The sequence below is a fragment of the Artemia franciscana genome, chromosome 2 (assembly GCF_032884065.1).
Source record: "Artemia franciscana chromosome 2, ASM3288406v1, whole genome shotgun sequence".
NCBI lineage: Eukaryota > Metazoa > Arthropoda > Branchiopoda > Anostraca > Artemiidae > Artemia > Artemia franciscana.
The window spans coordinates 63,139,518-63,283,696 of NC_088864.1; the positions used below are offsets into that span (position 1 = coordinate 63,139,518).

Consider the following 144,179-nt stretch of genomic DNA (forward strand, 5'->3'; position numbering starts at 1 on the left):
ACCTGTTCTGATGTCAAATGTGACCAAGCCTTACAAAGAAAACTATAAGAAAATCCTTATTGGTAGGCTTACAGGACTTAAAAATTCTATGCATTTTCTATGCACACCTCTTGTGATGTCAAATGTGACCAAGCCTTACAAAGGAAACTATAGGAAAATTCTTATTGGCAGGATTACACGACCTGGGAATTCGATGCATTTTCTATGCACACCTCTTGTGATGTCAAATGTGACCAAGCCTTACAAAGAAAACTATAGGAAAATTCTTATTGGTAGGATTACACAACCTGAGAATTCGATGCATTTTCTATGCACACCTCTTGCGATGTCAAATGTGACCAAGCCTTACAAAGAAAACTATAGGAAAATTCTTATTGGTAGGATTACACAACCTGAGAATTCGATGCATTTTCTATGCACACCTCTTGCGATGTCAAATGTGACCAAGCCTTACAAAGAAAACTATAGGAAAATTCTTATTGGTAGGATTACACAACCTGAGAATTCGATGCATTTTCTATGCACACCTCTTGTGATGTCAAATGTGACCAAGCCTTACAAAGGAAACTATAGGAAAATTCTTATTGGCAGGATTACACGACTTAAAAATTCGATGTATTTTCCTTCCACACCTCTTATGTCAAATGTGACTAAGCCTTACAAAAAAAAAAAAAAAAAAAAAAAAAAAAAAAAAAAAAAAAAAAAAAAAAAACTATAGGAAAATTCTTATTGGCAGGATTTCACGACTTAAAAATTCAATGTGTTTTCTATGCACACCTCTTGTGATATCAAATGTGACCAAGCCTTACAAAGAAAACTATAAGAAAATTCTTATTGGCAGGATTACACGACTTAAAAATTCAATGTGTTTTCTATGCACACCTCTTGTGATGTCAAATGTGACCAAGCCTTACAAAGAAAACTATAGGAAAATTCTTATTGGCAGGATTACACGACTTAAAAATTTGATGTATTTTCCTTCCACACCTCTTGTTATGTCAAATGTGACCAATAATTACAAAGAAAACTCTGGGAAAATTCTTATTGGTAGGATTACACGACTTAAAAATTCGATGCATTTTCTATGCACACATCTTGTGATGTCAAATGTGACCAAGCCTTACAAAGAAAATTATAAGGAAATTGTTATTGGTAGGATTACACAACCTGAGAATTCGATGCATTTTCTATGCACACCTCTTGTGATGTCAAATGTGACCAAGCCTTACAAAGAAAACTATAGGAAAATTCTTATTGGCAGGATTACACGACTTAAAAATTCGATGCATTTTCTATGCACACATCTTGTGATGTCAAATGTGACCAAGCCTTACAAAGAAAATTATAAGGAAATTGTTATTGGTAGGATTACACAACCTGAGAATTCGATGCATTTTCTATGCACACCTCTTGTGATGTCAAATGTGACCAAGCCTTACAAAGAAAACTATAGGAAAATTCTTATTGGCAGGATTACACGACTTAAAAATTCGATGTATTTTCCTTCCACACCTCTTGTGATGTCAAATGTGACTAAGCCTTACAAAAAAAAAAAAAAAAAAAAAAAAAAAAAAAAAAAAAAAAAAAAAAAAAAAAAAACTATAAGAAAATTCTTATTGTTAGGAAAGTAAAACAGTTCAAAATAGGGATGATACCTTTTTATTGACAGTGAATAGATATAAAATTATTTAACTTGATATTTCGAATACATATACAGTGTTCATCATCAGCAGTAAGTTTTACTGCTTGAACTGTTTACTCTCGTCATGGAAAGGCAATGTGGTCTTCGAAGTTATCTACGTCGAGTTCATGGGGATAATGTGACCAAGGAGGTGTCTAAATATATTAACACCCATAAGAGACACGCAAATGTTATAAATCAACAAGATTTTCTTCATCAATGTAAGAAGAAAAGGATTTTACCACCTTCAATAAAATTCAATCTACATTTAGGCACTTTTAAAGGAAAAAAGTTTGAACGAGGTCTACAATTCAAGACTTTAAATTGTCTGATTAAAGATAAAAGGAGAAAAAGAGTTTTATTAGTGAAAGATAAACTTTTCCTGGAAAATATTATTTTAAAAAAGGTGAGTGCAAGTGATTTTTGTTTTATTCAACAAGCAGCAAGAAATCATTTCAATCACGACTTTCACCTTTCCAGAGAAAGATTACTTAAAAAGTTTTCAAAATTATCTGAAAATAAAGCCGTAATACCTTCGTCAACTCTTGGACCAGGTGTAATTAATTTTTCATCAAGGACCTTAACGTTACAAGAAAAGTCCGTATTAGAAAAAGGTCCAAAATTTGTTTTATATAAAAAAAAAAAGAAAAAAAAAAGTTTTACTTCTGATGATGAACACTGTATATTTGTTCGAAATATCCAGTTAAATAATTTTATATCTATTCACTGTCAATAAAAAGGTATCATCCCTATTTTGAACTGTTTTACTTTCGTCATGGAAAGGCAGAGTGGTCTCCGAAGTTATCTACTTATTGTTAGGATTACACAACTTTAAAAATCGATTCTATAATGACTCTTATGCGCCTCTGCAGTTGATACTATAATTTTTTTACTCTCGAATTTATATTTGACTTTATTTCAGCTCTTTTTAGGCTAAATCAAGCTCTTTACTTTTCTTTGAAATTACCGTAATTTTTTTTCACAATCATTTTTTCATTTTTAACATGTGTTTCTTACTTTTAAACTTAAAAGTTTCTATAAATTAACATTAGTACTGCATTTAGTCTTAGTTTAGTATCATTTTGGTTTTATATGTTGTTAAAACCAAAAACACGTCACTATTTTAGTGTCTTTAACTGAAGGAGACAAGAGTGGCCCCTCGATCCTGACCGTCCTTCCTACATACAGATATTTTGCACCTTATTTACCTACTCTTGATAATTGTAATTGGTCTTTTAGTACATGGTCTTGGGCAAGGTACCATTATAGCAGTCTTAAATCAGAACAAATGAAGAACCAATTTCAGAAGCATATAAAACTTTTATTAAAAACTATATATAGAAATTTATATTCAAACTAGATTAGACTCTGTTATAAAATATTACTATAGAAAAACGTCCTTTGATTATGCAAAATGTATCAATAAATGTATTTCCATCTCTGGCACAATTGTATATTACACCTTCTATTTTTTTTTGTGTTGACGCTTATCTGATTCTGCTTAATCATATTGAATTCTCTTGTAAACCAGAGCTGTTAAGATAACCAAACAAGCAGCTCTACCCATGGCCAGTTGTTTATTCCTTGGAGATGATTTACAAATAATAATAATAGAAAGTAAGCAGCCGCAAACTTTATTTCGTTTTGAATCATTTCTAACAGGCTAAGGAAAATATAAATCAGAATAGTTGGCTCCTGACACTAGTTCTTTAGTAGGAATTTCTTCTCCGTTGCCCTTTATTCACTTTTGAATCTCAAAAACGGCACTAGAACTTACGAATTCCAATCAAATAAGTCCCATCCGATCCGAAGTTTATACGATCATCCGTGCTATAAGAACCTTATATTGGGGTACAACTTAGACCCATCGCTGCTACTGTTGTGACTGGTAAAATTGGTTATAGTAAAATTAGATATTTACGTATTTTATCATAATTTCACGGACATAAAACCGGTATTTTACCCATTCAAAGAAAAGTGATTTTAAAGCAACTTAGTAATTCAATGACCACTTATAAACTTCCAGATGTCTCCCAAAATTGGCAGTTGAGAGTTTGGTATCACCTGGAATTCTGGGATTTCCTCAAAAACTTTGCCAAAATCGGTGCTTCAAAAACGTTTGGGACTAGAAGCGTCAAAACTTCAAATCCGGCCATGGCAACAAGGGGTGAAACAAAAGTAGCTTCCTATTCTGACCCAGAAACTTTACATATTCTGAACTTCTATTCTGACCCAGAAACTTCACATATTCTGAACTTCTATTCTGACCCAGAAACTTCACAAATACTGAGCTTCATATTCTGACCCAGAAATCTCACATATTCCGAACTTCCTATTCTGGTCCAGAAACTTCACATATTAATCTGACCCAGAAACTTCAAATATTATGAATTTCTTATTCTAAACCAGAAACTTCACATATTCTGAATTTCCTACTCTGACCCAGAAACTTCACATATATTTGGGTGAAACAAGATCAGAGGAAGCAGACTTATCCAGTTGATGAAACTTGCAGAGTTAGATGTAGGGCTTTAAACCACAGTTCTGTGGAATATAAAGAAAGATCAACTACGAAACTCTGATAATGAGTTTTGGAAAGTTCTCGCTTTCTAAATCTCAGCACCGTGACATTCTACCTGATCAACCTCTACCATCAAGAACGAGAAAGCAAGATAAGTTAGGTCCCGTTAAAGCAAGAACAAACCGATATGGTAATTCTTTCGTCCCGGTTTTCGTCGATATGTACAATAAGAGTTAATATTTATAGTTTGATTTATATTTACAAGTGTAGTTTGATTTTGAATACGATGTAAAAAAAACGCAAATCAGCGATAGCTGCCAAGTTTTTTCTATTAAACCTGTCTACTACTACTACTGCTTAGCTTCTGATTGTGCTTTAAATAATACCAGAAAATCCGGCTTTCAGTCCATGGAAAATCCCCTTCCCCCATGCAGAATTTCTTCATGTAAAGATCCTCCAACCTGGACCCCCTCCAGAAAAATCCCTCCCTTTGAAAAATGTCTGTATAATTCCCAAGAACCAATATTATTTGTATTGAATACTACTACTACATTCTTCAACAAATGAAACTGAAGCTAGCAGGTAAATATTTCCTTCATATTCATCAGAAGGATATTACATAAAAAGCTAAAAATCGAGTTAGAAAACGCTTTTCGAGGCTTCAGGTATCTCCTACCCAGACAGAAATATCCACTGTCCCATTCCTAAAATAGTTGGTATATGAAATGCTGTATAATTATTATTATTGCAATATAAACGGTCGGTAATAACCCTCTGTTTTGTAGAATACGTCTGATCCAAGAAATACAAAAGGAAATACAGAAAACATCTTGAAAGTTTATTTAATTTTCAAGTTTTCATTAATAGTTTTTTTTTATTATCTGTAGTGACAGAGGGGAATTTCAGATTTAAATATTTTACATCAAAATCAAAGGTGATTATCAATATCGGATGAAGATATAATCCTTTCAAAACATTCAATTAGCACTATTCCATTAGCACAATATTTCACATCCCCGCCAGACTTCGTAACTTAACAATAAAAGAAAACACAACATTTCAATTTTATTTTTAAATATAAATTCAATTCTGTTTATTTTACTAGTAGGGGGCATCCGCTGACTGAGATGGATATGAGGTCTTATTGGATTATTTGAATACCATCGCCTAAAAATACCTTCACTCGACCTATACAAGAGTTCTAATCTGTAGAGTCAACGAGGATTTTATAGGTTTAGAGCTTCACAAGGGATTTTTTTTTTTTTTTTCGGTTATCAAAATGTTAACTGTCAAGATTTGATAAAAGAAAAAGACCTACGAATGAATTCCAATTGTTGAATTTGAACTATTTGGGACATCTTAACTATTAACATTACCTTCCTAAGCTAAGAAATAAAAAGCAAGTCAACATTCTATTCAATTTATTTTTGAAATTCAATTTAAACTATTTAATCAGTTTGCACGCTGAGTAAAATCACATAACAAGATGATTAGATTCAATAGTTTCAACTATTTTACCAATTAATGCAAAATTTTGAAACTAAAAAATAATGAGATGATACAGACAATAATGCAAACAAAAAAGAATAAGAAAAAAAATGGAGATCAAACTATAAATCGGCTTCTATTTTATACTTCTAATGTTTGAATAAGCAGAGCATTTAATTAAAATTAAAAAGTAAAATTAAAGTTAATTCGTTGAAAATACAAAACTATGTAATTAACTATAAATACAAGGTTCATAAATAATCATATAAATAATGTTTTATGCATATTATGAAAAAACTATAACATACATAAAATGAGAATTCTAAAAAGATTAACCTTTAATATCTAATTAAATTACATACTACTTTAAATCCCATTCACTTTCTGTTACACGGATCTTTTTGAATCCTTGTATTTCAACTATATTAACTTTTAGGACCATCCTTAGAAACTTGGAGCTATTCAATATACCTTTTCGAAATACCACCCTTTCTAGAATTAAAAAAAAAAAACGAATTTATCCGACAACGCCATCCCCCTTAAAATTCTGCCATTTCGTACCCCTCTGCTCTGTTAAATACAGTAAATAATAGATGTTCAAACAAAATCAATATTTCATCGTATATCTTAGAATCAGAGACAAGCAAGGCCGTATCCAGTAGGAGGAAGGCCGGTTTTCTCCCCCACCCTGAAATGTTTGTCCGACTTACAAAACAATAACTAAAATGCACAAAAACAGATTTTGTATGCGTATTGTATGTTTTTTTGTACCCCCCCCAAAAAAAAATCCTGGATGCGTCCTTGGAGACAACGTTAACAGAAAATGTACACAAGAACACGCGAAATTCATTCCTCCTCTTCTGAAGTTAAACTATCAGCTTTACTGATAGCATAAGAAAGAACGATAACAATTAAGTTAATTCATAAAAATAATTGGCTCCATTCTATAAAATTTTGAGCCAATAGAAAGAAAGGAAATTTTTTAGCGAATATTTTTTGCAAGTAAATCGAACCTAAAAGAAACTTAAAAAAACCAAACCAGCGGAAAGCTAAGTTCTGACAAAAACTCCTAAGAATAGATACAATAAAATTCGTTTTCTACTATGGTCGTATAAAACCAAAGAATACGGTGGCATCACATAAACTTTTAACACGTTCGTGACGTTCTATGACGTGGCTTGTGCTAGTTGTGGCATTTATTTGCTGGTTGTATTAAGAGACTTTTACTAGGTTACAGCTGCCACCACCACTGCGAAAAGAGGTCCTCATAAATACTGACAAGCCCTTAAGACTGGCAAGACTAAAATTCCCAAACTTTTTTTTTTAATGAGCTATTATTTATTTAATGACTTCGTTTATTTATGTTGATGTTTTTAGTATTAATTCCCTTGCATATTGATCTGTTCTGATCGTTGACTATCAACTATTTTGAGCATCTTTACTAATAAAACCATAATTGAAAACAAATACTAAACAATTAGCTAACATCATTATTACTACAGATCATTAAAGCTAACCAGACTAATGTTTCACTCAATGGAGCTATTAGAAAAAGGATAATATTCAAAAAAAATAAATCCGAAACTTTAAAGCGCATCTGTACTTGCACGTAAACAACTATATCTATGTTCGTGTTACAAATAGCGATGTTGCTCAAAGGATTGAGTGAGCATTAGTTGAAATAAATGCAACAAAATGTAATGAGATATTTCCCTTTTATATGTCAGCTAGTTAAAAATAAAAGACCTTTGTAACGAAGTAAACATAATAGAATTCAGCCATTAACAATCTGATTTCTAAATATAAAAAAAGCAGCACGAACAGACGAGACTTGAGACAACATCTGAGAATAGATGCTATAGACTTCGTCTTCTAACATGGCCTTATAGCTACAACACAGGCTCCAGTACGTGGTTGGAGAAGAGGAGCTACCTGTAAAGAAAAAACAGTCATACTATAAGATAGCATCTTTGCTGAAAGAGCAAGAACTGAGTTGGTCATAGGAGGATGTCATGGTCATCAGGTCCACATCACGTGTGTGATAATTTTGGTGTAAATCTGAGTTAGGGGTAGTGTTACATACTCTACCCATACACAGAATATTTAGACAATGTAAAAAATTTTATAGATCTAGTTCAATCAATTTTCTAGTTCAACTGAATTTAAACGATAAATTTTTTCATGGATGGATTGGTCGGATCAGGAATTCTTAAGAGGAGGAAGGCTCAGCACTTTTTCCCTTCACGGTTCTTAACTTGAAAGTTTACACAGTTTTTAGTAAAATTAATATAACATCATATTCTGTGTATTGTTTCTTATTCTTAGTTTTTATACTTGTATATCAAGGACCAAAAAAGAAAAATTCTTGTGCCTGCAAAAGGAGTCACAAATAATTAGTGTTTTAGAGGATGGCATTTATTGTAAGATGACATCTTTACTGTAAGAACAATAACTGAAGTCGTTAGAAGAGCACATCACGGTCATCAGGTGCGCATAAGATAATTTTGGTGTAAATCTGAATTAGGAGTAGTGTTAAATATGTTAACCCTACACATACACTACCTATACACAAAATGTTCAATAGATCTACAAAATTTTATCTGATCTACTGGCTAACTGTTGAGAAATCTACGGATAATTTTACAAATAATTTTTGGCTGAATATTTTTATGTTTCCTGTACAACTGCATTTGACACAAATACAGTTTTGTTACAGAAACACAACAGACAACTATGTTTGACACAGTTGTCAAGTCATTTTTTTTTTAATTAGCCAATAGGTCCCAAAACCCCACTTGTAACACATTGTTTGTTAAATGGCTTATTTCATTGATTTAAAAACGGACATTATGCAACAATTCCATTCAAGTGTCAACTGAAATAAGCATCCTTCCATTGGCTCTGTTTCCATTTAGTTACACAACAATGTTGCCTAAGATTTTCATGCAAAGTGAATACCACTTTTTTTCTAGAAAATAAAACTTATACAAAGTCAAAAATTTATAAAAACCAATTCCACAAATGAGAGGTTTGAGTGTTAAAAATGCATTTGGAGATTTTCATTGGATTCCATTGGAAATTAAAAATTTTTCTAAAGTTCTTGATAATGTTTTTGTTTTACTTCTGTTAGTCTTTGAGAAATAGTTAGAACTGATAATTAGACATTTTCGTACTCGATTCCAACGTAAAGAACTTGGTACTAACCTAATCTCACTTTAAAACTTGCCAAGGCCACACCTATCGCTATGACCAATAGCAAAAGCTTGCCAAGGCCACACCTATTGCTATAACGAATAGCAAAAGCTTGCCGAGGCCAAACCTATCGCTATAAACAATAGCAAAAGCTTGCCGAGGCCACATCTATCGCTATAACCAATAGCAAAAGCTTGCCAAGGCCACACCTATCGCTATAACCAATAGCAAAAGCTTGCCGATGCTACAACTATCGCTATAACCAATAGCAAAAGCTTGCCGAGGCCACACCTATCACTATAACCAATAGCAAAAGCTTACCGAGGCCACACCTATCGCTATAACCAATAGCAAAAGCTTGCCGAGGCCACACCTATCACTATATCCAATAGCAGAAGCTTGCCGAGGCCACACCTATCGCTATGACCAATAGCAAAAGCTTGCCAAGGCCACACCTATCGCTATAACGAATAGCAAAAGCTTGCCGAGGCCACACCTATCGCTATAACCAATAGCAAAAGCTTCCCAAGGCCACACCTATCGCTATAACCAATAGCAAAAGCTTGCCGAGGCCACACCTATCGCTATAACCCATAGCAAAAGCTTGCCGAGGCCACACCTATCGCTAAAACCAATAGCAAAAGCTTGCCGAGGCCACACCTATTGCTATAACCAATAGCAACTCATAATAACAACTCTGTATTAAGCCCACAGCAAAATCTGAAGGCAAATTATAGCTGAAGTCCATAAGGTGAACGTTATCCCCTTACAATTTGTTTAGTTCCCTATTTGTCCTTATACTTCACAAAGAATGGACTTGAGACAGCCTTTTCCACACAGGCGAATCTGGAGAATTTACCTTCTGCGAGGAAGATCAGGTGACTTTCAGAATAGTAGGGGGGGGAGGAGGAGGACCATCACCAAGAGCTAAGCAAAGAGGATATAATAGGGATTATGTCCAACACTTGTAATAATTATTATAATAACTATTGTAATAACTTGTGATAACTATTGTTATGATAAAAGGAACTTGAATATACAATAAAAAGGAATATCCTTGCTTAGTCCTTAGAGAAGAGGAGCTGTTAACTGTTTAACAGTATTTATTGTAGAATAAAATGTTCCCGAAAGTTTTAGACACTATGCCCTCTTATGTACATTTTCACAGACTTATCAAGTATTAGTTGAAAATTTTGATACAATAAAGCATTTACGGAGCCTTGAAGCTTCGATACAGCTTGATTGAAATTATCCACCCACTTACGCAATGGCTAATCAGAGATTATAACCTTGTCCTTATCTGTCCTAATCCGAATTTAGACTTCACAGCATGAACATGGTATCTGTTACCATCAAACTGAAATATAGGATGCCAGATAAAAAAATCCTCAGGTCAGGTCATGGCTGGCCCCACCTGAGGGTCGGATCCCCGACAAAGTGGAGGGATAGCCCTTAACAAACTTCAGGAGATGGCTAACATCATTGATAACAAGGCACCATATTTAGTAGTAGACAGGTCAGCCAGGGGGAGCAGAGTTGCAACGCACTCTACGGCACCCCCAACTTGGAAGGAACCATAAATCAAGTTAACGTAATAATTTGTTCACGGGGCTTCGATACAGCTTAAATGAAATGATTCGATCCGAATAATCAATAGCAGCTAATTAGGGATTACAACCCTGATTTTGTCCTTACTTATCCTGAGTTTAGGCCTAACAGCATAAGCACAGGGTAAGATGTAAGCACCATCTGCATGAAATAAAGGATATCAGTTAGGGAAAAAATTAAGTAATATTGTCCATGAATTGTTTGATGCAATAAACTGCTCATGGAAACTTGAACCTTTGATACGACTGAAGTGATTACAATTATACCCTTAATCTTGTCTTTACCTATCCTGAGATTAGGCCCAACAGCACAAACACAGGGTCATATGTGCGCGCCATCTACATGAACGCAATAAACTGCTGATACAAACTTGAAGCTTCGATACGACTTAAATTAAATAATGCGACCCGCCTAATCAATAGTGGCTGAACAGGGATTTTAACCTTAATCTATCTATGTCTGTATAAAAAAAGAAAGGCAAACCTGTTCAACAGTATTTGTTGCAGGATCAAATGTTTCCACTAGATTGAGACACTGTGTACCATCATGCCCACTAACAATGTAAATTTTGTCACCTAGAGCGCAAACTCCGGCACCATCTCGGCCGATGGACATTGTTGCCACTACTGTCCAAGAGTCTGTAATTGGATCATACCTGAAAAACAATCAAAGACTAAGCAATCATGACTAAAGATAATCAATACATTGAAGGCTTAAATCAGTTCTAAATTCCACCCACATTGGCACTCTCTCTTTCGCACGCTCTGTCTCTTTCTCTCTCTACACTACACAAAACAAGCTAGATTTAAATATAAAGAGGGATTCCTAAAATAATAATAATAATAAAAAACACAAATTCTAACGACTTCCAAACCTGCAACCCTTGCAACAAAGCTTTCAATAATATTCCAATCTAATGCAGTATAATTGTACTATTTTTAGCCTTTAATCTATACATAATAGTCATAGTTCTTATATAATTTGTGTAGTTTTACATTTTTGATGGTATGATGCTTGTAATAACTATCAGCGTTTTCATATCAGCTCCCTAATTCAAGTGGCGAAGTTCCCTCTTTCCCCCTTTGCAGGTCATGTAATCTTAAAAATGAAACAATCGATCATTGCCTATTTGAATGAAATATGCTGACGTCTGCACAGTATACCCTGCAATGTAAAATGTTAGAATGCTTCAAACACCACAAAATTCCACTAACAGCCAAGAGTCTTGCTGACCATACTTACACACAGAGCACAGAACTCAATATATATTCTCTCATAATTCAACTCCTAATATCAAAAGATCTACTGCAAGAAATCTGAGCAGAAACAAGATAAATAAGATAAACCAACTCCATAGCTCTGTCCATCTCACAGAGTGAGTCAAAAGTAAAAGGGCTGAATAGTCTCGACTAAAAAGCCCCCAGTTGTTGAAAAAGAAGAAGAAGAAGAGGACTTAACCTTCTCCTTATAAAAACTACAAAAGCAAAATATAAATGATTATTACTGATGTTGTCCTTACTTATAAATGCCAAAAAAAAAACCCAGCAAAACTTGAGGAGACGTTTTAAGTCTTTGCAAGTTTTCATTTCTTTTTGGCATTTATAAAAGGATAACGCAATAATAATCATTTACAATTTGCTTTTGTAGTTCTCAAAAGGAGAAGGTTAATAAAGTCTAAAGGACTCTCTTTTGTATATATTGAGGCGATCTTGGAATAAGCCAAAAGTTTACACTGAAAGAGCAAGGTGTGTCAATCATTGGATTCCTTAACTTTAGATCTATCCATTCATTAGGCCGCAATCACATGTTATTTTAACTTTTTCCTAGAGAATAATCAAAACCTGCTCAAAAATAGATGCTTAAATAACAAAAAATTGCTTAAATAATAAAAATTTAATCAATTAGTGAGAGAGGAAAGCTTTGAGGCAATTTTTTTTTTTTTACAATTTGCACTTACACTTACAATTTGCACAAGTGTTAACAGCCCAAACCGACATAAAGAAAATTAATTTGGATCAAGACCAGTGCTACATTCAGGTTTTTTGTTTAGGTGGAGGGGTGTATTTAAAAGACTTACCAAACACAAAAAGAAGTTGGTCTAGCCAGGGATCATTTCTCTTGTCTGAGACCTTTCAGCCAATTCTCAATACAAATGGCGTGCCTGAAGAAAACAGTCAATGGCATACTGCCTTTTGAGATGTTTTCAATGCTGTGTTATTCATTTTTAAACACCAGTCGTTGTCTTAATATTTCTAGCAGTTCCCTGTTCCTTATTCATACTTTACATATAAACTCAAATCACCTAAATAAAAACAAGGCAAATTCACCTTTTCATGGACTAACAATTAGGGAAAAGGGTGAAATTATTAATCCAACTTTAATCATATTAACTATTCACTAACTTTTAATAACGCGCTCTTACATCATGACATGACCTTATTAATACCAAAATAGCACAAGATAAAATAATTTAAATTCCATAGACTTTCACTGGATTTTTTTTTTTTTTATGTGAAGACAGTTTCGATCTAAATCCGTTTCAAGATGGCGCAATTCCATTAAAATGAAACTTTGAGGTTTAAAATGGTTACTGTAACTATTTTCTCAGTTGAATTTTCATCCCTGGATATTTACTATTTATTAGAGGAACTATCAGAATTGATCTTTCCCAGAGAAGTCAATATTATTTTTGACTTATATGTTATATGTACACTTATAGGCCTATGTATATGTCATGCCAATGTTATAAACTTTCTTTTATATATTATAAATTGTAGGTTACATAAGCTAAAACTATATAACATATATAATCAATAATATAAGTTGTATATACTTAAATATTATGTTAACATATAACTTATCTGGGAAGTAGTAAAGTAACAGGAAATCAAATTTAATTAACTCCCCTTTAGGATACCAAATTCTTTAAAACATAAAATGGATTGTTTTAAAGTAATTTTATCTCCAAGCTCAAAGTTCATATCAATAGTACCCAATAATCATATCCATATCCAATAATACGTTAAACATTATACAAACACGTTAAACAATAAAAGACAAATACATAGATGCAGCTTCAAGTTTGTTTAAGGTCGAATTGATCCATAATTATTTTAATGTTGATATCACACATTGTGGGAAATTAAATTGTGTTTTATACTGGCGGTAACTATTGAGCTACTGTTTTTGTCAAGAACAGATAACGCTAAACATAATTTGGTACCCAAATATCCAGATTTTGGATTAACTTTCGAAATAAACAGTAAATAGCTATATACCCCACCCCTCCAATCGGTAACATGCATCTTCAACTAACCTTTCAAAACAATCATATGGAGTAGAAGCTGGAATGGTTCCAGAAGCATTGTGACCACCAAATGCATACAGGCAGTTATTCATAACCCCAACCCTTCCATGATGCTTGTTCATTGGAGCAACCATAGTCCATCTGTCGGTATGTGGGTCATAACATTCCACTGTTAAAAACAAGAGTTGCTATCCCAATATCCAACTGCATACAGCCTGAAAAGAAGAGTAAACGTTATTGGTGGAAACAGTGGGCAGATCTAGACTCTTAGGTTAGCTCATTATGCACAATTATATAGCATAGCTTTCTAGCATCCTAAGACTACATACATGCCAATGCTAAACTGTGTTTTTTCATAGAGTAGGCTGCATTTTCTTGGCAAACATTTTATGCTTTTTTCTATATTGTTTATAGCAACAATGGAACAAAGTTGTTTCATATAAACATGATAATATATTTGGAATCATTTAATTTCTATATTATGGAAAATAAAGGACCAGGAGCAGGAGTGTTTTCTGCCTCACCTGGCATCAGAAGTTCAGATGTTTCCTGGGAATCTGTTTAATCAAAAGCTCCCCAAAATGACAGTATTGTCTAACAGAGTTGTCCAATATTTGCCCAAACAAAATAGTTCATTATAAAAATAAATTTATAAGAATGGATTTAGAGGAGACCAAACTTCAATAGCAATTACTAGTACACATCCAGAAATAGAAGTATTCACTTTTGATGAGTCTAGCTTACAAACTTAATTAAGATGGCTTAAAAAGGGCTTGAAATGGGATTTAATTTTGAAAATATTCCTTGGTCAAAAACTTGGGAAAAATTTGCCCATTTTAGCTGGAAAACTGCCAAGCATCCTACCTTACAGCTTTTTCTGCAGTCCCCTAAATATTACATTTGTCTTGATCATCCTAATTTTAAATAACTTGATGTCCCCAATTTTAAATATCCCATCATCCCAATAAATTCTTTCCGAAGCAAAAAGGACCAAGCAACGTTTCCACATAAACTTGTCCGATATGTCTGATTGAGAGTAAAACTTATTGATCTCTTAAGGAATTTTCATAAAACTCATTTTTATAACAATACTCATTTTTATAAAGTCTTTTGAATATCTATTCTAAAAAATGAGAATACTAGGTATTGTCAAAAAGAAGCTTTTACTTAAGCATGTTCCTCCATTAATTTATTCATATCTATTAATTATTTATGGAATAATCTATATTATTACTAAAATGAATTTTTTTAAAGGAGTAATACAATTCTATGCAATTAAAAAAAAAGATGATGATTTTACCTATTATTAAAAACAAGTTCCTATTTATTTAAACACAACGTTTCAAGGATACAATCGTTTTTTTTTCAAGTCTGATTAAAAAACAACAGGTTACCAAATAATTGTCTACACAACTTTTTATGGCACTTGGTATTTACCAAGTGACATTTAGCAATTGCAAATTCTGTTGGTATGTCTGTCATTTTTGTGCAAACTTGGCATGTATAATGTTTAGGACAGTATATGATCTATCATTTAAAGTTTTCTCAGCCTTATAAATAAAGAAGGAGCTTGAAAATACCTTCCAGATCATAATATAGGCCCTAAAACCATTCCTGGAACCTTCATTCTCTTAACACAACTATTTTCCAGAATAGTGGAAAACCCATCATGATAGGAATCGATTGAAAGGCTAGGTCCTGAAAAATTCTTTTATTGAAAAATGTCTGCTCTGTATTTTCATTAAAAAAAAGTACTTCTTATATTTTGAAGATGTTTTGCCCTACCCCCTCCACCTTCAATTTTTATTAATTCAAACCACTGTTCTTATCTGGGAAATATAAAAGATTCTAAGCAGAAACAACAAATATATTCTAGAATACTAATATTAGGAAGGGACAAGAATTGCCCTCTTCAAAACACTTTGTTCAAAGTATTTCCCATTTTGTTCAAATTTTCTCTTTTCAAAAATACTCCATCAGGTTTAAAATACTTTTTTGTATTTTTTTAGATCTATTTGCCCCCCTCCACCCATATTTTTGGTAATTGGTACCCATGAGCACATTTAAAACATGTCTTCTAAATCTTGTGCTTCTAGATTTACAAACAAACAGCAGAGTTAAAAAAAAATTGACTTGTGAATTGAAACTAAAAAAACTTCAAATTAAATTTTAATTTTTTATTCAGAATTGCTAAACCTATTACATAAACTGCAAAAGTATTTATGGTGCCTGAGCAATAATTATAATTTTTAAATTGAATAGTAGTCAAGAAGCATTGGTAATCAATTACAATACAGTACTTTTAGCTTTAAGTAATACTACTATTTTTTACATGATATTTAACCACATAATATTAATTACATAACAAGAGGAAAATTGATTACATAAAATTTATCTATACATAAAATATCTTTTTAAATTTCAAAGCCTCTTCATTACAATGTGTATTAATTTTTTCCTAATGAAAAGTTTGAAAACTCATTTAATCTTACCTCATACAATCTTAAACAAGTAATTGGATTAACAACACTTCTTGACTACTGAGGTCCTTGTCTCAGCCTTGCAATGGGTTGCTACTGCCAGGTTATACCCAATATTACCCAGCTATGGTCAAACCCACTGCAACACTACAGGACCAAACAATTTTAGTAGAAATAACAGTAATCATACTAACAACACTTCTTGACTACTATGGTCCCTGCATTAGCCCTGAACAAGTTCTTACAGCTAGATTTGATCTTTGGGTCCCATAATATGCAAGGGTCAATCCCACTGTGCCACCATAGGACTTCTCCAATCTTATTGATTTTTTTGTATTGCATCAGATTAACAGTTCTTCTTGACTACTAAGGTCTTTGAGTCAACCCTACAGTGTTACTACAGCCAGGTTTGACCTGTGGGTCCCATATTACAAAGATGAGGTCAAAATACATGCACCACCACAGGACTAATAATTTGTCTAGACTACATTTGAAATACAGACAAGACTTGGAATACTGAGGACAGGGTTCAAGTCCTGGTGCTGCTGATTACTTGGTTTAGAGCAGGGATCAATGATGTGATTCTATAAGCTCAACCAGAGTTGACCCAGCTCTAAATGGGTATCTGGGGAGAAAACACAGGAAGTATCAGATGATTTGGTCCCAATCATGCATTGCACTTGTAGCCAAAGGCAGAAAGTCAGTAGATCAGTGCCTGTACTACCCAAACCATTATTATTGCTTTGGGTCTTTCTTTAATTTTGGCTAGGATGTTGTTTTCTATAAGCTCTTGGGTCTCAACCCAGCTCTTGGGTTGACAGCTGCCAGTCAAATCTTCACTGCTTCTTCTCCTATTCCTTGTCAAGTTGGTTTTTGAAGGACTGGAAGGAGGGAACATTGATAGTTGAATCTTTCAGTAGTGATTTATGACTCTTCTCAAAAAGAATGATTGGCTTCTGGGATCATGTACCATCATCAGCTTGTTTTTTTTTATGACATGTTTCAATGTTTGATTTGGTTATTTTGATACAAGGCAAGTGTTGTGAATCAGAATAATTGTATTCAAAAAAAGGCTAGCCTGTACTAGGATGTAACTTTTGATGAAGCATAAATAAAAAAAAATCAAATAGGCCTACTTCAATCAATCCTAACAAGCTTAGTCCTAGCCATCTGCCACTGCCAACTTTATAAAACTGTCTTGATCACATTTCAGATTAGAAACCTACCTTTTTATGTTTGTGAAAGATACATTTTAACCAAAGTAGTCCAAGATAAACTTCTGTCCAAGTTTGGTACTGGTTGTGTAACTCAGTAGAAAATTTGAAAGTTTTTCTTAGGCCTTTTTCTTTAGATTGGATTCATTTGGTGTTACAAATAAGCTTGTAATGTGAAACAAGCAAGAAATAATGAAAACTAACAGCATTTTGAAGATAGCCTTGGGATGTATCTGGCCAGTAAGCAAGTGTCAATAGGGGGCAAGGGGTCTGCCTTCTTCTCACTTTCTCATAGATTTTTAAGAATAATTTTTTGAGTTTCTTCAACAAAATTCCATTTTAGCATCTTCATTGAAAACAGCACCAAATCTACCCTATTCCTGATCATTGAAAAAGCATTCACTTGTATAGGTCTAAGATTACATTCTAACCACACATGTTTTATTTTGTCCCTTAAATATGGAGATATATAGCTAGCCCAAATTATATTACCATGCATCACTCTTGTCTTAACTTGTAGCCTATACCTATAAATTCAACCAACTAGGATGAAATCAAGAACTAGAAAAACACACATGAAATATATCATTTGTGCTACATATTTGCACATTAGTGGGGTTAGGGGTAGGCTACTTTTTAAGGCTGGGCAAAGTTCTACTTTGTAAGAACTAAACTTTGTAAGGCTGTGATACATTTGGAAGAGAAGTGACCTACCTTAGGAAATACATTTAGGGCTGAACCAGCCCTAGGCTACATTAGGAATCAGTTTTAAAAATAGGTGAAGCTTAAATTCAATAGTATAGGCCTACCCATCTTTTTGTAGGCTACAGAAAATTGACCTAAACACTGATAAACTCAACCCTAGCCAACACTGATCTCAATCTACTGGCCAAGTTTGGGTCTCAAGATCCTAAGCTGCTCTATTGATTAGCCTATATAATCACAAATTTTACTGAAAAACAATTAGGCTAGTAGAGACTGGTCACAAAAGAGAATTAACTTTTGTTAAAATAAATACCTGTTGTTCTTTTTGACAAGCTGTATTGGACAAAATTGGCTTGGCGAATTTTGTTGCTACTCCTATCATTTTACAGGCCATAATCTTTTGAGGGAGAACTCTTCGAAATAAATCTTTTCTTTGATGAATAAAATTTATTGGAGTCTAAATACTAGCCATAGACAAAGTTGTACATAATACAGACGTCCAATTGAAGTGATTTTACGGCACTAATTAATTTGGTGCTTGTGCTCGTCTATCCTTGGGTTTTCAGGCTTCTACCACGTATTGTCGTTATGCTGTGGCCCTTGTTTCTATGATAATGCTTTAGAAGCTATGACATACCTTGTCACAGTACATTGTACAAAGGTGTGTCACATGATTGGAGGTTTGCGGGTTCAATCCCACCTGAGGCAAGGGATAAATGTCAAAAGGAATGATTTCTTAATATAAGTATGTGTTCAAGTATATTGACAGGTTTTTCCTCAAAGTAGGTAAATTTCTATAATGGACTTTAAAGAGGCAATGACGTCACTTTCATTTAAAAGCATTTCAGATGATAGAAGGTATGACGTCACTTCCATTTAAAAGCATTTTAGATGGTAGAAAGTATGACGTCACTTCTATTTAAAAGTATTTTAGATGGTAGAAAGTATGACGTCACTTGCATAATATAAGGCATGGTTCTGACTAATAATTTATAGTTTGAGTTTACCAAGCCAAGAGAAAACAACTATTTTATCATGTTATTTGGAAAAGTTTCAAGTGCAACAAGATATTCTGATGAAGTGATATGGCTTAATGGAAAAAAGCAGGTATGGAGACGTACTGGTGAAACGTGGTACCAACTGAAGGAAACTTCATTCAAACAGCCTGATAATTCCTCTTCTAGACCTGTTCGAGGCATGTTATCTGGAAAAGTTTTAAGTGCACCAAGATATCCTGATGAGGTTATATGGTTTGATGGAAAAAAGCAGATATGGCGACATACCGGTGACACCTGGCACCTGTTGGAGGAAACTTCATTCAAACAGCCCGATAATTCCTCTTCTAGACCTGTTCAAGATAATATTGTCGCTGAAGGTCGAACATCCTTGTGCAATTTCCTTAATGACTGCTGTATAAAACATGAATCTGATAACAGTCCGTGTCTAAATGAAAAAGGATGTAAAAGTTCAGCGTTCCAGTGTTCAAGGAAAGATTACGTGCAAGTGTTTACTCCTCCAATAATGCCAAATACAATGAGAGATGAGATAAAAGAGCCGAAAAGTTTTGTGAAAAGCCCATCACAGCGCCGATGGAGATACAACATGACCCCAATAATGATGTTGCCAGATCCCGATATTCCCACAAAAAAGAGGTTGAATATCCGTTTAAGGTGTTATTTTCAACAACAACATCTTCAAACACTTATACTCTGATGTACCATCATAAAGGTGTACGGTTTGATTGAGGATTTTAATTCTTTCGGAACCGAAATCAAAATTTTTGTTATGTTAAGTTTGTAAATAAAAATGATGACATTTTATATTTTTCTTTGCCTACTTAAATTTTTTGCTTACACTGAGTTTTATAGGTGTGAAAAATTTCCCTGCTTTCCTAAATGAATAACATAGCCTGAGCTCAGTGTACAAGGGAATCATGCTCAGATCAGAGGATTTCATCAAACGCTCTGATCTAGTAACAAAAATGGTAACAAACTGTAAGTAAAGAGTGACCTGACACTATAATATCTAAAGCCCTAAAAAATGGATATTAAAGACAATAGATGCATAAAAATCATTTTGTGCTGATTTCAAACATAGACAGTTTATTAAGTTTATGATTACCCATCAAAAGCTATGAGCCTGACAAAATTGGCTTAGTTTTTAAAACAAGGCACCCTCAAAAAGTCAAAATATATTAACAAAAATAATTTTTTTTTTCATGTCATTTTCTAGAACTTCAAAACTGTTCTGTTGTCCTTAGTGAATTAAATAGCAAAAACTCAAAAAGCTCAAGAGATACAATTTGTCATGCTAAGATTAGGGCGTTTTATTTAAAACGCCCTATTTATTTAAAATTCGAATTTTAGTGTAAAGAGCGAGGTATAGGCGAGGGGGTGAAACCCCTCATATACATAATAAAAATATACGAATACAGACGTGTTACGTAAGTTCATTTGTAAGTTACGTATATTTATTGTTAATAAAAACATTCGTACATAAAATTAAAACTTCTAGTGGCCTTTTTAAGTAACCAAAAAACTGAAGGGCCCCCTCCCCACCCTTTTTTCCTTTTTAAGTTCCTTCTAGTTCTCTTTTTAAGTAAAAAAATGGGGGGGGGGGGCAACTAGGCTCCCTCCCAGGCCATTTTTTCCCAAAATCACAGGGTCAAAATTTCGAAATAGCCGTTTTGTTGAATATAGTCGAAAAATCTAAAAACTATGTCTTTGAGGAAGACTTAATCTCACACAGTCTCCAGGGGGGTGGCTGCAACTTATAAGCTTTGCGCATTGTTTACATATAGTATTGGTTATTCGAAAGTATAAAGACATTTTCAGGGGGATTTTTTCTGGCGTTGGGGGGTCAAGGGGAGGGTGTTACTTATTCTAATTCAATGACCTTTGTGATTCAGGGGTTATTCCTAAGGAATCGGAACAAAATCCGAAGTTTAGTGTAGAGAGCGAGGTATTGACGAGGGGGCGAACCCTCTCATATACATAATAAAAATATACGAATATAAAAGCTCGTTGTGTAAGTTAATTTGTAATTTACGTATATTTATTGTTAATAAAAACGTTCGTAAATAAAGTTAAAACTTCTAGTGGCCTTTTTAAGAAACCAAAAAAATAAAATGGCCCCCTCCCCGCCCCCTTTCCCCTTTTTAAGTTCCTTCTAGTTCCTTTTAAGTGAAAAAAATTGGAGGGCAACTAGGCCCCCTCCCACGCAATTTTTTCCCAAAGCCACAGGGTCAAAATTTTGAGATAGTCATTTTGTTCAGCACAGTCAAAAATTCCTATAACTATGTCTTTGAGGAAGACTTAATTCCCCACAGTGCCCGATTGTAGGGCTGCAAGTTATAAACGAACCCTCGTTTATACGTAATGAAAATATACGAATATAGAAGTTTGTTCCGTAAGTTAATTTGTAAGTTACGTATATTCATTGTTAATAAAAACGTCCGTAAATAAAATTAAAACTTCTCGTGGCCTTTTTAAGTAACCAAAGGAACTGGAGGTCAACTAAGCCCCCTTCCCGCCCTTTTTTTCAAAATCATCCGATCAAAACTTTGAGAAAGAAATTTAGCGAAAAAAATAGTAAAATTAATATGTAAATTTTGTTTTTATTATTCATGTACGGTGAGCCAAAATCAAAACCTGCATTAATTCAAAAACGGTCAGAAATTGGAAAAAAGAGAAGTTTTTTTTAAACTGAAAGTAAGGAGCGACTATAAAACTAAAAATGGACAGAAATTATTCCGTGAAAAAAGATAGACAGAAAAAATGGAGGACAACTAGGCCCCCTCCCATGCTCATTTTTTTCAAAAATCATCGGATCAAAATTTAAAATCGCCGTTTTGTTCAAAATAATTGAAAATCTATTAACTATGTCTTTGAGGACTACTAAATCCCCACAGTCCCTGGGGTTTGGGCTGCTAGTTATGATCCTTGCCATTGTTTACCTACAGTATTAGTTATTGGGAAGTATACTGACGTTTTCAAAGGGAAATTTTTTCTGGTGGTGGGAGGGGAGGGGAAGGGGACAGGGGAAGGTGGTAACGTGAAAGGAACTTTATATGGAGGAATTTATGATGGAGCAAGAGATTTTACATGAATTTGCTGAAACATTGGATTTTCCAGCGTTCTTAAAAAAACAATGAGAATTTAAATAAGGAAAAAACAAGTCTTTACATCTGAAAGTAGGAGCTACATTAAAATTTAAAACGAAAAGAAACTATTACGCTTATGAGGGGGCTCGCCCCTTCTCTGTACTTCGCTCTTTACGCTAATGTATTTTTAGTAATTTCAAGAGCTATTTGTTCTAATTACACGGCCTTTGTGATTCAGGGGTCATTCGTAAAGAACAAGAAGAAAATTCGAACAAATAGCTCTTTTGAAACTACTAAAAATACAGTGTAAAGAGCGAGGTATTGACAAGAGGAGGAACTCCCCTCATATACTTAAAAAAATATATAAGAATATAGAAGTTCGTTGCGTACGTTAATTTGAAATTTACGTATATCTATTACTAATAAAAACGTTCGTAAGCAAAATTAAAAGTTCTAGTGGCCTTTTAAGTAATCAAAAAAGAAGTGAAGGGCAACTAGTCCCCCTCCCCCACCTATTTTTTCTCAATACCGTCCGATCAAATTTAATATGCAAACTTCGTTTTAATTATTCTTCTACAGTGAGCCAAAATCAAAACCTGCATTATTTCAAAAAGGTTCAGAAATTAAATTAAAAAAATTTTTTTTTTTAACTGAAAGTAAGGAGCGACATTAAAACTTAAAATTAACAGGAATTATTCCGTATATGAAAGGGACTAACACCTCCTCAACGACCCACCCTGTACACTAAAGTTTGACTCTTTATCACAATTATACTTTTTGATTTCTTTTCCTTTTAAGTTTTAATGTCACTCCTTACTTTCGATAAAAAAAACTCGTTTTTTTCTTATTTAATTATTATTAAATCCCTCACGTTTCCCCGGAAAATACTTCGGTCATTCTCACGCACGACCACTATTGGCAAATGATCCAAGAACTAGGTAAGACGAGAAAAGAACGAGACAAGAAATTGAGAAACGAACCGGAAATTTAAAAAATAACGGACTAGTTACCCCTCTAATGTATGGAAAATTTGACCCCAAAGGTTGCTCTACTCTGAAATTTTACTATCTTCCCAAAATGCATAACAAAGAAATCCTACTGGATATTATAGTTTTCCAGCAATGGGAGTAGGAAAGTTTTTGACCCTTATTTTTTAGCCTCTTCCGAGAACACGGAAATCTACATAAAAACTCAGTTTACCTAGTTGAAAAGTTAAAAAATCAAAGCATAACAGAAAAAAAAATTTCTTAGCCAGTTTCAATGCAGTTTCCATTTGATGTCAAATGTGACCGAGCCTTACAAAGAAAACTATAGGAAAATTCTTATTGGCAGGATTGGCCGACTTTAAAAATCGGTTCTATAATGACCCTTGTTCGCCTTCTGCAGTTGATACTATTTTTTTTTTAACCCTCGAATTTATATTTGACTTTATTTCAGCTCTTTTTAGGTTAAATCTAGCTCTTTATTTTTCTTTGAAATTACCGTAAATTTCTTTTCACAATCAACTTTGCTTTTAAGATGTGTTTTTGTGTTGCGAGAGCAACACTTTGGTTTTGTCCCGGTTTTTTTTCCTATGCCGCCGATGTCGGCTTATTCCTGGAAAATGGTAAGGGTCTAACCTGAGCGGTTTTTACGGAAAGTGTGGACCTCAGGCCGGATTGATGAACATGGCATTACAATTTGGAAAGCTCCGCAGGACTCTTGCCTGGGGCCAAAATGGATGGTTTTTGCTTGTCCAAGAGCCAGAGCCTATGGTGTGCGAAGTGAAGTGGAGTTATGTAGCCTATGTCAGAGAGGAGTATCTGAAGTTGTGCAGCCAAGCTTTCGTTTCATCAAACCATGTTTCTGCTTTCGAGTGAAAAGCTCCGTTCTAGCAGGCAAGCAGGCAGGCACCACTTTCAAAATGAAGATGGACTAAAATCTATAAGTGTTAAATACATGCGGCAGTTACCCAGCCCCACAGCCAATATATATTCTTTGAGTGATAAATAGAAAAATTTACAGAAGCAAAAAAGCGGCATTTTCCCACTGGTCCGAAAGTGCTGCCGTGATTTTCGCTGGGTTTATCATTTGTTTTTTCGGACTTGGGATTGGGGTAGAGATATGTTATCAGATGCACCTCTTAAACTTTAAAAGTTCTGTCATTGCTAAAGAAATTGGAGTTAGAAACTTGGCCTACGGCAAAAAAATCAACTTTTGAACTAAGACAGATAGAATTTTTTTTTCGACGGCAATCGATAGCTCTTGATGAGCTGATCAAAGTATATGTCATCCATTATTTGATACAAAAATTCTAGTTTGAAAGTTTCAAGGGGTTGACAACTTCAGTAGTAGGGTACCCACTGAAACCAAAAATAAGCCGATACCAATTGTGAGACATGTAGGGGACTTGTAAGGAAAGGTCAGCTGTTAGCTCATAATTATCTTTGGCAGTGAGGGGTTTGCAAATTTTGCTATTTGGTGTACCTATTATTTGTTTCCAGTGTATTTGATGATAAGACCGAGTTGGTTCCAGTGGTAAAACATGTAGAGGACTTGCAAGTAATAATCGTCTGTTAGGCTACAATCATCTTTAGTGAAGAGGGGTTTTTAACTTTTGCTAGTTGGTGAAGCCAACCCGTACTCACTGTAACCTAGAATTAAGTGTTTACGCAACGGGTACAAACGATACCGTAAAACAACGAGGCAGTTTCGTAATAATTAATAGTGTCATCTATGGTATTTTAATCCTGAAAAGTTACGGATAGCTTTATAATACCAACTAAATTATATAAGATATTGTTCCAAGTCTTGATCCGTCACGATGTCTACGATTGAAAAGGATAAAGTTCAACTGGCTGCAAAGTCAATTTAGTCCCTTCTTTCGATATTCTTTTGTTATTGTTGTTTTTTCAATGCTGAGGAATAGCCTTTGATCATGTGATTACTGATCGCGTTCTTCTTTGAACATAACGTTTTAAAAGCTTCGATAGGCTGACAACTTCAGCGTTTAACCGATAGCAAAGAAACAAAACCAAAGTGTTGCTCTCGCAACACTTTATTCTGCGAAGGCGGGCAAAGGTTGCCGCAACACTTCACGTTGCTCAGGCAACGTAGGTCTAGTTCAGTATCGTTTGGTTATAGATGTTGTTTAAACCAAAAACACGTCACTGATGGAGACAAGAGTGGCCCCTCGACCCTGACCGTCCTTTCTACATACATACATTTTGCACCTTATTTGACTACTCTTGATCATTGTAAATAGTCCAGAGCCTATGGTGCCAGAACCTACGGGCCAGAGCCTATGGTGTGCGAAGTGAAGTGGAGTTATGTAGCCTATGTCAGAGAGGAGTATCTGAAGTTGTGCAGCCAAGCTTTTGTTTCATCAAACCATGTTTCTGCTTTCGAGTGAGAAGCTCCGTTCTAGCAGGCAAGCAGGCAGGCACCACTTTCAAATTGAAGATGGACTAAAATCTATAAGTGTTAAATACATGCGGCAGTTACCCAGCCCCACAGCCAATATATATTCTTTGAGTGATAAATAGAAAAATTTACAGAAGCAAAAAAGCGGCATTTTCCCACTGGTCCGAAAGTGCTGCCGTGATTTTCGCTGGGTTTATCATTTGTTTTTTCGGACTTGGGATTGAGGTAGAGAAATGTTATCAGATGCACTTCTTAAACTTTAAAAGTTCTGTCATTGCTAAAGAAATTGGAGCTTATCCTTTGCTCCTTTCTAAGTGGTGACGTTAGAAACTTGGCCTACGGCAAAAAAATCAACTTTTGAACTAAGACAGATAGAATTTTTTTTTGACGGCAATCGATAGCTCTTGATGAGCTGATCAAAATATATGTCATCCATTATTTGATAAAAAAATTCTTTCATGAGAAGAACTAGTTTGAAAGTTTCAAGGGGTTGACGACTTCAGCAGTAGGGTACCCACTGAAACCAAAAATAAGCCGATACCAATTGTGAGACATGTAGGGGACTTGAAAGGAAAGGTCAGCTGTTAGCTCATAATCATCTTTGGCAGTGAGGGGTTTGCAAATTTTGCTATTTGGTGTACCTATTATTTGTTTCCAGTGTATTTGATGATAAGACCGAATTGGTTCCAGTGGTAAGACATGTAGAGGACTTGCAAGTAATAATCGTCTGTTAGGCTACAATCATCTTTAGTGAAGAGGGGTTTGTAACTTTTGCTAGTTGGTGTAGCCAACCCATACTCACTGTAACCTAGAATTAAGTGTTTACGCAACGGGTACAAACGATAACGTAAAACAACGAGGCAGTTTCGTAATAGTTAATAGAGTGTCATCTATGGTATTTTGATCCTGAAAAGTTACGGATAGCTTTATAATACCAACTAAATTATATAAGATATTGTTCCAAGTCTTGATCCGTCACGATGTCTACGATTGAAAAGGATAAAGTTTAACTGGCTGCAAAGTCAATTTAGTCCCTTCTTTAGATATTCTTTTGTTATTGTTGTTTTTTCAACGCTGATGAATAGACTTTGATCATGTGATTACTGATCGCGTTCTTCTTTGAACATAACGTTTCAAAAGGTTCGATAGGCTGACAACTTCAGCGTTTAACCAATAGCAAAGAAACAAGACCAAAGTGTTGCTCTCGCAACACTTTATTCTGAGAAGGCGGACAAAGGTTGCCGCAACACTTCACGTTGCTCAGGCAACGTAGGTCTAGTTCAGTATCGTTTTGGTTATAGATGTTGTTTAAACCAAAAACACGTCACTGATGGAGGCAAGAGTGGCCCCTCGACCCTGACCGTCCTTTCTACATACATACATTTTGCACCTTATTTGACTACTCTTGATCATTGTAAATGGTCTTTTAGTACATGGTCTTGGGCAAGGTACCACTATAATAGTCCTAAATCAGAACAAATGAAGAACCAATTTCAGAGGCATATAAGACTTTATTAAAAACTTTATATAGAAATTTATACTTAAACTAGATTAGACTCCGTTATAAAATATTACTATAGAAAAACGTCCTTTGATTATGCAAAATGTATGCATAAATGCATTTCCATCTCTGGCGAAATTGTATATTACAACTTCTGTTTTCTTTTATACTGATGCTGATCTGATTCTGCTTAATTATTTCGAAGTCTCTTGTAAACCAGAGCTATTAGGATAACCAAACAAGCAGCTCTACTAGTGACCAGTTGTTTATTACTTGGAGATGATTTACAACTGTTAATAAGAGAAAGTAAGGATTTGTGCACTTTATTTCGTTCTGACTCATTTCCAATAGACTTAGGAAAATATAAGTCATCACAGTTGGCTCCTGACACTAGTTCTTTAGTAGGAATTTCTTCTCCGTGGCCTTTCATTCACTTTTGACTCTCTAAAACGGCACTAGAACTTGCGATTTCCAATAAAATAAGTCCCATCAGATCCGAAGTTTATACGATCCTCCGTGCCATCAGATCCTTATTTACCCTGGGGCATAACTTACAGCCCTCACACCTACTGCTTTAACTAGCAAAATTGGGTATTTACGTATTTTATCATAATTTTACGGACCCCCATAAAATAGGCATTTTACCCATGCAAAGAAAAGCGATTTTAAAACAACATAGTAATTGCATGGCCACTTATAAACTGTCAGATGTCTCCCAAGATTGGCAGTTGAGAGTTCGGTATCACCTGGTATTCGGGGATTTCTCCAAAAACCTTGCGAAAACGGTGCTGCAAAAACACTTGGACCTAGAAGCGTCAAAACTTCAAGTCCGGCCATGGCAACAACAGGTGAAACAAAAGTAGTTTCCTAATCTGATCCAGAAATTTCACATATTCTGAATTTCCTATTCTGACCCAGAAACTTCAAATATTATGAACTTTCTATTCTGACCCAGAAACTTCACATATTTTAAACTTCCTATTCTGACCCAAAACATCACGTATTCTGAACTTCTATTCTGATCCATAAATTTTACATATTCTGAACTCCCTATTCTGGCCCAGAAACTTCACATATTAATCTGACCCAGAAACTTCACACATTCAAAACTTCCTTTTCTGACCCAGAAACTTCACAAATTCTGAACTTCCAATTCTGACCCAGAAACTTCACATTCTATTCTAAACCAGAAATTTCACCTATTCTGAACTTTCTATTCTGACCCAGAAACTTGACAAATTCTGAACTTCCTATTTTGACCGAGAAATTTCACCTATTCTGAACTCCCTATTCTGGCCCAGAAACTTCACATATTAATCTGACCCAGAAACTTCACAAATTCTGAACTTCCTTTCTGAGGTAGAAATTTCGCATATTCGGAACTTCCATTTCTGACCCAGAAACTTCACATATATTTGGGTGAAATAAGATCAAAGGAAGTGGACTTGTCCAGTCGATAAAACTTGCATAGTTACATGCAGGGCTTTAAACCACAGTTCTGTGGAATTTAAAGCAAGATCAACTACTATTATATTCTTTTTCTTGATAAAATTTGACTACGGTCACATGACTTAATGAAAAAGATTATGCAGCTTGTGATAAACTTGTAAAAATAGAGGATATTATAAGAATTAATCCGTATAGCAGCACTTACCTGGTATTCGGTCAAAATAAATAATTGGCATGTTTTGCATTCTATAGCCCAGTTTGCACTAAATATACGTACTGAATGAAATAAAGCTAATATAAATTAATAATGCAACGTAATATATATTTAAAAATAAATAATACAAAACTAGAACGAAATTCATTTCAGAATAAACACAATTGGCACGATGTCCGAAATCAAGACAATAATAAATACATTCTTGAGACCAAAGAGGATTCCTTTTAAGGTGTCATAACACAAAAATAACTGCCAACTTGTTTTATCAGCTGAATAGCGAATAATACTCCAAGCACAGCTATTTCCTGGATTTTTTGGTCAAGGCCTCCTCTGTATTCGATAAATGTAGTCTTCTACTTTATATCAAAAATGTTCATGCTTCACATTTAGTTTGGCCAATTGCGGAAAGAAGCCTCATCCACAATATTTATATTATACTGATCGCCTAAACATTCTTCAACAAGTGAAACGGAAGCTAGCAGATAAATATTTTCTTCATATTCATCTGAAGGATACTATATAAAAAGCTAAAAATCGAATTAGAAAACGCTTTTGGAGGCTTTAGGCATCCCCTACCCAGACAGAAAGTTCCACTGTCCCCTTCCTAAAATACTTGAAGTCAACTATGGAATGCTGTATAATTTTTAGCATTACAATATAAACGGTCGATAATAGCCCTCTGTTTTGTAAAATAAGTCTTATCCGAGAAATATAAAATTAAATGCAGAAAAAAATCTTCAAAATTTATTTAATTTTTAAGTTTTAATCAATAGTTTTTTTTTTTTTTAATCTGTAGTGACAGAGGAGAATTGAAGTTGAAATACTTTAAATCAAAATCAAAGATGATTATCAATATTTGATGAAGAAATAATCCTTTCAAAATGTTCCACTAGCACTATTCCATTAGCACAATATTTCACATCCCCGCCACATTTCATAACTTGGAAAAAAAAAAGTTCAATTTTATTTTTAATTTCAATTCTGTTTATTTAGGAATAGACTGAGATTTCAATCCACTGACTGAGATGGATATGAGGTCTTATTTGATTATTTGAATACCATCGCCTAAAAATGCCTTCACTCGGCCTAGACAAAAGTTCTAATCTGTAAAGTCAACGAGGATTTTATAGGTATAGAGCTTCACAAGGGATTTTTTTCGGTTATCAAAATGTTAACTGTCAAAATTTGATAAAAGAAAAAGACCTACGAATGAATTCCAATTGTTGCATTTGAACTATTTGGGACATCTTAACTATTAACATTACCTTCCTAAGCTAAAAAACAAAAAGCAAGTCAACATTCAATTCAATTTATTTTTGAAATTCAATTTATACTATTTAATCAGTTTGCATGCTGAGTAAAATCACATAACAATATGATTAGATTCAATAGTTTCAACTATTTTACCAATTAATGCAAAATTTTGAAACTAAAAAATAATGAGATGATACAGACAATAATGCAAACAAAAAAGAATAAGAAAAAAATGGAGATCAAACTATAAATCGGCTTCTATTTTATATTTCTAATGTTTGAATAAGCAGAGCATTTAATTAAAATTAAAAAGTAAAATTAAAGTTAATTCGTTGAAAATAAAAAACTATGTAATTAACTATAAATACAAAGTTCATAAATAATCATATAAATAATGTTTTATGCATATTATAAAAAAACTATAACATACATAAAATGAGGATTCTAAAAAGATTAACCTTTAATATCTAATTAAATTACATTCTACTTTAAATCCCATTCACTTTCTGTGACACGGGTCTTTTTGAATCCTTGTATTTCAACTATATTAACTTTTAGGACCATCCTTAGAAACTTGGAGCTATTCAATATACATTTTCGAAACACCACCCTTTCTAGAATTACAAAAAAATACGAATTTATCCAACAACGCCATCCCCCTTAAAATTCTGACATTTCGTACCCCTCTGCTCTGTTAAATACAGTAAATAATAGGTGTTCAAACAAAATCAGTATTTCATCGTGTATCTTAGAATCAGAGACAAGCAAGGCCGAATCCAGCAGGAGGGGGGCCGGTTTTCTCCCCTACCCTGAAATGTTAGTCCGACTTACGGAACAATAACTAAAATGCACAAAAACAGATTTTGTATGCAAGTTTCTTGTAAGTTTCTTTTTTGTGTAAGTTTCTGCGTATTGTAAGTTTCTTTGAACCCCCCCCCCCCCCGAAAAAAAACTTGGATACGTCCTAGAAAATGTAAACAAGAGGTCGCGAAATTCATTCATTCTCTTCTTCTGAAGTCGAATTATTAGCCTTACTAATAGCATAAGAAAGAATGATAACAATTAAGTTAACCATAAAAATAATTGGCTCTATTCTATAAAATTTTGAGCCAATAGAAAGAAAGAAAAATTTTTAGAGAATATTTTTTGCAAGCAAATCGAACCTAAAAGAAACTTAAAAAACCAAACCAGCAGAAAGCTAAGTTCTGACAAAAACTCCTAAGAATAGATACAATAAAATTCGTTTTCTACTATGGTCGTATAAAACCAAAGAATACGGTGGCATCACATAAACTTTTAACAAATTCGTGACGTACTATGACGTGGCTTGTGCTAGTTGTGGCATTTATTTGCTGGTTGTATTAAGAGACTTTTACTAGGTTACAGCTGCCACCGCCACTGCGAAAAGAGGTCCTCATAAATACTGACAAGCCCTTAAGACTGGCAAGACTAAAATTCCCAAACTTTTTTTTATAATGAGCTATTATTTATTTAACGACTTTGTTTATTTATGTTAATGATTTTAGTATTAATTCCCTTGCATATTGATCTATTCTGATCGTTGACTATCAACTATTTTGAGCATCTTTACTAATAAAGCCATAACTGAAAACAAATACTAAACAATTAGCTAACATCATTATTACTACAGATCATTAAAGCTAATCAGACTAACGTTTCACTCAATGGAGCTATTAGAAAAAGGATAATATTCAAAACAAATAATTCCGAAACTTTAAAGCGTATCTGTACTTACACGTAAACAACTAAATCTATGTTCGTGTTACAAATAGCGATGTTGCTCAAAGGATTGAGTGAGCATTAGTTGAAACAAATGCAACAAAATGTAATAAAATATTTCTCTTTTAAATATCAACTAGGTAAAAATAAAACAACTTTTTAACGAAGCAGATATAATAGAATTCAGCCATTAACAATCTGATTTCTAAATTTTCACAGAAAAAACAGTCATACTATAAGATAGCATATTTGCTGAAAGAGCAAGAACTGAGTTGGTCATAGGAGGATATCACGGTCATCAGGTCCACATTACGTGTGTGATAATTATTAGAAATAATTCTATAACATTTTGAGCCACTAAAAAGAAAGGAAATTTTTTAGTGAATATTTTTTGCAAGTAAATTAAAGAATCTAAAAGAATCTTAAAAAAAACAAACCAGCGGAAAGCTAAGTTCTGACAAAAACTCCTAAGAATAGATACAATAAAATTCGTTTTCTACTATGGTCGTATAAAACCAAAGAATACGGTGGTATCACATAAACTTTTACCACGTTCGTGACGTTCTATGCCGTGGCTTATGCTAGTTGTGGCATTTATTTGCTGGTTGTATTAAGACTTTTACTAGGTTACAGCTGCCACCGCCACTGCGAAAAGAGGTCCTCATAAATACTGACAAGCCCTTAAGACTGGCAAGACTAAAATTCCCAAACTTTTTTTTTTAATAAGCTATTATTTATTTAATGACTTCGTTTATTTATGTTGATGATTTTAGTATTAATTCCCTTGCATATTGATCTATTCTGATCGTTGACTATCAACTATTTTGAGCATCTTTACTAATAAAGCCATAATTGAAAACAAATACTAAACAATTAGCCAGCATCATTATTACTACAGATCATTAAAGCTAATCAGACTAACATTTCACTCAATGGAGCTATTAGAAAAAGGATAATATTCAAAACAAATAATTCCGAAACTTTAAAGCGTATCTGTACTTACACGTAAACAACTAAATCTATGTTCGTGTTACAAATAGCGATGTTGCTCAAAGGATTGAGTGAGCATTAGTTGAAACAAATGCAACAAAATGTAATAAAATATTTCTCTTTTATATATCAACTAGGTAAAAATAAAACAACTTTTTGACGAAGCAGACATAATAGAATTCAGCCATTAACAATCTGATTTCTAAATATAAAAAAAGCAGTGCGAACAGACGAGATTTGAGACAACATCTGAGAATAGAAACTATAAACGTCGTCTTCTAACATGGCCTTATAGCTACAACACAGGCTCCAGCACGTGGTTGGAGAAGAGGAGCTACCTGAAAAGAAAAAACATTTATACTGTAAGATAGCATCTTTGCTGAAAAAGCAAGAACTGAGTTAGTCATAGGAGGATATCACGGTCATCAGGTCCACATCACGTGTGTGATAATTTTGGTGTAAATCTGAGTTAGGGGTAGTGTTAGATACTCTACCCATACACAGAATATTTAGACGATATACAAAATTTTGTAGATCTAGTTCAATCAATTTTCTAGTTCAACTGAATTTAGACGATACATTTTTTCATGGATAGATTGGTCGGATCAGGAATTCTTAAGAGGAGGAAGGCTCAGCACTTTTTCCCTTCACGGTTCTTAACTTGAAAGTTTACACAGTTTTTAGTAAAATTAATATAACATCATATTCTGTGTATTGTTTCTTATTCTTAGTTTTTATACTTGTATATCAAGGACCAAAAAAGAAAAATTCTTGTGCCTGCAAAAGGAGTCACAAATAATTAGTGTTTTAGAAGATGGCATTTATTGTAAGATGGCATCTTTACTGTAAGAACAATAACTGATGTCGTTAGAAGAGCATATCACGGTCATCAGGTGCGCATAAGATAATTTTGGTGTAAATCTGAATTAGGGGTAGTGTTAAATATGTTAACCCTACACATACGCTACCGATACACAAAATGTTCAATAGATATACAAAATTTTGTCTGATCTACTGGCTAACTGTTGAAAAATCTACGGATAATTTTACAAATAAATTTTGGCTGAATATTTTTATGTTTCCTGTACAACTGCATTTGACACAAATACAGTTTTGTTACAGAAACACAACTGACAACTATGTTTGACACAGTTGTCAAGTCATTTTTTTAATTAGCAAATGGGTCCGAAAACCCCACTTGTAACACATTGTTTGTTAAATGGCTTATTTCATTGATTTAAAAACGGACATTATGCAACAATTCCATTCAAGTGTCAACTGAAATAAACATCCTTCTATTGGCTCTGTTTCCATTTAGTTACGCAACAATGTTGTCTTCAAACTAGCTAAAGACTCTTGTTCATTCAAAGTTAACACCACTTTTTTCTAGAAAATAAAACTTATACAAAGTCAAAAATTTATAAAAACCAATTCCACAAATGAGAGGTTTGAGTGTTAAAAATGCATTTGGAGATTTTCATTGGATTCCATTGGAAATTACGAAATTTTCTAAAGTTCTTGTTAATATTTTTATTTTACTTTTGTTAGTCTTTGAGTAATAGTTCAGAACAGAAAATTAGACATTTTCGTACTCGATTCCAACGTAACGACAGCAACTTAGTATTAACCTAATCTCACTTGTAAAACTCGCCGAGGCCACACCTATCGCTATGACCAATAGCAAAAGCTTGCCGAGGCCACACCTATCGCTAAAACCAATAGCAAAAGCTTGCCGAGGCCAAACCTATCGCTATAACCAATAGCAAAAGCTTGCCGAGGCCACACCTATCGCTATAACCAATAGCAAAAGCTTGCCGAGGCCACACCTATCGCTATAACCAATAGCAAAAGCTTGCCGAGGCCTCACCTATCGCTATAACCAATAGCAAAAGCTTGCCGAGACCACACCTATCGCTATAACCAATAGCAAAAGCTTGCCGAGGCCACACTTATCGCTATAACCAATAACAAAAGCTTACCGTGGCCACACCTATCGCTATAACCAATAGCAACAGCTTTACTCATAATAACAACTCTGGATTAAGCCCACAGCAAAATCTGAAGGCAAATTATAGCTGAAATCCAAGATGGACAAATTATGGCAAATTATAGCTGAAATCAATTAAGATGGACATTATCTCCTTACAATCTGTTTAGTTCCCTATTTGTCCTTATACTTCACAAAGAATGGACTTGAGACAACCTTTTCCACACAGGTAAATCTGGAGAACTTACATTCTGCAAGGAAGATCAGGTGACTTTCAGAATAGTAGGTGGGGGAGGGGGTCCATCACCAAGAGCTAAGCAAAGAAGACATAAATCAGGATTACGTCTATCAATTATGTCCATGGGATGGTCTTTTACAAAACTTATGTACATTTTCACAAACTTATCAAACATTCGTAGAAAATACATTTATCTTAGCTTCTTTCTACTTCGTTTTGAGAACAAAAGAATAAAAAGAGAAGTTATTATGAATACAGTCCTGCAATAAAGATTTATTGGATTTGTTGCTTTGCTTTGTTACAAACTTCCACCTGCTCTTAAATTTGCCTATCTTCTCTTAGAATCCAATGAAATAACTTTAATTAATGTCTCAACTTATAATATAAGCTTTTCCCTGGAATGAGTTTTTATTTGTCTCACAATCAGTCACATCGAAAACCAGGCATCCTGTAATAGGTTATCTTATTCAGAACTAAAGTAGGGGGTGCAACCGTTTTTATTTCTGTATTGCAATATGACATGAACTAAATGACTTTTATGATGTTTAAACTTAAATGACGTTGACGACGAACTTAAATGACATTTTCGAGAGTTTTAGACACTATACTCTTTTATTTACGTTATTATGTGCTGTGTTCTTTATAATGCATATTCATATCCATTTTGAACTTAATACCGAAAAAGGATTGCCTTCCTATGAAAAATTACCGTGGACCTATTTCCAAGGATAAGTTTCCCCTTAAGTTACAAACTTTCCCCTGCTCTTAAATTTGAATGCTCTTAAATTGATACAGCTTCGATGCGACTTAAATGAAATGACGCGACCCGCCTAATCAATAGTGGCTGATTAGGAATTCCAACCTGAATCTTATCCTGTATCTGTACAAAAAGGAAAGGCAAACCTGTTCAACAGTATTTGTTGCAGGATCAAATGTTTCCACTAGATTGAGACACTGTGTACCATCATGTCCACTAACAATGTAAATTTTGTCACCAAGAGCGCAAACTCCAGCACCATCTCGGCCGATGGACATTGTTGCCACTACTGTCCAAGAGTCTGTAATTGGATCATACCTGAAAGACAATCAAAGACTAAGCAATCATGACTAAAGATACATTGAAGGCTAAAATGCTGTCTAAGAAATAGAATTAAAGGAAGAAGTGAAATATATATAAAAGAGAGTCCTTTAAGAGGATTTCACCTTCTACTTATAAGGACTACAAAAGCAAAGTATAGATGATTATTATTGATGTTATCCTTACTTATAAATGCCAAAAAGAAACAGCAAAACTTGAAAAGACTTAATAGAATAATTATCACTGCGCAATCAACAAAATTTGGGGAAGGGGAAGATGCATAAGGTTTACGGTCTAGCCTGGAACCATTTCTCTGGTCTGAGACCTTTTGGCCAATTCTTAATACCAAATGGTGTGCCTGAAGAAAACAGTCGATGGCATAGCCTTTTAAAATGTTTTTAATGCCGCATTATTCACTTTTAAACACCAGTCTTTGTCTTATTATTTCTAGCATATAGTTCCCTGTTCCTTATCCATACTTCACATATAAACTCAAATTACCTAAATAAAAACAAGGCAAATTCACCTTTTCAAGGACTAACAGGGGACCAATTAGGGAAAAGGGTGAAATGAATAGCCAACTTTAATCATATTGACTATTCACTAACTTTTAATAATGCACTCTTGCATCGTGACATTTGACTTACTTGACTTAACGCTCTTGCTCAGCAGGGTTGCCAGCGCAATTCCATTAAAATGAAACTTTGAGGTTTAAAATGGTTACTGTAACTATTTTCTCAGTTGAATTTTCATCCCTGGATATTTACTATTTATTAGAGGAACTATCAGAATTGATCATTCTCAGAGAAGTCAATATTATTTTTGACTTATATGTTATATGTACACTTATAGGCCTATGTATATGTCATGCCAATGTTATAAACTTTCTTTTATAAATTATAAATTGTAGGTTACATAAGCTATAACTGTATAACATATATAATCAATAATATAAGTTGTATATACTTAAATATTATGTCAACATTTAATTTATCTGGGAAGTAGTAAAGTAACAGGACATCAACTTTAATTAATTCCCCTTTTGGATACCAAATTCTTTAAAACATAAACTGGATTGTTTTAAAGTAATTTTATCTCCAAGCTCAAAGTTCATATCAATAGTACCCAATAATAATAACCATATCAAATAATACGTTAAACGTTATACAAACACGTTATACACGTTATAAGTTAACTAACATGTTATATGTATACTTATAAGCTTATGTATATGCTATGCCAATGTTATAAATTTATTTTTATACATTATAAATTGTAAATTACATAACTTATAACTATATAACATATATAGTCAATAATATAAGTTATATATACTTATATATTATGTCAACATTTAACTTATCCGGGAAGTAGTAAAGCAACAGGACATCAAATTTAATTAATTCCCCTTTAGGACACCAAATTCTTTAAAATATAAACTGGATTGTTTCAAAGTAATTTTATCTCCAAGCTCAGTTCATATCCATAATATGAAACAGGGGATTTGGATAAAGACTCACGCTAAAAAATATATGCGTTAAACGCTAAATAATACGTTAAGCGTTACACAAACACGTTAAACAATAAAAGATAAATACATAGATGCAGCTTCGAGTTCGTTTAAGGCTGAATTCATCCATAATTATTTCAATGTTGTTATAACGTATTCTGGGAAATTAAATTATGTTTTATACTGTTTTGTCAAGAACAGATAACCTTAAATATAATTTGGTACCCAAATATGTAGATTTTGCATTAATTTCCGAATTAAACAGTAAATAGCTATATACCTCTCCCCCAACGATCGGTAACATGCATCTTCAACTAACCTTTCAATACAATCATATGGAGTAGAAGCTGGAATGGTTCCAGGAGCATCGTGACCACCAAATGCATACAGACAGTTATTCATAACCCCAACCCCAACCCTTCCACGACGCTTGTTCATTGGAGCAACCATAGTCCATCTGTCGGTATGTGGGTCATAACATTCCACGGTTTTTAAACAAGAGCTGCTATCCCGACCTCCGACTGCATACAGTCTGAAAAGAAGAGTAAACATTATTGGTGGAAACAGTGGCTCGATCTAGACTCTTAGGTTAGCTCATTATTTATAATTATATAGCTTTTTCACATCAGTTGTGCCCCCCAACCCTCCTACGAAAATTTCTTCTTGCTTGTACAAAAAGTAACAAAAAAATCACATAAACAAATTTTGATATGTTCTGTGACTTTCTTGCACTTTTTCGTACTTTTTTTTCATGTTTTCTCAAAACGAAGGAGAATCTCTTAGAATTGCTCTTTCATACCAAGATATAGTTTTTTTTTCACATTTTAGATTGTCTTCTGTAGCCTTTACATGGTATTTCTCTCTTAAATACAGGAAAAAGGTAGCGTAGCTTTCTAGTGTCCTAAGACTACATACATGCCAATCATAAAATGTGTTTTTTCATAAAGTAGGCTGCATTTCCTTGGCAAATATATTATTTAACAAATTCGTTTCATATAAACATGATAATATATTTGGATTCATTTATTTTCTATATTATGGAAAATAAAGCACCAGGAGCAGGAGTGTTTTCCACCTCACCTGGCATCAGAAGTTCAGATGTTTCCTGGGAATTTGTTTAACCAAAAGCTCCCCAAAAACACGGTATTGTCCAACAGAGTTGCCCAATATTTGCCCAAACAATATAGCTCATTATAAAAATACATTTATAAGAATGAATTTGGAGGAGACCAAACTTCAATAGCGATTATTTGTACAAATCTAGAAATAGAAGTATACAGTTTTGATGAGTCTAACTTACAGACCTAATTAAGATGGCACAAAAGGGGTTTGAAATGAGAATTAATTTTGAAAAGGTTCCTGCGTTAAAAACTTGGGTAAAATTTGGTCATTTTAGCTGTAAAACTGCCAAGCACCCTACCTTACAGCTTTTTCTGTAGCCCCCTAAATATCACGTTTTTCTCCATCATCCCGATATCCCGATTTTAAATATCCCATCATCGGCCATAAATATTCAAAACAACTGTTGTAGTCATAATTCTGACGTGGAATGAGTGGAATCTAACAGTTCGTGGTAACGAACTATAGTAAGGAGCGACCCGACTCAATAGTAACCAAAACTCTAAAAACGGAATTTTGATACCAACAGTTACATCAAAAGAATCGCATTTTAATGCTGATTTTAAATATATAAGTTTTATTAAGTTTAGTCCTACCCATCAAAAGTTACAAGCCTGAGAAAACTTGCCTTATTTTAGAGTATAGGGGTAAACACCCCCTAAAAGTCATAGAACCTTAACGAAAATCATACCATCAGATTGAGCGTATCAGAGAGCCCTACTGAACAAGTTCCAAGCTCCTATCTACAAAAATGTGGAATTTTGTATTTTTTTTTGCCAGAAGACAAATCACGGATGCTTGTTTAATTATTTATTTTTTTTCCCCAGGGGTGATCGTATCGACCCAGTGGTCCTAGAATTTTGCGAGGGCTCATTCGAACGGAAATGAAAAGTTCTAGTGCCCTTTTTAAGTAACCAAAAAATTGGAGGGCACCTAGGCCCCTTCCTACGCTCATTTTTTCCCAAAGTCGTCGGATCAAAATTCTGAGATAGCCATTTTATTCAGCATAGTCGGAAAACCATATAACTATGTCTTTGGGGACGACTTACTCCCCTACAGTCCCCGTGGGAGGGGCTGCAAGTTACAAACTTTGACCAGTGTTTGCATATAGTAATGGTTATTGGGAAGTGTACAGACGTTTTCAAGGGGATTTTTTGGTTGGGAGGAGGGGCTGAGAAGAGGGGGTTATGTGGGGGAAACTTTCCATGGAGGAATTTTTCATGGGAAAGAAGATTTCCATGAAGGGGGCGCAGAATTTTCTAGCATTATTTATAAAACAATGAAAAAATAAATATGAAAAAGTTTTTTCAACTGAAAGTAAGGAGTAGCATTAAAACTTCAAACGAGTAGAAAATATCACGCATACAACGGGTACACCTCCTCCTAATACCTCACTCTTTACGCTAAAGTATTTTTAGTAATTTCAACTATTTATTCTACGGCCTTTGTGATTCAGGGGACAAAACTTAAGCTTTAGTGTAAAGAGCGAGGTAATGACGAGTGGGCGAACCCTCTCATATGCGTAATAAAAACATAAGAATATAGAAGTTTGTTACGAAAGCTAATACGTAAGTTACGTATATCTTTTACTAATAAAAACGTTCGTAAAAAATCAAAAGTTCTAGTTGCCTTTTTAAGTACCTGAAAAATTGGAGGGCAACTGGGCCTCCTCCCCCTCCTTTTTTCTCAAAATCGTTCGATCAAAACTATGGGAAAGCCATTTAGCCAAATAAATAAATATGCAAATTTCGCTTTAATTATTCATCTGCGGAGAGCCGAAATCAAAACATGGATTAACTAAACAATTTTCAGAAATTAAATAAAAAAAAACAAGTTTTTTTTTTAACTGATAGTAAGGAGCGACATTAAAACTTAAAACGAGCTGAAATTACCCCGTACACGAAAGTGGCTGTTCCCTCTTCAACTCCCTGCTCTTTACGCTAAAGTTCTTACTGTTTTAAAAATTAGAGTTGAGAGAAAGAGCCAAACTTTAGCGTAAAAAGCGGGGCGTTGAAGAGGGAACAACCCCTTTCATATACGGGGTAATTTCTGCTCGTTTTAAGTTTCAATGTCGCTCCCTACTTTCAGTTAAAAATAATTTTTTTTTTTTTAATTTAATTCTGAAAGAAGACGGTCTATCTTTGCCAAGCGATAAGGACCAAGCAACGTTTCCAAATAAATTCGTCCGGTATGTCTGATTGAGAGTAGCATTCATTGATCTCTTAAGGAATTTTCATAAAACACATTTTTATAAACTCTTTTGAATATCTGTTCTAAAAAATGAGAATAGTAGGTATTGTCAAAAAGAAGCTTTTATTTAAGCGTATTCCTTCATTAATTTATTCATATTTATTAATTATTTATGGAATACTCTATATTATTAATAGTGACTTAAAGGAGTAATACAATTTCATCCAATTCAAAGAAAGATAATGATTTTATTTATTGTTAAAAACAAGCTCTTATTTATTTAAATATTTATTTAAACACAATTTTTCAAGGATAAAATCGTTTTTTTGAAGTCTGATTGAAAAACAACAGGGAACCGAATAATTGTCAACACAACTTTTTTATGGCACTTAGTATTTACCAAGTGACATATAGCGATCGCAAATTTTGTCGGTCAGTTGGTCTGTCTCTCCTGGTTTTGCTAGTTTAGGCACTTCCAGATAAGCTAGGACAACAAAATTTGGCAGGCGTAACAGGGACAAGACCAGATTAAATAAGAAATAGTCATTTCCCAGATTCGACGATCTGGAGGGGAGTGGGGGTACGGTTAATTGGAAAAAAAAGAAGTATTAACTTACGAGCGGGTGACCAGATCTTAATGAAATTTGGTATTTAGAAGGATATCGTGTCTCACAGCTCTTATTTTATATCACGATCGGCATTAAGCCTCTAATTTTCCTTTTAAATCAATCTATCAATTCTTAGAATTTTGCTAGAGCTCATGCCATATGAGCTCTTGGCTCTTCTGACCTTGTCACAAGTGCTATATGAGCTCTTAGCTCTTCTTTTTTCAGCTGGCTAAAAGGTAGGTAGGTTTTATTTTTATCCACAATATAAACATAAATAATAATGAGACTACTAATAAATTATTGCAGCAAAAAGAAAGTCCTAAGGACTTGTGCTGAAAATTCCTGTTATGATTTATATCTCATAAATAAATATCTAAACATAACAACATCATGATTATCCACCTAGCCTATCTTATATATAAAAAACAACAACATATACACAAAAACACTATACAATAAAATAGTCCTATTAATTATTTTTTACCGGTATCAGCCCCTCTCCACCCCAAAAAACTATGAAAAAAACCTCCCGCCTTTCAAAATCTATTAGTTAAATAAATTTTTTTATTTAAACCTTGGTGAAATTCTTTCTGAGCCTAGCTTAAGATAAAAAGGCAGACAACCTTACTTTCCGTTTAAAACAGCAACTCCAGCAGTTGATCTTGGTGAGTTCATTGGAGCAACTAGACTCCATTGCTTCGAAACAGGGTCCCATCTCTCTACGGTATTCAAAAAGCTCCACCCGTCATGGCCACCCACAGCATACAAAGGACCTGTAACGGGAAGAAGTAGAAAGTAAAGATCCTTGTGTTGTTTTGCTAAATCAGAATGTCTTTCACATTATTTTCTTGTTAAGCCTTTAATAATGTTCTAAGTTACACATAGGTCGTCGTGTTTAATAAGTTACGAACTTTAATAAACGCAAAACGACTAAACTTGTATCCTAATGTTTAATGTTTAATATTCCACAATGAGGGGGAGGGGACCAGCAAGGAAGGCAAAATATACAAAAATTAATCTCAGTAACACTCAATGGAAGGGGGGGGGGGGTAAAAAAAGATTCTTCTATCCTTTTTCTACTTCCGTCCTGGAAATTTCTGCAGACGTCCAAAATCATAAAGATCAAAAAAGTTTTCACTGAATTGTATATTGGCCCGGAAGAATTGATAAAGTAAACATGACAAGTCTATAGACGTCTACTTCCCGTATCTCACTATCTATGTATCTTGGTTTTGACATTGTCTTATTAGAAAGCGACTTTCGAGATACGACAAAAAGAACACACTACAAAATTTATCAGTGCACATGGAGGAGTGGAGAGCTCCCCGCAATGTTGTTCTGATGAACTCATTCCAAAATTATTAATACAAAGTATTGAATTATTAAAAATAACCCTGAAAAAACGCTCTTATTCCCATACGTGAAGTAAAATGAGAAACAAAAAATGTTACCCTGAAAAATTGAAATTTTTTCATAACAAAAATGAAGGCATGAGGTAGTTATCACATAAATGCTCGTGAGCACACCCTGGTCACCATTGAGTTCAATTCTGAATCCCAACCAACAAGACTAGAAATTAGAATTTTTTGATTCATATACCTTTGTAACAGTGGAACTGTAATCGAACACATTTTCAAGCAACTCTAAAACTCATAAGATTTTTCTTCATCTCTGAATAAGCTGTAATTTAATAGGAACGTAAAAGCGACTTATGCATAGGACACAGCGGCATGGTATATCCAGCAACCGTAATTCAGCTTAAGAGTATAAATAATTCAGAAAATGATCTATAAACCCATAAAAATAGCCAGTTAGATGTAATTCTTTCGACAATTTGATGCACAGAAGGCAACAACAATTGCTCCAAAAGCTACATAATCTCGAGCCAGTGACAATAATAGGCTTCCCTGATCTGTGTGCCATAACAATATCTTTTTCTAGGCAGGAACCAAATGGGTTCCTCAGCCTACCACTTTTCTCAGATCAGCCAGTTTTTACGTCCAGAAATAAAAAAGTAGCTTTCCTTCCGTCATTCCAGCCATGCTCAATAGCTGCAATAGTGAATCTTCTTGGTTATTTAGCATTTCTTAATTTACATCTTTATGAACTAATCTTTGTACTTCATTTTAAGCCTCATTTTCTTTTTTCATTGTGTATTTTACCACTACTGCAATCATAATTCAGAAAATGATCTATAAACCCATAAAAATAACCAGTTAGATGTAATTCTTTCGACAATTTGATGCACAGAAGGCAACAACAATTGCTCCAAAAGCTACATAATCTCGAGCCAGTGACAATAATAGGCTTCCCTAATCTGTGTGCCATAACAATATCTTTTTCTAGGCAGGAACCAAATGGGTTCCTCAGCCTACCACTTTTCTCAGATCAGCCAGTTTTTACGTCCAGAAATAAAAAAGTAGCTTTCCTTCCGTCATTCCAGCCATGCTCAATAGTTGCAATAGTGAATCTTCTTGGTTATTTAGCATTTCTTAATTTACATCTTTATGAACTAATCTTTGTACTTCATTTTAAGCCTCATTTTCTTTTTTCATTGTGTATTTTACCACTACCGCTTTCTTTACTTGGTTTATTTTCTTTATTTTTAGATTCTGTTTTTCCTGTTATATACATTCTATTTTTTTGCTCTATATTTATTTTTGGCCGTTATTTTTGTCTTCTTTTTCTTTATAGTTTATTTTCTTTGTTTTACTGGTGTTTTTACTTGAAACATTATAACAAGATAAGCAAAAACATATGACAAGATACAGCTTAAGAAAGCAGACCTTTTCTTTGAAGGTGTAGTCGTATTTGGGAACCATTAGATAGGTAATATTTGAATTTTTACGGACGAAAAGCGCTTTCCAATTTCAACAATTAGTTTGGCTTGTTCATTTTCACAGTTGAACGTGGCAACGTTGACGAAAATGTGTTACTGCCCTAAAAATTTCCTAATTTCGAAGCTACCGAAACGAAATCCACAGAAACCTGTGGTTTTTTGGTATGAATACACCTAAAATGGGTGCACGGATCAAAAACATTTTACCATGATGACCTTGGTATGTCAATAAACAAGGAATAAAGTCAATTTAAAAACCTACCACCAAGAATAGCAACTCCTAATCCATGACGGTGTGTTGTCATTGGGGATAGAATTGTCCAAGTACCAAGTTTGGGGTCGAAACTTTCCATTGACGCGAGAGTCTTTAAACCATCACGACCTCCAACGACAAAGATTTTGTGGTCCATAGCAGCTGCACCAAACAGTAATCGACGTCCATTTATTACACCGAGATGAGTCCAAGCATCAAGTCTTGGAGAATATTTTTCGAATCCGCAAGATCCTTAAAAAATAGCTAAATAAAAATTATGTAATCCAATTTTCAAAAAGTAGCTAAATATTATCTTCACATTTTTTCTTTACAGAGCTACAAAAGCATGGACTGACAAAGAGTAAGTCTGTAGGCCAGAAATCCCCCCCTTTAGTAAAACATTCATCAAGCGTAAAACTCAACAAAATTTGGAGAAGAAAATATTGCACTTTTCTTAAAAACTCCCTCAGGAAACATTTTTAAAGAGTTGGTCAGCCCCCTCCCAGAAACAGTACAGTTCTTTAAGATATTTGTAACAATAAATAACACTGGTTACACAAATGACTTTTATCCTTTGGTATGTATGGCTTCTTTTGTTTCTTTTTTTTTGTTCTTTCTTTTGTTTCGTTGTAGGGTTCTACGGGACTCAATGAAAGCTTTAAACAGAAGGAGAAAGATAAAGTATTACTGAGAAACCCATTTTTTCTGAAGAGAGGGACTCAGCAAAACAAATTTAAAAAGCGAGAAAAAATAAATTATAAAAGGAACGAAAATAACAAGTTATTTTATAGCAAGTTGGATTTCATTCGTTTGATTGGCACACATTTACACTGGCCCGCGCCAGAAGCAACCTTTCTTTTTGGTTTGCACGTGTTTTTTTTTAGTGAGTTCGTTCTAGATTTCAGAAAAGTTAATGTAAGTTCACGTTTAAGTTGGATTTGAGACTATGCTCGATAAAAGTGGGTTATATTTTCTACGCCCGCTGTTGCTTATTCCCCTTATTTGGATAGGTTTGGGAAGAGCGTTCTAGACGAGTTCTTATATTGAGGGACCCCTCCTCCAAACCCCTCTATACATAGTATATACTAGTCCTCCACATTCCATGTTTACAAACATATCCACTAAGAATTGATTAGAGAAGCAATTAAGACAGTTGAAGCTTAACAAACCATAAAAAGAGAACAGAACTACATTGCCGATATCTTATTATCCTTCTGTTGGCAACCATCTTTTATCTTATTCAAACATAGTGGGGTATTGAAAGCATTAAACATGGGCACCCATAAGGGGGGCGGGCAGCCCCCCGCCCACCCTTGCTGAATGACACTGCCTTATATTTTTATACTAGACCCCGGCAGCGTGCCGATAAGGGAAGGTCGGTGGTGGCGGGGCAAAAATAGCAGCAGGGGCGCGCCGCTGGCGCAATCATTGTTGACCGCAAAAATTTTCCTTTTGATCATTCTTTCGTAAATCCCAGTTTTAATTTACATCAGATTTGGCCTATTCACGAGTTGACGAGTCCTATTCACGAATCATTAAGAGAAGTAGAAACCTGATAGAAACGAAATGACTGTGAGATTTGAGAACCCTTACACAATAGTTGATATATCTAACAGCTAGTATTCCTAACAGAATTGATTATCAAAATTAGTAGCATTTTCCTTCACCGAGCAACCGTTACCTTCGAGAAGTACTGCCACCATTTACATCACAGCTAAGTTGGCAGGAAAATCTTTCCTCTTAACTTTCATAACATCAAACATCCAAGAGGAATTTGGAAGGTATGCCCCTTTTCAATCCAGATCGTTTTTATAATCAAGATCTGTACCCTTGAATACAGACCAGCCAAATATTTTTTAGCCCGTGAAGCTAATGGCAAATTGCCAAGCTCATCAGAGGTTCTAACTCCAATCCCATCTCTACCTGCACTGCCATCCTCTCACCTAATGGTTTCAGTAAGCCCTAGGATTTTGCATCCACTTCAAAATAGGATAGTCACACTTGAGCAAGTACAACCACATCCCAACACCACCGAGAAAACAAAATGCTTCAAGGAAGAAAGGAGGGCAGAACAGAAGTGCTCACTGATAAATCAGTGAAAGCCTGACTGAAGCTGCCTTTGCTACAAGGAAGGCAAAGAAAAGGTGGAAAAGAAGAACTTGACGCAACAAAAGCAAGAAAAAGGAAGAACGAGTAGGCTGTGAAGAGATTTGGTGAGAAGACAGCACTGAGGGTGAAAATGAAACTGAAAAGATTCAGACTGTGACTGTTGATGACAACTCAGACAGTTCTCTCGAGTAAGATAGCGAACAGGACATAGAACATAGAGAGCATAGAACCTACTGCAGAGGTCAGTGTAATGACTGTGAGTGGTGGGAGAGGTAATGTGTGAAAGTGGCTGGAATAGCCGGATCATATCTACTACATGAAAGAAGATTTAGGGTAAAAAACCCCCAGTACATGGACAGTGTGTGATCTTGGACAAATATTTTGATAATGTATCTTCCCTAAACAAGGGCAACATGTCCTTATTTGCTGACTACAATCTTATAGCCAAGCCTATTTAAATATGATTACTCTTTTTCATAACACACGTCAGTGATTGAATCTGTCCATGATTGAGACACTTCATTTTTAAGATCCTTTGTTCAAGATTGGGCAGTAGCCTATTTTCAAAGTTTACAGTCAAGCTAAAAATTTGCAATTACAATTAGGTCTCTGCAATCAACTGTCGGTGCTTAGAATATTTACCATTGTATACGGGTGAAATACTCAAACTAACGAAATAAATATTAACAAAATTTAGACAGATTTAGTAGAGAAAAATTAATTTTCCAAGTGGTATAATAAGTATAATAATTGAGATGGTGATTAGGGAGATCTATATTTGTAGTTTCCTTCCCGTTCATTTCTGTCGATCTCTGAAATAGGCCCCCTTCCTGTAATTACATACCTCTAAGTCTGCTCCTAGTTACTACACCTCTAGTGGTTTTATGACAAATAAGGAAAGACATTAATTGTCTTCGATGTTAAATTCAGAATTTAACAACTAGGAACTTGAGAATTTTCAGAACCTCCCGTTTAAAGTAACGCTGCTACGTCACTGAATCAAAACCTCAGTATTTATGAACACCTGCCTATGGCAAGAAATATTGATTCTTTGGTATCACCATTATTTGTTCATCCACAGCAATGGCTTCAATATAACACGAGCATTCCAAACTACAAAAAAAACCTAAAAAAAAAAAAAAAAATGACTCAGAGAATTTATACATACAGCTGAATTATCCTTTCAATCAATATCACCAAATTATCCTTATCGTCTAGTTTATTATCATCAAATTATTTATCAATATTTCAAGTAATTCATAATTAAGACAAATCCGTCAAAAATTCAGATACCATTATTTGTAGAAAAATTCACATGAATCGGAAAATTCACGATAGAAAGTGATGGTCTTGCTATAACTTCATTGGATTATTAGTATATAGCAAAATGTATTTGTATAGATATTAGGGTCTCTACACTTATGCTATGTCGTCATTTCATTATAATGGCTTTGTTGAACAAAATAAACATTGTAGATGATATGGTGACGGCTTTAGGCTATTTTCAATCTTAACTCTGAATAACTCCAAAGTGGTATTGTCCAACTTTTACTGGGACTATCAACAAATATCAATCCTAACACGTGTTGGCTAAACACCAAAAACAAGAAGAACAATAGAGAATTTCTCAAGACCGTGGGAAACAAATTAGAATGAATATTTCGGCCCTATGTCCAAGGGCCGTCCTCAGCAATACAAAAATATATAAGAAGAAAAAACACAACAGAATAAAATCAATAAAACTAAAATGAAAAATTTTTCAAAACAGTCCCAGCATCCTTACCTCAGCGAAGTTCAACCAGGACTGATAAATAAAATGTGATGAAACGAGGCAATTCATTGAAATGAAAGAGAATGATTTAAAAATACGTTTTTAATGCCAGCCTTGCTTTTTTGGCTGCTGACCTCATAGGTCTATTTGTGACATGTTCTGTGTTAATATCTATTGGTTTTTTATAATATTTTATAAGGTCATCTTTGATTAAATTTGCGTATAGAATATTTTGTGAATATTCTCTTAAGTCCCTATTTAAGGATATCTTATTATTAATCTTAAGTCTGACTTCAATTGCTTCTCGAACTACTTGCTTTATGCCTAGGTCATTGCTAATAATGGCGGATTCTTCAAAAGTGTTTTGTGGCTAGGATTTAAGCGTGGTCTTCGTCGCTATTTACGTGTTGGCTGAAACGTTTTAAGGTTTTGATAAGATTTAATGACAATATTGATAGCAAAGAACAAATTGCAATACTAGAAAACATTACTCCAGTAATATTAGAAATTAAAAATGATTACCTTTGTTTGAGTCCATCCACCCTAATAGATACAGACAACCCATTGTTGACTTCCTTGGACGTGTTCTAGGCGACTGGAAAGCATACCGTCTTTCCGGTAATAAATGAAACATTAAAGCTTCCCGAATTAAATCTTGGCAACCATAATCGTCACGAAATAATGGTTCAGTTTCAATATGGTCAGCAATGAACTAAAATTGTAAACTTAATTTGAGAATTATGCTAATTTGCTGATAGGATCATGTTTATTGGAACTGCACACACGTATAAATCTTGTTTTTTTTTGCTGGCCAAAAGCGAGATTTTGTGGCCCAGCGTAAACACTTGGGGTGAACTTGAGAGGCAGTATTTGTCCCTTTATCACCAACCTGCCCTGGTAAATATATCCTGTTTTTTGGGGCTCTAATATTTCATAAATTTAAATAATTCCGTGAATTGTTGCATGGAGAACAAAAAAACAACAAACAGTTTTGATACATTGGCATACAACTCAGACAGTATTACTGGACATTGTACGAATTTCAATAGCTCATCTCCCTGTTAAAAGGATGGAATCGGGTAATTAGCATTCAATTATTCAGGTAGCAAGGATGGTGTGTTTGAGGAGAGCATGACAGAGAATCAATTAAGAAGGTTCTAAATCTTGTTTAGGTGAGCACTCGGAGTTCTAGGTCTACGTTTTAAGAGCTTTTCAATTTTAATAAAAACCTTATATGTCCCCGGGTAATAACTTAAAACCTTTACCCACGGGCTCTGGATGGTTTTGTCAACCCTAGAGGCATTTATACATGATATTTGGACAATAAAAAAAAACGACTATCTCAAAATTTCAATCGGATGCATTTTTGGAAAAAAAAGGGCGTAGAGGGAGGGCAGGGGTAGTTGCCAGCCGATTACTTTTAACTCTTAAGAAGGGAACGAGAGCTTTCGATTTTTAAACAAATGAGTCTCTTCCAAAGTTTATCCAACCACCCCTTCCATAAAATCGTATATGCCTCCGGGGCACAACTTACAACCTTTGTCCCCAGGCTGTGGGGGTTTCTGCGAACCATGGATGCATTGCAATACGATCTTTATACTATTTAGAACACAATGGCTATCTGAAAATTTTAAATCGGGTGACATCCGCCAAGACATAATTAATGGACCATTTAACTATGCTGAACAAAATGGTTATCACAAAATTTTGGTTGAATATGTTTGGGGACTGGTTATCCTCCAAAATTTGACTCTTAAAAAGGGCAATAGAATTTCAATTTACAATTGAATGAGCTTCTTTGAAGCTTCTACGACGAAGTACCTTGGCCAGAAAAAAAAAAAAATTATATATATTGTGCCCACTTCGTTCTTTACTTTGGCAGCGCCACCTAAGATCAATTACAGAGACGGTCAGGGGTGTTATTAGATGTATTATACTTTAACAGAGGTGTTATAATTACTACGACTTTCCTAAAACTTATAATACTTGGGTGCATGCCTGGTTGTAATTCTTAGAAACTTAACATTAACAACAGAAGTTACTTAAAGTTGACAGAAACCCGGAAGGGTTGTGAACAAACTAAAGACTTATTAGGTATCCATCTCTGTTTCACTCTATTATTTCTCTTTTTCATTCTAGTATATTTTCAATATGTATCAACCTGAGAGTAATACCAATGATAATAATGATGCAGGTTAACCGCACGACAAATGCTCTGTTGAACCTGGAACGCGCCCCTTACGATTACACGAGTGATAACTTTTATTAGACTGGACCCTCTAGAGCATTGTAGATAAATTTAGACAGTAAAATCATTCCCTATCTCAAAAATTAGAAAAAGCCGGATTGAGATGCAAGTGCTCCGGAGAACATTTAAACAAGTATAAACATAAGCGACGTTAGATTTTTTCAGGGGTAGACAAGTCAGATTTCTCTTGAAAGCGAAACTTGTCTTCGCCTTTGTAACACTAACTTTTAAAAAATATAGTTTTAAATTATTTAATTCAAATACATATATAAAAATGGGTAATTAGTAGTGCAATCTTATGACTAGATATTTTTAGAAACTGAAAACAGTCTCGAGTTGCTGTCAAAGGCATTTTGAGAAAGTTTCTACCAAAATACGTATTCCCGAGTAATATACACTGGACCACTGATGGTAGATTAAATGGGAGAAGCTGTTTGTAAGACCCAAGAATGTAGTAGCCAAAAATTATTGAGTTTGATTACACTGTCTAAAATTATATACAGTGCTCTAGAGGCAGAAGGAAATCGTTAAGAAATTTGAGGTGGATTTATACGTCGTTTTCATAGATCTTAAAGACAAGATCTGAAAGCCCATTCAAAGAGTGTCGAACAAACATGGACACCCAAGACGATAACTGTAGGTGTTGGCCAAGTTTGTTTAATAAATCTTACCCAAATATATAGCCGCTAGTCTATAGAAAAGATATTTTGATACTTTCCCTTCTCTCCTTTCACAGAGTTTTAAGGGAAAAATTCAAGTACACAAAATTTAAAAAAATTTGTTTGTTAAAAAAAACTCTCCTGAATTTTGAATTGGATTTGAGAGAACTTGAACCCCGAAAGGGATAAAACTGAGACCTCTGTACAAAAAAGAGGATAAAAATGTGTGTTGTAATTGCAGAGATATCAGAATGATTCTAACAGACAGCAAACAAGTTATTTGTTACTTAAGTTAACTTAGTTAACTTAGGTAACATTAAGTTAACTTAGCATGTTATTTGCTGTTATTTGATAGTGAGGGGTTCGAGGAAAGTGAGAGAATACTTTGGCCAATTTTCCATGCTTGAGTCAATAAATGATAAGTGATTGAGTTATCACATCCCTTTGATTAGTTTTATAGATTATTAACATACATGATATTCAGCCGGTGGGTGAACTTTACTAAAGGTTTTATTCTTATATGGAATACTAGATAAGTATGTTAAAGATATTAGTAGGTCTAGTATTTTTTTTATACGGAAAGGGAGGAGGCGATTTCTTGTTATAAGCATGTAATTTGTGTTTTTTTTCCTATTTTATTTTGCATGCGTTGTTTAAATGAATGTTCAGACTAGTATTGTGCGTTGCCATAGCCCTGTGGCTTTTTCACAATAAGTGTATATCTATCTCTCTATGTCCATTGTTCCAATTAAGAAGGCAAGGTTAGCATTTGACTTTGTGAGTACTTATGAATACCCAATGGTTACTTTTAATTCCAGTCTAAGTAGATTATCTTTTCGGATTTTGTCCTAAGAAACGCAGCATAGGCTATGGGAGAACCTGTATTAAATGAGGTGAGGAAGATTGCTCCTGGGCTTAGAAGCACGTGATTTTGATGTCTTATGTATAAGTTTGAGGGAAATGAATGAATGTTTTTAGGTTTAAAGAATCTTAGGTACAGGAAAAAAGTTAAATGTTAATGTTGAAGTACCAAGGATATTATAGTGAAAAGATTTTTTAGCCCAATTGTCCAATCTTAAGCCTTATTTAAATCTGAAACTCGCAGTTTTCAAATATTTTTGTTTTGGTTGCTTCAAAATTATGACGTTTTTAGGGCAGTACAACATTTTAGTCAGCGTTGTAATGTCAAACCCTGAAAACAAATAAGCAAAACTAGCTAGTTACGCTTTTAAATGTTCGAAATTCGAACACTAACCATCTGTTGCTCCCAATGACAACTCCACCTTCAAAGAAAAGCCTCACCTTCTTAAGCTGTTTGGTGTTAAATTTTTTGGTAATTTGGCGCCCACCACTACAAAAAAATTAATAAAACAAAAAGGAGCGCATTTAGCTACTGTCCTCAGGAGGGCTATTGCTGCAATGATTTGTGCAGCACAGCGCTGCAAAAGTAGTGATAACAAAGGTATCCATTGATTCAAGTTCGATGGAAGGGGGAATCACAGGCTTTTCAAAGGAAGAAGGGACAGGGGTAGAGATTTTCTTTTAATTCAATATTTTTATATGCTGAGTCCAGTTCCACTTCTTGATGGAGAAGATCAACGAGCATAAGTAAAGTTTCCTACAAGCCCAACCCTTAGAGGAAAGGGGGTTAAATCAAAACGTGCTTTTTGGCCAGAATTCTTGAGACCAATCTCACAGGGGGTTCCTCACAATCCTACTTTAGCCGTTATCTCTAAAAGTATAACAACACAACTACAAACAGTTAAATAAAACAAAGCAAAAACAACCCAAAAAGGAAAGGACACAACAGAACTTATTATAGTTTGAAACAGATTGAAGAGAAGATTTTTAATAAAACTTGAAAAAATCCCGTGCAGAACAAAAAGTTGAAGAATAGCCTCTTTGGAGTTACTAGCCTTTGTGCTAAATCAAAGGTGCCCATAGATGCAAAAGTTAGGTGGAAGGGTAAATCACCGGAATTTTCCAACGGAGGGGGTCATTTCCCCTCCATTGGAAAAATCCTGTCTCCCTTCCCAGACAGTGGTAGGAAATTTGTTTAACTTAAAATTTTGTAAATTGAGTCACATTCTACTTCTTCTGGGAGAAGACTAACATGCACAAATAAAATTTCATACAAGCCCAAACCTTAGAGGGAAGAGGGTTAAATGGCAACATGCATTCTTGGCCATTATTTTTATCCTTGAGACAAATCTCAGAGGGACTTTTTACAATTCTGCCCCCCCTCCCACTTTAGCCGGTATGTACACAAGTATAACAATACAAAAACAAAAAATTAAATAACACAAAGCAAAAACATGCCCAAAATGAAAGGAAGTAACTGAACTTTTATATAATTTCGAAGAGACTGAAGCTAAGGTTTTTAATAAAAATTTGTAAAATTCCAATATAAAAGTGAGAGCTTTATTTTGGTGTATAATATATCAAATTATGTGTGGTGGTCTCTAAGCTAGAGCCTCTGAAACATATATTTGTCTCCTCCCTCCTATCCCAACGAAATATCCCAATGAAGTGTAAGTTGACCATAGGAGAAAAATACAACAAATTAATCTTCCTGGCTATCTATATCATTAGAATAAACAGTGCAACATGTGACCTTTCATTTTGGGCAAGACGGCATATCTATATCTTACGTGGGGAGTGAGCCAAGGAGGTTTTATTAAAAAGAGTAGAGTGCACAGGTGCTTCTTCAGAGAGTAGAGTATAGAGGATATATAAGGGTATTGAGAGTAAAGTGAAAGGCGGTATATCTATATCTTACTAGGCTTTATTAAGTTTTATTAAAGCGAGTATAGTGCAAGACGGTGGATCTATATCTTACTAAGTTTTCTCAAAGAGAGCAGAGCGCGTATATGCTGCTTCAGAGAGTAGAGTACAATAAGGCATATCTATATCTTACGTGTGGAGTGAGCTGAGGTAGTTTTATTGAAAGTATAGCGCAAAACGGTATATCTATATCTTACTAAGTTTTCTTAAAGAGAGCAGAGCGCATATGTGCTGCTTCAGAGAGTAGAGTACCTAAGAGTATAGAGAGTAGAGTACAAGAAGGCATATCTATGTCTTACGTGTGGAGTGAGCTGGGGTAGTTTTATTAAAGAGAGTAGAGTGCAAGACGGTATATCTATATCTTACTAAGTTTTCTTAAAGAGAGCAGAGCGCATATGTGCTGCTTCAGAGAGTAGAGTACAAGAGGGCATATCTATATCTTACGTGTGGAGTGAGCTGAGGTAGTTTTATTAAAGAGAGTAGAGTGCAAGACGGTATATCTATATCTTGCTAAGTTTCCTTAAAGAGAGCAGAGCGCATATGTGCTGCTTCAGAGAGTAGAGTACCTAAGAGTATAGAGAGTAGAGTACAAGAAGGCATATCTATGTCTTACGTGTGGAGTGAGCTGGGGTAGTTTTATTAAAGAGAGTAGAGTGCAAGACGGTATATCTATATCTTACTAAGTTTTCTCAAAGAGAGCAGAGCGCATATGTGCTGCTTCAGAGAGTAGAGTACCTAAGAGTATAGAGAGTAGAGTACAAGAAGGCATATCTATATCTTGCGTGTGGAGTGAGCTGGGGTAGTTTTATTAAAGAGAGTAGAGTGCAAGACGGTATATCTATATCTTACTAAGTTTTCTTAAAGAGAGCAGAGCGCATATGTGCTGCTTCAGAGAGTAGAGTACAAGAGGGCATATCTATATCTTACGTGTGGAGTGAGCTGAGGTAGTTTTATTAAAGAGAGTAGAGTGCAAGACGGTATATCTATATCTTGCTAAGTTTCCTTAAAGAGAGCAGAGCGCATATGTGCTGCTTCAGAGAGTAGAGTACCTAAGAGTATAGAGAGTAGAGTACAAGAAGGCATATCTATGTCTTACGTGTGGAGTGAGCTGGGGTAGTTTTATTAAAAAGAGTAGAGTGCAAGACGGTATATCTATATCTTACTAAGTTTTCTCAAAGAGATCAGAGCGCATATGTGCTGCTTCAGAGAGTAGAGTACCTAAGAGTATAGAGAGTAGAGTACAAGAAGGCATATCTATATCTTGCGTGTGGAGTGAGCTGGGGTAGTTTTATTAAAGAGAGTAGAGTGCAAGACGGTATATCTATACCTTACTGAGTTTTCTTATAGAGAGCAGAGCGCATATGTGCTGCTTCAGAGAGTAGAGTACAAGAAGGCATATCTATATCTTACGTGTGGAGTGAGCTGAGGCAGTTTTATTAAAGAGAGTATAGTGCAAGACGGTATATCTATACCTTACTGAGTTTTCTTATAGAGAGCAGAGCGCATATGTGCTGCTTCAGAGAGTAGAGTACAAGAAGGCATATCTATATCTTACGTGTGGAGTGAGCTGAGGTAGTTTTATTAAAGAGAGTAGAGTGCAAGAGGGTATATCTATATCTTACTGAGTTTTCTTATAGAGAGCAGAGCGCATATGTGCTGCTTCAGAGAGTAGAGTACAAGAAGGCATATCTATATCTTACGTGTGGAGTGAGCTGAGGTAGTTTTATTAAAGAGAGTAGAGTGCAAGCCGGTATATCTATATCTTACTGAGTTGTCCTAAAGAGAGGAGAGCGCATAGGTGCTGCTTCAGAGAGTAGAGTTCAAGAAGGCATATTTATACCTTACGTGTGGAGTGATCTGAGGTAGTTCCATTAGAGTAGAATGAGCTGGGGTAGTTTTATTAAAGAGAGTAGAGTGCAAGACGGTATATCTATATCTTACTAAGTTTTCTTAAAGAGAGCAGAGCGCATATGTGCTGCTTCAGAGAGTAGAGTACAAGAAGGCATATCTATATCTAACGTGTGGAGTGAGCTGAGGTAGTTTTATTAAAGAGAGTAGAGTGCAAGACGGTATATCTATATCTTACTAAGTTTTCTCAAAGAGAGCAGAGCGCATATGTGCTGCTTCAGAGAGTAGAGTACCTAAGAGTATAGAGAGTAGAGTACAAGAAGGCATATCTATATCTTACGTGTGGAGTGAGCTGGGGTAGTTTTATTAAAGAGAGTAGAGTGCAAGACGGTATATCTATATCTTACTAAGTTTTCTTAAAGAGAGCAGAGCGCATATGTGCTGCTTCGGAGAGTAGAGTACAAGAAGGCATATCTATATCTTACGTGTGGAGTGAGCTGAGGTAGTTTTCTTAAAGAGAGTAGAGTGCAAGACGGTATATCTATATCTTAGTGAGTTGTCTTAAAGAGAGGAGAGCGCATAGATGCTGCTTCAGAGAGTAGAGTTCAAGAAGGCATATTTATACCTTACGTGGAGTGATCTGAGGTAGTTTTATTGAAGAGAGTAGAGTACAAGACGGTATATCTATATCTTACTGAGCTTTCTTATAGAGAGCAGAGCGCATATGTGCTGCTTCAGAGCGTAGAGTACAAGAAGGCATATCTATATCTTACGTGTGGAGTGAGCTGAGGTAGTTTTATTAAAGAGAGTAGAGTGCAAGACGGTATATCTATATCTTACTAAGTTTTCTTAAAAAGAGCAGAGCGCGTATGTGCTGCTTCAGAGAGTAGAGTTCAAGAGGGCATATCTATATCTTACGTGTGGAGTGAGCTGAGGTAGTTTTATTAAAGAGAGTAGAGTGCAAGATAGTATATCTACATCTTACTGAGTTTTCTTAAAGAGAGCACAGCACATATGTGCTGCTTCAGAGAGTAGATTTCAAGAAGGCATATTTATACCTTACGTGTGGAGTGATCTGAGGTAGTTTCATTAGAGTAGAGCACAAGACGGTATATCTATATCTTACTGAGTTTTCTCATAGAGAGCAGAGCGCATATGTGCTGCTTCAGAGAGTAAAGTACAAGAAGGCATATCTATATCTTACGTGTGGAGTGAGCTGAGGTAGTTTTATTAAAGAGAGTAGAGTGCAAGACGGTATATCTATATCTTACTAAGTTTTCTTAAAGAGAGCAGAGCGCGTATGTGCTGCTTCAGAGAGTAGAGTTCAAGAGGGCATATCTATATATTACGTGTGGAGTGAGCTGAGGTAGTTTTATTAAAGACAGTAGAGTGCAAGATAGTATATTTACACCTTACTGAGTTTTCTTAAAGAGAGCACAGCACATATGTGCTGCTTCAGAGAGTAGAGTACAAGAGGGTATATCTATATCTTACGTGTGGAGTGAGCTGAGGTAGTTTTATTAAAGAGAGTAGAGCACAAGACGGTATATCTATATCTTACTGAGTTGTCTTAAAGAGAGCAGAGCGCATATGTGCTGCTTCAGAGAATAGAGTTCAAGAAGGCATATTTATATCTTACGTGTGGAGTGAGCTGAGGTAGTTTTATTAAAGAGAGTAGAGTGCATAGGTGCTGCTTCCTTCCATCCAAGTCATGTTTTATCCACGCCACCATTGCCTGCAAAAAATTAAATATAAGACTCAAGATGCTTGCATAAAACTTTTTATTGTCAAGATGCCTGCAAGAGGATGAAGTAGCAAGATGCATTTAGGAATTGGCAGCAAAAGAATGAACTAGATTTTTTGCTCATAATAACACAACATAATGCATTTCCAATTTTTTGCTCATAAAACACAACGTAATGCATTTCCAATTTTTTGCTCATAAAACACAACGTAATGCGTTTCCAATTTTTTGCTCATAAAAGACAACGTAATGCGTTTCCAATTTTTTGCTCCTAAAACACAACGTAATGCGCTTCCAATTTTTTGCTCATAAAACACAACGTAATGCGTTTCCAATTTTTTGCTTATTAAAACGCAACATAATTCGTTTCTAAAGTTAAAAAATAACGACACGTTTCACGTGATAATGATAAGGGGTGGAAAGAAATGGTACACTCAAAACTAATTCATAGTTATCAAGCGTTTTGGGGTTTGCTACATTACTTAGAAGCAAGTATAAAAATAGAAAATTAACCATATATCAAATCTAGACAATCCCTTACCTACAACAAAATTTATTTAAAGTTTACCTCAAAAATGTCCCTTTCAGGGAACTGAGCAATGAAGTGGCCTGCAGAATAATTAAGTAAAACATTAAAGATACTAGCATAAAACTCTTTATTACCAAATGTCTACAAGAGTTAACAATTATTCGTGTTTTTAACAACTTGTGCTCGTAACATTTGTGTTTGTTGGCAAACCTTTCTTGTGACTGTAATTTCATTATTTATTTGTTTTTTTCATTAATTGATTGACTAAAAGATATATACTTGATTTGCTTCTATCGAATACTGCAAAAGAAAATTATTCTCTTACCTTGTGAAAATACCCTAACAAACTCGATGCACAACCAACATAGAACAGCACACTCTTTAGACAATGGATAAAACCAACTGTCAAACTGCATTCATTTGATAGACTAATTAATCAAATAAATAATAAAATCTAGAAACAAAAAATCTAAAATAAAATAATTTAATTTAATAAATAAAATTACTTATTCAATATAAAAATAACAAATATCAATAATCTAAAATTAATCTAATTGATTCTAAAACTAATTAATTATAAAACTCTTTATTGCCAGATGTCTGCAATAGTTAACAATTGTTCGTGCTCTTAACAAGTTGTGCCCGTTGACAAACTTTTCTTGTGATGTCCATGTTTTAATTATCATAATAATTTATATAAATTTGTTATTTCTACTCACTGATTAACTAAAAGATACTATGTTTGGGCGATAAAAGTTGAGAAAAGAAGAAAATGTCAAGATAATTGAGACTAATATCTTTCCCTTGGAGAACATATTTCAAGCACGGATTTATGGACAAAGGGATAAACTCGTAGGAGCGGATCTTATTCACATTAAGCCTATATAATCACAACTAGATCGTCTAAACTCTTTTGAAAAACACTCAAAAAGCAGTCAGCGTCATCGAACTAACCTAACTTAACATGTCAACTTGCAATAATTTTCAGAAAAGCCAATTAACGGATTAAATAAGCTAGTTTGCAATTTAGAATGATAATAATTTACAAGTAGGTGAAATCTAGATACCGCATCTAGATTTTATGACATCTAGATGCTGAAATCTAGCCTCAAAGTGAGAATTCTAGCCATAAAATGAGCATCAGTAAAAAAACCTTATGATTGGAATTCAATTTTTTATAGATTGTTCTTGTATTTATTCAAATCTGTCAATCTTCAATAGGAACACCCTTCCCCTCTTACCTTTGGCTCGAGTGTAGCTTAATTTTCTGTAGTTTGAGCTCAAATTAAGTAGGAATCTGTCAAGCAAAAAACTCGGAAAAAAAAGGAATAGACGTCATTAAATAAAGCAAGCCGCAACCCATCCTTCCCCTAAAAGATCCCTACCTGAATATTACCAAAATCCACGTTGAAGCCGATGGACAAAGGGTAGTTTCCAATTCCAAAGTAAGGATATACAAATACATACTAATTACATCGCAATAATAATGAAGATATTCTGATGGTTAACTTTAAAAGATCTACATTAAATGTCATTTCATTATTATAAAGGGTTATATCATTACATTGTACTAGATTCCAAAGTTTTGCATGGGCTTACTACTGACTAAGATTTTAAAGAAGAAGAGAAGTAAAAATACACGTAAAAATCAATGCAGTTTTTAATGTTACGTAATATCATAATATATCTTATAATATAATAGCATATAATATAAAAATGTGACAGAAATATATAAGATAAATATAATATAATATGTAAAGATAAATCTTCTACCTCTTAACCAGCAACTGCGAAGGTATTTATGGACAATTCTTTCTTCAAAACGGCCCCATCTTTTTTTTAATTTGCTACCCTTGGATTTTCCGCCCAGAAAAAAAAACGATCTAGATAGATCACGAGTTTGAGAAAAATCGTATAGAGCCTTAATTTTGGAAAATAACAAATACGTGACGTTATATTTAAATGCATTTGAAGAAATAAATTACATCATTTTTTCCCCAGGAGTAGTCGTATCGTTTTTAGTATCTATGACGGATGCAAAATTACACAACATGATAAATGACTGAACAGCTAATGAAAAGGCATGGAACAAGGAACGGCCGAAATTCACACTGAATTGCAAAGGAAAACTTTGCACAACGAAATTTGTTGTTAGAAGACAAAGCAATATTATAGTAGAAAGATTCGTTCCCCATTTCGTGGGAAATGGATGCATTAACAGGAAGGGAGAATTGAATTCACACCCTAATTTCTTAAATTATGTTGATAAAGATTAGCAAAGCAAATATATACGAGCCTATCAGGGGCCGACTGCTGCGGCTCTGACGAAGACCTCACACCCAGTGCTACAATATATGTGGTGTTGTAAAATTATCGGAAATAAAAAATCGGTCAGTAAAATTGGTAAATTAAGGTAAATATGGTACTCTCTAGGAAATACAGGGTAAAATTGGTGTTTCAGAGTTGCCCAGTAGCTACAAGACCAGTTGAGCATTTCTTCACTTACAGCTTTTAATGAAATTTTTTAACGATTCTGATTTTCTTAGGCTTAAAATAGCTAATGCCCCTTCATCTAGAGTTTAATCAATTTAGTTAACTGTCTAGTTTATCCCTCTGGTAAACTTGCGCCTAGGATAATCCCTCAGAAATAGGACAGTGCCTGATTTCGGACATCCATTTTGTAAAAAAAAAAGAAAAAAAAAAAAAAAAAAAAGGGGAGTAAAATCATATTAGTTTTTTTTTCTACATTTAAACCTAAGGAATGTTATCCTAACAGCCTTACATATTTGAATAGTCGTATTCAGCCACATTCCTCATATCATATACATCTTATTTTTTATTTATTTATAAAAGCACCGAATAAAATATAAAAGAAAGGTTGTAACACTACGATGACTTGATTAACTAAGTACTGGATCATAAGAGCAAAACATTCAGTCACTTTCATAGTCACTAAGATTAACTTCAACAGTAGTTCCTTGAAAATCCTGCTCCTCTCCTTCAGACTAAGCTTCCGATTCAGGTGACCATGCCTGTCCCGAAGCCCCCCCCCCAAACAAAATTCCTGGATACGGCCCTGAGGATTACATATTAATTTCTACTTTCAACCTCCCATCGTCTCTCCCATAAAGGTAATTCTGTATTTATTTCAAAACAACTGCTGAAACACACGGGCCGTTAAACTAGAATAATATTTTTTTTAGATACTGTAGTTAGTAACAACTCATTCGGAAGCAATTCATTGGAAAGCAAACTAAATTTTAGAAAGGGGCACTGGATATTTCGATTTCCAATTGACTGAACCCCCTCCAAAGCTTATTCAACCACTCCTTCCACATGAAGTGCCTCTGGGAAAAAATAAATGAACAAATATTAATACATTGAACCCTCATAGGTCTTTACCATAGGTAACGCAATACAATTGCCCCTGATATAAATAGCCGATTACAAATTTCAATTTCCCTTCTAATGAAAATGTGGAATTATCCGAGGGGAAAATAGGGGGTAATTTTTAGCAGGAGAGGGGGATATTCCCTGAGGGAGGGGGGGAATAAACATCAGTTTCCGGGGAAAAGACGGCATGAATACAAGATTCTTCTGAGATGTGAAATTTAAATAAAAATGAGGAGATTGATTCTGCTCTGGCCATCCACATTGTTGAAAATCCACATCATACAGTTCTTTTTGATGAGGCAACTTTAATATTTGAAGCGAATGGCTTCCCACATTCTTTTAAGAAGGCAATTGAAAATAAGAAAAATCCATAAATAAAGACCTTGCTTTAAATAGAGATACTGGAGACATTCCCATAAACCCAATTTATGATAACTTAAAAATAAAGGACCCAAATAACATTTTTCTTCAGTTTAAGTCAAGATCACCTGACTACACTTTTAATGAAAATTAGACCTAGGTCTGTAGAAAAGATCAGTCAATCACTAAGCAGAGAATTCTTGCCCAGTCTAATTTGTGAATAGTCTTTCATTTATTCTGGCTTGGCTTTTTGGTTTGTTTGATTCAGTCTTTTTTCTGCTCAGTTAGAGTTAATTCAAAAGGTTAGTCTTCCTTCTTTTTTTCGAGCACTGAAGTTGGGCGGAAGTCCATGAGGAAATATCTACTAATATCTACCTCTATCATTTTCGCTTCTTTATTGTCTGCTGGCAAACATTTTCCTCATTTTCTTCGGCATTTAGTTCTAATATTTTTTTTCTTGTTTGCCATATGTCAATCCTGTTTGTGGATTCTGTTTTTAACAGTTCTCATAACTAATATAATTTTTTTCAGCTAATATTTCACTATTTTAAAATTATATTTACCAGTACTATAATAGACTTTATTGTTGTGATAACAAGGGATCTAAGTCAGACAGACCACCTTCTAAACCGGGAACACATTGAATATCATTTTGTGTTGTGTATAGCGTGTGTTGTGTAGCGTGTGCATAGTTGTGTTGTGTTCCTTTTAAACTGAGGAACGCAGCTATACAAAAAAAAAAAAAAAAAAAAAAAAATCATATTCCATCCTTTTTCTGCCAGCCTCTTCTCAATTTTGTGATTTTAAAACTATAAGGCGTCGTAAAATCTATCAGTAAAATATGTAAAATACGTAAAATACGAAGTTACGTAAAATAAGCAAAATACCAATTTTATGGGGGTCCGTAGAATTACGGTAAAATACGAAAAATACCCAATTTTACCAGTTACAACACTAAATATGTATAAGATAATACGTCATGTATAATATAATACTATAGAATCATATATATAACATAATATGTTGTAACATTATATTATACTAGATTCCAAACTCTTGCCGAGGTTAGTCATTGACTAAGGTTTAGAAGAAGAAGAAAAGCAAAGAAAATGTGGAAATCAAGTTTACCTGAAATACAGCTTCCTCGTTAAAAACGTTCAGGTTATCACTGGATAGCAGCTTTATAACTTCTGAGCAGGGCAAAGCTAAGAATTCTTGATTCTTTATAACTTCCATGAAGTGGTCCTATAAATAAATAACTATCAAATGAATAAGTAAATACTATGAGGCATTAAACTACTAAATAAATTATTAATTGCTAGATAATCTAAATATAAAGAAATTGTGATGCTTTATTTTTTTTTAAATAAAAGATTAAAAATATTTTCATCAAATTAACTAATTAATCAATTAAATTAATTAAGTAAAAAAGAAGTTCAGATTATCGTTGGATAGCATATTTATAACTCCGGAACAGGGCAAAGCCAGGATTTCCTGAATTCTAAATAACTTCCAAAAAATGGTCCTATAAATAAATGATTAAGTACTAAACACTAAATAACCTACACATAAACAAATTATAATGTTTTATTATTTTTTAAACAGCTTAAAATTGTTTAAATAATTACTCTTTATAACTTTCTTAATTTTAAACAATTTATTCTTAATCTATTAAGCATATATTAGATAAATAACTATACTTTGGTCTTTAAGATTATGAACCAGTTTGACAGTTAAGTTCCGACTCTTGGATGATTCTGACAACATTAATTTTGGTTTATCCCAAAAAGGGACGCTATTATTACGCCAGGAATTGCCAAATGCCATTCATTCTACGGAAGTTTACACACTCTTTATTTTATTAATAAAGTTAATAATTTATTTTATGAACTTTTTTTTAATTTCGAACAAGGAAAAATGAGTACAGCTAAGGTACAGTGCCCAAATTTTATACAATATTTTGATATAAATCATAAAGGTCTAAATCATATATACTATAAAGTTATAGCTATAGAAGTCTCAATTTGACACATTTTAGCGGACAAAAAATTCAGCAAGAACAACATTGAAGTCAAAAGTTCCAACCTATGTGAGTTAGAAAAGAGGATTTAACCCACTTTGAAGAAAAATTGAATTAACGGAAACAAATATATTGATAAAACAATACGATATTGTACATTAATTCGGTCAATCGATAGAATGTTCTGAGATGGCTGTCTCAGCTTGACTGATTTTAGCGCACGAAAGAATTCAGCAAGGACAATTTCGACATGGAAATTTCCGATTTATGCAACATAGAAAAGAATATTCTAGCCATTTTGTAGAAAAAAGAATTAATGATAAAAAATATCTTGAGAAACGAAAAGATTTGGCAAACTATTTTGGCAATCAAAATGACCGTGGGCTATGAGTATCAACTTGAAGGATTTAAAGCGCACAAAACATACAGCAAAAAGATTTTATACATTCAAGTCCCGGATTCAAAATTACTTTTGAGCCCCCCAGCTCCCCTGGATCCGCCGGTGGTTTACCAAGGGTTACCTTAAATGTGAGGAGGGATGTCACCCTTCAAACATGACTCTTTGAATCAGAATTTAACTTTTACACAGCAATGCTTCAAAAAAAGAGCTCATTTGGAGCATTTTTTAAAAGTATTTGGAGCATTGATACTTTTGATAAAGTATCATTTGGAGCATTTTTTTTTAAAGTGTTTGGAGCATTTTTTTGGGAGCATTGATACTTTTGATAAAGTATCATTTGCAGCATTTTTTTAAAAGTATTTGGGGCATTTTTTTTGGAGCATTGATACTTCTGATAAAGTATCATTAGGAGCACTTTTTTAAAGTATAATAATCCAAAACAAACTATCATCTTCACAATATGATAGGAGCTATCACCCCTTCAGGTTTTAGACTGTACGTTTTGGACTGTGAACTTATGAAAATATACATGGTAGCAAATATATTAAAAACTCATAAGACGTTGAAATATTTATTCGGTTAAGCGACAAAACTTTCTGAACAGGCTATGATTCTTAGCATAATTTATTTTTGAACAAAAAATTCATATTTATAAAAACTTGTAGAAACTTACAAGTTTCCGTAGCTGGACTCTTCTTGGTCAAGAAGAAAATCAACGTGAAAATTATGACCAGTATGGCATACAAAAGGGAAATGAGAGGTGAACAAAATTCAAAGATTGTGACTCATTTTTTGAGTCACGAGGTCTCCGGTGGTCTCCTTTTTTCAAGCAAAAAAATCCAAGAGATTTTCTTCAGTTGTCAACTCTTATATCATGGTTGTAATACCAGTTATAATCTAGTAAAAGGCGAACCACAGCCCATAGTAACCAAAAGTTAAAAAACGCGTTTTAAAAGAAAACTGCCTAATAAGAAAAAAGTACCATCTGACACTGATTCAGCAATAGTAACTATTTTTCCCGTTCATCTTAAAAATAAAAGCTTCTAACAAAAAGACATTGATAGTGATTTCGAAAAAGCCAAAATCTCTCGAAAATGGCATCTGATCGAAATGAACCAAGTGTACTATTGGAATCAGCATGGTCTAAAACCTAAAACAGGGGAATTACAGTCCCCCACCTTGAGCAACAAGGAAAATCACGTTTTTGCATGGGTAGCACTGATGTGTCTCCATTTTTTCATTTTTTTTCCCCATTAGGGCTAGAGGGTTACAAGAACACCATAGAGATATTTAATGGCTTATTTAAAAGGACATTTTAGAACAAGTTCAAATCAGAACCAGCAATTATAAGTAATAATAATAATACCTAATAGTAATAATGATAGAAATAATAAAAGTAATAATACTAATAATAGTAATAATAATAATTATAAGTAATATAGAAAGGTTTATGGAAAGTGAAGTAAAAGGAAAGTAAAGTAAAAGCGAAAGAATAAATAAAAAAAGACCAACATAACATATCCAGACCAACAATATGAATCGACAATCACATAAACCAGTTTGTGATATGACCCTAGTATGAACAACATGTTCAGGGATCTCAGTTCACACGGCATTCTTAAAATAATTAGGCCTCTCATAAACTCTGCTAAAGAATAAACCAAGATTAGCATTAGCTCATGTCATGAAACGATACACTTTACCAACAGTTTCCTCAATGTCTACTCAAAACTTAGCGTTATTTTTGGACACCCTAAGTATATTAGATTTTAGGATGCTTCAACAAAACAACAACAACAACAACAACAACAGCAAAACAACAACATTGCACAACTAACAATATGAATGAACAATCATATAATATAGCTAGTGGTACGTGGTATGAACCTAGTCTGTCAGTGGAATTTCGCGAAATTCGGGGAATTTCGCGGGGGGGGATTTCCCATATAAAAATAAATTTGATTTATATATCTTTTTCCGACTCTTTGTTTAAGTTGTCAAAATAAATTAATTAGGTAATTTATATAATTGTAGGGCAAAGGGCAACTTTATTCAGTCTGGGATTAAATCTACTGTGCAAAACATGAATCTGGAAAAAATTCGACGTTCGTGTTCATCGATTCAATTCGTTTTCAATTCTTACTTGTCGATTTGTTGACTCGATCCCTCAGTGAAGGAGAATTGTCGGGAGGGAGTTTTCTGGAGATTTCTCCAGAGGGTGAGGGGGAGGATCGTCCAAAACAAGAGAGTTAGAGTTGTCCAAAACATGAGACATGGTCCGGAGAAATAACCTGTCAGAGCGATTATCATGTTCTAACAGTTTATCATAAAGCGTTAAAAGCTGAATTTTCGAATACGACGTTTTTTATTTAGTGACAAGTTTTTTACTACTCAATGATGATATATGCAGAAAAGCTTGAGAAACTGCCCCCCCTCCCACCTGATTAAACACATTAATAGTTGAAAATTATACCCCAAACAAACAAACTCACAGCAGTGAAGTTTTCTGCGACGTTGAATAATTCAGTACAGCTTTGAGCATCAGCAAATATTTTGATACCCAAACAATTGGATGGATGAAGTTGTTTGATTAAAAAGATGCAACACTCATCGACGACAGGGCTTAGCTGCAATAGGCAAGCTGCAGCTAAAAGTCCCTCAACATTATCCTCTTGTATCTCGACCAGCCCTAAAAGATAGGATCTTGAGTAGATTGGAACCTTTGCGATTTAACCGTTTGTAACCTACATACATTAGTGCACAGGCAGGAGATTTGGACCTAAAACCGGACCCATGTGAGTTTTCTGCATTCTCCTGTAATATCCTTTACATGCACCATTGGGTATTTGCCAAATTAACAAAATTATTTTCAAAACATTATTCTTTTTCACATCAACTTGTACGCTTCTAAAATGAGAGCTTGTCTAGATGCTTAATGCGCAACTTTTCAACGCTACCCAGCAGAAGAATACCGGGACCCTCAGAGAGTTTTGTGCACGTCTTATACAGGATATTTCACGAGCCCATCCCAATTTGGAAACCTACTTTCCAAAATATAACAATTATACATGAAAACCTTAGAAAAGTCTAGACCCCCAATAGCACTATTATAAGTGACATCCATGCGTCTTCTCTTTTTGGGTCAGAAATCATCTTTATAGATAGACCTTGAAACAAAAAGCTTAGAGGATCCCAACAGAATACCCATAAGGGCAATTATGTATATTTTGACCACAACAAAACTGAAAACATTCGGTTTTCTATATGGAATTTCACCCACACTTGAAGGCCAAGTAAAATCTTTGGAAAATCATAATGACGCACTAGTTAGTTACTGAATGCCTATTTATATTATTTCTTTTGGCTGCGCCTCTTTTGGTTACGCAAAATTATATTATTATTTTTTGGTTGCGAAAATTTGGTTGCAAAATTATATTATTTCTTTTGGTTGCGGAATCTGGCTGCGCCTCTATCATAAACATTAGCGACAGAACAGTCCAGGATGTAAGCAAAACACTTTATGTATCAGAGGGTAACTATGCCTACTCCCCCGCTCCTTTTTTCTCAAAATCGTCTTATCAAAACTATGAGAAAGCCATTTAGCCATAAAAATAAGTTAATATGCAAATTTCGTTTTAATCATCCATGTGCGGAGAGCCAAAATCAAAACACGTCTTAATTAAAAAACGTTCAGGAATTAAATAAAAAAAAAACAAGCTTTTTTACTGAAAGTAAGGAGCGATATTAAAACTTAAAACGAACAGAAATTACGCCGTATATAAAAGGGGCTGTTCTCTCCTCAACGCTCCGCTCTTTAAGCTAAAGTTTTTTACTGTTTTAAAAAGTAGAGTGGAGAGAAAGAGTCAAACTATAGCGTAAAGAGCGGAGCGTTGAGGAGGGAACAGACCCTTTTATATACGGAGTAATTTCTGTTCGTTTTAAGTTTTAACATCGCTCCTTACTTTCAGTTAAAAAACTTGTTTTTTTTATTTAATGTATCAAAGAAAGGCCATAGGGATTATTGATCAGTTCCTGGAGTTGTGTTATTGTGTGTTTCTTATTCCACAAAGTCAAGTTAAGATGAGCCAATCTGTTTTTTGTTACGGTTTTGGCTAGGTTTACGCTACAGTACGGTTTATGTACTGTATTTACCGAATTAACAAAATTATTTTGACCAGGGCAAAGCTATATAATGTATATAATTTGATTACATACTTATTATTATATACTTATTATATGATTATGATTATTATTATAATCATTATATGTATATAATACTATTATATAATAATTATTATAATCAATATATTATAATCTTATTATAGACATAGACATAGACATTTTTTTTATTTTCATCCAATACATATAAATTAAACAAACAATTTACCATTAACGGCCACTCTTAAGACAAAAGAGTCCTGACTGTGACCGCAATTCTAGCCACCATGAATCTGCTAAATCATTTCTTTCCCCCACCAAAAAAAAAAGAAAAAAAGAGTATTATATACCTATTATTGATTATATACATACTTATTATAGAGTATGTAATTATTGATAGTATATACATATCATGTACAGTTTATGTTACGATTTATTGTTTATATCACAATACACACAAGAGCTAGGCGATGCAGCCTTGTGTTAATTTTATATGCAAAAATCGTAACAGTAGCCAGCATGGCAGTTGCCGAGTTTAGAAGCTAGAATACAAGACAATCTTAGTGTGTATGTCAAAACCGTGTTTGAATGTCAATTGTGAAAGCAGTAATTATTAACAGTTGTATTATTTGTTTCTTTGTTTTATTTTTTCTTTTTAGACATATAAAGCAAATTCGGCTCTGTTAGAGCTTGTGATAGCCTTCTGAAAATAAATATTATCTTATCTTATATAAGTCTATATGTAACTTAACCAAAGAGAAAAACAGAAATTATTTTAGTCTAGATATATCTATATATATAAAAATAAGTTGTCTGTCTGTGTGTCTGTCTGTCTGTCAGGTGACGTCATGTTTCTGTGTCGACTGACGTCATGAAGTTAGTTGTCGTCATTTTTGCTATGACGGTGACGTCATTAAAGATATTTAAGGCATATATGTTCACGTAGAAATCTATTAATGTTTAAGTTTAAAATGACTGATGAACTTACAATGGCAAAAGCCGATGAAGATGCTCAAAGAGTCTATGCCAAAAAACTTGCTGCTGATAGAGAAAGTCAGAAAAGAAAGCGTGCCGAGGAATCAAAAGAACAGCAAGGAAACAGGCTTGAGGCTAAAGAACGCAAAACCGCGCAGTTAGATGAAGATCCACCTGGACAGCGAGAGTCAAAACATATCAAAACTGAAAATGATAGCGATGATGATTGGGTTTGGGATTTTGACTTGGATAAGGTCATCAATGCCTACCAGATTTTAGTTAAAAAAAAACAAAGGTTCGGCGATATGTATTTCATAGTGAAGGTGAAAAATAAAGAAGAAAAAGAAAACTGAAAAAAGAAAAAATGTAAAAAACTAAAAAATACTAAAAAGAAAAAACACTCAAAGAGAAATTACAGACCGGGACACAAATGACGACCGGGACAGAGGGAATATAAATAACGACCGGGACACTCAAAGAGAAATTACAGACTGGGATACCGGGACACAAATGACGACCGGGACACAGGGAATATAAATGACGACCAGGACACAGGTATTTAAGAATATCGTTCAAAGACAAATTTTTAATTGTAAGAAGACCGTTGAAAGAGAAACTTTTAATTGTAAGAAGACCGTTGAAAGAGAAATTTCTAATTGTAAAATGACTGAAGAACCTACAATGGCAACACCCGAGGAAGCTGCTCAAAACGAATGTATTCAAGCCGAAGTAGCTGAGTTGGTAAAGCGTTATGTTTCAGGTTCTACGTCCGAGAGGCTCCAGGTTTGAGCCTTGGCTTTAGCATTAATACAAAAGAAGAAAAAAACTAAAAAAGGTAAAAACTACAAAAAAACTAAAAAGAAAATATATATATATTTATATATATCTATATATATAAAAATAAGTTGTTTGTCTGTCTGTCGACTGACGTCATGTTTGTCGACTGACGTCATTATAAGGATTGAGCTGTATGTTGTCATGAAGTTGTTCAAACCTGAACCTTGGCTTTAGCATTAATACAAAAGAAGAAAAAAACTAAAAAAGGTAAAAACTACAAAAAAACTAAAAAGAAAATATATATATATATTTATATATATATCATCTTTTCCACAAAAATAATAATTTAGTGCTTCTGCTTAAAAACAGCAATCGAATTGATGCCTCCTGATACGCAACTATCAACAAAGTGGCAATCGTTGTGGTCGGCGATCAGTTCTTACCTCGAGATAATATTCTTTATAGGCGAAACAATCAGTTGACAAGAATTGCTTAAACTCATCGATGCTACGATGCCCTACAATATCCTGACGAATATAAATGACGCCCGGGACACTCAAATAGAAATCCCAGACTGGGACACCGGGACACAAATGACGACGGGGACACAGGGAATATAAATGACGACCCGGACACAGGGACACAACTACAACGGGGACGCCGGGGGGCACAGGGGGATATATAAATGACGACGGCAACAAAGGAAATGGTCGATTAGCAATCACCATCAACAAAGCTCAAGGGCAATCAATAGAATCATGAGGTATAGATCTGAATACGGATTGTTTTCCCATGGACCATTATGCGTTGCATGTTCAAGAGTCGGTAAACCTGACAATCTATTTATATGCACAGAGTATATATATATATATATATATATATATATATATATATATATATATATATATATATATATATATATATATCTATATTCACAGGTGGGACATAGGGACACAACTACAATGGCGCGTAACGACTTACGCGCGCGGGGGGGCTTGGGGGGACGCGAAGCGCCCCCACCAACTAGGTGTTGGGGTGGCGCTTCGCGCCACCCCAACAGCTAGTAGTTATATACAAGTCTATATTTAACATAATGAAAGAGAAAAAGAGAGCTTACTTTGGTCTGTTTAATTAGTCTATATATATATATATATATATATATATATATATATATATATATATATATATATATATATATATAGCGGCATGGATGTTATATACAAGGCATTTTGCTCAACATATCCATTCTCCAGAGATTTCTTCCAATCTATTTGTTAGGTCAAATATGTGTACCGACTAGTTCTAAAGTAATTTAAATAAACCTTAAAAACGAACGAAACTTAAATTGAATATGGAAATCAAGCTTGAAACGAAAAAATCACTACAAGCAAGAATTTGGGTTCCTAAAATCCACTAAAACTGCAAATTTACGATTGATATAAATGATGATTTTCTTAATATCGTAGCCAACCATACACCAATTTGCAACACGATTCTTAGACCTCGTTATCACAGATGGAATTGAACCTGCAAACCTCTGATCAAGAGGCTGTCCACTGTGGTGTGACAACGTCTCAACATTAACAGTCTTTTTGCTTACTTCGTCATCATTTACAGAAACCCAAATACTTCTTTTTTTTTTATTTTTTAGAGAACAAGATAGATAGGCTACCACCACTTTTTACTTGCCTAGTTACAAAAATAGGTGCCCGAATTTTAGACAATATTTTGTTATAAAGCATAAAGGTCTAAATTATATACATTATAAAGTTATAGTTTTTAGAAGTCTCAATTTGACACATTTTAGCGCACAAAAAAATGAGAAAGAACAACATATCAATAGTTCAAACCTATGTCAGTTAGAAAAGACGATTTAAGCCCTTTTGAAGAAAAAAGAATTAACAGAAACAAATATATTGATAAAACAATAAGATATTGTAAATTAATGCGGTCAATCGATAGTTATTACTTGCCTACTTGCCTAGTTATAATAACAGGTGACTTTCTTTTATTTTGAACATACAGTATGAATGAAATTGCAATAAACGTTGCGTTTTAACGTTCTGTTTGAAGTTACACGTTAGGTGAAAATTTATGTTTAAAGTTAGGCGACTTCGCGTCATACGTGATTCCAAAGATGTTTTTTAGCATTGTAGTGTTTTGACAACGTCCGAAATCCCAGATTTTTTTTTAAAAGTAAAAATCAGGGTTTTTTTTTTAGTGTGAGTGTTATAATCATGTTTCAATGTTTGGTTGAAAAAGCATTGCTGATGTTTTTCCTGTCATTCACTGAACCCCATCTTTTTTAAGTTTTCATTTCTTTTTTTATTTGTTGGAAAACCAGTAAAATAGCCCACCAGTAGCTATTAATTAATTTATTTATGACACACTAACATTATAATAAAGTGGAGTAACAGATGAAACTAAAGATAAAACACATACACAAGAAACACATACAAAACAATATTAAATATAAACAACAGCAACAATGAAAATAAATATAATTGCACAAGAGGATGAAAAGGCCTTAACCGCAAGCAAGCCCCTTCTTTTAACTTGGCATCCAACTTATTGTAGGATTTCAATATATTACTGGCACGACAAATTTGAATATCCTTTTGGTTCCTATACCAACGAGTCTGAGACAAAAAAAAATTGCAATAAAAGAAATACAATGCTCTAATGCCCTGCATGTCACTAGCACTAAAAAATGGGCGCAAACCTGACAAGAAAAAGAATAGAACGATCACAATATGTTGAGTAAAGTCTAGCCGATGCCTTACAAGGATACCGGCCACGATTTGGGACAATTTTAGCATAGCCTGCTTTAAGTTTATTCTTAATATTTAAAAGTGCACTAGAACAGATAGCTGATACAGAGGAGCAAATACTGATCCCAAGCCAACACAGCAGAGGAATTAGCTTAACTGAAAAAGAGCCACAACTGAGATCACTACTTTGGTGTTTGGCACTTTTCAGCGTTTATCATTATGCCAGTTTTTTTTTTTTTTTTTAATAGCTTACAAACAAACTGGGTCGACTTGACAAAGTAAAAACAAGGTTTTTTTAAACTGTGAATGTAAGAATCGTATTTTAACGTCTGGCTGTGAAAACATTGTAGATGGTTTTCCAGTTATTTACAGTCCCCATATTTTCAATTTTCAATTTCTTTTTTTATTCGTTAAAAAACTAGCTAGATAAGCCACCAGTAGCTATTACTTCGCTGGTTATAATAAGCGATTTTATTTTTAGCTTGAACATAAAGGTTGAATGGAATTGCCGAGAATGTTGCGATTTTAAGTTCTATTTGAAGTTAGGGGTTAAGTTAGAAGTTAGCTAAAAGTCTGATTTAAATTTGGGTGAGATTGAGTCTTTCGTGATGCCTAAGGTGTCTTTTATTCAGTTTAGTGTTTTGACAAAGTTTGAAATCCCAGGCTTTTTTTTAAGTAAAAAACAGTTTTGTTTTCGTATGAATGTCAAAATCGTGTCTGAATGTCTGGCTGTGAATGTTTTTTGATATTTTTTTTTCTGTTATTTACAAAACCCCGTCTTTTTCAATGTTCTTTTTTTTATTTGTGGGAAAATAGCTAGATAGGCCAACAGTAGCAATTACATGTCTAGTAAAGATGTGATAATAGGTGACTTAACTTTCAGTTTTGACATAAAGAATGAATAAAACTGCCGTAAATGTTGCGATTGAAAATTTTCTTTTACCTAGCATCCTTAAACCTTAACAGAAAGTTCGGCAACTTAAGTCATTTGTGATTCCAAATTATGTTTTTTTTTCTTTTCTTAAAAAAAAATTGTAGTTTTCTGATAATGCTTGAAACTCCAGATTTCACTGAGTCAGCACCTAAATCACATATCGGCTGCTCCTTTATTGACGTTGATTTTTGAGGTGATTTTGGGATTAGTTTGAGTAAAATGGACTAGTCTTCTTATAATGAACTTTCTTCTTCTTTGGATAAAAAAATCAAGTTGTGTGTCAAGGGGAATGATCTTTTGGGTGAAAAGTATTTCAGAGTAATTTCAGAGGTGATGAAAAGGGAAAATCCTTGTAAACCTTGGATGACAATTAATTCTATTAATAGGTTTGAACTTTAAAAGGTATTGATTATGACCAAAAAATAAGATTAATAGATCAGTTAAAAAGAATTTTAATTGTGCTTCGAATATGATTTTAATAAACTCCTCACCCACAAGATGATCCAACTTGACACAAAACTTACTTTTTTATCCAAAGAAGAAGAAAGTTCATTAAAACAAGACTAGTCTATAATATACCCATACCATACTTTTAACATACCCCTTGATAATAAATAACTCATCCGATTTTTAGCCAGTCAAATGACACCAGGATGGTCCCAATCTTTCCCGGAAAGAACATTAGGAGGAATAATAGACCACACGGAAAGCCAGGGATAAAGTAACGTGAAAAATCACTAAACCAACTCAAAGATGCTATATATTATAAACTAAAAATGTCCTTTTTTTAATTTGATTGCCTATATGCCTATATTGTATGGCTATATATGCTATTGCACCATCAGGAAAGTGAGAACAAAATTATCACAAATTAAAGTGGCCAAAACACCATGGCGTCCACATATCTGAAAGCAGCGAATGGAGAAACCATATACAATCAGTCCCAATGTCTTGGTCTATGGAAGAAACACTTCGACATCCTGCCCAACTCACATCCACCTGATTCCATTGACCCAGGGCTTGTTGCTGCTGCTGCAGAGGCTTGATGAGTGATGATTATAATCTATGACGTCATAAGTGAATGTAATGCTCATAGACGCTTATCTTTCGACAAGATAATGCTATTTTATTTTAGTTCTCAGTTCAGGATTCCTAAAGTTCTTATGTAAACTGCAAAAATACTTATGGGGCCTGAGCAATAATTTCAGCTTTTTCACTAAAACTACAAAAATATCTGGAAATTTTAAGTTTATAATTATTTTTTGTTATGTTAAGCCCAAACCACTCCAAATTCCTTTAAAGGATATCTGTGGGAGTTTAGCAGGTAAAGATGCCTTTATCATGTCGATATTATGCAGAGAAATTCCCCGAGACAGAGGATGTAGTGATGGTAAAAGTCAGGTCAATAGCTGATATGGGTGCCTTTGTAAACTTATTAGAGTATGATGATATAGAAGGAATGACTCTATTATCAGAATTGTCAAGGCGGAGAATAAGATCTGTTAACAAATTGATTAGGATTGGAAAAACAGAACCAGTGGTTGTTATTAGGGTAGATAAAGACAAAGGCGATATCGATTTGTGAAAAAGAAGAGTTTCTGCTGAAGATATTGACGAATATACCGAGAAATTTAGCAAAGCCAGAGCAGTAAATTCAATTCTGAGACATGTTGCCTTTGGATGCGGTAGATGTCACTTGCGCCGTCCGGCTAGCAAAACATCCTACCATAGTTTACCTTTTTATATGTGCGCGGAAGTTGGTTTTTCATGGTGAGAATGATATCGACTTATGCAGTTTTTTTCGCTCTATTTTTGAGTACCAGAATCACTCCTGTTGAGGCCGTCGCTGTGCCAAAAAATGACTTATTAAAGTTGCGTTTCCATTCTACCTTTTTGGCGCCATCTATCTTGACTACGCTAACTGCATTCCACTTACTGCGAGAAGTCACAGGTAGCGCATCGTCCACCAATGGAAACAATCCGACAGGAAAGAAACGTGGATGTCGGGCAGGGAAAAATGAAAGGAGAAGGCGTACGGGGTGTGCTATTTCGGTACTAGTGACAAGCCGTGACTATTGTTCTTCGCCAAAACAAGTGTTTGAGCGAAACCTGGTGAAAATCAAGATATCCAGAGCACCTAAAATACCGAGTCTGAAGAGATTTGACGAAACTCCCTTGTGCCCCATCCAGGATAGCCCGCCCGTTCTTAAGCCCGAACGTCCTTTAGCTAAAAGTAAGTTGCCAAATATACTTGTGTGTAACGCTAGATCTTTGAACAGCAAAACTGATGCACTTGAAGTTATTGCCAGGCAGAACAACGCCTCAATAATAATAATAAGCGAATGTTGGGACACTTCTGACGAATCGGCGCGCATCAAAGGTTACGCAAGCTACTTTAATACGCGTCACGATCGTGGCTTGAATCGTCGAGGAGGAGGCGTTGGACTTTATGTTCGTAATGACCTATCCTCAAGGCTGTTAAGTGAGCCTTTTGACTCCGACCATGAAATATTATGGACCGAATGCAAACCTGCACGTTTATCAAAAAGATTTTCATGTTTAATTGTTGCTTCGGTCTATTATCCTGAAAGTGCTAAAAACAGGAAAGACTTGATTGAACACATTCAGTTTTTCGTAGACAAAATGCGCCGCAAGCATGTCTCTCCTGGCTTTGTTATTGCCGGAGACTTCAATCAAACTAATAGGCAATGGGTTTCAAATATTTTAGATTTGCGACAAGCCGTTACAATACCTACCCATCAAAGTGGCAGCATACTTGACTTGATTTTTACAAACTTGACAGACTTTTATTACGCACCGAGATCCCTAGGACCCCTTCTGAATTCTGGTCACTTTATCATCTTCTGGGAAGCCAGTTCGGCAACTCCGAAGCCAAAACGAGTCAAATATACGGTGCGACCACTTACTGCGGACTCGATATCTACATTTGGTCGCTGGATCGGTAATTATCAGTTTGAGGACATTTGCTCTGAACAGGATATTAATATTAAAGTAAATAAGCTGAATACTCTGCTTCAGGAGCAATTTCAGACTTGTTTTCCCGTAAAAGTCATTACTGTGAGTGACACTGATAAACCGTGGATAACCAATGATCTAAAGAATTTAATAAAAACCCGTTGTCGCCTTCATATCGCTGGTGATACCGTAGCTTCAGTCAAGTTGCGTAATCATATTGTTAAACTGAACAAGCGTGCCAAGAGGCAGTATGTGAGGGATAAAATTACTCCCTTACTCAGAATAGACCCCCACAAATGGCATTCCTCAGTAAAAAGACTTACCGGTAAGACAACACTCAGAGATCTAAGACTCCTCAAAGAGGACGGTACCTTAACCTCAGCTAATGAAGTCAATTCTTTTTTTGCTGACATTTGTACCTCATTTCCATCAATCACCAAATCAGAAATTGATACTATCATTGCTGGTGCAGAGATTGAGGACGTATGTGAGGTCTCTGAATTCACTGTTTATAAGGAACTCCTAAGACTGAAAGCGAACTGTGCGTCCTACCCAGGTGAGCTTCCAGTAAAGCTGTTACGTGAATTCGCCATTTTTCTCGCTAAGCCACTCTCTTCTATAATCAACCAATGTTTCCTTCAGCAAGTATTCCCTAGTGCTTGGAAAAGAGCATATGTCCGCGTTATTCCAAAAGTAAGGTGTCCAAAATCTTGTGATCAACTCCGGCCTATATCAATAACTCCGAACCTTTCTAAAGTTGCAGAAACGTTTATTTACCGCAAACTTATGTCACAGGTCTCTGCACATCTAGACCCGTATCAGTATGGATGCTTAAGAGGCAGCAGCACAACTGTTTATTTAGTACGGATGTACCATCTCATTGTCGAGTGGCTCGACCGAGGAAGTGCTATAGTCGACCTTCTCCTCGTAGACTACCGAAAGGCTTTTGATCTTATTCGCCATTCCGTTGCTATCACAAATCTACGCACCATGGGTGCGCAAAAACATATTCTCCTTTTAGTGATCAATTTTTTACAGGCCCGCTATCAGTGCGTTTACAGTCTTTTCCCAGGAGATACCGACTCCGAATGGGTCGAGCTTACATGCGGAGCCCCACAAGGTACTAAGCTCGCTAGTCTACTGTTTTTGGCAGTGATAAATTTCATCCTTTCCGGCTATGAAGAAAGATTTAAGTATGTAGACGACTTGTCAGTCCTACTGAAGTACATTGTTGAGAAGTCTGAGGCTGTCCCCCAATTCTGTAACGAAATAATCAACAACTTCAAAGATGAATGTACTGCGAACAGCCTCCAAATCAACGAAGGAAAGACTAAAATCCTTCGCTTTAATCCCCTGAAGAGAGACTTTGTGTGCCCTCCTCCTCCTTATCCTAGTGAATCTTCGGCAGTAGTGCTTGGTGTCAAGTTTAGCATCGACTGTTCTTTCAGCCTCCATGTCGATACAATTATCAAAAAGGCAAATAGTGCGATGCGGACACTTATACTAATGCGTCGATTTGGTTTTTCAGTGACACAACTAAGGATAGCCTATCTTACTTACATTCGACCAATTTTAGAGTATGCATGTCCCGTATGGGGCCCACAAGTCAATAACACTATTTACCTAAGTGACCAGCTTGAGTCAATACAAAAAAGAGCAGTCAAAGTAATATTGTGCGATGCTTTTACCGAATATAAGTTAGCATTATCCACTTTACAAATTCCCTCTCTTCAAGAGCGTCGTCTCAGTTTGATCCTTGAAATGGCCAATATCTTCTCAGAAGTGATAAATACAGATCGATACTACCACCAGTTTTAGTGAAACATCGAAGTACTAGGTTGAAGAAATTTGACAGATTAGCAGCACCTCCTTCACGCACAAATCGTTTTTCCAACTCATTCATCCCTTTCTTTGTATCAAAGTATAACAATTGTTGATTTTAAACTATTTGTCCTCTGATTTTTTTTTTGTCGTTTGATTTAATCCTTTTTTCTTTTTTGTAAGCACAAGCGCCATTTAGTTTTATGACTACGAGAGATTGTGCAAATAAAACCTATTCCTATTTCCTATTCCTATTTGTGTTGGACTACCAAAACAATGAGCAGCTTGAAGAGTTATATCAGAAAACTGCGTGGCTGTTTGATAAAAAAGCTAAAAGACAATCAGCTGCGTATGAAACCTTCAAACAAGTAGTCAAGGATCCATCAATGCTAGACGAATGTGGACTAGATGAAAAGACGAAGGAGACACTTTTGAATCAAATTAAGCAGAAGCTAACGCCACAAGCAGTGAAAATAAGAGCCTATGTTGAATGCTCATGTTATGGATATGAAGGAACTAATGCAGTAAAGAGGGCCTTAAAAGCTGGAATGTCTGTGTCAACTGAAGAAATACCTATAAAAATCAATTTAGTAGCATCCCCCCTTTTTGTAATTAACACTCATACACAAGAGAAAGAAGATGGCATGAAGGCATTGACATTATCGTTAAAAGCTATTGAAGAAGCAGCGGAAAAGGAAGGAGGGGCTTTTAGAATAAAGTCAGCGCCAAAAGTCGTCACAAAAGAAGACGAAGCCGGACACGCTCGACAGATGGAATTGGCTGAGCAGGAAAGTCGACAAGTTGCTGGTGATGATAATGAAGAAGAAGAATCCAAAGAGGGCAGAGACGAAAAAGATGATGAAAAGAAAGAAAACAGCATCAAAAGAGAATCAGAAGAAGATGAATAGAATGTTGCATATTTTAATGCTTTCTTGTTTTTTTCCAGTGACATGGAATATTTTGACATTTTTGAGGGCGCTAGGCCGCTAAAACTGGGAGCCTGATATCCCGCCTGGATGGAAATTAGCAGGCAATTTTAGCACAGCCAGCTTTAAGTTTATTCTTAATATTTAAAAGTGCACTAGAACAGATAGCTGATACAGAGGAGCAAATACTGATCCCAAGCCAACGCAGCAGAGGAATTAGCTTAACTGAGAAAGAGCCACAACTGAGATCACTACTTTTGGTGTTTGGCATAAAAAATTAAATAATCACATTTTTCAGCGTTTATCATTATGCCAAATTTTTTTTTAAATAGCTTACAAACAAGCTGGGTCGACTTGACTAAGTAAAAACAAGGTTTTTTTTTTAAAACTGTGATTGTAAGAATCGTATTTTAACGTCCGATTGTGAAAGCATTGTACATGATTTTCCTGTTATTTACAGAGCCCCCATCTTTTTCAATTTTCCATTTCTTTTTTTATTTGTCAAACAGTTCGTGGTAACGAACTGTAGTAAAGAGCGACCCGGCTCAATAGTAAACGAAACTCTAAAAAACGGAATTTGATGCTAAAAGATACATCAAAAGAATCAGATTTTCATGCTGATTTTAAATATACAAGTTTCATCACATTTTGTCTTTGTCATTAAAAGTAACGAGCCTGAGAAAATTTGCCTTATTTTGGACAATAGGGGGAAACACCCCCTAAAAGTCATAGAATCATAACGGAAATCACACCATCGCATTTGGCGGATCAGAAAACCCTATAGAAAAATTCATTATTATTATTATTTAAGATGACGCTTCTTGACTACTAAGGTCCCTGCGTCGGCCCTGCAGTGCATTCCTGCAGCGTGATTCGATCTCTGGGTCCCGTATTACCAAGCTAAGGTCAAATCCACTGCGCCACCACAGGACATAGAAAAATTTATCTACAAAAAGTGGAATTTTGTATTTTTTGCCATAAGACAAATCCCGGGTGCGTGTTTATTTATTATTTTTTTTCTCCAGGGGTCATGGTGTCGACCAAGTAGTCCTGGAATGTCGCAAGAGGGCTCATTCTAACGGAAATGAAAAGTTCTAGTGCCCTTTTTAAGTGACCGAAAAAATTGGAGGGCACCTAGGCCCCATCCCACGCTCATTTTTTTCCCAAAGTCAACGGATCAAAATTTTGAGAAAGCCATTTTGTTCAGCATAGTCAAAAACCGTAAAAACTATGTCTTTAGGAACGACTTACTCCCCCACAGTCCCTCGGGGAGGGGCTGCAAGTTACAAACTTTGACAGTGTTTACATACAGTAATGGTTATTGGGAAGTGTACAGACGTATTCAGGGGGATTTTTTTTTTGGTTTGGGGGGTGGGGTTGAGGGGAGGGAGCTATGTGGGAGGATCTTTCCATGGAGGAATATGTCATGGGGGAAGAAAAATCCAATGAAAAGGGCGCAGGATTTTCTAGCATTACTATAAAAAAACAATGAAACGAAAAACAATGAAAACGACGTTTTTTCAATTGAAAGTAAGGAGCAGCATTGAAACTTAAAACGAACAGAGATTATTACGCATATGAGGGGTGCTAGAAGTAGTTTAGCATAAAGAGCGAGGTATTTAGGAGGAGATAAATACCTCGCTCTTTGTGCTAAAGTATTTTCATTAATTTCAACTATTTATTCTACGGCCTTTCTGATTCAGGGGCCATTCTTAAAGAATTGGGACAAAACTTACGATTTAGTGTAAAGAGCGAGGTATTAACGAGGGTACAAACCCCCTCATATACATAATAAAAATATAAGAACATAACAGTTTGTTACGTAAGTTAATTCTTAAATTACGCATATTTTTTACTAATAAAAACGTTCGTTAAAAATTAAAAGTTCTAGTTGCTTTTTTAAGTAACCGAAAAATTGGAGGGCAACTAGGCCTCCTTCCTCACCCCTTATTTCTCAAAATCGTCTGATGAAAACTAATAGAAAGCCATTTAGCCAAAAAAAGAACTAATATACGAATTTCATTTTAATAATTTATGTGCGGAGAGCCAAAACCAAACATGCATTAATTCAAAAACGTTCAGAAATTAAATAAAAAAACTAGTTTTTTTAACTGAAAGTAAGGAGCGACATTAAAACTTAAAACGAACAGAAATTACTCCGTATATGAAATGAGTTGTCCCCTCCGCAATCCCTAGCTCTTTCCGCTAAAGTTTGACTCTGCCACAATTCTACTTTTTAAAACAATTAAAAGCTGACTGATATTTATCAGTCAATAAATAACTTAATTGACCTCTAAAGAACTTAAGCTCATACCTGACCTATAAAGAACTTAAGCTCAACAGAAAAATTGTAAATTACCTGTGTAGCAGTACTGGACTAACGACTGCAGAGCATCTGGATCTACCTGTCGTATTTCAACTTCCGTTTGGTTGGCTTCTCTAACATCAGAAGTGAACATAGCATCAAAATAGTCTGAGGCTGCACTTAGAATCACCCTATGCGCTGATATTCGCTTATTCTCTTAAAACAAAGTAAGAGATTACTGGTCTATAATGTCACATCAGAAGTGAACATAGCATCAAAATAGTCTGAGGCTGCACTTAGAATCACCCTATGCGCTGATATTCGCTTATTCTCTTAAAACAAATTAAGAGATTACTGGCCTATAATGTCACATCAGAAGTGAACATAGCATCAAAATAGTCTGAGGCTGCACTTAGAATCACCCTATGCGCTGATATTCGCTTATTCTCTTAAAACAAAGTAAGAGATTACTGGCCTATAATGCCACAAAATCAAGCATTTTTTTTAACACAAAAAAACACTATCTTAAAAAAAAATTGGATGTGATTCATCCACCTTTAAAATAAAAATACAAAGGATAGAAAAATGCAAGTAACAAAATAAATACCTTTATCAAACAGTTCGTGGTAGCGAACTGTCGTAAGGAGTGACCCGGCTCAATAGTAACTAAAACTCTAAAAAACGGAGTTTTGATACCAATAGCTACATCAAAAGAATCGCATTTTAATGCTGATTTTAAATATATAAGTTTCATCAAGTTTTGTCTTACGCATCGAAAGTTATGACCTGAAAATTTTCCTTATTTTAGAAAATAGGGGAAAACATCCCCTAAAAGTCATAGAATATTAACAAAAATCACATCATCAGATTCAGCATTTTAGAGAACACTATTGTAGAAGTTTCAAGCTTCTATCAACAAAAATGTCGAATTTTGTATTTTTGCCAGAAGACAAATCACGGATGGGTGTTTATTTGTTTTGTTTTTTTCCCAGAGGTGATCGTATCGATCCAGTTGTCCTGGAATGTCGCAAGAGCGCTCATTCTGACGGAAATTGAAAGATCTAGTGCCCTTTTTAAGTGACTGGAAAAATTGGAGGGAACCTAGTCCCCCTCCCACGCACATTTTCCCCCAAAGTCACCGGAACAAAATTTCATGATAGCCATTCTGTTCAGCTTAGTTGAAAACCTAATAAATATGTCTTTGGGGATGACTTATCCCCCCAGTCCCCGGGGGAGGGGTACAAGTTACAAACTTTGACCATTGTTTACATATAGCAATTGTTAATTATGAAGTGTACAGAAGTTTTCAGGGAAATTTTTCGCGTTGAGGTGGCGATGGGTCGCAGGGAGGAGGTTACGTGGGAGGATCTTTCCATGGAGGAATTTTTAACGAGAGAAGAGAACTTCCATGAAGGGGGTGCAGGATTTTCTAGCATAATTTAAAAAAAAAATGAGAAAATAAATAATTTTTTTTCAACTGGAAGTAATGAGCAGCATTAAAACTTAAAACGAACATAAAATATTACGTAAATAAGGGGGTTCATCTCCTCCACAATACCTTGCTCATTATGTTAAATTATTTTTAGTAATTCCAACTATTTATTGGCCTTTGTGATTCAGGAGTCATTCTTAAGGATTTGGGACAAAATTCAAGCTATAGTGTAAAGAACGAGGTATTGACGAGGGGGCAAACCCCCTCACATACGTAACAAAAATACAAAAATATTGAAATTCGTTACGTAAGTTAATTCGTAAGGTGCGTATGTTTATTATTAACAAAAACATTCGTAAAAAAAACAAAAATCTTGTTTGCATTTTTAAGCAACCGAAAATTGGAGGGCAACTAGGCCTCCTCACCCAACTATTTTTTATCATAATCGTCCGATCAAAACTATGAGAAAGCCATTTAGCCAAAAAAATAATAAGTAAATTTCGTTTTAATTATGCATGTGCGGTGAGCCAAAATCAAAATAGGCGTTAATTAAAAAACGTTCAGAAATTAAATTAAAAAAACAAGTTCTTTAAACTGCAAGTAAGGAGCGACATTACAACTTAAAACAAACAGAAATTATTCCGTATATAAAAGGGGTTGACCCCTCCTCAACGCCACGCTCTTTAAGCTAAAGTATTTATTGTGTTAAAATGTAGAGTTGAGAGAAAGAGTCACACTTTAGCGTAAAGAGACAGGCGTTGAGAAGGGCCCTTTTATATACGGAACAATTTCTGTTCGTTTTAAGTTCTAATGTCGCTCCTTAGTTGCAGTTTAAAAAACTTGTTCTTTTATTTAATTTTTCTCTAAAAACGAATACAAATATTTATAGATGTCAGGTCAACCAGCATATACACTGTAAACCTGACCTTCCAACCATAGGATTAAATAAAAAAACAAGTTTTTTTTAACTGAAAGTAAGGAGCGATATTAAAACTTAAAATGAACAGAAATTACTCCCTATATAAAAGGGGCTGTTCCCTCCTCAATGCGCCGCTCTTTACGCCAAAGTTTGACTCTTTCTCTCAACTCTACTTTTTAAAACAGTAAAAAACTTTAGCGTAAAGAGCGGGGCGTTGAGGAGGGAACAGCCCCTTTTATATACGGAGTAATTTCTGTTCGTTTTAAGTTTTAATATCGCTCCTTACTTTCAGTTAAAAAAAAATAGTTTTTTTTTTAATTTCGACAGCGACGTTAAAACTTAAAACGAACAAAAATGATTCCGTATATGAAAGAAGCTGTGTCCTCCTCAACGTCCAGCTCTTTAGGCTAAAGTTCGGCTCTTTGTCACAGTTCTACTTTTTAAAACAATTAAAACTTTAGCGTAAAGAGCGGGAGGTTGAGAGGGGATAACTTATTTCAAATACAGAATAATTTCTGTTCGTTTTAAGTTTTAATGCTGCTCCTTACTTTCAGTTAAAAATAACTTGTTTTTTCATTTAATTTTTGAACGTTTTTGAATTAATTTATGCTTTGATTTTGGTTCACCGCACATGAATAATTAGAATGAAATTTGCAAATTAATTTTTTTTTTTGGCTAAATGGCTTTGTCATAGTTTTGATCGGAAAATTTTGATAAAAAAAAGGGCAGGGGAAGAGGCCTAGTTGCCCCGAAATTGTTGGTTATTTAAAAATGCAACTAGAACTTTTAATTTTTTATGAATGTTTTTATTAGTAATAAATATACGTAACTTACGAATTAACTTACGTAGCGAACTTCTATATCTGTATAATTTAAAAACATACATGAGGGGGTTGGCCCCCTTCTCAATTACCTTGCTCTTTACACTAAAGCTTGAATTTCGTCAAAATTCTTTAAGAATGACCCCTAAATCACAAAGGCCGTGGAATAAATAGTTGAAATTACTAAAAATACTTTAAGCGCATTTTAAGCGTAAAGAGCGAGGCATTGGAAAGGAGACAAGCACCCTTACATACATAATGATTTCTGTTCGTTTTAAGTTTTAATGCTGCTCCTTACTTCCAGTTGAAAAAAAAAATTATTATTTATTTTCTCATTGTTTTTTAAATAATGCTAAAAAATCCTGTGCCCCCCCCCCCATAGAAATTCTCTTTCTTCATGATCAATACCTCCATGGAAAGACCCTCCAATGTTACATTTTGGACCTTGTCAAAAATGTTTTTTTGGAGTTACTCAAATGATATCCTGGATGTACCGAGGCACATGCTCATGACCTAGTATTGCTACTGATAGGCAAATGTTTAGGGACCTTATTTGAACAGGAACAACAAAACCATTTGGGCAGCTTTTGTTTGTAATTTTATGACAGCTCACATTTATTAATGATAACTTTGCATGAATTCAGACATTTCTATTTGTTGACTGTTGGGTTATGCAGCTTTGTCTTGGGTGATTTGGCAGGTAAGTAGGGTCAAGACCTTGTTCAAGTGCTTTTTTTTATCTCAATTGATAAAATAGGAAAACAGTTCTCTTCTTTTTTTTCATTTATTTTAACCAAGTAATTAAATTTAACACATTACATCTTGGATGAAATCAAAATTTGGTCACAAAAACTATAACTGAGCAACTGAAAAGACTGAAATAGTAGCTAAAAAAAAAAGAAGAAAAAAAAAGAAAAAGAATAGCTCACTTTACTCTAAAAATACATGATTACCCTTTGTACCCCAAAAACAGGTAAAGTTCCTGGGGATCAAAATTAACTATAAATTAAGCAACTATCAGTAGCTAATTGATGTTTTGTAAAATAATGAATAGTGTAGTAAATGTGGGTGTATGGCAATGCATGAATTGTATTGTAAAAACTGTCCGGTTCTTCCTCCCCTGTTAAATAATTGTAAATTAAAATTGTAAATATAAAATTGTGTAAGTATGAATGGTTTATTGGATTTTGTATTATTATTTTTTTTTTTATGGTTGAATAGTCAAAATATATATAATCTAGTTTACTTTTTATTTGCTGGGGGTATATATTTAAGTTTTATTTTTATTTATTTGTTGGTATTGGATTTACCACTTGTTTTTATATATGTTTGTTAATGAAAGCAAGTTGTCAGTCTGTTGAATTAAATTATATTTCAAATTTGGTAAATTTTTTTTTGTTATATATGTGATGAAAGTGTATTGATTGTTGTTTTTTTTTTTTTGGTAATTTTTGACGCCACTACAATGAGGGATTTCCTAAGGACGGTAGGACATCCCTCTTTATGTAGGAAGTGCAATGATTTTGTTAGTTAAAAAAATTTTGGTTTTGTGCACATTCTGAATTTTTGACTATTTTAAATTTATAACTGAATTACTTGATATTTTATGATTTTTGACAGGGTATTAAACTAATTGTTAGTTTGTGTGTAGTAGATTAATCAGTACGATAAAGCGTGATCGTGAAGATTTTTGTTGTTTTTTTTTTGTTTTTCTAGGTTGATGATAAAACAGAAAGAAGATCCTGGAGTATAGAGAAGAGATTCTGGAAGCTCCATTCAATTACACCAACAACAACAACTATCAGTAGAGTTAATAACCAAATATCATCAATATTTTAAAAAAATTATTCAAGAATATTTTATTATTTAGGAAATATTTAAAGAGTCAGATGAATGAAACTTTCAGAAATTAATTCAAATTTCAAATATAGAAAAAATTTTAAACTCTAATTGACCTACTTCAACTATATATCTTTAAAAATTAGTTATTTTACCTACAAAGAAATCGTTTCCCCTTAGTTTCTTAACCAATTCCTTCTTCTTTTTTTCTGTCAAATATTACAGATGTTTCTACTAGTCAATGATGTAAAATAATTGATTGCTTATTTGAGAGAACTTTGAATGCAAGTTTTGTTGAACTACCCTACTTTTTAATTTGAAATAAGGATCCGGTAAGATATCTAGCCAAAAAAGTTGTCACAGCCTTTTCTTTTATTCATACTCAATGGCTTTTTAGTCTCTTTTCATACATGTTATATTACAGGTCAGTTGCACAACTGTCTGATTAGGAAAAACGAGTAGCTTACCAGCAACTAAAACAATATCAGTAAGTACTCCAGTTTTTAAGTAATATTCCATACGCTTCATGCAGTTTCTAGTATGTGAATCAGATACAAATTTCCCATCAGGTGAAGTATTGCCTGACTGAGAATTGAGACTAGAGAAGTTGAAATCACTTGCTGCACGCCTTGGAACAGCTGCAAAATCTGGTTGATGATTGGTATGAGGTCCAGACTGAATAATCCAGCTTCTAGCAGGGATACCAATGCTGGAGTGCCTTTGATATACACCAGTTGGGTCCATGTTCCTGTTTTAAGAGACAGAAAACAAAATTTAGAGAAAATAAACACCTTGATCACAAATAAACAAGATATAAGCTTGAAATTACAAATGCATTGAGAAGACAGACGAAGTCCTAGATAGAATGTCAATGTTGAAAATATTTTTGTCATGAGCTGTCTAACAAGGTGTCCCTTGAGCATAACTGATGGTTGCCTGGTTTAATGGATGTGAACAAGAGTGGTGTTGTCCTTGCTGGTAGGGTTTTTGTGACAAATTTAAATATCCACACAAAAAATAAGACTAGGTTCCTAATGAAAGGTCTATCCTAGTATTCCTGGGATACCAATGTTTTCAGCCTACTATAATCCAAGACTGCATAATCTAAATCTCGTGCGTTACAGGCAAAATTATTAGTGATATTGTTGTCCAGGAGACATGGGCAAAGTTGAAAGATTCAACTTTTTAGGGAGGTTGCTAGGTAAAAGAGAGGAAAGAGGGATAATTAGTATTTTTAGTTTAAATTACACATTCAAAGACCTTTCTTTTAACATAAACTTACAGAATCCTCAGTGGCATTAGGGACATGTCCCTGTATCAGCACTCTCTAGATGGCTGTCAGTTGGTTCATCAAAGTTGTGTTTCTCTGAAGCAATAGCTATCTGGGTTTTACAATTTAAACCGAGGGCAATGGTCTCCCTTACCCTAGTCTCTGAGTAATGTGTGTAAAAATGTTCGCTCCAAAATCAACCCATGCCATTTTTGAAACTATTTAAGGTTTCAGGTTTCACAACTATTTCTGGGAGTGATTTCAAGTCAGCCACTGCTTGGACACTCCAAAAACTGATCAATTTACTACAATGAGTTTAAATATTTTTTATTGGTGTCTTCTTGTGGTATTTATTTTTGAAGGGCAAAAATACTTCTGGAAAGACAGTTTCTCCAGGTTGTGCTTTACTTTGTACAGTTGTATCTGGTATCCTCTCATTTGTCTATATTTCAGGGTGGCCATGTTCAGTATGAATAGTTTTTCTTCATACCTTAAGTGTTTTGGATTTTTTTTTTCTTTGTACTATGGCCTAGACACATTGTTTACTTTGCTTAACTGTCTATATGCATTTCTTTTTCTTTTGTAACCTAATAATGTCCAATTCTTATTGGTTTACTTGTTTTTACTTCCTTTGCCTTTTGTTATTCTGTAAGAATTTGTTATTATGATGCAATTGCCACAGCCAATTCATGCCTCATGACTTGTACTCTAGTGTAAACTGTATTTCGGATTCATTTTTATTGTTCTTTTCTTTTTGCTATGGTCTACACATATTTCTCACTATGCATAGCTGTCTATTTGATTAATCTTCTGTTTTTACCCTAATTCTATGATGGTAGTTTCTTATTAGCTTGGTTGTTCAGTATTCTGCTCTTTGTTCTGAAATGCAACACAAATCATTTGCATGATATGAAAGATGATTTCTTTAAGCCTCAGAAATCCTTAAGGGCAGAGGGCTCATAAGAAGGACAGGTATTCACACTGCTCTATATGGAAAGAGGTATATTTCATGTTTTTGTTGCGGACTAATGTTGCACTCTTCGCTCACGAATGCAGACGATATTGCACTCTTAGCTCACGAATGCGGACGATATTGCACTCTTTGCTCACGAATCAGAAGCTATACAACACAATATAAATGAACTTGGGGGTGTGGCAAATACTGTTGGACTCTCCATAAACGCTAACAAGACTAAATCAATGTCAAATCCGGTTATTCCTGACTTAGCTGAGGGACTCTTGGTCAACAACGAGGAAATTGAAGTGGTGAGAGAGTTCAAATATCTCGGCAGCATTCTTATGCAACATGTCAATCCTGAAAGAGAAATTTTGTGCCGAATAGATTTGGCTGGCTCTGCCTTCAATTGTCTTAGAAATATTTGGAGGAATAACAAATATCCCCAGAAGCTAAAGCTCAGAATATATAATAGCAATGTCCTCTCCGTCCTTACATATGGCCATGAAACTTGGGGCATCACTGCACAACTAGGAAAACAACTACGGGCATTCGATAATAACCGCCTAAGATCTATTTTGAATATACATTAGGCGGAGAGAATAAGAAATGATGAGATTTGTAGCATGACAAATCATACCCCCATCCTTGATGCCATTAGAAAGTGACAATGGATGTATTGGGGACACATGGTGCAAATTCGTGATGGAAGTCTGCCTCATGGCGTATGGTGTTGGACACCCCCTGGCCTCTGCAAGTCAGGGAGACCCAAAATGACCATTGGCACGATGTTAGAGAAGCAGGCAAAGCTGGCGAGGTCTTTGATGGAGGAGCTTTGGTTGAGGGCTCAGGACAGGTCGTCATGGCAAACCACTGTTGCTGCCTTATGCGCCCTCGGGCGTGGGAGGACCTAAGTCTAAGTATGTATTCCTCTCCTGCATTTCCAGGGATGTATCACAAAGTAAAAAACGAAATTTATCATTACTATATTCCAGCACGATATTCTATCATTACTCCCTTGAAGTCAATGTCTTTAAACCCATGCAATAAGCCACATAATAAAAGTGAAGTACGCAATTAAAGCAAGGAGAAACTTTGGTCTAATAATTCGCAAATGCAAGAACAAATCTGTTAAGAGTTATAAATCTGAAGAACAGTGAAAGATGATATGAAGTTCCTGAAAGATACAAAACGCAGTACTGAGGGATATTTATCAAAAACGATCCCCTAAGTAGGAAAGTCATCTGGACCAAGAGGTAAGGAGGCAGTTCCTTACAGGTTTCAAAAAAGGAAGAAATCCTAAAAGGGAGTGGAGCCAAGGCTTTCTCAATAAATTGCTCCTAAAGAAAAAAAGATGACAAACCCTTTTCAAATCACTAATTCAAATCCTTTGAATTAGTTTTCTTGCTTCTGAAACAAAAAGTAAAAAAAGTAATAGAGCATTCACACATGAAGTTGAATAGGAGATTCTAGTTCAAGAAGTGAAGGATTGTTATAATTTACCCTTCACCAAATGTTCTCCAAGAAGCAAATATTTACCATAATATGGTATGCTATATTATAGTCCAAACAAGCAGACCACTAAAGCTGGACAAAATCTTTTTCAGAATGGCATAATTTGCATTTGTAGAATATCAAGAGCCTTGCAAAAAGGGATGGGGTGTAAGGACATTTGACACTGGCAGGGAAACAAGTAGATAATTAAAGAATGTGTAAAAATAGGAAAATGAGAAATATTCCCATTTAAATCATGTAAAAAACAAAGCTACAGGTAGTACTTGCGCCCCACCCAGCTTGGAAAGTCCCTAGCCCCTGTTGGGTGGGGCAATAAAATTGAATATAATTTTCAGCACTATCATTTCAGCTGTAGATTTATTGCCAAAACACATTTAAATAATGCAGGATGACTCTAACTTGCAAAAATAAAGTAAATTATACTTGCTTGGAAAACACTCTCTTTAAACCTAATCAAACTTTTACATCAAGGTAAAGAAAAGGAAAAGAAAAGATTTATACACCCCTTAGCAATATGACCTCTAATATCAACTATAATTACACGATTTAAACCTGCAACACTTCTAACAAACACAACCCCATTTAATTTAATGATGCTTAACAAATATTTTAGCAACAATTCTGACCTTCATAAAAAAAAAGTTGAGCTTAAATACAGTTGAGGTGAATAAAACTTCTCTGGACAGACCCACAGCTACATTTGTACTGGGAAGGTCTCCTGAAGAATCCAGTTTTGCCATTCTCTTTCTAGAGACAAGAGCCATTAACGAAATTGAAGAACATTTTTTTATCTAGAAATCAATTTAATTTATAACCCTAAGGGTCCTAAGGAAAGAGCCATTTTACCTTTGCTAAATACTGATTTATTAGGTTTCAAATCTTTTGTAAAAAAAAAAATATTTGGGTGAGCAAATGCTTTCCAGAATAACTTCTTTTGATATTTTCAAGAAAGTAGTAGTCTGGTGAATGAAACTTTCATTAATCAACTTGAACACCAGAGCCTTAAATCTCTAATAATTAGACTCACCTAGCTCAAATGCTGGTCTCTGGAAATGTAAAGAAAGTTTGTCTGGAAAATGACTATTTACCAGAAACAAACAAAAACTAATATGACTTAAAACTAAATAGAGAAAGGGTTTAGATAAATGATTAAAAACACCTTCCCATGGAACGATTCTGGCTTAGATTACATTGCTGGAAGTTTTATATGTCTAACTAGCCAGAGAGCCCATCACCTAAAATCTTACCCTGGATCCTGTTACCATGCATCCAAGATGCAGTCATACCAATTACCTAAACCACTGTAAAACAAATTTCAGCAACATCCCTCCCTCCCTGACTACAAAACAATCATAGAACCCCATTGTAGAGATTTAAAGCCCTTACATACAAACATTTGAGATTGTAAAACGACAGAGAATTTACCTGAGACAGTAAAATTTTGTTTAGACCATAAAATATTTTGGCTAGTTAGGGATAGTGGGAGACACCTCAAAGGGTATATTTCAATGCCAAAACATCACAACTCTCATTGAAGCTCAAGATAAATACCGAATTAGTTCAAAGAAAGTGACAGGGGGAGGGTGGAGGTAGAAATCGATTTATAATCCCCAGGACTGAATTCAGGACTTTTCTTTGGGGGTTATATTTTTCAGGAGGGCAGATCAAAATGTGAAATTTATGTTTAATCCCTCTCGATTTCTGTGAATATTTCTGGTCTATGCTTTTATTATCAAAGTAAAGAGTACAGTAACATTAAACCCCAAAACAAGCAAATTTTATTCCAAACAGGAGGGGCTGCACCTTCCTCATCCTCACCTCCCCCTCATGGTCATAGAATTTTTGGAGGATGTTCATTTGTTCAGAAATTGAGAGTTCTAGTCTTTTTTATAGGTCAAAAGCAATTGGAAACCAACCAGCTGTGGAGGGACTATTTCCTGTGGTGGGTGTTTTACAGAGTGGGGGTGTATTACGTGGGAGGGGGGGGGTTAAAGGCCTAGACTCATTCTAATCACCTATAATGCTACTTATCTTAAATGCATTGGTAGTACAAAACAGACCTTAATGATAATTGTACATTTTAGCCTTGGCTTTATTAGCTTTTTTAGGCTATGCTATAAGAGTAACTTTTCCTTTAGCTTAAACAATGAACAAAGATGTTTTTCATGATTGCAGTTATTTAATCCTACCTAGCCTTATATCAATTATCGAAATCTAGGCCTAGGACTATCTACATCATGTCCAAGATTTGGAACCTACTGTTTACGTTTAGGAAAGCTATATTTTCATCAATACATTTGTCTAACATAGGTCACTGTCTTAGTAGCCTACTGGGCCTTCTACCCTGCATTTAGGTTTTAAATCCAACAAAATTTCTCTGGATATAATGAAGTAAGAATTCTGTATTTTTGCCTATAGGACAGAAATTGGTGCTATGAAGGCATACTAAATACTTTTCAGTATTCAGCCTTCATTTGAATATGTAAACATAGTCAGGAGTAACTGTAGATTCATGGAGTTTGTTCTAATCATGAAAAATTTGGTTAACTTCTACTTTTTCATACAATTTATCTAGGAAGAAGGTGAATACACCCATTGATACCTTTTTATGCTCTTTCAAATAATATAATTGCTTTGGGGACAAATTCTTTTTTTTAGCCTTAACAGGGTTCAAAACAACCCACAGTAACTAAAAAATTAAAAATATATTTTTAAATAAGCTTTCCAGTGAAAAAAAAGTTGCCAGTTGATTCAAAAATGGCAATTATTATTTTAATTATTCTTAATAGTTAAAGTTTATCTTGAAAAGAAATTTGCAGGACGTTTTTAAGAAAGCCAGCATTTCCTTGGGAACAGAATCATAGCAAGATAAAATTTGTACTATTGTTAATCCCCCAAAACTGAAAACTTACAGTCCCCACCTTGGATAACGAGGAAAATCATGTTTTTATATAGACAGCACTTATGTGTCCTCTTTTTTGTTCTGCCTTTTTTTTCTTTGTTGCTACCAGGGCACTGAAACATCACAGATAGTTGTTTAATGACTTATTTAAAAGCTAATTTATATATCCAATCAGTTTTCAATGATTTTTTTATTTACACCATAGCCTAAAAAATATAGACTTTGACTATATATTTTTAATTGAACATTGAATAGTTGTGGGAAAAGTCTAGTCGTGGCCAACTGCAGAAAAAGCCAAGACAGATAGTGCAATTAAGTGGGCATCAGGTCAAGGTTAAATTTATCCCTTTGATTGCCATTGTTATTGTCTCCCACTTATGCTACACCCCTCATGATGCATGTCACTACACAATGCCAAACTAGAGTCAACCTTGTTGGAGGGTCTCCCCAGGGAAGACACGCTAGTTGATAGTAGTTTACTTGAACATTTTCCTCTCATGCTGTCATATGGACAGCACTTATGTGTCCTCTTTGTTTGTTCTGCCTTTTTTTTCTTTGTTGCTACCAGGGCACTGAAACATCACAGATAGTTGTTTAATGACTTATTTAAAAGCTAAGTTATATATTAATCAGTTTTCAATTATTTTTTTATTTACACCATAGCCTAAAAACTATAGACAGTGTAACAAGTTCTTTTTTTGACTCCTCTAATGATTGAAAAAAGACATTGCCCCAGAAAGAATTATTAGCCTTGCCCATATTTGAAAAAAGCATAAAAAAGGCATCAAGTGATGTATTTGCCTTCTTCCCTGCTACATCATATGAAAAAGTATAGAATTAAAAACAATTCTTGAGGAAAATACCACAGTGTAGACTCTGGTTCAGGTAGACTGTTTACAAGTTTTAGTCCATTGCATTTGGCACTGAAGTTAGAACCAACAATAGGAATCAATGCTTGGGTGGGGTATGTTCGCTTTTATCAGTTTGTAGGTTAATGTGGCATCATATCTGCTTTTCCTGTGTAGTTTACAAGCATTGAGAACTTCAGTTTAGCTATGTTGTTGTTGTTGATTCCAACGTTTTTGGAGCATGAATCAGCTCCGTCACGTACGTATCAATCTTGTCCAGACAATGTGTATGGAGAATTTTTAAGAAACGATGACAACTTTCAGATTAGTGAATCACTTAGAATCGTTATTTGCAGATTCTTTATTGGTGGCAAACCATTTTTTCCACTAGTATAGCCACCTACGTCAGACCACCCTAATTAATTCTATAGCATTTACAGCCGTAAATTACAATTTACATTAAATTTCGTGGGAAACACATTAAACTTATACAATATATTGAATACATTAATAAACATTTGACTTGATACAACATGACCCAAGACTGTTAAAGCACATCGAATAAACTTGAAGTTCTAATAAAACAACCCAGTGCAGAAACAGACACCCTACGAGCCCACGGAGGGGCGGATGAATGACCCACCACCGCACGGAAAGTAAAGGCACCAAAGAGCTTTAGAACTTTTCTTTTTAATATTTCACGCTGGATATAATACTTTTTACACGACATTATAACATGGCGGACATCTTCATATACATTACATACAATGCAATTTGGGGAGTCAACCAAATTCCATTTAAAGAGAACAGAATTCACTTTAGCATGGCCAGATCTGATTCAAAATATTGTTGTGGCAATTTTCCTCTCACTGTGAATTAGGTCCAATGGAGGAGGCTTAAAATCATATAGATCCAAGATTGTATTAGTGGACTTTCTTGTGAAATCAGCTTTCTCATCAATTGCGGATTTGGCCTCATAACCCTGAATATATTCACTCAGTGACAAGTTTACATCCAACAATTCACCATTTCTGCAAGCCCATTTTGCCATTTTGTCAGCTGACTCGTTCCCAGGAATACCTGCATGTGCTGGGACCCATGTAAGTTGTAGATCATAACCATGTATTAGAAGGTCATCAACTATTTTTTCAATTTGTGCAGCAGTTTCTTTGGCATCATTTCGTTTCATAGCTAAGTAATTTAACACAGATAGAGAATCAGAACAAATCAAAAAGCTACCAACTATACCGTTTGACTTAATATAAAGAAGTGCTTGATAAATAGCAATCATTTCTGCAGAAAAAACAGTAAGCTTGTCAGGTAGCTTAAATGCGCAAGAAGTACCAGTTGACGGGACTACAAAAGCGCAGCCTACACCCATTTCTGACTTAGATCCGTCAGTATATATGTGAGTAAAGTCAGTCCATTGCAGAGTCAGCCTATACCACTCTAATTTTAAAATTATTGTTCCTGAATCATTAATTCTATTATCTAGAGCTAAATTAATTACATTACCTATTCCGTTGAAGCGTGAGGAAAGGTCATCTATATTTGGGGTTGGAACTAGGCCTGGAAGGCCAGCATTACTCATCAGACAAGAATATTTATAGACTGTAGGGGAAAACCTTGGTCTAAACTGGAGATCTTGATTCCATGTAGCAATGCATTCTTTATAAACAATATGATTTGTTGATCCCATTTTTTTTAGAAAGTAACGGGCTTGAAGATTATTTCTTCTCCTCTGAAGTGATGTGACGCCAAGCTCACAGTAGAGGGCTGGGGTGGGGGTGGTTTTTAAGCAGCCTAGAGCTCGTCGGAGAACTTGATTAAAAGCTGAATCAAGTTTCTGGAGGTTGTGCTTAGTTGCTTCCCTATAGAACATGCTACCATAGTCCAGTTTGCTGGTGATTGTTGCTCCAATTAGTTTTGAAACACAAGAATATGGGGCTCCTCTTTTAGAGAGGCAGATTGCATTGAGAAAGTTTGCCCTACTTCTCAGGTTACCAACAAGATAGTCGATGTGGTTAGTCCATAGCAACTTTGAATCCAGTAAGACTCCTAGATAGCAAAATTTCTCTGCATGTTGGATGTCCACTCCTGCTAAAGACACAATGGGGGGTTGAACATTTGTTCGATTTTTCCTTGAGAAAAGAACACTTACTGACTTCTCTGTTGAAAATGACATGTAGTTTTCCATTGTCCAATTTTCTAAGTAATACAGGGCTTTTTTGACTGAAGCCTTAAGGCATCCCCTATCTCGAGAGGAGGCAGCTACTGCAATGTCATCAGCATATAAGTATAGTTTACAACCCAGTATCGTATCTAAGTTTATATCGTGACAATATACTAAAAACAATAAAGGACTTAGTACCCCTCCTTGGGGGAGACCCACATTATTTGGAGCACTAAAAAAGCCAGACGAATGATTTTCTAAAGTTATTTCTATTTTCCTCTCAGTCAAGAAATTACCAATCCATTCCACGATTTGAGGGCTAATATTTAGCTTTTTTAGTTTTGCCATTAGAGTAGGGATATTCACTCTGTCAAATGCTGAAGTCATATCAAGGAAAACAGCTAGAGTTTCTTTTCCTAGGCGGAATCCCTGTTTTATTTGATTTTCACGCCTCACAAGACAGTCTATTGTACTGCGCTGGGGCAGAAAGCCTAGTTGTTCTGGCTGAACTACTTTCTCAATTTCTGGTAGAACTTTCTTTTTTATCAGTCTCTCCATTAGCTTGCAGAGGCATGAAGTCAAGGCAATTGGGCGATATGATTTTGGGGATGTAGGGTCCTTTTGGGGTTTCAGGATTGGTATTATTGCAGCTTTTTTCCAAAGCGATGGGACATAACCTTCCTTGATGGACCTATTAAACAAAGTTAAGACAGAAGCCTTAAGCAGGGGGGACATGATGGACAGCATCTCATTGTGAATCCTGTCTGGGCCCATAGCCCCTGGTTTTAATTTTTTAATAATCGTATCAATATCCTGTTCTACAAGTTCAATATCATTCTTAGGGAAGACCTGTGTAGGTTGCATAGTGGGTCCGTTTTGAGTAGAAAGTTGTGGAGGAATGTTTGCAATTAGATACTCTTTCAGAAGTTTTATTTTCTCGGGTGTTGTGGCGGCAGTGGTTCCGTTGTGTATCATGATGCCAGATATTGGGGAAGACCTTTGTCCAGTGTAGACTTTCCAGTTCCTCCACAACTCTTTGATTGATGTAGTCTTCGTAAACTTTGTCTCAATTAGAGTCTTCCATCCATTCTTGATTTCTTGGGGAACAATTTTCCTAAAGATGGCTTGTTTTGCATTCATTTCAATTTTGTTTGTAACTGTAGGATTTCTTCTAAACTTGTTTCTTGCCGTGTTCCGTTCCTTATAAGCTTTTTGGCATGCAACATTCCACCCTGGTGTGGAGTTTCTAGATTTTCTTTTAAGTTTTACATACCCAAATACCCTTTCACTAGCATTCACCATAACTTGAGTTAACTTCTCATTAAGCTCCTCAACAGAGGTAGGTAGTTCAACATCCGTCAGATCCGAGTCTACCTCTCTCTGCCATTCAGGCCAGGACTCCTTGCAGAACTTCCAACTCACCGACTTCATTAACTGAAGTCTATAAGCAGAAAAATTAAGCACTGACATTACTGGGAAATGATCAGAGTCAAAGGGTGACGGTATAACAACCTCAAAGTCAACTGAAAGGTCTAAAGAAGCAATTGTTAAATCTATAGTAGAAGTCTTCCCATTTAAGGGGTTTAGCCTAGTACCTAGATCTATTGGAGTGATAAGACAAACCATATTTTGAGGATCAGTAATAAAATCTGCCAGTAAATTAGAATTATGATTTGGAGAAGATGTTGAGTCCCACATTGGGTTATGAAGGTTGAAGTCACCAGCAATTATTTTCCTCTCTTTACATTTCTGAAAAGCATCTTTGAACTGCTTAAAATCAAAGTCAGTTGCAGTCCTGTTATAATAGTTGATAACAGATATCCAGTTATCCGTTCCATCCTCTTTGACAGATATAATCCCAATTTCATTTTTTCCTGGGGTAAAATCATCTACTATTTTAAACGGGATATTATCCTTAACTAAAGTCATAAGTCCTCCCCCTGGTCCTGTCTTCCTATCCCATCTAGCCATGCTATAGCCTTTAAAATTTGGGGAAGTTTTCTGTTCATTCAATAAAGTTTCCTGAATTAGTACAATATCTGGCTTACTCCTCACTAGAAGGTTTTTCAATTCTAGTACCTTTGATTTTCCCATTCCCCTAATGTTTAGTTGGATTACCCTTGTAGTCATTCTTTGATTTTTTGTTTATGAACACGCTTATTTAATGTCTTTTTCTCTGGAGAGGACAAAATTTTCTTTGGAACAAAGTTATCTTCATCCATACCATCCTCTGAGTCTGTTCCATTTCCAGAAACAAAGGATTCAGATTTCTTCAGTGAAGACAGGATCTTCTGTACCTCTGACTTCGAGCTTTTGCTTAACTTTACACTGGAAGCAATCAGTGAGCACAATGATGACACTACTGTGGTTAGTTGGTCTATTTTTTCTCTCAGTAAGACAACTTCCTTGTTAATTGGTTCCTGTATTTTTGCTTCTGGTGGGATTGAAGGGTGAACAAGGACTGGAAAATTTTCAAAGTTTAAAGCTGGTGGTGGTGTGTGCAGAGTCTTCCCTTTGGTGTCAGTGAAAGCTTGAACTGCATCTTTGAATGATATACCTTTTGTGACTGACGTTTTCAGAATTGCAGCTCTAAACTTGTAATCCTGGCACTCTTTACTGAGGGCAGTGTGCTGTCCATTACAGTTTGCACATCTTACTTTTTGTTCATTTCTGTTTTTGTTTAACTCAGGGCAAGCTGTCATGGGGTGATTATCTCCACAAATACCACAAGTATCTTTACCCCAACAGTTTAGAGAGTTATGGCCAAATTTCTGGCACTTGAAACATCTCAACGGTTTTGGTATGAACTGTTTCACCACAGTGAGGGCACTCCATATAGGAATTATTGTAGGAAAATCCATTTCTTGAGAGAAGTCAACATGTATAGTGTAGCTAGTGTATGGTTTACCATCTCTAGATGTGGGATGAGGGTTTAGTACAGTTGCCTTTGTAACCTGTTCTACTTGCTGAATCTCCTTACAGAGTTCTTCAGGAGTAGCTAAGTCCCTGGGAACGTATAGTACTCCTTTTCTGCTTGAGTATAGCATATTTGCTGGCTTCATTTCAAATTTGATCACTATATTATTCAATGTGAGATCCCTTATGCCTAAGATCTTATTAGCTATGTCTAGATTTTTTGGAACAACTTCAAGAGAGCCTCTAGGACCTATTCGTGGGAGTATTTTCCCATAATCATTTCCTAGAGCTAAAGCCAATCTACGCCCTAGATATCCAGCAGAAGTCTTTGATAGAGGGACTAGCATACCCTTGTCATTAGTGTCAGTAATTTTTGTCATATCATGACCTTTAGCCAACAAATTTGGTACAGTGGGTCCACCTCTAACTCCCCCACAACCTCCACCCTTCCCAGGACTACCAGGAACCATTACGTCTTTCACGTGACAAGCTTACTTTGCAGAGAAAAAAAAAAAAAAAAAAAAAAAAAAAGTGAATGCACAAATACGATTAAACAGACCTCAATAAAGTAAAAAGAGAGGCAAAAATACAAGCAAATAAGGGCACTATATACAACACATACATACAAGTAAGCAATATTTCATATGGCACAAGATCTCAAGGAGATAAAAGAGCCTAAAAGGTGGTCTGAATATCAACCATACAGTCCCTTCACTGTTTTGCATTTACCAAAATTCAATAAACACTTTTTCACCTTCACATTAATTTGTTATTTTTGTTTTTTCAACCATCAAAATCTTCAGGTATTACTATTTTCTACAACTTGAATTGTTGCCAAGCAGCGTTTTAACAGCACTTAAATTGATTATTTTGAACTTGTATCACTAATCCCAAGTTGAATAATTGCAGTTTAACCACAAAATGTTTTATTCAACCATGTTCTTATAGTCTACCAATTCCAATAGACTAGAGAAGTTTATTATGACTTTTATATTCCTGTGTAATTCTTAAATTACTTTCTTCTGTTTCTTTCAATATCTTTATGAACATTTAAAATTAACACCAAATAAGCGCCATTTTAGCTTCTTTTCTTCCCAGTTTAGCTATTCTTGTGAGGTAGGCTATGAGAGAACTGGTAAATTTGTAGTTTACAACATACTTTAGCTAGAATGAAAGTGAATATACCATTAGATGCCTTTTTTACGATCTTTCAAAATTCAATAATTTCTTCTGGGACAAATTCCCATTTGAGCCTTTAAAGGGCTCAAAACAGGCCATTGTCACTGAAAGTTTAAATGCATATTTTTAGAAAAAATTGAAAAGTGAGAAAAAATTGCCATTAATAGCCAAAATTCAGGGATGGTAATTATCAATTTCTTAATCTTAATAATTAAATGTTATTTTGAAAACAAATTAGCAGGAATTTGTAAAAGAAATAGCCTAGAAACCCCTCAAAAATTACATCATCTTTGATGTAGTATTAGGTATCTTTGCAGGATTTCAGACAATTTAAAAGAAAATCTACAGGTTTGTTGTGTTAATAGCATTTTACTATTAAGACTAGGTAAAATTCTCATTAGCCTACCACTCCAGAGTCAGGAGCAAATAGCAAATTTTTCTCACTTGGCAGTTGTTTAAAAATATATTTTCAAACTGCAGGCAACTATAGACTACTAGCTGTTGGGGTGGTGCTTCGCGCCACCCCAACACCTAGTTGGTGGGGCGCTTCGCGCACCCCCCCAAGCCCCCCCGCGCGCGTAAGTCGTAACGCGCCATTGTAGTTGTGTCCCTGTGTCCCACCTGTGAATAGATATATACATATATATATATATATATATATATATATATATATATATATATATATATATATATATATATATATATATATATATATATATATATATATATATATATATATATATATATATATATATATATATATATATATATATATATATATGTTGCATATAAATAGATTGTCAGGTTTACTATTTATCTTTTGGGGTCATGTTAAGGGCTCAAAATTGAATCCATTTCGGAAACAATTATTGAACTACAAAAGAGCATAAGAAAAGGCATCAAGTGATGCATTCACTTTTATCCCAAAATTATACTGTAAACTACAAATTACCAATATCCCTGCATTGCTGATAATGCTTTAGGGTAAATGTTTAATTCCAGCACATATAAGATGGAAACTGTGCTGTTATGTAGCATAGTTTCCAGTTTAGAGCACTTACAAATGCTAATTTTAGAATCATATCCATTTTTTAGCTTTCTAAAACCCCCTTCAACAAACTAAAAATGCATAAAGCGGGTAGGGTTTTGAAGCCAAGGGAAATGTTGGGGTTGTACAAAATGAATGAAATTGTATTTTAATACTATTTCCAGTCATCACAGCTAATTTCTGTATAGTAGGAAGTCAAAAAATAATTTAAAAGCTTACACATCCATTAATGCCAATTATCTACTTTCACTTTTCAGTTGAAACTAGACAGTGAACCACTGAATCAGAGCAATTAGTTAAATATTATGTTTATGCTTTGTTGATTTGAAAAAATGCCTTCCAATGCAATGGAGATTATACAGTTTTTCAGTTCACAATTAAATTTGTTTTAAATGATTCTTTGGCTTTGGAAAGACCTTGGTGAAGCAAATTTGGTTAAATAGTGATTCTTGCAAGTGAATATAACCTATAGAGCAAAGCAAATTAGTCCATGAGCTACACAGGCAGCAGGGCAAGGGCTGTATTCTGATTGGTTGAATCATTAGTTTGTGTTTATGATCTACTTTTTGTTTGCTCTTTCATGGTTCAGGTCAAATAATTATTTAATAAATATAGAATACAAACTTTGCCCCACTGTCCACAGGGCACATGGACTAATTTGCTTTGCTCTATAGGTAATATTCACTTGCAAGAATCACTATTCAACCACATTCGTTTCACCAAGGCATGCAATGTTGTCTATTGAATAGGTTTATTGACCCAGGCTACCTACAAAAAAACATAACATGAAACTTCCATACAACGTAATATGAAAATACTACATCTTCCTTCTCATAATAAAAGCAACATACTAAATTTCCAAAACACTTTAACTTCAAGGGTGGTCCACTAAAGTCTTGGTTCGGTCCACTTCACTGAGTCTTTGGCCGCGTTAAGGCTGCAGCTTTTCATGCTTCTTTTCACTTCACTCCTTTTACACGTTCAGCTTCAGGGGTCTTCTTACTGTTCGACCATAGCGCGTGCGTAGCTGCAATGGTGTTTTGCTGGTACCCTGGGGCTGAGATATGGTGGCCGTTTGGTTGGAGCTCGGGCTGGCCTGCTGACTGCCGTGCAGTGGCAATGGGGACATGAACAGGTCTGGCTGTGAAGCTGAGTGTGGTGACTCAATAGCCATTTCGGTTGTTGGTGGTGCTGCTTCATCGCTTGTGTCACTGACTTGGCTCAAACCTCGCTGGCTTTGAAGTGGATGGGCTGTAAGATGTTTATGGTTTCCCCTTAGCACGGAACCTTTGTTGGTACGCACCCGGTAGGATCGTGGCTGTCCTGCATGGGATAGCACACCAGCCAGACTCCATGGTCTGTCGGGTGTCTTCTGTACGTAAACCGCGTCTCCAGGGGTGAGTTGTTTCAGTGATCTAGCTGATTTGTCATGATACAGCTTTTGGCGTTTCTGCATTTCAGTTCTTTGTCAAGTGAACTGTGTGGTCGGAATGACTTTCTTCTTGAGGTGTTGTGAGGTGCACGGCAGGATGGATCTTAGCTGATGTGACATTAGGAGCTGGGCTGGTGATGCGAACCCGTTGACTGGTGTATTCCTATACTCTAGTATACCCAGGAAGGGGTCTTCTCTGTTTTCTGTTGCTCTAGTCATGATGCTTTTTGAGATTTGTACCGCCTTCTTGATCAGTCTGTTGGATTTTGGGTATCCTGGGCTGGACATGGTTAGTGAGATTCCCCATGTCTTGGCAAAATTGGCGAATTCTCTTGATGTGAACTGAGGTCTGTTGTCTGACATTAGCTGAGACGGTATGCTGTGTTGGGCAAAATGGGCCTTGAGTTTCGTGATGACTGCACTGGATGAGGTCGTCGGAAGCTTGTCGATTTTGAAAAAAACGGCTGTGGTAGTCAACAGTTACCAAGAAACTGGCACTTTTCCATTCAAAGAGATCAATTGCAACCTTTTGCCACAGCAGCGTCTCGATGTTGTGGTTAATCATCGGTTCCTTTGAATTACTTGGCATGTTGTTGGCGCATGTTTGGCACTTCGCTATGTACTGCTTGATGTCTGCATTGAGTCCTGGCCTATACCAGCATTCTGGCTCGTTGTTTTGTTTTCTTGATTCCGAGATGGGCTGCATGTAACTGCTGCAGTGTAGCTGCCGGCATATTCTTGTGGATGATCAGCCTTTCTCCTTTGAGCAGGATGCCTTTTTCAAAGGAGAGCTCATGCTGCAAGTTCCAGTATGCTAGGATGTTGGTTGGGCAGTCTTTTCTTGCACTCGGCCACCCTGCTTGGACCATTTAGATTAGGGCACTCAGTTCTGAATCCTTTGATGTTTCCACCTGGATCTCTTCGAGCTTCTGGTCAATGGCAGGTAGGTTTCGTACAACTTGATGTACATAGACATCTAGACTTTCTTCCAGTGTTGGATCTGCATTGCCCAGGTGTAGGCGGGATAGAGCATTGGCTACAGGAATTTCTGAGCCCGGTCAGAACTTTAGGCTAAGGTCATAAGGCTGGAGCTGGAGCATTAATCTCTGTACTCGGGGTGGGGCCTAGTAGATAGGGTTTGCCACCACTGTTTTGAGTGGGCGGGTCAGTAGTAACTTTGACATGCTGGCCATAGAGATAATGGTGGAAATGTTTGCAGCCAAATATGATGGCATACAGCTCTTTTTCTAGCTGGGAATATTTCTGCTCTGTTTTGCTGAGCAATCTTGATGCATATGCTGTGACTTTCCCCTCCGAGACCAGGTGTGCACCAAGTCTGTGGCTAGAGGCGTCAACTATGAGTTCCATGTTGTTACTCTTGTGGTTGAAGAATGGGGTGTTGGATACTATGGAGCTCTTCAAGTCTTCTAGGATCTGGGTGTGTTCCTCTTCCCAGATGAATGGGTCTGCTTTAGTCAGGTCACAGATTTTTTTGTTCTTTGTTGAGAGACGTGGTATGTACTTGGCTAAGTATTTGATCATCCCAAGAAGTGTTTTGAGTTCTTCTTGGCATGATGGGCTTGGCATGTTGTTTATGGCACGGATCTTATTGGGGTCTGGCTGCATTCCTTTGGAGCTTATGACGTGTCCAAAGTACTTTACTCTGGATACTGAGAACTCGCACTTCTCTTCATTGAATCAGATGCCCTTGACAAGGGCGCGTTCCAATATTGCTGCTAGGCGTTTGTTGTGTTCTTCTTGGGTGTTGCCATACATGATCATGTCATCAATGATGATTTCGAATCCTTCTAGGCCTTCAAAAGGGTCTTCCATTCACTGCTGAAATTCATCTTGGGCTGAGATGATTCCAAAGGGCATTTGCTTGAAACGGTATCTCCCATAGATCATGGTATCCCATAGAATGTCATGAGATAAGAAGAGTCGTCAGACAGCAGAATGGACCAGTAACTGGATCAGGCATCAGGTTTGGTGAATACTTTGGCTCCATGTAGCTTCAAGGTGACATTGTCCAGAGTGGGAATCAGGTAGTGCGGTCACTTGATGGACTTATTTAGATCAACTGGATCTATGCACAGTCTTATGGAGCTGCTCTTCTTTTCTACCATTACCATTGAGTTAACCCATTCGGTTGGGGTCACTACTTTTTCTATGATACCTAGGCTTTCTAGGCAACTGAGCTTTGTCTTGAGCTTATCCTGCGAGCTTTGTCTTGAGCTTATCCTGCATAGTGGCAGGGACTCGTCAGGCTGGGTAGACGGTTGGCTTAGCGTTATCCTTTAGGTGTATGTTGCATTCTCTGTCCAGCTTTCCAATTCCTCTGAATACTTCTTTGTACTTTTCCTTCAGGTGTGGTACTTGGGAGGTTGCTATGTCTATGTTTAGGACTAGCTTGATCAGGTCCAGGTCCAGGTTGAGGCTAGAACGGTAGCCAATGATTGGGGAGGATGAGGTCTCAACTACGTAGAACTGCTGCGTGCTGCTCATGTTGTCTTTGTACCTACAGGATAGTTTGCAGACTCCTGTTACTGGGATCTGTGCTCCACAATAGCTTGTGAGGCACTTACTGGTAGGTTTCACAATGGGCTTTGGTGTGATGAGGTCAAAATACTTGTTTGGGATGATATTCACCTGGGCTCCTGTGTTGATCTTAAATTGTACAGGGAACTGGTTGTTGATAGTCAGTGGAATAACTGCTTTGTCTTTGTTCTTACTTTGCTTGATGGAGTAAAGGAAAACAGTTTTGTTGCTGGGGTTTGTATCTGCAGCATCTTCATCAACTGCACTGACTGTCTTACTTCAACAGACCCTGGCAAAGTGGTTGGTCTTTTTGCATATGGAGCAGGTTTTCCCCTTTGCAGGACAGATGTGTGAGGGGGAGTATGTTCCGCCACAGAAGCAGCATGCTTTACTCTTGGAGCTGCTTGCTTCTGTTTGTTTGTTTCTACCACTGTTCCAGTTTTGGTAGCGGGATATAGCGTTGATCTCTTGTTTGATGGGGGCTGGCCTTGTTCCATTGAATGTCTTGAGTTGAGAAAGGGTTGCTTCGTGGCTTCTGCACATAAAGGTATCTTTATCCAGTGTGAATTCATTGCCGTCAGCCAAGAGCTTTTCACGCACATTTTGGTTTTGGATTCCACATACAATTTGGTCCCAAACCATTTCATCTGGGTTTGAGTAGGAGCATGGTTTCACTAATGTCCTTAAATCTGTGATGTATTTTTCCACAATCTCTGTGTTGTTTTGGTCTCGCTTCTGGAACAGGTATTGTGCAAAAACTGTGTTCTTCTGAGGTGAGGAATATGCTTTGAATTTAGCAAGGTAAGGTTCGATTTTATGCAGCTCTTCAGGCATGATGTTGAAGGTGTTGAATATTTCCCAACCTTTTGCTCCAGCCCAGATGAGTAGGTAGGCACACTGTACTTTTTCTGTTTTGCCTGAAAGTGGCCCTGCAAACATCAGCTTAGCGTGTTCTTCAAAGTGGTCCCATTCCACCGAAAGGGAGTTGACCTCCCGCTTTATTGATGGCTGAAGGACGTCCATTGTTATTCACATCCCACTTCTGACACCATGTAATGTCGTCTATTGAATAGGTTTATTGACCCAGGCTACCTACAAAAAAAACATAACATGAAACTTCCATACAATGTAAAATAAAAATACTACACTTCCCATAGCCAAAGAATCTTTTAAAACAAATTTAATCCTGAACTAAAACACTGTATAATCTCCATTGCATCAGAAGGCATTTCTTCAAGTCAACACAACATAAACATAATATTTAACTAGCCTAGCCTAATCAGTTTGATTCATGGGTTCACTGGCTAGTTTCAACTGGAAAGTGGATAATTAGCATTAATGGACACATTTACCTTAAATTGCAGCTTGGAGTGATATAAGTATTTGGCATCCTTGTGATGCTCCAGTGGTGAAAAATATTCATTTGGTGTAAGTTGTGGTTGTTGATCTAGACTCTTGTGGAACACTCTACAACTTCCCATTAGTAAAGCAACTCCTGGTAGAGCCATTCCTTATAAAGGTGGGACTTGAACATCTCAACTGAAGTTGTAGAAACTGTTTCCTCAGAAACTGAAGTTGTAGAAACTGTTTCCTCAGACAGTTTATTCCATAGATTGATGACTCTTTGGCTGAAGAATTGAGTTCTATGTCTACACATGGAATGCTACATGGGAAGCTTTATTAAATGTCACCTAGTGCCAGAATGCAAGGGATGTGCAAAGAAATTGGGGAAAGGTGTTTTTAGAAAGGATTTTTTTTTGTTAAAATCATATCACCCCTTTTTCCTTGGTATGTCAGTGTTGGCAGCTTCAAACAATGTAGTCTTTCTTTGTATGGAAACTTATTCATGCTGCTAACAATCTTAGTGGCATGGCACTGGACATCCTCAAGCAAATTCTTACCTTTTTTGAAAAAAGGGGCTGCCAATAACATTCCAACCTCTAGATGTGGTCATACAAGCACCTTATGTAACTTCATTAAAATTCTTGGATGTTGGCTGGAGATGGTTCTTTTTATGATACTGAGGGATTTATAGGCAAAAGATGAAACAGACTTAGCATGGCTGCTAAACTTTAATTGATGATGAATAATAAACCCAAGATCTCTATTATCAGAAACAGCAAAAAGGAAGTTGGGTAAAATTCTAGTTAACTGACTTCTTGCTATATTGGAAAGGGTTTAGGTTTGGAAAATAAACTTTCAGGGATGGGTCTACAGGCTAAAGTATGAACCAGGAAGGTATTTTAAAGTACCCATCTCTATTCTTCTCTCTAGAGGGCCCTGAAATTTTGCCTACATGACAGGTCTATATCTATTGAAATTTTGACAAAACAATATTTTGCCTTAATTTTCAGTTACCATTTGCTTTTGTCTGCCTTTACTTCTGAAAATGCAATTCCTGTTATTTGAGTAGAATTTTGAGCCATATCAGTGTTTTTTTCAAAATTTAGGAAATGTATTTGCATATCTTTAAAACCATATAAAATAGGATTGAGCAAAGTTATGAAGCTGAAAACAATTTTGTTATACTTTAATTAAACATAAGATCTATCTTGCAAGGTTTCAGTTTTATACCACACATATTTTTAAAGGTCATCAAAGCTCTGGGCCCTCTAGAGGGTGAAGGAGTGGAGGTAGGTACATCAAAAATACCTTCTCAGGATATGTTTTAGCCTGTGGCTAAATTTTCCTAACCTAAACCCTCTCCAAGATAGCAAAAAGTCAATCAACTAGAATTTTACCAGAAGTTGTCCTTTCCAAAGAAACCAGTGATGACTGGAATAAACTGAACATTTACCTACTTCAGCAACACATATTTCAAAACCTTAATGCCTTTCTTAAAATACAGGGAGGCTAAAGACATTCCAACTTCAAACTTGAGTTGTGTTAGATTTTTCATTTGAATCGTTGCAATTAAACCTAATTTCTATGCTTGGCACAGAATAATGTTAAATTAGTTAACTAAAGAGGAGCCTGACAAGACAAAATTCTCTTGCTTTACTGATTAGGCCCAATAGTTCCTTCCCTGTCTAATCAGCCCTGCATCCAGCAAAAATTATTGCAACATCAATAGCCAACTTATTGAATAAGAATAATGATTGTGCTCTTTTGGGTATAATTTGAGCAAGAAAATCAATTTCTTGAACTTAAGGTTGAAAGATATTCTTCTAAACTATTGTAATCGCCTAGCTGAAGGGTTAATTACAAGTTTCACAATTCTTCAGTTTAATTTCAAATTTTTCATCGATTTCTTCCGAAAATGTTCTAAACACAGTTCTAGTTATCTACAATTCGTACTTTCACGCCAAAAATGAAATATTGGAAACAATAGTAATGGAAAAAATACTGTCGTAACCGTAGAAAATCCGACATTTTCCTGGCAAGTGCAAGTTGTTTAGAGTTTATTTTCTGGTAAGATATGCTCGTTTTTAAATTTTGCTTATTGAATGAATACAGGATATCATAAGCAATAGTCTTTACACTCATTACCTGTAGCTGACGCTATGACTTCTTTTTATTTATTTAAGAAGGCTATTTTTAGGAGACAGCAACCGAGCCTCTATGACTTCTTTTATTTATTTAAGAAGGCTATTTTTAGTAGACAGTAACCGAGCCTCTATCCCAGTTTAACCTGTAGTATATATCTAAAAAAGACAGTTTTCAGCCTATTTCTTATCTCCGTCTTCACATTTTTCAAAATTCTAAAAATGTGCTTGATAATTTCAGTTAAAAAGGGCAAGCTTAATCGGTAACGCACAAAATTTGAAACACGAAAAAAAAAATGAAAAGTACCAGTTATTGTATTTGTGTCAGCTACTAAAAATCAATACTCTACTATTGCATTCTGTGGAAAACCAATTGCAAGCATTATTCGCCCCTCACCAAAAAACTTCCTTGAATCTCATTTTGGTAGTTTGAACAGTTTCAGAAACCTCAACAATAAAGGATTAGATGATAAATCAATTGCATTTATTAGATACAACAAGCCTACAAAATTGTCTGTCTGAAAGACAGAAATCCTGAAAACAGAAAACTGAAAAACCTGATAAAATAACTAAAATGTTAAAATGTGAAGATTTTAAAATGGTTTTGAAACCAAATTTCCAAATATTACTTATGTTTCAGATTATTTTTTAGTCAAGATGCTTTTGAAGCTCAAATTGACGTTTTGGAATAGTATTTTCAACAAGAAAGTAACTTTTTTGTCAATCCGTAATAATTATTTCTCTTCTTTTTTCAAAATTTTAGTTTTTGTTTTAACTGCTAGGTTGTGAGGATGCGACATGAGGAAATCCGCAAGTAACACATTCCAAAAGTTCAATAACACCTTGTTTTTCAAAAACTTGCTTCCAAAAAGCACATCTTTTATATCATTTCTTCTTTTATTTTGCTAGCTTCTATCAATCCAAAATTCTAAAATTTTAGAAAGTTTACCACCCTATTTTATTACACCAGAAGTTCTGCTATAAAGTAAAAGTTATGGAAAAAATGCACGAATAATAAATCAATTCCTTTTACTTTGAATTGAGACTAGATTTTGAGTCTGGGAGTTAAAATTTCTTTCAAGTTTGTAGATTTACTTTTTAAAAAAACCATCGGTGAAAGTTTGGGTTTGAATGTCCAAAATTTGGAGATAAAGTAAAATTTGAAAGTTGAATATTGATTCGGATCCGGAGAAAAATGTTCAGAATTCTTATTGTTTAATAATGAGGAATTTTTCTAAAATTACCGATCGAATGAGCCCCTTTCGAAGTTTTTACGATAAATTCTTCTATACAAAGTGCCCTGGTCTAAAGAAGAAAAACAGAACAAAAAAAGAAAACGGAAAATATATTATGCCCACATCGCTCTTTACTTAGCATGCAAATTTTCCCTTTCAAGCTCTATTGCCCCTTCTTATAGTCGGAAGTGATCGGGGGGCACTTAACCCCCCTCCATACATGCCCATCATTTCCCTAATTGCATGCGATCAAAATTTTGAAATCGGCATTTTTTTCAGTATAGTTGAAAGGTTTAGTGATTACATTTTTGAATATTGAAACCCTTCAGAGCCCTTAGAGCAAGGGTTGTGTGTTATGTCCAGTGGTATATAAGGGGTTTATGGAAAGGGTAGTTGCATAGGCTTTAGAGAGAGCTCTTTGGGTTACAAATAGAAATTTATATTGCCCTTTTGATGTTTGAAATTAATTGGCCGGCATAAAACTCCCTTCCATTCGCCCATCATTTCTCCGAACACATCCAATAAAGATTTTGAGGTAGTCATTTTGTCAAGCTTATTTGAACAATCCAGTAATTACGATTTGAGGACGACTACCTCCCCCCCCACAGCACATAGGGCAAGGGCTAAGAGTTATATTAGTTGTTCATTGTTAACATTTAAGGTTTTATGGAAAGGGTAATCGTATAAACCTTGTTTGTGGCTAATTCAGCTGGAAATCAGAAGTCCTAGTGTCCTTTTTAAGAATAAAAAGACTGCAACTTTCCCGAATCCACGTCTTCTTTTCCAAAATGCATCCAAATTTTTTTGGATATATCCATTTTGTTTTAACTAGTCTAAAGATCATATAAGAGGGCCTTCAGGGTTGAAATAGCCGGTCAGAACCTAGGGATAATGATTGGAACTTATGCACCAAAGAAATGTAAGATTTCATGGAATGGGTAGTCATACAAACTTTGAATAAGGCCCATTTGAATGGCATCAGAAGCTGTAATTCTCTTTTTAAGATTCAAAAGACTTTTGAGGGTAAGCAGCCCCCCTCCCCTCCCACGGACCATTGCGGAGCATCAAAAATTCCTGGTAACGCCTTGACTTTCCCGTCTCCGGGACGTTTCCAGGCTTTGATCAAGATGAGTCCCCGCACGAGGCTTTAAAATAGACGCCTATAGATAGATAGGTAAGTGCATTTCAAAAGCCCATGGGCCAAATACGCACAAAAATATAAATAAATAACAAACAAGCAAGGAAAATTATTAAAATTATATAATTCAACCGTTTATTTGTATCAGTGCAGATAAATTTAACCGTAGGGTCAATCAATAATATTTGGCTACTATAGTCTCGGCGCATACAAAAGCTCCTCCCATCAACGATCCAGTGTATATTTGTCAGTCACGGAATAATGGTGCAAATTTGTATTATTCATAATTGCCAAAGCAGAAAGAACTGTAGTGAGTCGGTGAAGTGGTTCGCTATTGTCCCATTTCACAGGTATCACTTAGCTGAATGGCCTATCCAGGATTTCAAAAATTTTGGCCAAATCGGAAATTTTTAGTGCTAACTTTTAATCAACACTGCTACAGAGAAAGCAGTCCTAGAGACCTTTCTAAGTATAGCTTAATTGTGCCTGTTTCATGTAATATGACGAAAGGATACTGTTTATTATATAATTATTGACACTCCTAAGTTTGTCTAATGTGTGTGCCATGCCATTGAAATATGATTAAGTAGTCTTAATCGGACTGTTTTCACCTGAGTTAACTGTGGCGCCATCTTTTTTTTGCAAAAATTCTAAGTTTAGCTTAATTGTACCTGTTTCACGCAATATAACGAAGGAATACTATTTATAATATAGTTATTAACACTATTAAGTTAGTCTTATGTGTTTGCAATGCCATTCAAATATAATAAAGAAGTCTTAATTGGACTGTTTTCACCTGAGCTAACTGTGGTGTCATCTTTTTTTGCAAAACTCGTAACATTAAATTTGCTCGGAAGAACGCCAGATGACAGACCACTGCCCCAAGAGCTCCTGTCTAACCGTAAAAAGCGGAAGCGATGCCACAAGCGTGGCGGAGAACGAGGTCAGCTGATGATCCCAGTTATCGTTTCATTATGATCAACTAGTCTTGCTCCAAAAACCTCACCCCATCAACGTATCCTTGTTAAGATAGACTGTTCTACAAATGCCAATATGCCATCTCTTATTCCCTTCAATCAAGCTCCGGTATGTTCGACTAGTAGTGATCTGCCTCCCCCTCTATTAAGGTCAGTGACTTTTAATTCGAAAAATAGAATGCCGAATTTTCTCGTTATAAAATGCCAGTCATTGTGTAACAAAATGGAAGAATTTGAAGTTATCGTCCGTCAAAATAGTATCCCAGTTATCGCAGTTACAGAAATTTGGAATTTTGATAGGTTGTCAGGTCATATGGAAGGCTACGAAATTTTCCTGAGCACACGTGCTGATCGAGGTGAGCATAGACTAGGTGGAGGTGTTGCCTTGTACATACGGAAAGACATCCCTTGCAAATTATTACCGCAATTATTTGATCCAGCTCATGAAGTAATCTGGGCTATTTGCAAACCTAAATCTCTTCCCCGGCGCTTTTCTTGTATTATAGTCGCTTCAGTATATTACCCGGAAAGTGCAAGAAACCGGGGTGACTTGGTCTTCTACCTCCAAACGACTGTTGATCACCTGAGAAGTATATACAATAGCCCTGCTTTTATTATAGGAGGAGACTTTAACCAAACCAAGAAGAGTTGGTTATCATCTTGTTTGTCTTTAAAACAAGTAGTACACATACCCACCCACTCTTTGTGGGGCATATTGGACCTTATACTCACAAATTGTGATGATTTTTACTCCCCTCCCTTTTCTCTTGGTCCCGTTGGTATGTCAGACCACAACGCAATTCTTTGGAAAGCAAGAGAGTCTTTACCAAAGCCCAAACTATCCCGTGTCACTGTTCGTCCTTGTATGGAGTCGGCCATCTGTGAATACGGTCGATGGATTGGCACATATGACTTCCCCGAAGAGTACAATACCGGGCTCTTGGAAACTAAGGTATCCGATTTCAGTGCCACGTTATACAGTCAATACCTAAAGATCTTTACAACAAAATCATTTCTTGTAAGTGACTACGACAAACCATGGATATCTCCAGCTATTAAATCACTAATAAAAGAGAGGTCTCGCCTCTACTCCCGTGGTGATATAATCAACGGCAAGAAATTGTGAAATCAAATAGTCTCTTTGGTAAAGAAACCCAAAGCTCGGTATGGCCGTGAAACCATGCCCTCCCAATTACTTACTTCAGACCCTAACAAGTGGCACAACGCTGTGAAAAAGGTGGCCGGCCAAGCTTTTGACAGCAGTGTAAAGATCAGCAATGATGGCGGGTCCTTAATCAGTGCAGAAGAATTGAGTGAATTCTTCACCAAGATCTTTACTACCTATCTAACTATTACGGCTCATGAAAAGTCCACCATACTTGAAAAATGTGAGCCTGAGAACAACATAATAGTCAGTGAGTTTGATGTTTACACGGAATTACGGAAGATCAAACCGAATACATCTTCATACCCTGGTGAATTACCTGCCAAACTGCTACGTGAATATGCAGCATTCATAGCATTACCACTGTCCAGCATCATTAACGAGTGTTTTGCTTCTGGCTTTTTCCCGTCACAGTAGAAAAGGGCCTATATTAGAATTATTCCAAAAAAGCGCGTCCCTAGTGCATGCGACGATCTCCACCCGATCTCACTTACACCTTGTTTGGCGAAAGTAACTGAGGCCTTTATACTCAAGTTTCTTCTGAAACAAATTCATGGGCGTATTGATAAATTCCAGTACGGTGGACTCCCCAAGTGTAGTACTACAATCTACCTAGTACGGATGTTTGACTGCGTCCTCCAATGGCTTGAAAAAGGTAGCTGTTTCGTCGACATTTGCGCAGTGGATTTCCGAAAGGCCTTTGACCTAATCCGCCACCGGACTGCAGGCATGAATTTCCAGGAAATGGGGGCCAAACGATGCACCCTTGGCCTTGTACTTGACTTCTTAACTGGCCGAAAACAAAAAGTCTTTGCACTCCACAAAAACGATTCGGATTCATCATGGTCAGATACTTCTTGCGGGGCCCCACAAGGCACAAAATTAGCTGGAATAATTTTCCTGGCTGTAATTAATTCCCTGCTTAACCATCACGACGACCGTTACAAGTTTGTAGATGATCTGTCCATAGTGCTCGCTTACCTGGTCGAAAACACTATCATAACAAAGCAGTTTTCAGACCAGTTATTTGATCAGCTAAAGACCGAATGCTCAAGTCATGATCTTACCATTAACGTAGCCAAGTCGAAGATAATTCGTTTCAACCCTCTGAAGCGGAATATAGATATGCCTCTAGTCCCTTTCCCGATTGTGAACGAAATAAAAATCTTAGGAGTAACTATCACTAGTGACTGTAGTTTCAGTGCCCATATTAATTTAACCGTCCACAAGGCTAATGCAAGCCTTCAGACACTTACCAAAATGAGGCGTTTTGGGTGTGATACTAAAAGCCTTCTCCATGCCTACACGTGTTATGTTCGCCCGTTGCTCGAGTACGCGTGCCCGGTGTGGGGTCCATCTGCTATCCGCACAGCGTACCTATTACGCGACATAGAGTGCGTCCAGAAAAGAGCAACAAGGATTATACTCCGAGACCGTGGCATACCCTACGATCAAGCCCTCGCTAAATTAAATTTATCTCCACTTAAAGTCCGGCTGGAACACCTTATTCACCAATTTGGAAAATTCATCCTAGCCAATAAGAGTCACCGATCACTACTACCCGAACCAGCCCCTCCCAATAGCCGAACTCGATTACGAAATAAACTTGTACCCCCTAAAGAACCAATCGATACGCAAACTCATTTGTGCCTTTTTTCACATCAGTTTTTAATACTGAGTTGTAGTGTGTGATTTTTGTTTAAATGTATGATTTTTGTGAAAAAACTGAATTTAGCTCTATGCTACGATAGTTTTTAAATATACCGATCTCTCTCTCTCTCTCTCTCTCTCCCCTCTCTCTCTCTCTCTCCTCTCTCTCTCTCTCTCTCTCTCTCTCTCTCTCTCTCTCTCTCTAAGTTTGATTATTAAGGAGGCATTGGCTTGATTCCTATAGGTATCAAATTACCTAGCCTGAAGATATTTAATAGACCACAGACGCCTTATTAGGATTTCAAAAAAAGAATTAATATCGGATTTCAAAAAGAATTGCTGGTGCTAATGGTGAAAGTGTGAAAGAATAAAAATATTTTAATGGTGATTCCTTTTGCCAAAGAGCCTTCTGATTGAGCTACTTAGTTTAGTTCTTCCTTTAAATACGAAGAGAATGGCTTTGGATATAGTATTTTCGATGCCCGATTTTTTATTCAGTTCCGAACTTGCAAATTAAGTAAAACTTCTCTTCAGAAAGCACTTTTTTAGAACTTATTAAGTTAACCCTCGCGATTCTTTTTGTTATCTTTCCAGTTTCGGGTTACGTGCAAGTTTGGTATAATTTGTATAAGCAAATTGTGAGAATTCCTATGGAGGGGGGGGGGTATTAATGCCAGTATATTTATAGCTGACTTGTCCTCAATTCAACTAATATATAATTATATAATGGATAAGAATAATCCAAATAATTTAAAACATACTTTTTCAAATAATTAAAGATATTTAGATGATATTTTGGTTTTAAATTGTAAGGAATCTATTAATATTTATAAAAATATTCATCCATTAGAGTTGTCTCTCAAACCTAGTCATGGCACTGGTCTAGAAGATAATTTCTCAGATTTGAATATTTATATTTCTGAATATAACAAATTAGTTTTTAAAATGTATAATAAAACTGATAATTTTGATTTTGAAGTGATTAATTTCCCTTTCTGTGAAAGCAATATACATTCAAACTTCACATACTTAGCATTTTACTCACAATTACTTAAATATGCAAGAATTTTTAGTAGTTATACTGATTTTAAAAATAGATATAAAATTTTAAGCCACAAATTGATTTTAAGAGGCTCCTCTGTAAATAAGTTAACTTTGAAATTTAAAAGATTTAGTTTTCATTTCAATAAACTTTTATGCAAATAAAGAAAGAATTATCAAGCAATGTTTAGCGAAATCTTTGGTTGATTTTGAAATTCTTGTAATTGGAAATGGCGGGTCCCTTATCTTTGACAGCGGACTGTCGGTGAAATTTGCATAAGATTTTTTTTTTGAAAGTTTTAATTTGCATTCATTTTCTAGAATTTTATTCAGGTTACATTTGCATAGATAAAGAAGAATTTATACCGCTGTAAAAATTTAACAAGCGTTCAGAACAATTATACAACGCTTGTATGTAGGATTATTTATTTTACCACAGATACACGAGGGCAAAAACCAAGTTAGGACAAGTCAGTTTAGGAGCTATTAGGTTGTTTTGCAAGTGTTTATTATTATGTATGTATTTCAGGGGTGATACCTATTACTGAGATATCACAAGGAGCTTATGGTAGGCGTGCCACTTTGCCTAGGTAAGGAATTTAAAGTACCGAAACCCTATAGGCAAACATGTATTTTCCTGATGAGTCCTTGTGTTGGGTGGTCGCTTTTGCAGTATTTGTTTGATTTATAGTCTTAAGCATTCGGTTTATGACGACTTACACTTTCTGACGACACGACTCCCTGTGCATGTACTATTCTTTGCGGTTGAAAGCGTATGGTTACACTGTTTGACCTTTGTAATTGGATGGGTGAGTAGGCTCAAGGCCTCGTTCAATTACTTATCTATCTTAATTACTAAAGAAGGAAAACAGTCTTTCTTTCTCTTTCTGTCTTTTTTTATGTTCGGTTGTGCAGTGTGTGTTTGATTCTGTGTTTGTGCTGTTGCATTGATGATTTCTTTTTTCACTATAAAATTTGGGATTGGGATTAAAAAAAGGAATAGTTGTGGGAAAAGTCAAAGTCATGGCCAATTGTAGAAAAAAGCCAAGACCGATTGTTCAATTAAGTGGGCAGCCCAGTCAAGGGTTAATTTTATCCCTTTGATTGCCGTTGTTACTGTCTGCCATTTATGCTACAACTTTCCGTGCATGTGTGTCCCTTCACAAATTTATTTAATCATTCTAATTACCAAGTTTGTTGTCAGCTGCTAATCAAGCACTTTTTGTCCAGGGCATGTCAAATATTTCTTACAACTTCAGATTGTATATTGCTCACAATTGGTATTATAGCAACAGAGACCAAAATGTTACCTGGTAAATCGATCCAATATTTCTTTATGCTGTTCAATGACTGCGGGTATTTAAATATATATATATATATATATATATATATATATATATAATATATATATATATATATATACATATATATATATATATATATATATATATATATAATTTTATACTCATGTTTTAAAATAATTTTAAATGTATACTGAAAGTTATTGATGTCACAATTGGTGAAGATTATTGAAAGCTTTATTGATTGGTATATTGTTGTCAGGCTATGGACTCACTTTTGACTCCCAAATTAATATTCCTGTTTTTTATACTTGGATTTTGTGTTTTCAGTAAATAGCTAGTTTTTTATAATCCTAGAAACACAGGAAAACATTGTTAGTTGGTTTATTTACGCTAGTTTTATTGATATAGATTAAATAGAAGTAATAATTAATATTAGAAATAATAATAGTAAAGCTGTGAAGTAATAATCTTTTCCGTTTTAATTTTCAAATTCGCTCTATACTTCCCTCGAGGAAACTGATTTTTTAATTAATTTTCTAAGAGCAAGGTTTTTCATCTGTCCAAAAGTAGGATTTCGTGCGACAAAGGAATTTCTTTTTTAAACGAGAAGCACATTTGCGAAAAATGATCTTCTCCATATACTGAGTCCTCTTGCTATTTTTTTTCTTTAAACCCACCTTCTTTCCTATCAAGTAAACCAATTTTATCTTTTTCTTTTGCATTATTACAGCCATGTCAAGTACTTTCCTTGCCATATGCGTGCCTACCCATGAAAAAATCTAATGTCATTTATCAAGGAGGCACACTCGTGCCTCTATAAAGAGGCGACACACGACAATGTTAAGCGATCTTCGGTTCCAGTGGTCGCAGACGGATGGGGAGGGATGCATTTCGTAGCCCGAGCTCCAACTAAGAAACCTGCAAAATTTCATCCCCCTCCAACTTTTTCTTCATGGGGAAAATCTGGCCGAAAGTTTCGACCTGTCAACCCAAGCCCCTCTTTAACGTTGTCCGATCGGGCTGAAATTCACAAGTTAAGGTCCCCTAGGGCCCAGGAGCTTATCCGCGAAATTTCAGCTTGATCCGATAACTCCTTCCCTGTTTTCCAGAAACCACGCATAGCCACTTAAAATTCATTTACTTTTTTTTTCGCCACGCCTACAGGTCACATCCGACATCGGATCTGGGTGTACGAAGACTCATTCGATGCGGAATTCTCCGAGTAAGTGCCCATGAAAGTTTCGTAGGAAAATCTTAACCCCCCGAAAGTTTCGACCCTCCAACCCCCCCCCCCCCCCACCCCTTTTAACGTTGTACGATCGGGCTGAAATTCACAAGTTAAGGTCCCCTACGGCCCAGGAGCTTATTCGCGAAATTTCAGCTTGATCCGATAACTCCTTCCCTGTTTTCCAGAAACCACCCATTAGCTATTTAAATTAACGGATTTCTCTCCATAAGAGCCCATGTTAATTTGAAATTTTTAAAAGCTATTGAGAAGTTATATTTACACACATGCAAGTTATTAGCTCAGTTGGTAGAGCGTGAGACTTTTAATCCTCGGGTCAAGGGTTCAAGTCCCTTACGGGCGGTTTTTTTTCACAACATCAAAAAAATTTTGATAACACCTGGACAGCTTATCATTTGAGAGATAACAGAATATTAGCTTCTTATGAGCAAAAGAAACATTTCGGTCATTCTATCTATTTTTTTTCTATTTTATACAATGATTTAAAAGCGGGGGGGGGATTCCTCTCCTAATTCCTGTACGAGGAGTACAGGAATTATTAAATTACATCCACCATGGATTGTAGAAAAACGTACAGAATTAATATGAAAAAAAATTAAACCTGTACAAAAGAGTCTTTAAAAGCGGGGGGTTTGCCTCTCCTAATAGTCTTCTTATAGTCCTAATAGTCTAATAGTCCCATGTTAATTTTGAAATTCTTAAAAGTTACGAATATCAACATTCAAGTACATCAAAATAATCAGCTCGGCACGGCGAGAATGACTGCAAGCATCATAAAAATCCAGCTCCATTCCAGAAAAATTTTTGATAACACCTGGACAGCTTATCATTTGAGAGATAACAGAATATTAGCTTCTTATGAGCAAAAGAAACATTTCGGTCATTCTATCTATTTTTTTTCTATTTTATACAATGATTTAAAAGCGGGGGGGGCGGCAGCCACCCAAGTTCCTCTCCTAATTCCTGTACGAGGAGTACAGGAATTATTAAATTACATCCACCATGGATTGTAGAAAAACGTACAGAAATAATATGAAAAAAACTTCGTTTTCTTAAAGAGTTAAAGAGGCTGCGTCCCAAAGTCGAACCTTAAAACGTACAGGAATTAGAAGAGGCAGTTGGGGGGCTGCCGCCCCCCAAACCCCCAGCTTTTAAAGACTCTTTTGTACAGGTTTTTTGTTTTTTTGCTAACCCCCAGCTCTTGGCTTCGGAAAGGCCCTCTTTTAATTAACAAAAAATTGAAATGAATGAATAATGGAATAACTTCGAAAAATGTTAAACACAAGAGGACAGGAGAACCATTGCGCCGAAACTAGTAATTAGTAACAATGAAGTCCCCCCCCCCCAAAAAAAACCTGTACAAAAGAGTCTTTAAAAGCTGGGGGTTTGGGGGGCGGCAGCCCCCCAACTGCCTCTTCTAATTCCTGTACGTTTTAAGGTTCGACTTTGGGACGCAGCCTCTTTAACTCTTTAAGAAAACGAAGTTTTTTTCATATTATGTTGAGATAGGGCTAATGGTTGATATAAGGAATGATTCTACTGTTCAAATCTATCTACAGTGATTTGTATGGACAACTTTTGATCATCAGTAATTGTACTTCTTTTTGTTACCCAACATGTCGTTAACTGTATGAATGGTATAAAATAATTGGATGATATGGGTGTAATCTGGGTTTGATAATATATAGATTTAGAATAATATCTATTTAATTCATTCCAAATTTAAGCGCTGCCCAAGTAAAGGTTTTTGTGGGAACAAAGCATCATTTATTTCTTTTCACCCAGGCATTTCGTATAGAGGGAGTTTAAGATCAAGTTTCTTTTATTATCAATTTACATCCATTTATAAACAAAAATATCCCAAAGGGCTCAATGGCCCGTTATTTGGAAAAAAAGCAAAAGGCAAAATATAAATAAATACTAAATACATTCACACTTAAAATATATTTAGATTCTACTCACCAATCCCCACCTGAGTACAACTGGTCTCCGCACCACCAACTTAAAAAAATACTTAAAAAATACAAAGAAATAATAATAAAAAAAATATACATCGAGGATCCAGCACTCACACCAACCAAATCTAAATAATTAAATTCAATCTAAATAATTAATTAATTAAATAATTTAACAAAATAAATAACTGATGAATATTTTGAATCAGTTTGATTTTTTTTTAATCAAAAAATTCTTTAACTGTTTCTTGAAGGAGCCTATGGTACAAGACTGTCGAATCCCAACAGGAATGGAGTTCCAGTTACGCCCGACAGCAACTATCAGACCAAAGTCCGAGTGCACTGCAGGGGTGAATGGCACTAGCACATCATCCTGGATCCTAGGAACCAGTTTCTAAGTTGTCTTTGAAACTTCAAAAGGAGCTCATTCGGTTGAAAATGGAAAGTCCTAGCGCCCTTTGTAAAAGTCAAAAGTGATTAGGGGGCAACCAGCTCCACCCCCATACACCCATCATTTCCCCGAACACATCCAAATAAAATTTTGAGATTTCTCTTTTTTTTAGCATAGTGGAAAGGTCCAGTGACTATGTCCATAAGGATGTCGACACCCCCAGGTCCCCTCAGGGCAGGGGCTGTAAGTTCTGCAACTCGTCCAATGTTTAGATATAGTTTATGTTATTGAGAAAGGTGAGTAAGTTTGGCCTTTAGTTTCAAAAAGAGGAATGGCATTTAAGTGAGCCTTTCAGATAATGCTGAGAGGAGTATTCAATTAATCGAAAGTCGTTATTTACAAATGGGTTGTCAAAGGGCATAACTTAGGAATGACTGAGAGCACTAATTTGGAACTTTCAGGAAATGATTACCAAAAGGGCAGTATTTATACGTAACAACCACTACTCCTACTACTACTGCTACCACCACTACTAATACTATCACTACTACCACCATAACTACTGCTTCTGTAACGAATACTACCAAGACTGGGGGCATTGAAATTAACATATAAGGAAATGTTGAGGGGAAAGTTAAGCTAAATCAAAACATACGATGTGTACATCAATCGGCACAAGGGCGTATCAGCGATATTTTTGAACATCTTACCGTATCAAGATAAAGCTTCCGGGGCATCATAAGGGGGATATTCGACTAACCAGATGGCTAGATGTATATGCTACTACTGCTATTTATACTGCTGCTATTACTGCTACTATTTCTACTAATACAACACTACTACTGCCCTACTACTATAACTACTACTTTTATACTATGGTTATGATACTACTATGATTAAGGTTAAGCGCAGGAAGGTAAAAAAAATTGAGAGAATATTGAGAAGGATGGCTCTCAAGAATGGATTTTGTATTAAGTGGGAACTTTCAGAGGATGCTTAAAGGGGAAGACCAGTTGACCAAAAGGGAATATGTGCGTACAATTACTAATACTACTACCTCTGCCTTTTTAAAAACAGCAACTACTGCTACTACTATTTCTATTACTACTACCACTGCTACTCAACTACTCCAACTACTTTATGTATCAAACAGTTCGTGGTAACGAACTGTAGTAAGGAGCGACACGGCTCAATAGTAACCAAAACTCTAAAAAATTGAATTTTGATACCAATAGCTACATCAAAAGAATCGCATTTTAATGCTGATTTTAAATATATAAGTTTCATCAAGTTTAGTTTTACCCATCAAAAGTTACGAGCATGAGAAAAATTGCCTTATTTTGGAAAATAGGGGGAAACACCCCCTAAAAGTCATAGAATCTTAATCGAAAATCACATCATCAGATTCAGCGTATCAGAGAACCCTGATGTAGAGGTTTCAAGTTCTTATCTACAAAACTGTGGAATTTTGTATTTTTTGCCAGAAGGCAGATCACGGATGCGTGTTTATTTGTTTGTTTGTTTTTTGTTTTTTTTCCCAGGGGTGATCGTATCGACCCAGTGGTCCTAGAATATTGCAAGAGGGCTCATTCTAACGGGAATGGAAAGTTCTAGTGCCCTTTTTAAGCAACCAAAAAAATTGGAAGGCACCTAGGCCCCCTCCCACGCTAATTGTTTTCCCAAAGTCAACGGATCAAAATTCTGAGATAGGCATTTTATTCAGCGTAGTCAAAAAACCTTATAACTATGTGTTTGGGGACGACTTACTCCCCCACAGTCCCCTTGGGAGGGGCTACAAGTTACAAACTTTGACCAGTGCTTACATATAGTAATGCTTATTGGGAGGTGTACAGACGTTTTCAGGGGAATTTTTGGTTGGGGGAGGGGTTGACAAGAGGGAGATATGTTCGGGGAACTTTCCATCGAGGAATTTGTCATTCGGGAAGAAAATTTTCATGAAGGGAACGCAGGATTTTCTAGCATTATCTAAAAAAAAAACAATGAAAAAATAAATATGAAAAGTTTTTTCAACTGGAAGTAAGGAGTAGCATTAAAACTTAAAACGAACAGAAATTATTACGCATATGAGTGGCTCACCTCCTCCTAATACCTCAGTCTTTACGCTAAAGTATTTTTAGTGATTTCAACTGTTTTTTCTATGGCTTTTGTGATTCAGGGGTCATTCTTAATGAATTGGGACAAAATTTAATCTTTAGTGCAAAGAGCGAGGTACTGACGAGGGAGTGAACCCCTCATATATGTAATAACAGCATACCCCTCATATATGTAATAACAGCATGAGATTACAAAAGTTCTTTACGTAAGCTAATTTATAAGTTACTTTTATCTTTTACGAATAAAAACAGACGTAAAAAATTAAAAGTTCTAGTTGCCTTTTTAAGTAACCAAAAAATCGCAGAGCAACTAGGCTTCCACCACCGTTCCTTTTTTTCTCAAAATCATTCGATCAAAACTATGAGAAAGCCATTTAGCCAAAAAAAAAAAATATGCAAATTTCGTTTTAATTATTCCTCTGCGGAGAGCTAAAATCAAAACATGCATTGATTCTAAAACGTTCAGAAATTAAATAAAAAATGAGTTTTTTTAGCTGAAAGTAAGGAGCGACATTAAAACTTAAAACGAACAGAAATTACTTCGTATATGAAAGGGGCTGCTTCCTCATCAACGCTCTTTACGCTAAAGTTTTTTACTGTTTTAAAAAGCAGAGTTGAGAGAAAGAGTCAAACTTTAGCGTGAAGAGCGGAGCGTTGATGAGGAAGCATCCCCTTTCATATACGAAGTAATTTCTGTTCGTTTTAAGTTTTAATGTCGCTCCTTACTTTCATCTAAAAAAAAACTTGTTTTTTTTTATTTAATCGCGACATAAAACGAAATTTTCGGGAAGTGCTGAGGGAAAAGTTGAACTAAATTAAAACTATGAATTTACATGTTATCAAAAGGGCACATCGGCGATATCAACTGACCAAAAGGCAATATGGCAATACTGCTGCTGCTACTAGTACTAGTGCTATTACGTTTAATACTACTACTAGCCCTACAGCTAGTACTACTAATACTACTACGGCGACTATTATTAAAACGATGCTTAAGGGTATGAAGGTGAAATTTTCACGGAACATTCAGGGGGAATTGAAACGAAATTACAACGCGAGAGTGTATGCAGGTTGTTAAAAAGATGTTTCAGCAATATCTTAGGAGCGCTTCGGTACGATGAGTTGAAACTTACAGAGCTTGTTTGGAGGGGGCAGGGCAATTAAAAGGTAGTGTTTGCATTCAAATGCTACTGCTTCAACTACTGCTACTGCTCTTATTACTGCTACTTAAACTGCTAAAGCTACGGTTACTACTATTAATTCTACTGCTGCAATCTGCTACTACTACTCTTGCTGCTGGTACTTCTACTACTGCTCCCAAGGTCGAGGGTATTAAGACAAAAATTTAGATGAACAGTGAATCAAAACTGAACTAAATCGAAACACAATATGCACATACAGATTGTTAAAAGGACGTTTCAGCCGTGCTTCAGGAACGGTTTGTGGTTAGTTGAAGATTTCAGTGTGTGTTGAGGGGAATGTTTAAGGAAACCAACGGTGCTATGTGTATGCTGTTACTAATGCTACCATAACTACTATAACTGTTGCTACTATGCAAGCTAAAGGTATTATGGTGAAGCTTTCAAAGAATATCTAGACAGTTGTTGAACTAAATCAAAACAAACTGTGAGCATGCAAATTCTCAAAAGGGTGTAACAGCAATATCTCGGGAACGGCTTACATGAATAAGTTGGTCCTTTCATGGTAAGAAGTGGAGGATTTTAAAGTAATCAGAAGGTACTGCTTGTGCACTATTAATGCTACGATTGCTGTAAGGAATGAAACTAAGGGTAATAATGTAAAAATTTTAGGGAACATTTAGGGGAGTTTCAGTTAAACGAAAAACTATATCCATGCAGGGTTTCAAAAGGGCATATAAGCATAAGCAATATCATAGGCAGCGCTGCGCTATCATAGATAGCAACATCACAGAAAATTTTAAAGGAGGTCAGTTTATTAGAAATTTAAGCTCTAGCGAGTCTAGTACAATTTTTTAAAGTAAACAGCAGCCCTCCTTCCAAGCCCTTTCATTCTCAAACAACATCCAATAAAAATTATGGGATTGTTTTTTTGTTGAGCATAGTTGGAGTGTCCTGCATCTATGTTTCCAGGGATAGTGTTTGCGTTAGCAACCCACTGTCATGCAATTTGCCCATTATAATTTAAAACTAAATGTTGCTTTAAAACTAAAGCAAAAGGCAGTATGCGTATGCTGGTTGCCGATAAGACACCTCAGCAATAACCCAAGAACGATTGAGGGTATAAAGTTGAAAATTTCACGGCTACTGCTATTACACCTTCTGCTCTTACATTTGAACTAAATCAAAAGAGTGTAAGTGTATCCAGGTTGTCAATGAGCATAGATGCAATGGTTTGGGATGAAGATTAAGTTTTTTTTTTCAGGTCAACTTGAGCAGGTATTTAACTAAGTTAAACAATACTATGTGTGTCCAAATTTTCAGAAGGGTGTATGTTATTAAAAATTGTTTAAAAATTTTCTCCAACTTACAAATAGCAAGTCCAGTAATGGTTTCTCAAAGAAAAATTGAAAAAGTTTAAAATATTGGCTTCTTTTTCCATAAAAAAGACTGTCAATAAAAAACGAGCAGAAATTAATTAAGATTTTTTTTTCACCGAATAAGTTTTTGAAAGAAAAGTAAAGAACTACATTAAACCAAAAATGAACAGAAATAAAGTCAAATAATTTTTCAAGCGTAAAATCACCACAAAGCACCGTCAAAAAATAAATAAAACCCGAAACGAACAGAAGGTACAATGAATAGTCAAGCTCAAACCGAGCAGAAATTAACATGAGTAGGGTAGACGCTCCCCGTATCTTCCGAGGATCAGAACATAATTTGCACTTTTCTGAAAAAAAGAAAACAAAATTAAAACACAAACCAATTTGAATTGTCAGTTAAATACCCATATGCTGATATTTCTTCCTTAAAATCTGGATAATCCTCGATTTATTAAAGTCAAAAAAGTGAAAAAATTTAAAATGTATTCTTCATCTATAAAATGCAAATTGTGTACAAATTATATTCAAATTATGTCTTGTATAGCCATCGCATATTAAGTATTGAGTATAAGTATGGCTACATTCGAGGTACCACCATTTCAATATATTTGAACCCTATATTTTCCATCGCATTCATGAACTAAGTTATAACTCATCGTTTTACTAAGATGTTTCAATCAATTAAACACTTAAAAATACTTAAACTCCCTTCATAACCTGTTTTTACTTCATTCTTAATAGCATCTGTTGAAACTCTTTTACTTAATACTTAAGATCAGATCGGGTCATTTTATTCTAATTCGAATAGGACAGCGCATTAGTAAATTTAATTAGTATCCGTTACTGTGAACCTCTTCTTTTTGTTTATTTATGTTTTGCTTGAATTTAGTAATCAAGAGTAAAAAGTTGTAATGCCTCACCAACTTCTTTTTAAAAACGTATCTTTTATTTCATCGAGTGGATCTTAAACCTAATTTAATAAAAACAAGTTATTTTTAACTGAAAGTAAGGAGCAACATTAAAACTCAAAATAAGCAGAAATTATTCCACATATAAAGGCCCCCCCCTCAATACCTTGCTATTTATGCCAAAGGATCTAGGACCTATAAAAAAGCCTAGTATTCTAGTTAGACGGCCCTTGTGTTCAGGAGCTGTTCTGAAAAAATTGGGACAAGCTGTCAAACTTTAGTGTAAAGAGCAAGGTATTGAGAAGGACAACCCCTCCATATAAGGAATAATTTCAACTCGTCTCTACTTTTAATGATGCACGTTATTTTCAGTTTTAAAAAACTTCTTTTTTTCTAATCTAATTTCTGATCGTTTTTCAAATAATGCCGGTAAATCGTGGCTCACCGTTGATGAAAAATTCCCTACCCTTGCAGGAAGCCATTAAGTGAAAATTCCCCATAGAATTCCTTCTGTAAAATTCCATCCTCGCTGATAATGTCCCTTCCCCAAAAATTTCTTGCGGACGACTCAGCCTGAAAAATTCTCCTTGGTAGACTTTCATTTTAAAAAGACTTTAATTTCTAGATTGTTTTCCTAGGAATTCCAAAAATTTCCATCTTCCGTGGAATTTTTTTTCCCGGAAATACAAACAGGCTGAAAATAGCTCTCGTACAACTCCCCCGGAACATCTTCATATGCAAAATGGGGCGGGAAAAGAGAAAATAAGACAAATAAATATGATTCCGCATAGGAGTTCTGTCGAATCCCTCAGTGTAATTTCCCTCCCCACTACAAAGTACCCCGTGGAAAGGCACCCTGCAAAAAATGCAACCACCCGGAAAAAGTCTGTATACTTACCATTAATAAATAATATACATAAACAAAGGGGAAATCTTTTGACTGAAACCTTTCCACAGGGGCTTTGGGGGTCATATTATTCCCAAGGACACAGTTACTCGGTTTTTCAACCATGTTGAAAAACACCCCTGGGGAAAAGAAAAAAAACAAATAAACACGTAGTCGCAATCTTTCTTTCGGCAAAAAAAAAAAAATACAAAATTCCACAAACTTTGCAAATGGGAGCTTGGAACTTTTACAGTAGGGTCCTCAGATATGCTGAATCTGATGGTAAATTTTTCATTAATATTCCTTTACTTTTCGAGGTGTGTATTCCATTTTTTTTAAATCAGGCAAATTTTCTTAGGATTGCAGCTTTTTGTGGGTAACACTAAACTTAATGGACCATATATATTTAGAATCAGCATAATAAGCCAATTCCTTTGATATATTAAATAAAAAAAATAGTTTTTTTAACTGAAAGTAAGGAGCGAAATTAAAACTTAAAACGAACAGAAATTACTCCGTATATGAAATGGGTTGTCCCCTCCGCAATCCCTCGCTCTTTACGCTAAAGCTTTTAATTGTTTTAAAAAGTAGAATTGTGGCAAAGAGTCAAACTTTAGCGTAAAGAGCGAGGGATTGCGGAGGGGACAACCCATTTCATATACTGAGTAATTTCTGTTCGTTCTAAGTTTTAATGTCACTCCTTACTTTCAGTTAAAAAAACTAGTTTTTTTTAATTTAATTTCTGAACGTTTTTGAATTAATGCATGTTTGATTTTGGCTCTCCGCACATAAGTTATTAAAATGAAATTTGTATATTAATTCTTTTTTGGCTAAATGGCTTTCTCTTAGTTTTGATCAGACGATTTTGAGAAATAAGAGGTGGGGAAGGAAGCATAGTTGCCCTCCAATTTTTCGGTTACTTAAAAAGGCAACTAGAACTTTTAATTTTTAACGAACGTTTTTATTATTAAAAAATATACGTAACTTAAGAATTAACTTACGTTAGAAACTTTTATATTCTTATATTTTTATTATGTATACGAGGGGGTTTGTACCCTCGTTAATACCTCGCTCTTTACACTAAATCTTAACTTTTGTCCCAATTCTTTAAGAATAACCCCTGAATCAGAAAGGCCGTAGAATAAATAGTTGAAATTACTAAAAATACTTTAGCATAAAGAGCGAGGCATTTTTCTCCTCCTAAACACCTCGCTCTTTATGCTAAAGTATTTTTAGAACCCCTCATATGCGTAATAATCTCTGTTCGTTTTAAGTTTCAATGCTACTCCTTACTTTCAACTGAAAAAACGTTTTCATGTTTATTTTTTCGTTGTTTTTTTTATAGTAATGCTAGAAAATCCTGCGCCCTTTTCATTGAATTTTTCTTCCCCCATGACATATTCCTCCAAGGAAAGATCCTCCCACGTATCCCCCTCCCCTCAACCCTCCCCCCAAACCAAAAAAATTCTTCTGAGAACGCCTGTACACTTCCCAATAACCATTACTGTTTTTTAGAGCTTCGTTTACTATTGAGCCGGGTCGCTCCTTACTACAGTTTGATAGTTACCACAGTTACCATTACTACAGTTACCACAAACTGTTTGATAGCCTGCGTTTGATATGAAAGTTCCGTGTTTTAGAGATTAGGTTACTGTTGAGCCGCATCACTCGTTACTTCTATTTGTTATAACGAACTGTTTGATAAATAAAAATATTCAACTTAAAATAAGAAGCAACATTAAAACTTAAAGTGAGCTGAAATTATTCTGTTTATGAAAGGAGCTTTTCCTTTCCCAATGTCTTATTTGGGATGTTTGTTTCGAAAATCACCCAAATTTTCTCTAGCTCGAAGATTTTGATGGATAACATTTAACTTAGAGAATTTTATATATGTAATCAGCATAAAAAGCCCATTCTTTTGTTGCATCTATTGTTATAAAAATTCCTTTTTTAGAGTTTTGGTTACTATTGAGCTGAGTCGCTCCTTACTTATTGTTCGTTACAATAAACTATTTGATATTATTCAAGCAACTAACTGTGAGGTCTTTTTCTCTTCTTAAATAGCTTATTAGATAGATAAGGATGTGGAATTATCGACACATTTTATCAAATTGTCCACTGTGATTGTGGAGTACAATTGCTTGTTTTATAAAGTACACTTTAGCATTAGAAACAACTTATTTCATGAGGCGTTCAAAATTCAGTTTCTGGGATCCTTTTTGTCTATCTTAAGCTCCTTCTTGGTAATACTATCCCTAGAATAAAATAAAAGTTTACAGATAAAGGTCCTAGGTTTTGGTAAAATTATTTATTTTGAGGAAATATCGTGTGCCTCATAAAAAAAAAGTTAGTTAATAAATACGCAATGACTCTAGTATCGTTCTTTGTGCCTAATGCTATTTTCTGCTTCTTCAAAAAATTTCAGATGAGCATTTCTCGCTGCAATAACTTCTGGCGTGTCTTCAACAATTGCAGGAAGTCCATCATGATGGTCTCTTTCGGTTAAGGCATTAGAAATGACTTGAAACCCGTCATGACCTGCTGTGCTGCAGACTCGAACTTCTATGCCTTCTGGGTTAAGATAGTTTCATTATATATATATATATATATATATATATATATATATATATATATATATATATATATATATATATATATATATATATATATATATATATATATATATATATATATATATATATATATATATATATATATATATATATATATATATATATATATATATATATATATATATATATATATATATATATATATATATATATATACCTTTTAGGGAGCGGGCAATAATATAAGAAAATTGAGGGCCAAATAGCAAAAAAATTCTTAATGATTTGAATAAAAATTGCCCAAAAATTAAAAGAACTCAGCGTTTCGGGAAGGGGTGGGCACCCAGCCCTTATGGGTGCGTTCCGTTTTGAATTGACGCAAATTTCAGCTATAGTACCCTCCTTTTATGATATAATAATCGTGTTTAAAGACTGTCTTACGTTTTCAGTCATCTCCCTTTGCTTAGAACTCAGTACTAGAAATGAGCTTTTTGTTTAAAGTTTGCTTCTTCCTTACTGCATAACATCCCTTTGGGTTTCATTATACACGTTCTTCACTATCTTTTGCATTTCCAAGTCCGAAATCTTGGTAGGATCGGGAGAGCAATGACTCTAAGGGCGTGTCGGGTTGGCTTGTTTATTTTTATTACGCAATTAAACGGTTTTAACTATAGAACTATTATAATTAATAGTTCTATAGTTGAATAACTGATTTACGGGGTGTGTCCGTAGTAAGTCTTTTTCATCGGAAAACTTGTTGATTTTGATTGCGGTATGATGTTGTGTTATTTTTTAACGTCATTATCAACGAAATCATCATTATTTTGGGTGTTTTCGTTTTGCTAAATTTCCAGAAAAAACGTTTAGATGTTTATTATATGTTTCGTTTTCCTAAAATTTTGAGCCGTTGTTCTTCTTTAGTCAGTGGTGTTTTTTGGTGACTAATAGGATATACCATTGATACTCTTGTTACCATTGATACCGTTGACACCGAATTTTTGAATAGAAGCCGTTGCTTTCCTTTAGTCACAGTTGTATTCCAGTGGCAGTAACACTGATGAACGTTTTTTTGCTTTAAAAATTTTAATATTTCTTTAACAGTGAATGAATAAAAAAAAAAAAAAAAAAACACCAAAGATTTCGTTGGTTCACCGTTTTTTTTTGTTTTTTTTTTCACATATTTTGGTTCATTTGAGGTTCAAAGAAAAGTTTAATTGAATAAAAGTTGCCCTATTGCATTTCCCCTGCTAAAGTTCAAGAGGGTGATTTCTTTTTTTTTCTTTTAGAAGGCATTATTTCATAGATAATAATGGTTTAGGCGTATTCGGTTTAAAAAATCAAAATGTCCGCTTCATAACAAAAAACAAATTTAAAAATGGAGTCATAAAAAAGCTTCAGCTATAACAGATTTTCTTGTAAAAAAGGAAAACAAGTGACTCACAAGACACATCGCATTCAATTTACCAAAAGCGTAAAAAAGTGGGAAAAGACTCATTTGGCAGTGAACTAAAAATTCAGGCGCCATATATACGAGCTATAGTCCATCACATAAAAAAAAACATCCCAAGTGCCAAAAAGCACCCACACACTTCTGCTTCAAAAAGTCTAGTAACTATGCCTTTTTTGGAGGTATGCAATACCCCCATAACCCCCGGGGTAAGATGGTCCAATTTGTCCGTTTTAAAATTGAGATATCTCCAAAAATATCTGACCAAAAGTTTGGAGTAGCTATCTTGTTCAAAACAGTCAAAAGTCAAAAAACTATACTTCCTGGGATGTCTTGACCCCCAAAGCCCCTGAGGCAAGGGTTGCATGTTATATAAGTTGTGCATTGTTTATATACAAGGCTGATTATTGGGAAAAGGGGGCATGCTTCGAAAGCTACCACATCTATCTGAGCCTACTTTCAAGGAATGTTGAAGGGAATGTTGAACTTTGAAACTTTAATTTTGAAAAAAAGCATCACTTTAATGTTTTGATACTTTGATGAAATTTTGATGTTAAAAAAACTTTCATGTTGAAAACGAATTATATTACAAATATTTTCCTTTACATTTGCAACACTGAAAATAAAAATAAAATTGTAGTTAAATAAAATCTTAAATTGCTGAGATTTCAGCAGTTAAAATCGTTATATTCAATTTAATTTTATTAGTTCTTTCCAACGACTCTTCACGACGCATTCAGTTTTTAATTAAATAAAAAAACAAGTTTTTTAAATGAAAGTAAGGAGCGACATTAAAACTTAAAACGAACAGAGATTACTCCGTATATAAAAGGGGCTTTTCCGTCTCAACGCCCCGCTCTTTACGCTAAAGTTTTTTACTGTTTTAAAATGTAGAGTTAAGAGAAAGAGTCAAACTTTAGCGTAAAGAGCGGGGCGTTGAGAAGGAAAAGCCCCTTTCATATACGGAGTAATTTCTGTTCGTTTTAAGTTTTAATGTCGCTCCTTACTTTCATTTAAAAAACTTGTTTTTTTTATTTAATTTCTGAACGTTTTTGAATCAATGCATGTTTTGATTTTGGCTCTCCGCAGAGGAATAATTAAAACGAAGTTTGTATATTTATTTTTTTTTTTGGCCAAATGGCTTTCTCATAATTTTGATTGAATGGTTTTGAGAAAAAAAAGCGGGGGAGGAAGCCTAGTTGCCCTCCGATTTTCGGTTAATTAAAAAGGCAACTAGAACTTTTAATTTTTTACGAATCTTTTTATAAGTAAAAGATATACGTAACTTATAAATTAGCTTACTTAAAGAACTTGTGTATTCTTATGTTTTTATTACATATATGAGGGGGTTCGTCCCCTCGTCAGTACCTCGCTCTTTACACTAAAGCTTAAATTTTGTCCCAATTCATTAAGAATGACCCCTGAATCACTAAAGCCGCAGAATAAATAGTTGAAATTACTAAAAATACTTTGGCGTAAAGAGCGAGGTATTAAGAGGAGGTGTGCCCCTCATATGGGTAATAATTTCTGTTCATTTTAAGTTTTAATGCTACTGCTTACTTCCAGCTGAAAAAAAACTTTTTGATTGTTTTTTTTTTTAAGTAATGCTAGTAAATCCTGCTCTCCCTTCATGGAAATTTTCTTCCCCATGACAAATTCCCCGATGGAAAGTTCCCCCAGCATATTCCCCTCTTCTCAACCCCTGCCTCCAACCAAAAAATTCTCCTGAAAACGCCTGTACACTTCCCAATAACCATTACTATATGTAAGCACTGGTCAAAGTTTTGAACTTGTAACCCCTCCCACGGGGACTGTGGGGGAGTAAGTCGTCCCCAAAGACATAGTTATAAGGTATTTCGACTACGCTGAATAAAATGGCTATCTCAAAATTTTGATCCGTTGACTTTGGGAAAATAATTAGCGTGGGAGGGGGCCTAGGTGCCCTCCAATTTTTCTGGTCGCTTAAAAAGGGCACTAGAACTTTTCATTTCCGTTAGAATGAGCCCTCTCGCAACATTCTAGGATAACTGGGTCGATACGATCACCCCTGGGAAAAAAACAAAACAAAAAAAAACAAATAAACACGCATCCGTGATCTGCCTTCTGGCAAAAAATATAAATTTCCACATTTTTGTAGATAGGAGCTTGAAACTTCTACAGTAATGTTCTCTGATACGCTGAATCTTATGGTGTGATTTTCGTTAAGATTCGATGACTTTTAGGGGGTGTTTCCCTCTATTTTCTAAAATAACGCAAATTTTCTCAGGCTCGTAACTTTTGATGGGTAAGATTAAACTTCATGTTTAAATTAACTTATATATTTAAAATCAGCATTAAAATGCGATTCTTTTGATGTAGCTATTGGTACCAAAATTCCATTTTTTAGACTTTTGGTTACTATTGAGCCGGGTCGCTCCTTACTACAGTTCGTTACCACGAACTGTTTGATAATACGCAAATAACACAAAAGGATTTATACGGACAGTAGCGAAATTCTTGCTTGAAGTGATTTTTGTTTGATTAAAGCTTGATTTGCAGATTCAATCTAAGCTTTAACGTTTTAATATTTATTTATTCATTTATGTTAGAACTTATTGTATATTTGTTTCCTATGGCTGTTTATTTAATTTCTGTTCGTTTTGGCTATCGTGTATTCTTTAATGGTAAGTAAAGTTTTTATGATTTAAAAATACTTCTTATTCCAATTCAACGGCCTTTGTGTTTGAGTAGTCGTTCTTAAGGATTTGGGACAAAAAGTCAAACCTCATCGTAAAAAGTAAGGGACTGATGAGGAGGCCCCTCATAAGCGAAATAATTTATTTTTGTTTGAAGTTTCAGTTTTGCTCCTTACTTTAAAGAAACTTTACTTTTGAATTAAATTTTAAGTTGTTCTCCAAATCATCCCTAACCAAGATATGATGTCAGCTACTATCCCCCATAAAACCCATCCCTGATTTTTGGTTAAATTGAGTGCATCAATAATTGTAAATTGATTTGTAGTGTTCGCCTTTTTCAGTTTTTGGCTTAAAATTCAAAATGTTGGAATAGTAATAAAATTTCCAACAAAATTTGAACACTTAGGAAACATTTCCAATGACCAATAGTTTTGTTGAACAAGACCTTAACAACATTTTTAGTACCGTTAACAAACTTTCCAATTTTTCAGGTTTATGGAAAGCGGCGTTATAGAGACAAGTTTAGCTTGTCTGGGGCCAAGACCTTCAACAACACATTCCACAATGAATCCAAAAATCCCAAACTAATCAAGATCAAAGGCAGCGCAAGAGCACTGCCTAAGTAAAAAGCGACATGGGCACATTGAATTGCTTTTTTCTTAAGACCAGGGCACTTAGTATAAAAGGAGTTTTCTAGAAACTTAAAAAGGGGCTCATTCGATTGGCATTTAAAAGAGCTAGTGCCCTTTTTAACTGTCAAAAGTGATTGGAGGGCAATCAGCCCCCCTCTCACGCCCATCATTTCCCCAAAGATATCCAATCAAATTTGAGATATCCATTATGTTCAGCGTTATTTAAAGGTCCAGCAATTATGTCTTTGAGAATAGAAACCCCCCCCCCCCGTAAGCCTAGAGGGCAAGGGTTGTAAGTTGTGCCCTGGGGGTATATAAGGTTTTTATAGAAAGGGTGCTCGTATAAACTTCGGAGGGACTCCTTGGACAGGTAGTCAGAAGTTCTAGTACCCTTTGCAAGGTTCAAATTGATCAGAGGGCAGCTACCCCCCACGCGTTGTATTTTTCCGAAATGCGTCTGATAGAAATTTTGAGATTGCCATTTATTCAAAAAAAGTACAAAGATAGCATAACAAGGTATCAGGGGTTGACACAACCCCTTAGAGTCTGGGGCAAGGGTAAATTTACAGTTCTAGTTCTCTTTTAAAAGTCAAAGGTGACAGAGAGCAACTAGCCCCCCTTCTAACATCCTCTTTTCCCCAAACGCTTCCGATTGAGATTGTGAGATAGCCACTTTTTTCACAATAGTCAAAGAGCACATAACGATGTTTTCAGGGTGAAAAGAACCCAGGGGCAAGGATTGTAAGTTATGCCCAGGGGCATATGAGGTTTTTATGGAAAGAATGATCGTACAAACTTAGCAACGGACGAGGCTTATTTGATTGGAAATTGGAAGTTCTACTGCCCTTTTTAAGAGTCAAAAGTGAATAGAGGGCAGACATACCCCCACGCCCATCAATCCCCAAATCCCATCCGATCAAAATTTTAAGAAGCTATTTTGTTCAGCATTGTTGAAAGATCCAGTAATTATGTCTTTGGGGATGTCAACCTCCCCACAGTCCTCAGGGCATTCATTGTTTAAATACAGTATATGTTATTGACAAACGTATGTATTTTGAACTTTGCCTTCCAAAAAGATGAGGGGAATTCAGGCGAGCCTGTCAGTCAATGTTGAACTAAATGACAACAAGCTATGTACATACGGATTGTCAAAATGGAGTAACTCAGGAAAGAGTGGGTACATTAATTTGGAACTTTACGGAAATGATAAGGGAGATGATCAAAAAGGCAATAATTGCATGCTACCAATACTACTACCACACTACTCCGTTTACAATTTTGAGAAATTTGAACCATATCAAAAGATGCTATGTGCACGTACAATGTCAAAAGAGCGCATCTCAAGAATGGATTTGGGTATTAAGTTTGGATCTTTCAGAGAATGCTTAAAGGGGAATCTGACTAAAAGGTAATATGTGCACGCTACTACTATTACTACTACTGCTAATATTACTACTTCCATTGCAACTTCTTGTAAGGCTACGAGCATTGAGATGAAAATTTCAAGAAGTATATGAGCAAAGAAGTTATTAAAAGACATATCACAATATCATAGCATTGGCTAATCGTATTAAGCTGAAACTTCTGGGACCTGATGAGGGGGATGTTCAACTGACCAAAAGGCAATACGTTAATACTGCTGCGACTACTATGACTACTGCTATTACAATTAGTACTAATAGCAGCAACACCAATACTACTACAACTATGCCTAAGGGTAAAAAGGTGAAATTTTTAAAGTTTTTTTTGGGGGAGGGGGATTTGAACTTAATCACAAAACACCGTCTTTATGCAGGTTGTCAAAAGTGCGTAACAGCAGTATCTTAGGAAGAGTTTGGTGTGTGAAGTTGAAACTAACAGGGGTTGTTGTGTTGGATGTTGAACCAACCGAAAGGAAATATTTGCATCCTAATACTACTAGTACAAGCACTTCAGTAATTTGCATTTCAGTAAAGAGAAAATTATGTTCTGGTCTAGAAAAGGCATGGGGGATGTCAGCCCTATTCATGTTATTTTTTCTCGTTTTGAGTTTGACTCGGCTATTTATTGTAATTTCTGTTCGTTTTGAGTTTCATTTATTTATTGATATTGATTTTTGGTAGTTTTACACTTGGAAGATATTTAACTTCATTTCTGCTCATATTTGGCTTAATGAAGCTCTTAACTTTTCTTAGAAAAAGCTTCTTTTGTGGAATTTCTTTTCAAATCGACTACTGGAAGGAACTAACTAAAGTAGATTGTTTAGTATAAAATAAAAAAAAACAAGTTTTTTTTAACTGAAAGTAAGGAGCGACATTAAAACTTAAAACGAACAGAAATTACTTCGTATATGAAAGGAGCTGCTTCCTCATCAACGCCCCGCTCTTTACGCTAAAGTTTGACTCTTTCTCTCAACTCTACTTTTTAAAACAGTAAAAAACTTTAGCGTGAAGAACGGGGTGTTGATGAGGAAGCAGCCCCTTTCAGATACGAAATAATTTCTGCTCGTTTTAATTTTAATGTCGCTCCTTACTTTCAGTTAAAAAAAACTTTTTTGCTTTTTTTTATATATAATTTCTGAACGTTTTTGAATCAATGAATGTTTTTATTTTGGCTCTCCGCAGAGGAATAATTAAAACGAAATTTGCATTTTTATTTTTTGGCTAAATGGCTTTCTCATAGTTTTGATCGAATGATTTTGAGAAAAAAAGGAGCGGGGGAGGAAGCCTAGCTACCCTCCGATTTCTTGGTTACTTAAAAAGGCAACTAGAACTTTGAATTTTTTACGAATGTTTTTATTCGCAAAAGATATAAAAAAAAGGATACGGCATTATACTTTACAGTCCCTATCGGCGGTGCTGATCTCCCTTTCTTGTTCCTTCAGCCAGGAAGTGCAACGGGGGGTTGGGGGCGAACCATCCTGTGCTTTCGAACACCCTTCCTGTTTACCTTACCCAGATTTCTCCAGGTACCCATTTAGAGCAGGGTCGACTCTGGCTAAGCTTACAGAGTCACGCCGCTGACCCCCGTCCCAAACTGAACAATTGGGTACACTGGGATTACGTACAGATATAATTAACTTATAAATTAGCTTACGTAACGAACTTTTGTATTCTCATGTTTTCATTACATATATGAAGGGGTTTAACCCCTCATCAGTACCTCGCTCTTTACACTAAAGCTTAAATTTTGTCCCAATTCATTAAGAATGACCCCTGAATCACAAAAGCCGTAGAATAAATAGTTGAAATTACTAAAAGTACGTTAGCGTAAAGAGCGAGGTATTAGAAGGAGGTGAGCCCCTCATATGCGTAATAATTTCTGTTCGTTTTAAGTTTTAATGCTGCTCCTTACTTCCAGTTGAAAAAACTTTTTCATATTTATTTTTTCATTGTTTTTTTTTTAATAATGCTAGAAAATCCTGCGCTCCCTTCATGGAAATTTTCTTCCCCCATGACAAATTCTTTGATGGAAAGTTCCCCCAACATATCTCCCTCTTCTCAACCCCTCCCCCAACAGAAAAATCCCCCTGAAAACGTCTTTACACTTCCAAATAACCATTACCATATGTAAGCACTGGTCAAAGTTTGTAACCTGTAGCTCCTCCCATGGGGACTGTGGGGGAGTAAGTCGTCCCAGAATACATAGTTATAAGGTTTTTTGACTACGTTGAATAAAATGGCTATCTCAGAATTTTGATCCGTTGACTTTGGGAAAATAATTAGCGTGGGAGGGGGCCTAGGTGCCCTCCAATTTTTTTGGTCACTTGAAAAGAGCACTAGAACTTTTAATTTCCGTTAGAATGAGATCTTCGCGACATTCTAGGACCACTCCGTCGATACAATCACCCCTTGGAAAAAAAACAAACAAAAAAAAAAAAACAAATAAACTTGCATCCGTGATCTGTCTTCTGGCAAAAAATGCAAAATTCCACATTTTTGTAGATAGGAGCTTGAAACTTCTACAATAAGGTTCTCTGATACGCTGAATCTGATAATCTGATAATCTGAATCTGATAATCTGATAATCTGAATCTGATAAGATCACCCCTGGGAAAAAAAAACTCGCATCCGTGATCTGCCTTCTGGCAAAAATACAAAATTCCACATTTTTTTTTAGATAGGAGCTTGAAACTTCTACAATAGGGTTTTCTGATACGCTGAATCTGATGGTGTGATTTTCGTTAACATCCAAAGACTTTTAGGGGGTGTTTCCCCCTGTTCTCTAAAATAAGGTAATTTTTTTCAGGCTCGTAACTTTTGATGGGTAAGACTAAACTTGATGAAACTTATATATGTAAAATCAGCATTAAAATATAATTCTTTTGATGTAGCTTTTGGTATAAAAATTCCATTTTTAGAGTTTTGGTTACTATTGAGCTGGGTCGCTCCTTACTACAGTTCGTTACCACGAACTGTTTGATATTGGCAATAATTCACTGTTTTTCAATGTTTCAAGCAAAAAAAAAGAAAAAAAAAGAAAAGTTAAGCCTTTTGAAACGGCCAAGATCTTCAATGACAAATTCTCAAATGAATCCCTAATTGCTGTGAAGTTAAAGCCCTCTGATTTAAGTATCACGAAAACAATATCCCCATACCAATCAAGAATACTGGAAAGAACTAGTTAAACTATTTGATCATACTGATATACGGACGAAATTCAGTGTGACTTTCTATCTTCTATGTGGCTAAGGCCATCGTGACCTTTAAAATAGGGATTTTTGATGTTTAAATACTTTATATATATATATATATATATATATATATATATATATATATATATATATATATATATATATATATATATATATATATATATATATATATGTATATATATATATAAATATATAAAACATTAAAACACAGTGTTTAAATTTGGAAAGGGAAATATCACCATTCTAAATTGATGAAAATAAAGGCCCTGGTAGCACTTACCGCCCCCCCCCCAAGAAATTTCATTGCGAGGCACTTGATGCCCATCTCACCTTTTTTACCTCTGTGTCGTTAGGTGTGTAAATGTTATATTTTATGCTATATAGAGAAATATCGCCCTGATGGGAGGGGCACTATTACTCCCCCCCTTGTTAGAACCAAAAGAAAGGTATAGACCAAAAAGTTTTCCAGGAATTAAATAGAACTAGATATCATTTCCCCCTGCCCCAAACTCACTCTATATTTATCTGTAGGCTTAATGAGAGTTGGGATATTTCGGCATTAAAATACATTCTTTGAGGGGTTTACTCAAACCCCAACTCCCACCTACATAACTCACTGCCTCTCCTTCATAATAGCTGATGCGCACTTAGACATCAAACGGTACAATTTTATTCATGAGATATGAGGCTAATAAGTTTAGTACAATGAAGCTTAACAATAAGTATTTTGCAACAAGAATGCTTTGATGCTTTTAAAACATTTTTTGCAACAATAAGGGAGTATCATCCCACAGCTGATCCATTGCAACTGAACTTTCGTGTAACTAAAACCCTTTCAACTGCGTCCATGTAACTGAAACCTCGTGCAGCTGGCCTCAGGTGCAACTGAACCCACTTTAACTCAACCCCCGTGTAGCTCAATTCTCTTACAACTCAACCCTCGTGTAACTGAGCCCTCGTGCAGCTGAACCCTTTTGCAATTCAGCCCCCGTGTAACTGAACTCCATTCAACTGAACCCTCGTGCAACTCAACCTCGTTTAACTGAACCCTCGTGCAACACAAACCTTGTTTAACTGAACCCTGATGAAACTCAACCCTCGGTTAACTTAATGCCCGTGCAGCTAAACCCTCATTGAAAGAAATACTTGCCATTAATACTGATTCAGGTATAATACCTATTATTTAAATTTATTTTAATGGGAAAAGCTTATTCCAGAAAAAAGTGTATGGGAATGTTCAAAAAGATCTGGAAACACTGATAAGTCTCCCTTTCTGTTTTATCTCTTTGGTCCCAATAGGGGACTAGGATATTATAGAGAGCTGTTTAATGTCATTTGAAAGCAAATATTTACATTTAAGTGCTTCTTATAGTTTCGTCATGACAGCACCATCATAAAATGCCCTATGGCACAAAATGCCATTTTTCTGTCGTATCTGGATTGCAAAGGCTTAAAACCATAAAAGGTGTCTGAAATCAATTGAAATCAACCATGATCCGAAACCCTTAAACTGGTGTTGAAAATCCTCCTCTTTAATACGTCCCCTCCCAGTCACCTTTGAAATTAGAAAAAAAAAGAGTTTTGAAAACACTACCAAGTAAAACTAGAATTCTCTCAAATACAAAGCTGATTCGTTAATGGTATATACTATTTACTTTTATTTCAACGCTAAAATTACTTACAAAACAACTTCTTGGGAATTACAAAAATATGCTTGATACCAGCACATGTCTGCTTTTTCTTTTTTTTTCTCCAGCAATAGCGGATCACTGGGACATCGTAGGGGCAGTAAAATGGGTAGCCATTTGAGACTCTCAGAATTAGTGTTTATATCCCCCATACTAAAAAAGCGAGTGTCATTTCAAAGGTCAAACTGACAGAGCTTAGGGAATCGGGTATAAAATCAGAGGCCCTTGGAAAATCCTTACTCGAGCACTAAACATCGTAGGGGCAGTGAAATGGGTAGCCATCCGAGATTCTCAGAATTAATGTTTATACCCCCCATCCCAAAAAAGCAGGTTTCATTTCCTGGTTGATCCTATATGGAATGACTCAAACAATATGCTTTTACGTAATTTTCGTAAGTCAAACTGACAGAGCTTAGAGAATCGGATAGAAAATCACAGGCCCTTGGCCAATCCTTACCCGAACGCTAATTGAAAAGCTTATATGGTCCAACAAAACCGAAAAATACTTAACAAGGCCATGGTTTTGATGATAAACCCATTCCTGAAAGTTCCTTTAAATTTGGAACAGTGGCGTAGTTTCGTCAAAATCCTGGGGGGGTGGAGGAGCAAAGTTGGAACCAATTTTGCCAAGTCAAGTGAAAATGAAAGTGAAAACTGAAAAATGATCCAAATATTACCATAAAGGCCAAGATATACTTAAGAAAACTGACCTGTTTCTCTGAAAACTTGAATTATTTAGGTTTATTTAGGTTTTTGAATAGTTTTTTTTTTGCAGAAACTAAGTTTCAGTTGGGAGGGGGGGGGGGGGAAATGAGATATGAGGGGGGGGGACAAACTTGAGCTCTGGAGGGTGCAGTTGACCCCTTACCCCATGGCATATTACGCCCCTGATTTGGACAAAATTCTGGCGCTACCCAAATGAGTATTATAAGTTAAAAACTGCGAACGAAGCGAGAAGCGAATCTTGAGCTTCTAATCAACGCTAGCTCAAACTTACTCTTAGGCCTTGGGTTGAGTTGAGTCAAGCAAGGCTTGATTTAAATAGGGGTGGAGTTGCATAATGTTTGAGATAAACAGGGGGTTGAGTAAAAGAGATGTAGACTTACTCAGGACTTTAGTTGGACGAGGGTTCAGTTGAGTGAGGGTTTAATTAAATGGAGTTGAGTTCCACGTGGGTTCAGTTGAACAAGGGTTCGCTTAATTGGGGTTGATTTGCACTGGGGTTGATTTGCAATTTTTTACTGTTTTAAAAAGAAGAGTTGAGAGAAAGAGTCAAACTTTAGCGTAAAGAGCGGGGTGTTGATGGGGAAACAGCCCCTTTCATATACGAAGTAATTTCTGTTTGCTTTAAGTTTTAATGTCGCTCCTTACTTTCAGTTAAAAAAACTTGTTTTTTTTATTTGATTTTTGTTTATAAGAATAGTATTTGTCGTATGGAAATAGCTATGGCTATTGGTTGTTTGAAGGAGAGGCAGGTGTGGTCTTTGCTCAAAGTTTTATCGCCAATATATGGTATATGGTATGGATTGTTCGACTTAAGTTAGGATGCCGTTTTGATGAATTTTCTTAAGACACCAAAGACTAAACAGAGTAAAGTAAAAACATCTAAGAGAAAAAAAACAAAAAAACTTAAACACACCTTTATATACAAATGTACCTAAAGTAGAAATTTTCTTTTCTGCGCTACCCGCAAAAATTCGAAATTAAGGACTTCGTTAACTTAGAAATTACTTGAGTTATTCATCTAAGAACATCTCTGATGCCATGTTCTATCTCGAGCTCTCTCTTCGTATATTGAAATTTCAGTTTGTTGTTTGACCTTTTTGTATGGTACGGACCTACGTTACTAACGTAAAATATCCCAATAAAATTGTTACCTACAGAAATGACCCTAGAAAGTATGATTTCCTGGACTAATTTAAGCTTTCGTCAAAGCGTTTATGTGACAGTTTATAGTGCATTTGGCCTACTAATCAATTTATAAAGCTATCACTTGTATTTAGTTTGTTCTTCATTTGGTGGTGGTTGAGGTAGGTATCCTGGTTTACTTGGAAATGACTAAGAAAGAGGTGGAAAAAAGGTACTTATGTACAGATATTAGGCTTGTTCACATTCTCCTATTTTAAACTTTCTGTAAACACAGTAACAAGTACTGTTAAGCTGTTAACACCTTTTCACTCTACTTATATTATTAAGTTTTTATGTTGCTCCTTACTTTAGAAAAAAAAATGCTTTTTGTTTAATTTCTGGTCTTTTTTCAATAATACCAGAAAACCCTGCTCCCCCTTCATGGAAAATTGCTTTTCCCCACGAAAGATCCCTCCATGGAGAGTTCATCCCACGTAAAATACCCCAAACCAGGAAAATTTCCTCTCACCCAGATAATTCTATTCTAGCTGAAAATTCCCCTCGAAAATTTCTTGTGGTCGATTCCAGTGAAAAATTTTTCTTAGCGCACTTTCGTTTGGAAAAATTTAATTTCTGACTATTTCTGATTCGTGATGGAAATCCCCTCCTATTTGAAAAGTTTTACCGCAATTATACCCCCCC

General features: G+C 35.3%; 3 protein-coding genes and 1 long non-coding RNA gene across 6 annotated transcripts; 1 reads left to right on the forward strand and 3 right to left on the reverse strand.

The window, feature by feature from the left end:
- Positions 1-5,606: 5,606 nt before the first annotated feature.
- LOC136043919 (kelch-like protein 5) lies at positions 5,607-18,660 on the reverse strand. Its single transcript, XM_065728967.1, has 4 exons — positions 18,510-18,660; positions 13,807-14,012; positions 10,974-11,145; positions 5,607-7,622 (listed from the first exon to the last, which is right to left on the reverse strand). The coding sequence occupies exons 2-4, from the start codon at positions 13,929-13,931 to the stop codon at positions 7,563-7,565; spliced, it is 357 nt and encodes a 118-aa protein (XP_065585039.1). The 5' UTR covers positions 13,932-14,012; positions 18,510-18,660; the 3' UTR covers positions 5,607-7,562.
- A 10,291-nt stretch (positions 18,661-28,951) lies between these two features.
- Positions 28,952-109,234, reverse strand: LOC136043918 (kelch-like protein 5). 3 transcript variants are annotated; one of them, XM_065728965.1, is made up of 12 exons: positions 109,174-109,234; positions 87,660-87,940; positions 82,236-82,397; positions 67,031-67,227; positions 63,247-63,363; positions 57,732-57,827; positions 49,076-49,265; positions 44,683-44,925; positions 42,210-42,354; positions 37,984-38,196; positions 35,980-36,151; positions 28,952-33,189 (listed from the first exon to the last, which is right to left on the reverse strand). In XM_065728965.1, the coding sequence occupies exons 2-12, from the start codon at positions 87,934-87,936 to the stop codon at positions 33,130-33,132; spliced, it is 1,872 nt and encodes a 623-aa protein (XP_065585037.1). In that variant the 5' UTR covers positions 87,937-87,940; positions 109,174-109,234; the 3' UTR covers positions 28,952-33,129. The 3 variants fall into 3 exon arrangements, with proteins under 3 accessions (XP_065585037.1, XP_065585036.1, XP_065585038.1); XM_065728964.1 differs by lacking the exon at positions 109,174-109,234 and adding an exon at positions 107,321-107,373; XM_065728966.1 differs by lacking the exon at positions 109,174-109,234 and adding an exon at positions 94,698-94,841.
- On the forward strand, positions 75,433-80,025 carry LOC136043920 (eukaryotic translation initiation factor 2 subunit 1-like). Its single transcript, XM_065728968.1, is given in 2 exon segments — positions 75,433-75,827; positions 79,204-80,025. Coding segments are annotated over 2 exon segments (999 nt in total). The 5' UTR covers positions 75,433-75,483; the 3' UTR covers positions 79,859-80,025.
- Positions 109,235-126,360: 17,126 nt separating the features above from the next.
- Positions 126,361-131,207, reverse strand: LOC136043924 (uncharacterized). Its single transcript, XR_010621751.1, has 2 exons — positions 130,996-131,207; positions 126,361-126,537 (listed from the first exon to the last, which is right to left on the reverse strand). It is a non-coding gene; the product is annotated as an uncharacterized LOC136043924 (long non-coding RNA).
- Positions 131,208-144,179: the final 12,972 nt, after the last annotated feature.

Bases quoted from the DNA above. Each gene is read 5' to 3' on its own strand.
- LOC136043919 (XM_065728967.1), bottom strand. From the start codon at position 13,931: ATGGTTGCTCCAATGAACAAGCATCATGGAAGGGTTGGGGTTATGAAT. The intron at 11,146-13,806 runs GTTAGTTGAAGA...ATTGTTTTTCAG, and splicing joins CCATATGATTGTTTTGAAAG to GTATGATCCAATTACAGACT. The intron at 7,623-10,973 runs GTTTGCCTTTCT...TTTTCTTTACAG, and splicing joins CAACAAATACTGTTGAACAG to GTAGCTCCTCTTCTCCAACC.
- LOC136043918 (XM_065728964.1), bottom strand. From the start codon at position 107,358: ATGCCAAATACTTATATCACTCCAAGCTGCAATTTAAG. The intron at 57,828-63,246 runs GTAAACTTGATT...AATTTTTTGCAG, and splicing joins ACGAGGAAGCTGTATTTCAG to GCAATGGTGGCGTGGATAAA. The intron at 44,926-49,075 runs GTAATCATTTTT...CTATTTTTTAAG, and splicing joins GTGGATGGACTCAAACAAAG to GATCTTGCGGATTCGAAAAA.